The sequence below is a fragment of the Manis pentadactyla genome, chromosome 13 (genome assembly GCF_030020395.1).
Source record: "Manis pentadactyla isolate mManPen7 chromosome 13, mManPen7.hap1, whole genome shotgun sequence".
NCBI classification, from domain to species: domain Eukaryota; kingdom Metazoa; phylum Chordata; class Mammalia; order Pholidota; family Manidae; genus Manis; species Manis pentadactyla.
The window spans coordinates 95,699,473-95,824,919 of NC_080031.1; the positions used below are offsets into that span (position 1 = coordinate 95,699,473).

Sequence of the window (125,447 nt, forward strand, 5' to 3'; positions counted from 1 at the left end):
CAGGTTTCAGGGTAGAAAAGTTTGTCCCTCAGCTCCCCTTTTGTACTAGAATCATGAATTAGGCCCATATTTGCTGGAACAAGCCCTCTTCTCTAGGGACCCCCGGGACCCAACAGGAAAATGCTCCAGCCACCACTTGCAGTTGTCAGTCAGGAGACAGACCACAATGGCCCTGCACTTTGCTCCAAGGCAGCCCTGGATGACCAGGTCAGCTTTAGAAGCAGCCATTTGCTGATCTTTCCAGCTGACCAAGAGAGAACTAAACCTAGGCATAGGACTTTAGACAGGAAGGAACCTTAAACCCTCCTGGTCTTATCCCTGCCTTTTATAGATGGGAAAAAGAAGACTTGGAGTAAATCTATAGAATTTAAATTCACTTAGTTCAAAGAAGCATGTATTACCTACACTGATGGACAGCGACTGTAATGGGGTATGGGGGGGGACTCGATAATAAGGGTGAATGTAGCAACCACATTGTTTTCCCTGTGAAACCTTTCATAAGAGTGTATATAAATGATACCCTAATAAGAAAAAAAGCATGTATTACTTATGGTAGATGGAATGATGTTCTCCAAAAATATGCAGGTACTAATCCCTGGAATCTGTGAATGTTATAGATTCCTTTTATATGGCAAAAGGGACTTAGTGCATGTGATTAAATTAAGGATCTTGAACTAGGAAGAATATCCTGGATTATCCAGTTAAATCTTAAATGCAATCACAAGAGCTCTTAGGAAAGACAGAGTAAGATTCTATACAGAAAAAGAAGGCAATGTGACAACAGAAGTAAAATGCTGCACTGCTGGCTTTGAGGTTGGAGAAAGAGACCAGGATCTTTTATGACCTGTGCTGAAAGTCACGCGGCTTCACTTCTGCATGTTTTTCATTAGAAGAAAGTCACTCAATCATCTAGTCCACATTCAAGGAGAGGGGGATTAAGATCCACCTCTTGAAGGGAGGATAGTGAAGGAATTAGGGGACATATTTAAAACCCTCTACAGTGACCTACACCTGAGATCCTGATTGGGCAAATGGGACACCACCTTTATGGAGATTCCCTGATGAAGCCTGATGTGCAGTCAGGTTTGCCCACCTCTGAGTTTCCTGGCCTCAAGGTACCTTCCCATGAGGTGTGGTCATCCTACCTACCTTAGTAACATTCACAGGAGGGAAGGGGGAGAAAGGCATTCCAGGTCAGAGAAACTGGTAAGCTGAGCATGATTTCTGAGCCAAAGAATGCAGCTCTAGAGGCGAGAAAGGCATGGAAACAAATTCTGTCCTCGAGTCCTGGAGAGAGCCTGGCCCTGACAACGCCTTGGTTTGTTACAGCAGCATTAGGATATTAATATACCACATCTGTACCTACCTTCTGACCCAGCAACCCATGTCTAAGAATTTGCTCTGAAGATGTACCTCCAACAGTACAGAATATGCACGCACAGTATTATTTACTACAGAATTGCTTGTAATTGTAAAATACTGGAAACAACCTAAATGCCCATGTATAGGAGAGTGGTTGAATGAACAATGGCATGCCCACATAATGGAGCAGGACGCAGCTGTCAGTAAAAGTGAGAAAACTACTGCACATTGATTCCTGAGGGATATTCAAGTGAAAAAATAAAATGCAAAAGAATATGTTACGCTACTTTTCTTCTAAGAAAGAAGGGGATATAAAAAAAATAGACACATACTGGCTCATTGTGCAAAAAAAAGAAACTGGGGAAAGGAAAACTATTAGTTAATGAGATTGCTTACCAACAAGGGAGAAGTGAATCAGGGTGATAAGAAGGAGGGAAAAGGAATGTCAAAGACTTAAAACCATGGTGATACTTCACATACCAAAAAACATTAATTATAATCAACCGCAGGCACCCCAAGTGGAATAAAAACAATAATGAATGAATTTAACTATATCAGAAATAAGTAACAGAACCAGCCACCCCAGAGGAGTGGGGAAGAAAAGGGCTAATCTAAGTAACTTTGGAAACATGATTCTGACTATGCATGGTAAGACTGAAGACAAAAAAAGAACAATATACATATATTTTAGTTAGTAGATTTGTCTTCAGAAGAGTCAGCAATTCTAAAACTACTTTATGTGTGTAGTGGATTGAGTTGTATCCCCAAAAAAGATAAATCCAAGTCCTAAGTCCTGGCATCTATGAATCTGAGCTTATTTGGAAACAGGGTCTTTGCAGGTGCAATTAAATTCAAGATCTTGAGGTGAGAGTGGGCCCTAAATCCAATGACTGTGTCCTTGTAAGGGAAAGGAGAGGGAGATTTGATGCCCAGAAACCCACAGGGAAGGAGGCTGTGTGAAAACGGAGGCAGAGACTGGAGTCATGCAGGTACACGCCAAGGAAAGCCAGGGTTTGCCGCAGTCACCAGCAGCTAGGACAGAGGCAAGGAGTGGATTCTCCCTCAGAGCCTCTAGAAGGAATAAGCCCCGCTGCCCCCATGATCTTGGACTGCTGGTCTCCAGAACTGTGACAGAATAAAACTCTGTTGTTTTAAACCACCCAGTTTGTGGTAATTTGTTGCAGTAATATTCAGAAATTAATACAATGCATACACTGGGATTGAGCAAATAAGTAAACAGAGAGGGGCAGGTTTCTCACTTACAAAAAAAGGAGGTACAAATAAGGAAAGGGGAAAAGTTAGAATAAACCCTATGGTACCGAACCAGGATCAGAGGTATCAGTACACATTCATGATTTTTTAGGAGACAGAGAAAAAGAAATAGATTGAGGTATGTGTGTGTGTGTGTCTACAAGTACATGTATTTCTAGCTCTGCCCACTAAGAGGTCCTGGAAGCAAGGATGCTCCCCCTGGGACCCAGATCTTGGTTTTAAGCACCATTCTCCCACTGCAGGAACCAGGGCTCCTTGGAGAAACGGCTGGCCCCAGGGCTAAGGCAGTGAAAGTACAAAACGAACCTGGTCTAGTTTGTGGCTCCAGAAATTACAGATTTGCTAAGGCAAAAACAATAAGGACAGATGCACCCAGGAGCCAACTTAAAACAGCTCTTGACCACCAGCCTGGGATAATTTGAGAAACAAAATAAATAATGGTGTTAATGGATTATAACCCACAAAATAAAATAAATGTCCACAAATCCATACTAACATAAATAAATGTTACATGAATAAATAAGAGGGGGGGGCACTCTTCCTTCACAGGAACTCCAATTAATAAGTTAATAAATGCAGAAGAAGAACTGTTGGAAACAGAAAATCACCATTTGCCACACACCACAGTAACTGTTCCAGGCAAGAATCATCAATGGCTGCTGCTAAAATTAGTGAGTGAAGATATGACAAGAAATAGAATATTTGCATAGTTTCAACATATTTCCTCACAAGATTTTTTTCACTTTAGAGGACAAAATAGTAGCCTTACAGTAGAGAAAGCTGACAGATACCACCTTAACCAAGTGATCTAACTAACCATTTCCAGTAATGAGGCAGATAGACACGGGTGCCCCTTCACCTCACGCTCTGAAAAGAGCCCAGCACCACTTCTGTGGTATTCCCGTCAAAATGCATGACCTCAGTCTAATTTGAAAAAAAATTGGGGGACAGTCACAATATAACTGGCCAATATTCTTCAACAGTGTCAAGGTCATGCAAGACTGGGGAACAGTCCCAGGTGGGAAGGAAATAAAGAGATGTGACAACTAAACACAAGACGGATTCTCTGGATTGCAGTATCAACCAGAAAAAAGGATATTAGTGGGTCAACTGAAATTCTATTAAGATCTGTAGATTAGTGAATTGTATCAATGTTAATTCCTTTTTTTCCATCATTATACTATAGTTATAAATGATACTAACATTGGGGCAGAGTGAGAGTATATGTGGACTATTTTTACAATTAAAATTGTTTTGAAATAAAAGTTAGTTTTTTTTAAAGAGTATTTACTAAATCACATCTATGCACCAGAGACTGTGCCAGACATGGTAGGCATATAGCAAATGCTAGAGAAGTCCTCTACCCTCAAGGAGTTACAATTCATGGGGTTCTCAAACAATAAGCAAGGAAAGAAACACCTAAATGATACATTTCAAATAGTGAGAAGTGCAATGGAAAGCACAAAAGGGGGGTCAGGGAATGATCCTAATTTACTTAGGGTGGTCAGGAAAGGCCAGAGGACAGGCCTAAAGAACTCAGATAATGAACCACGTAACTATCTGGGGGAAAAGTGGTCCAGGCAAAGCAAACAGCAAGTGCAAAGGCCCTGAGGTGAGAACAAGCTTAACACATTTGAGAATTAGCAAAAGTAGAGTAAAGCTGGTGTGAAGCCCGTGAGGGTGGAGTGGTAAGTGAGGAGATTGGAAGGAAGGCAGGGGCAGAGCCTACAGGGTCTTGCCTGCCATGGTCTAAAGTGGACACTATTTCTTGTCCAAATGCCAGTGCCACCTCTCTACCCTCCCAGTCCCCCACGCCCCTACCAAATACCACTCACAATGTGAATATGTGTGGGACAGGATGGGACAGATGCTTATGAATTCAAAAAAACTACAGGGGAAATGACAGTCTCTTCAACACATGGTGCTGGCAAAACTGGACAGCTACATGTAAGAGAATGAAATTGGATCACTGTCTAACCCCACACACAAAAGTAAATTCAAAATGGATCAAAGACCTGAATGTAAGTCATGAAACCATAAAACTCTTAGAAAAAAACATAGGCAAAAATCTCTTGGACATAAACATGAGCAACTTCTTCATGAACATATATCCCCGGGCAAGGGAAACAAAAGCAAAAATAAACAAGTGGGACTATATCAAGCTGAAAAGCTTCTGTACAACAAAGGACACCATCAATAGAACAAAAAGGTACCCTACAGTGTGGGAGAATATATTTGTAAATGACAAATCTGATAAAGGCTTGACATCCAAAATATATAAAGAACTCACACACCTCAACAAACCAAAAGCAAATAATCCAATTAAAAAATGGGCAGAGGAGTTAAACAGTTCTCCAAAGAAAAAATTCAGATGGCCAACAGACACATGAAAATATGCTCCACATCGCTAGTTATCAGAGAAATGCAAATTAAAACCACAATGAGATATCACCTCACACCAGTAAGAATCGCCACCATCCAAAAGACAAACAGCAACAAATGTTGGCGAGGTTGTGGAGAAAGGGGAACCCTCCTACACTGCTGGTGGGAATGTAAATTAGTTCAACCATTGTGGAAAGCAGTATGGAGGTTCCTCAAAATGCTCAAAATAGAAATACCATTTGACCCAGGAATTCCACTTCTAGGAATTTACCCTGAGTATACAGCACTCCAGTTTGAAAAAGACAGATGCACCCCTATGTTTATCACAGCACTATTTACAATAGCCAAGAAATGGAAGCAACCTAAGTGTCCATCAGTAGATGAATGGATAAAGAAGATGTGGTACATATACACAATGGAATATTATTCAGCCATTAAAAGAAAACAAATCCTACCATTCGCAACAACATGGATGGAGCTAGAGGGTATTATGGTCAGTGAAATAAACCAGGCGGAGAAAGACAAATACCAAATGATTTCACTCATCTGTGGAGTATAAGAACAAAGAAAAACTGAAGGAACAAAACAGCAGCAGAATCACAGAACCCAAGAATGGACTCAGTTACCAAAGGGAAAGGGACTGGGGAGGATGGGAGGGAAGGGAGGGATAAGGATGGGGAAAAAGAACGGGGGTATTACAATTAGCATGTATAATGTGGGGGGGGGGCATGGGAGGGCTGTGCAACACAGAGAAGACAAGTAGTGATTCTACAACATCTTATTACGCTGATGGACAGTGACTGTAATGGGGTTTGTAGGGGAGACTTGGTGAAGGGGGCACCCTAGTAAACATAATGTTCTTCATGTAATTGTAGATTAATGATAACAACAACAACAACAACAAAATACAGTGTAGAAAAAGATGGCAGCATGAGTAGTGTGGCGGAAATCTCCAGCAAAAACCACAAATATTTTGAAAATACAGCAAATACAACTATTCTTAAAAGAGTGACCAGAAGTAACAGTACACCAGCCAGTCTACATCTGGGAGAAGTCAACGTGTCATGGAAAAGGGTAAGGTTAAAAAGCTGCAACCTGGCGGGACCTGAGCACTCCCCCAACCCCAGCTCTCTGGCAGGAGGAAGATATTCAGAGCAGGGAGGGAATGGAAGCACAGGGCTGCTAAATACCCAGCCCTAGAAATCTACCCTGGGAGCACACACCCACATTGCAGGGTGCTCTGGAGATTAGAGGGGCTGAAAAGCAAAGTCAGAGACCAAGACTGTGAACAGGTTCCCACAGCCAGCTGCCCTGGGACAAAAGAAAAGCAGGTGCTTTAAGGGACCTCTCAATGGTCAGAGGGCTGCTAGGGGGGCAAGGGTTTGGAAAAAGGAACAGGTGGACAAAATCAGCCTGGCACACTCAGTCCAGCAGGCTGGGAACTTTCAGGAGCTTCAGGTGCCCTATCCCCCTGGTTGGCAATGCAGCCCCAAGGCCCTTCACCGCGATAAGCAGCCTGACACTCCTTCCTCCCCACCAGCACCTACATGCAAACCTGCTGTCCCTGACATTGCTGCAGACCAGCGGGAGGGCAGCCCAGCCTACTGCAACTACAAAGCTTAACACAGAGACTTCTCCCTGGGTGCGGCTAACCAGCCCAAACCCAGAGGCTGCACAGAGAATGGAGACAGGTCTGAGACCGGGAGCCATGAAGGGGCTTTGTTATCACAGTGGAACCCATGCTGCTTGCCTGCAACCTCTGCCATTGCCCTAGGCAATCCCAAGGGCCACCCCATCCATGGCAGTTTAGGGAACTAACCCAGAGGCTGCTCCCTGTGTGTGGCTAACTGGCACAGACAGAAGAGACAGGCATGGTGACTCGCAAGCAGGAAGGGACTTTGTCCTCTCAGCTGACACCTGCACCACTCGCCAGCAACCACTTCCATAGCTCCAGGGCTATGAAAAGGCCGAAGAACTTTGTTCAATCCAAAATCCCGCAAACACCAGAAAAAAGGCTCAGTGAGAATGAAATCACCAATCTTCCTGAAAAAGAATTCAAAATAAAAGCATAAGCATGCTGAAGGAGCTACAGAAAAATATTCAAGAGAAAGGGATGAATTCAGGAGGGAGATAACTGAAACGATACAAACAATGGAGGGATTTAAAAGCAGATTAGGTGAGGTAGAGAAGGCTGTGAATGGAAGAGAAATCCGAGAACAGGAATACAGAGAACTGAGGCAGAGAGAGATAAAAGGATCTCTAGGAATGAAAGAATATTAAGAGAACTGTGTGACCAATCCAAACACAACAATATTCTCATTATAGGGGTACCAGAAGAAGAAGAGAGAAAAAGGGATAGAAAGTATCTTTGAAGAAATGATTGTTGAAAACTCCCCCAATCTGGAAGTGCCTAGATCTCCCAATACAAGGGACCCAAGGAGGACAACACCAAGATATATAATAATTAAAATGGCAAAGATCAAGGACAAGGACAGGATATTAAGAGCAGCCAGAGAGAGAAAATAGATCACATACAAAGGAAAGCCCATCAGGCTATCATCAGACTTCTCAGCAGAAACCTTACAGGCCAGAAGGGAGTGGCACGATGTATTCAATGCAGTGAAACAGAAGGGCCTTGAACCAAGAATACTCTACCCTGCAAGATTATCATTTAAATTTGAAGGAGGGATTAAACAATTCCCAGACAAGCAAAAGTTTAGGGAATTTACCTCCCACAAACCATCTCTACAGTGTATTTTAAAGGGACTGCTCTAGATGGAAGTGTGCCTAAAACTAAATAGCTCTCACCAGAGAAAATAAAACCACAGCAAAGGAAGTAGACCAACTAAATACTAACCAAATGCAAAATTAAATCAGCTACCCACTAAGTCAGTCAAGGGATACACAAAGAGTACAGAATATGACACCCAGCATATAAAGAGTAGAGGATATAGAAAAAGAAGGGATATAAAAGGGATCATCAAACTGTGTTTATAATAGCTTAATAAGTGAGTTAAGGTAGACTGCTAGATAGTAAAGAAGCTGCCCTTGAACCTTTGGTAACCACGAATCCAAAGCCTGCAATGTCAATAAACACATATCTATCAATAATCACCTTAAATGCAAAAGGACTGAATGCACCAGTCAAAAGACATACAGTTATGGAATGCATAAAAAAGAAGACCCATCTATATGCTCCCTAGAAGAGACTCACTTCAAACTAAAGACTTATACAGACTAAAAGTGAAGGGATGGAAAAAGATATTTAATGCAACTAATACAGAGAAAAAAGCAGGAGTTGCAGTATTTGTATCAGACAAAATAGCCTTCAAAACAAAGAAAGTAACAAAAGATAAGGAAGGACATTACATAATGATAAAGGGCTCAGTCCAACAAGAGGATATAACCATTATAAATATATATGCACCCAACACAGGAGCATCTACATATGTGAAACAAATACTAACAGAATCAAAGGGGGAAACAGAATGCCATTGATTCATTTTAGGAGACTTCAACACTCCACTCACCCCAAAGGACAGATCCACCAGATAGAAAATAAGTAAGGACACAGAGGTACTGAACAGCACCCTAGAACAGATGGACCTAATAGACATCTATAGAACTCTACACCCAAAAACAACAGGATACACATTCCTCTCAAGTGCACATGGAACATTTTCCAGAATAGACCACATACTAGGCCACAAAAAGAGCCTCAGCAAATTCAAAAAGATTAAAATTGTACCAACCAAATTCTCAGACCACAAAGGTATGAAACTAGAAATAAATTGTACAAAGAAAACAAAAAGGCTCACAAACACCTGGAGGCTTAACAACATGTTCTTAAATAATCAATGGATCAACAATCAAATTAAAACAGAGATCAAGCAATAGAGACAAACGAAAACAACAGTGCAACACCCCAACTTCTGTGGGACACAGCATAGACAGTTCTAAGAGGAAAGTATATAGCAATCCAGGCCTATTTAAAGAAGGAAGAACAATCCCAAATGCACAGTCTAAATTCACTATTATTGAAACTGGAAAAATAAGAACGAATGAAGCCCAAAGTCAGTAGAAGGATGGACATAATAAAGATCAGAGAAGAGATAAATAAAATTGAGAAGAATAAAACAATAGAAAAAAAATCAATAAAAACAAGAGCTGGTTTTTTTAGAAAACAAACAAAATAGACAAACTGTAGCCAAAAAAAAAGAGAGTCTACACACATAAACAGAATCAGAAATGAGAAAGGAAAAAATCACTATGGACATCAGAGAAATACAAAGAATTACTAAAGAGTACTATGAAAAATTATATGCTAACAATCTGAATAACCTAGAAGAAATGAACAACTTTCTAGAAAAATACAACCTTCCAAGACTGAACCAGAAAGAAACAGAAAATCTGAACACACCAATTACCAGCAATGACACTGAATGGGTAATCGAAAAAAACTACCCAAGAACAAAACCTCCCAACCAGATGGATTCACCACTGAATTTTATCAGACATTAAGTGCAGACCTAATACCCATCCCCCTTGAAGTTTTCCAAAAAATAGAAGAGGAGGGAATGCTCCCAAACTCATTCTATGAAGCCAGCATCACTTCTAATACCAAAACCAGGCAAAGACACCACAAAGAAAGAAAACTACAGACCAATATCCCTGATGAACATAGGTGCAAAAATACTCAACAAAATATCAGCAAACTGAATTCAAAAATTCACCATGATCAAGTGGGATTCATCCCAGGGATGCAAGGATGGTACAACATTCAAAAATCTATCAACATCATCCACTATAGCAATAAAAAGGACAAAAATCACATGATCATCTCCATAGATGCCAAGAAAGCATTTAACAAAATTCAACACCCACTCATGATAAAAACTCTCAACATAATGAGTATAGAGGGCAAGTACCTCAACATAATAAAGGCCATATATGACAAACCCACAGCCAACATCATACTTAACAGTGAGAAGCTGAAAACTTTTCCTCTAAGATCAGGAACAAGACAAGGATGCCCACTCTCACCACTTTTATTCAACATAGTACTGGAGGTTCTAGCCATGGCAATCAGACAACACAAAGAAATAAAAGGCATCCAGATTGGTAAGGAAAAAGTCAAACTGTCACTGTTTGCAGATGACATGATATTGTACATAAAAAACCCTAAAAAATCCACTCCAAAACTACTAGAACTAATATCTGAATTCAACAAAGTTGCAGGATACAAAATTAATACACAGAAATCTGTTGCATTCCTAAACACTAATGATGAACTAGCAGAAGGAGAAATCAGGAAAACAATTCCATTCACAACTACATCAAAAAGAATAACATACCTAGGAATAAACCTAACCAAGGAAGTGAAAGATCTATACCCTGAAAACTACAAGACACTCTTGAGAGAAATTAAAGAGGACACTAATAAATGGAAATTCATCCCATGCTCTTGGATAGGAAGAATTAATGTTGTCAAAATGGTCATCCTGCCTAAAACAATCTACAGATTCAATGCAATCCTTATCAAAATACCAACAGCATTCTTCAGTGAACTGGAACAAATAGTTCTAAAATTCATATGGAACCATAAAGATCCCAAATAGCCAAAGCAATCCTGAATAGGAAGAATAAAGTGGGAGGGATCACACTCCCCAACTTCAAGCTCTACTACAAAGCCACAGTAATCAAGATAATTTGGTACTGGCACAAGAACAGACCCATAAACCAAAGGAACAGACTAGAGAGCCCAGACATAAACCCAAGCATATATGGTCAATTAATATATGGTAAAGGAGCCATAGATATACAGTGGGGAAATGACAGCCTCTTCAACAACTAGTGTTGGCAAAACTGGACAGCTAGTTGTAAGAGAATGAAACTGAATTATCATCAAACTCCATACACAAAAGTAAACTCGAAATGGATCAAAGACCTGAAAGTAAGTCATGAAACCATAAAACTCTTAGAAGAAAACATAGGCAAAACTCTCTTGAATATAAACATGAGTGACTTTTTCATGAACATATCTCCCTGGGCAAGGGAAACAAAAGCAAAAATGAACAAGTGGGCCTATATCAAATTAAAAAGCTTCTGTACAGCAAAAGACACCATCAGTAGAACAAAAAGGCATCCTACAGTATGGAAGAATATATTCATAAATGACGTATCATATAAGGGGTTGACATCCAAAATATATAAAGAACTCACATGCCTCAACAACCAAGAAGGAAATAACCCAATTAAAAAATGGGCAGAGGATCTGAACAGACACTTTTCCAAGGAAGAAAATCAGATGGCCAACAAGCGCATGAAAAGATGCTCCACATCTCTAATCATCAGAGAAATGCAAATTAAAACCACAATGAGATATCACCTCACACCAGTTAGGATGGCCAACATCAAAAAGACAAGGAAAAACAAATGCTGGCGAATATGCAGAGGAAAGGGAACACTCCTACACTGCTGGTGGGAATGTTAATTGGTTCAACCATTGTGGAAAGCAATATGGGGGTTCCTCAAAAAACTAAAAATAGAAATACCATTTGAGTCAGGAATTCCTAAGAATTTACCCTAAGAACACAGGATCCCAGCTTCAAAAAGACATATGCACTCCTATGTTTATCGCAGCACTATTTACAATAGCCAAGAAATGGAAGCAACCTAAGTGTCCATCAGTAGATGAATGGATAAAGAAGATGTGGTATATATACACAATGGAATACTATTCAGCCATAAGAAAGAAACAAATCCTACTATTTGCAACAACATGGATAGAGCTAGAGGGTATTACGCTCAGTGAAATAAGCCAGGTGGAGAAAGACAAGTACCAAATGATTTCACTCATCTGTGGAGTGTAAGAACAAAGCAAAAACTGAAGGAACAAAACAGCAGCAGACTCACAGAACCCAAGAATGGACTAACAGTTACCAAAGGAAAAGGGACTGGGGAGGGTGGATGGGAAGGGAGGAATAAAGTGATTAAGGGGCATTTGATTAGTACACATAATGTGGGGCGGGGGAGCATGGGGAAGGCAGTATAGCAACCACAGTGTTGTTCATGTAAGTGTATATTAATGATACCACACAAACACATCCTCCACCAGTTAAGTCCTTTCACCCTTTGCTAATTAGTCCATAACTATTCAAGTAGATCTGCTTGTCATCAGTTATGATAGTAAGTTTTCCAAATCTACCTTGGACACCAAAACCTTGGAAGAGGCAGTCCCAAAGTGACACTCTACACCAGGTAAGGCAAAGTGTGTCAGTGTTGACTTTTGATAACTGTCACTGCAATGAGACACAAAATGAGCAAACACCTATAGGAAACCTGTGGACCCCAGTGAGATGTCCATAGATTCTAATGTAAAGACCCCATCACAGACAGTTTATGTATAACATTCCCTGTTGACGTGGTCATAACTCACTGACCAGCATGCCTCTGAGTGTTCAGAGCACTGGAGCGGGTCCACTCAAGGGAAGTGAAATACGCTCTTCAAATGTGTCTGGAATTTCTCCCCACCTAATCCACCCAACCTTGCTGGTTGGCAGAGGACCGGGAAACCAATTTATTAGTGCCACAGTGATTCACAACCCTGGCCTCACGTTGGTATCATATGGAAAGCCCTAAAAATCACTGATGCCAGTTCCATCCCCGGAGATAATGATGAATTGGTCTGGAATGCGCCTCCCCAACATCAGCAGTTTGAGAAGCCCGCTCTGGTGCTGCCTTGAAGCCAGCCAGGGTAGAGAACCTTTCGCGGCCAGATGGTTACCTGGTTGCTATTAGAGAATTAGCCACGAGGTGGCGCTAGAAGCTGGCTAAAGAAGCCGATTGGCTCCCTCTCAATCCCCTTTGTCCCAGGGAGGAGGCAGAGCCCTCGGAATCCAGAGTGCAGGCATTAGTCTCCACCACTAGAGTTTTTTTCGCCCTAAAAATGTGGGATGTCGGAATGTTCCTCCAAATTTCCAGACTGCTCCTGGTTGGAGTCTCGGGTGGGCCTTACTTGGCTGCTGGGGTCCCCGGAGCAGTGCCCCACCCCCACACAGTGAAGTCCCACGCTACTATTCGGTCAACTAAGCAAACAGAAGAGGTGTCAGCCCACCCCTTTCAGGTGCAGGAGCTTGGGGAAGACCAAAATAGTCCCCTCGCAGGGTCCAGGGGTGGGGCGTCAGTTCCCTGGGTCCACACGAAAGTTACCTCACTTCTGGCAGCCAAAAGAGAGACCTCTAAGCAGACAGCGCTCACACCTTAAAGACGTGACTATTTCCCCATCCGTCTAAAATGCCCTTGAGGGAAAACCCAGTCACCCAGTGAGAAAGAGGGGCACCCTAGGAAGTCATTTCTCCCTGAATTACCACACTTTCCCAAGAGATGAACGTGGAGAGCTGTGAACGAACCCTTTTAAATCTGGTGCAAAATTCTTGTTTGTGCATTTTTCTTCCCAAGGTGAAAGTCTATAGTTTTCACTGGGAACATAAAAATATTAAATATTATGAACTGTCAAAACAAGTGGACTTTAATAAAGAAATTAAAAATATTTGGGATCCAGTTAATTGATTCTAGAACAAATATGCCCTCTCTTACCCCTTTGCCACTGGCCCACAGACAGGGAAATACTGCCCACCCCTTCCCTTGGTGGCCCAAGGACTTCCTTTTGAACATCTCTGGTCACCTGCAGGCTCTGGGCATGTGGAGCTCACCTCGCTCAGGTGGCAGAAAAGAGACCTTTCTGCCTTTGGGCTGAAAACTCCTTGGACTCATCTTTTCTGCTTCACAAACCTGCAAACATTATGGAAGGGGTCACAAGCCCGGTGGGGCATGAACCCATGGACCCCAGGACCGTGGGACCCAGGAGGTATGGGGGCCTTTACGAGACCACAGGGAAGACGGAGGAGAGGAGCTGGGATCAGGGGAAACCCAGCCTGATGGCCAAGCTCCCAGAAGGATGCAAAATGCTTTCCAGAGGGCCCAGGACTGGCTACCAGGGTAAGCCCTGGAAATCAGTGCCTTGAGTGGCTCCAGATCAGTGGTGCCCCCCCTGCCTCCCACTGGTGGGAGTGGGAAAGACAGGGTGGAACAGAGCCTGATGCCTCATTTCACTAGGAAGGAAACTGAAATTCAGAGATGGGTAGGACTTGCCTGATGTCACACAGCAAGAGGCCTCAGAGCCATGCCTCGGACCCAGGCCTTCTGCCTTCAGTGAGGACGCCTTCCCCTGACCCCATGAGAAGTCCCAGCTCCAAGCATCCCTGGTGTTGGAAGAAGCCTTTGGGAGCAGAGCCCACCCGGGGTCGGCTGGTGGGCCCACCCTCCAAGGGAGTAGGTGCCACCCCAGCCTCCACCACCAGACACCCTCATACTCTAACTGGCATGACCGCCCTCAGGGCTCCTGAGGTGACCCATTTCCCTCACTTTCCTCTCAGCTTCAAAACAAACCAAAATGCAGACCAACATCCTTTGTTTGTTTTGGGGGATCAGAGAAAGGAGAAAGCAGTTCTGTGGGTTTGCACTTAAGAACAAAACTGCTCCGAGCTGCCCAAGCAGAAACCAAACCAAAGGTGAGTTCAGAGGCCAGGCACCCTCGTGGTGATGCTGTCTGAGAATGAGTCAGGGGGGTGTGGCAGGCTTGGAAACAAGGCCGCCCACTGACCCAGCACTGACGTCCTGGGGTCCCATAGCCAACTTGGTGGGCTCAAGGACATGAACACCCAACACTTACCCTGGGCGGTGTGAACTTGGCCAGAGATCAGGATGTGAAAGGGGCCCGGGCCTCTTCCCTTGGCATGGAGACGTGAGGAGACAGTCAGCAAGGAAACCAAGCCCGGTGACTGTGGACCTCACAGTCTCCCCACTTAGTCCATCTTAGTGTCTCTTTAGCCCACAGACCCATCCTGAGTGCCCGGGACCGGGTGACACATACCTGGGCCCTGCCCCATCGGTGCTCCTAGCCAGCAGGTGACAGTGGGGCATGCTTAGTATGGGCATCACGATGAGCCATGGCCAGCCACTGCCTCACCTTCCTGACGAAGGCCCTCACCTCTAGGAGGGCCCACACAGTGGGACAGGAAGTACCAGGCACGTGGGGACTCCCTCAGCTCGGCGGCAGCCCCACACCGAGGCCCTGCTGGGCCCTGGGAAGCTGTTGGCAGCCTTCGTGAACATCCCGGGGTAAGAGGTGGCAGGAGAAGAGTGAGCAGAGACGCCGGGGGGAATGGTGGGTCAGCTGGCCTAGCACAGTGGCCAGAATCGAATGTCACGGATGGCCAGGGGTGCTGCCCACTGAGTGAGGATCCCTCCCGCAGGCTCTTTCTGCTCAGCCCCCGCCTGCCTTCCTATCTCTGTTCCAGTAGGACTGTACTTCCTTGTCTGTGATAACCGCCCACAAGTTGTGATCCCTGGGGTCCCTGGGATACCGCGTGGGTTGTGATTCAGACCCGAACCTCAGAGGCTTGTCTGCCCTTGCAAGGAGGCAGGACTCAGACACCTGTGCAGGGCCCCCAGCCCCTCCCTGTCCCCAGATCCAGCTCCCATCATATGCAGGTGTGTGTACCACCAACGGCAGCCATCTGACTACCCACCTCCTATCAATGGGAGATCTGCCCCATCCTTCCTGCCTGGGCCCCCCTCAGCTGCGGGGCCCCACAGGGAAGCCCCCAGGGGCCATGAATTTATAAAAGCTTCCAAGGCCCTGCTAAGCTAGCTGGCATTTCATCTCCCTTAATGGGACAGAAGCGTCCTCTCTTCCTTCAGAATAGAGGCTCAGTGCCACGTGTGTAGACATCCCTCTGTGTGCGCACATTCTTATCTGTGTGTGTGTGTGCACTTGTATGCAGGTGCCTCTCTAGATATGTGTCTAGGTACAGAAATGACTGTGAAGTGCCAAGCTGTGTTTGTCATTAAACCATCCATCCATTCATTCAACATGTGCTTCTTGAACACCTGCTCCGTGTAAGTCACCATGCCAGTGCTGGGAACACAGAAGAGAACAGGGCACACGGAGCTCAGAGCCCTCATGGAGGCACCCTCAACCCTGGCCATTCCGGGGAAGGGAGGTGGGCAAGGGCTGTAGTTCTGCATGGGAGCCAGTTTTGGTCTTTGGGGTCTAGTCTCAAAACAAGGCCCAGAGTATGGCCCAGCAACCCCCAGAAAGGCTGGTCCTGCAAAGCCCTACACTTTTCCTCTCCAACCTCATCAAAGGCCAGCCCCTCAGGGCCACAGAGATAAAGCAGCAGTTCCTTCTGGGGCGCATAAAGAATAACCAGGGATCAAGATTCCCAAAGAAAGTCCACAGAGTCAGTCATAACAACTCCAGCCCCTGCTGGCCTGGACTTGCACACCTGTGGAGAAGCAGTGCATACGGCCCATCTGGCCAGCGACCTCACTTGTTCACAGGTGGACAGCCGAAGCCCAGTGCACTTGTTTCCTGTTGCTTCTGGGACAGATTGCCTCACGCTTAGTGCCTCAAAACAACAGTCTGCAGGCCTGCACTCCTCTGGAGGCTGTAGGAGAGAAGCTTCTTGCCTTCCCAGTTTCTAGAAGCTGCCTGCACTCCTTGGCCGGTGACCTCATCACCATCTCCAACACCCGCAGCAATGCCAGCAGCCCAGCCTCTTCAAATTTCCCTAGAACTCTGCTTTTCTTGTCACCTTTCTTCTGACTGACTCTCGTGCCTCCCTCTTGCAGGAGTCTTGGGATTACTTTGGCACCACCTGGATAATCCAGGATAATCGCCCCGTCTCAAGATCCTCAACTAACACCATCAGGGAAGCCCCTTGTGCCCTGTAGGAGCATATTCACAGGTTCTGGGGATTAGGACGCAGACATTTGAGGAAGGTGGGGAAACTCACGCTGCCCACCACATCAAGAAATGGAAGAGGAAGAACCTGCCCAAGGTCTTAAGAGGGTGAGCTAGGGCCAGAACGCAGGCTGCAGGCCCCTCCAGATCTATGTCCTTTGGGGCAGCACCTGAGAACAGAGGGAAACTTGAGTGGGTGTCCTAAAACATGCTGTACAGAGCAGTCAGCGGCCAATAACACTGGTTAGCTTTTCATCCCAGCTCCACCACCTACCAGTGGGTGACTTTGGGCATGTGGTTTCATGTCTCCAGATCACAGTCTTCTCATCTGTGAAGTGGGGATGGTGATGAAGGGCCACCACGTAGCCTGATTTGAGGGTGCACTGAGCCTGCATTGTGGCTGCACCTTTGGAGCTGTGTCAGTCTTATCCACTGCCCCCTAACACACCCCATTTAAAAATGAGAGAAGTGAAGGCATGGAGAGAAGAGACACACACACGTACCCAGCAGAGCTGGTAACAAACATAGTGCCCTTGACCCCTGGAGCCCTTCTCTGGCCCATCCCCAGAGCGGTGGCACAGCTGCCTTCCTGGTAATTCCCCAGGGGATGAAGCCTTTGCCACCTAAGTGGGTCACAGAGAAGGAACAAAGGGGTGCTCTTTGCCTGCAAAGCCCCTGCTGGTGCAGGGAATAAAGCCTCCTTATTGAGGGGTTCTGTGTGCCTGCCTGCAGACACACGGCAGGAGGGGATGGAGTACCCAGGGGCGGGGTGCCCACAAAGAGGCAACAGAGATTCGGTAAGTGTCCCCACATCTTGAAGGGAGGAGGGACACCAGAGATGCTGCCCAGGTCTCTGTAAAAACAGAAGGTGGGGATGGGGTGGGGAGGGGGTCCTGGGGGACAGTGAGGGATGAGTGGGCCCCCTCCTCCAAGAACCATTCCTGTAGGAGAGAAAAAAGATGCTCTCCGTCCATTGCCAGGCCACTGGGGCTCCATTCAACCCCCACAGGGGGAGACTCAGGGCCAGCAGGGGCTACAGGGCAACCCCGGCCTCCTCCCCCGACACTGCCTCCTCACTGTCCCCTGGCCAAGAACTATTTCATCAGCTCACAGTACTGCAGACTCTGCCATCAGCTGCAACCCTTTGGGGTGTTTCCTTTTTCGCTTTGCTGTTTTCTGTTTCGATTCTGCACACCTTTCTGAGCAATGTGGATATGCGCAGAGCACATCAGCACACAACCCCATCGCTTCCACGTTGGGGGGCAAGGCTGGCTCATGAAGGGGGACGGTGCGGGGGTCTCAGAGGCGCATTTCACCACAGTGCCCTGCTTTCACGGCATCTGCCACACAGCGTGAGACTGGATTATAAAAGACTAGTCAACTAGTGGTTGTACAGAGGTTTTTAAATTTTTTATTTAAATTATCCAACCCTTTAGCTCTCCAGCACATCCTTTGGCCCCCATTTACACTTCCAAGCCCACCCAGGAACCTACCCCACTCCTCTGTCTGGGCCAGGAGAGATGAAAGAGGATGTGGAATATAGAGTGTGAAATACAGAGGCTGGTGTGCTCCTAATGGCAGGGGATTGATCAGCCCTTCTTCTGCACATGAATGACTTTCTCCCAGGGTATTCCATTTCTTCTTAGAAGCTTCTGAAGTGCACTGGTTCGCCTGGAGTTAAGGCAGAACTGTGCTAATGAGAACTGGCTTAAGAAACTCCTCGAAGAACTCAGAAGATGCCAAGTCTTCAAATGGAATATTAGAAATCTGTCAAATTGGGGATGAGGGTGTTGCTGAGCTCTGGGTTTTTGGTGAATTGGCTTTGGGGCCAGGATAGGGCTGGGAGGTGTGACCCAGGTGGATAAAAACCATCCTCCACTTCTCAGCAAAAGAGGTGGGGGCTGGTGAGGGCGGAGGCGCGGGGAGGTTCGGGGAAGCCAGGCCCCACCTCACCCTACACTCCCTGGAAGAGGCCTCGGGGTGGTTCCTGACAGTGTGCACGTGGTGCTGGCTGCAGGAAGAACGGGCAATGTAGCTCGCCACATGCGGTGTGTGGACTGCGCCCTACGGGAGGGCACACGGTTGAGGCAGCCAGTGAGGCTGAAACCCAGCCAGGTGGGAACCTCCCGTTAGGAGGAGCTGGCAGCCTCTTCCAGTTCTCTCAAAGGTGCCGGCGTGGGCCGGGACTGTAAACTGCAGCGGAACCCTGGACCGGGAGCCCGGAGGCCGGGCCCTGACTCCGACCCCGCCATGGCTCTCCTGGGGGGACCCCGAGTCCCCCACTGCGTGCCTCAGCTCCCCCATCCACGGTAGCCAGCTCCGCGGGGCCCAGCCAGCTCTGGGGCTGAGTCCACCCCGAGAAGCCGTGTGTGCTCAGCAGGCCTGGAGAAGACACCCAGGGTGCCTCCAGAATAACGAGCACTCCCCCAGCACAACGACTATTCCAGAACGAGTTGCATTTTGGTTTGGGGTCAAAGCTCCTCAAGTTCAGCGCCTTTCCGTGGGCTTATTCTTTGTAAGAGCCTTGCTGAGAGAGTCAGCCGGTTCCCCTCTGCTCACCGCATGGATGTGACACTATCTGTTGTCGCTCTTTTCCCTTCCAGTCAACGCAGCTGAAATAGTATTAATAACCAATACCAATCGATTTATTGAGCACTGCCCGTGTGCCAGTTCTGTGCTTGCTGTTGTCCGCACTGACTCCTGTAACCCTGACCTCCAGGCCCTGAAGCCATGCCCTCGTTTTGCAAGGTTAAGGAACAGAGGCCCCAAATCCCACAATGCATAGCCAAGCGGGATTCGAACTCGGATCACTCCAACCGGCAATCCAGGCCCTCATAATATTTCCACCGTTTTTGTGAGTCAGGAACCTGAAGCAAGGAGTGGTCATGCCACTTGCCGAGCCACCCAGCAAGCCAGTGAAAGACGGCTTTCAGCTCCACCTGAGAAGGCCTGACTGTTCATGAGCTCCTGCAATCCCCCCAGCCCAAAGCCTGGGAGATTTTGCATTTTATCTATTTGCTCTGGATCCGTGGGTCCGGTGCCCAGCCCTCTACCATTCTCTAGGTTCCTCCCACAAGCCATGCCAGGGTCAGGTGCTCCAGCAAGAAGGCCTGGCACCCAGCCTACAGGAAGTGGCCAGGGCAACCCACATGGAGCTAGTCTGAGAGCAAGCTGGGTGAGGAGGGGTAGGGGGGGAAGGGGCGCCAGCACAGGTTGTGAGCAGTCCGTCCTGCCTTCCTCAGGCCACATTCCCAGGGTAGGAGCAGCAGCCAGGCCATCCCCACACTGCAGGGCTTTCTTTCCAACCTTCACTTTGCTGGGCAACGTGGGTGAGTCACTCAGCGTCTCTGTGTTACCCAGAGGCCACAGCCCACCCACTTCGGCAGGCATTCAATTAACCTCACCTGGGAAAGATGTGTTTGTGTCTGAACCACAAGTCAACCAGTCAGAAACAGGCCTTCTTCCCATCCTTTATCTTTATGGTGGATTCAGGCATTAAAAATGCCAGGAAAGAAACACAACAGAGGAGTTAGGAGTTCCTGTGGGTTGGAGAGCCAAGAAGAGGGAACAATTAGCTCCTTTGTTGCAAGGGATGCTGTTTGTCACCAACAATGGCTTTCTCAAGGAATTATGACACTAAAGATTTAATAACCATTTGATATATGCAGTAAAACATTTCAATTATGGCATTTCTGGAAAGTGCTGTCCTCATCTTTTTCAGGAATGTACCAAGTGTCTTTTAATTAAGTCAGGTCTAAATGAGACACCTCCTCAGTGCGGTAATTTTTGAATGAAGCTACCCTGAAGTACTAATTAGTTTGTTTTTAATGCTTAATTTACTTTGCCAATGTGGTGGTTAGGGTGGGACTGACCTGGGGGAGTGAAATGCAGCAGGTTAGGGCTCTCCTGGCAGAAGAAATGGAGGCATTGCAGTTCCCCTTGCCAAGCTTCCAAGCTGCTTGCTGAACTGACCACAGACTTCAAATTGACCTGGGAAGAGGCTCCCCTGATTAACCCAAGACAGCCAGAACTCCCCACAGGAAGGGAGCGTGAGCTGCCTGGACGAAGTGGCTGCCCCACCACCCAAGGTGTCAGAGGACGTTGGGCATCGGATAGGAAAGTGGGCTGGGGGACCTCAGAGGTCCTTTCCCACCCAGTGTCCGTCTGATGGTTTCTTTATTATTCATTCTTACGTCACTGCCAAACTTACTGAGGCCCCTCTCTGTGCGTGTAAATGATGGGCAAAGAGGAACGGATCCCGCCTGGATGGTGCCCACAATGGTGCTGTGTGGGGTGGCATGGCGGGTAACCAGTGTGAAGTGACCACCAAGGAGACAGGCAGGGGCCTCTGGGACAACAGGTGGGGGCAGGGAGACCCCCCCCCCAAGGAAGTCACAGGAGGGGTGGAGGGAATTTATGAAAGCTGTTTAGGAATGGGGGGTTAGACCCAGCTGCGGTCCCCCTGGGTGATCCGGCCTGAAGGGTGACAGGCCCTGGGAAGTTTCCAGCCCTAGGAAAGGCAGGGGAATCTTGAGCCCCCATCTTGCATGCAGGCACACATAGATACACACGCATCTGGGTCCTCATGATGCCTAAGGACAACTGTTTATTTTGTTTTAAATAATTTTTTTCTTATTATTTAAAAGTAAGTACACTTGTAAAAATGTCACACATTGTACAAATATATAGCTTAAAGAGTTAGAGTCTCCCATTATCTCAATTATCCTCCTTGCAGAGAAACTCACCATTTCTTCCAGACCTTTTTCTTTTTTGTTGTCTTTTTGTTTTTTTTTTTAAATTAAATGTGAGGCCATGCTTTCACAGTCTGTATTTGTACTGAAAAATCCAATCAAGCTAGCTTTTGCCCTTCTGCTCCACAGGAGGTTTCTGCCTGTCCTGAGCTCACCTTAGCAGACCTTTCTCTGTGTGCACATGTGTGCACACATACACACTCTTGCACGTACCCTGCTTTGCTTGTTTTACAGGATCATGGTTCACGTGGTTCTGTGACTTGTTTTCACTTTACAATATACCATGAACATTCTTTCATATCAGTCATTACGCACAGATTTACTTCGTTCTTTTTAATAGCTGTGAGTATTCAATAGTAGAGTCAAGTTTATACATCACCCTACTTATTGATGGACATTAAGTATGTTGCTTTTTTTTTCTTTACAATTGCAAACAAAGCTGCTGTGAACATTCTTGAACATAACTTTTTGCATTGTTGTGTAAATTTTTCTATATGAAATGTCCTCAGAAGTGTACTGCTGGGTCAAAAGAGCGTGGTCTTTTAAATGTTAACAGATACTGCTAAGTGGCTCTTCAGAAACAGGCTGGGTGCCTTGCTCCCAGCCACGTTCACATGATAGTACCTGTTGCCCCACATTCTCTTCAACACTGGGTGTTATTAGTCCTTTAAATTTTTTGCCAATTTAATTAGCAGGAAAAAATAAAAGGTGTTCCTCACTGCTTCCACTTACATCCCTGTTTTCTAAGTCAATAATGAAGGAAGGCTGAGTGAATGGCAGGAAGACCCCAGTCAGCAGCCTAGCTGACCTGGGACCCAGACCCTTAAGACCCTTGAGACTCCCTGAGACCTCAGACGGACCACCGACTGCACCACGCTTGACTATGTGAGGTGCATTCTGGTCAGGGCAATGGCGAGGGCAGTCCCGGAGCTACGGGCACTGAGCGGGCACGGCCTTCCTGGGGCAGAGGCCTCTGATGCAGTGGCACCGACCTGGCTCCAAAGGCCTTACCATAAGCTCTGAAGCCCCAGTGGCCAGGTTCTGCCCACCACCTTGCCCTTTCCCATGAGCTGAGGCCAGCTCTGCCCAGCTGTCAAGGGTGGGCTACACACACACACACACACACACACACACACACACACACACGCACACGCACACGCATTCACACTCAAACACCACCCGCACTCCTTAACAGAACAGGCAAGTCCAAGCGACTCAGCCTTGCCCGCAGTTGAAGAGGGTCCATGAGTCACAAATTACATGCCTCCCGTCTAAGCAGGCTTGCCAGCCTGTGAGGCGTTGACGCTGGCAGGGAGCTACAGGGCTCTAGGCCTGGGGCACTGGGGAAAGAAAGGCCCTGACAGGAGCAGCAGACTGGGCACCCTTCCAGCTTCCCTCGCCACCAGCCAACAGGAGGCTCCCAGGCTCCCAGGCCACAGAGCCAAGGCCCAGTTTCAGGGGTACAAGCCCAGCAGGAAGGCTTGGACATGCTCAGACCCACATCTTCCCGGCTCCAGACCAGGAGGAAACCGGCTGGCGTCAGAGCCTAATGGAGTCACAAAGCCTACATCTTCCAACAGAAACTAAAGGAGAGTCCAGTGTTATGGCACCTGCCGGGAGGCCACTTTCAAAAGCTCCCCACTGATGGGAGCTGCCACTTCAGGCTTTCTGTGCATCCAAACATCCCTGAGCCACTTTGACATGCAAGGGCTTCCAGAATTTTCCGAGAACTGGGTGATTCTTTTGTGCTAGAATAATGAAACCAGACTCACCTGCACCCCACCCCCACCCGAACCCTGCCCCACACAAAACTCCTTTAGTTCATGAACAGATTCTCAGCAACAGCAAACTTAAATGCTGACCGAATTTGATTTGTTTGTTTGTTTTGTTATAAACATTTGATTGTGTAGTTGAAGGTGACACAGAAAGGCACAGGCAGCGAGAAATGAGGGCCAAAGCCGGGCTTGGGTAGAGGCCCAGGAGATTATGTGCCTGCTTCAGGAGTAATCACACCCCACCCCAGGGCTCCCTCCTTTACTCTCTGGTTCCATGAAATCTGCAGGCCTCCCAAGCTCAACATACCCCCTCAGGGCTGGAGCTGGGCCACTAAGGGCCTCTGCTGGTGCTACTTGTTTATATGCTGGGCTGTGTGGAGCAGGCTGAATACAGACTCTAGTGAGCATGTGTTGAATACAACGAAGCCGAGGGCAAAAGACTATGAGAGACTGGCCCCTCACCTTGGCAGCTGAAAACTTCGTGCCATTTCTTAGGAGCCAATAATAATAATGGTCACCACAAATTGAGTGGCAACCATGCTCCAACCACCATGTTCATGCACCACTCACACGTCCCAGCTGGTGCTCAACCACCCCCTCAGTGCTAAGGACCTGCATCCCTAGTGCTTGGCACAGAGCCTGGCACCAGAGGGGCTCACTTGGGAAATACGGCGGAATAAATAGCGAGGTGGACGCATAAGGAGACTGAAGCTCTTCCCAGTTAATGTACTCTTTCCACATATCCATTTTTTATCATCTTTTTTTTGAGATTGTGAATAGACACATTTTGGTTTATTTTCTTTTAATTTTGAAGCATTTGAAACACATGGAAAATAATATGATAGATCAAATTCCAATTTAAAATAGCAAAGAATATAAATGAAACATTCAGGATAGGTCATACCTCTGGAATGAAAAAGGGATAAGGAAGGAGAATATTGGTATAAAACGGTGTTGGTAAAATTCTAGCTTTTAAGTTAGATGGAGGAGTCACAGGACTCATTTTTAAATTACACTTCATAAAGCAGACATATGTTGCACAAATCATTCTACATGTATTATGTATATTACATAAAAACATTTTTTAAAAGAAAACAATATAACATACAGGTACTAATCATCCAGATTTAACAAACAAGATTTTACTTTATTTGCTTCAGATCTCCTTCCTCTTTTTTTTCTTCTAATAAACAAACTTTACACATCTGGCTAAAGCCCATCCTCCATGCCATTCCCACCTTCCCTCCTGAAGATAATTATTTTTATATCACCTTTGTATATTAACCTTATATCTAGCCATCTGACTGAATGCTTCTTAAACAGTTTACCTATACATTTTTTTAGATTTTTTATGCAAACAATAATGTCATCTGAAAATAAAATTGCTATTTTTTTCTTCCACTGTAATTTTTATTATTTTTATTTATTTATCTTACTAATGCTACCTAAAACATCATACATTTTGAATGGTACCAGCAATAGCAGATATATTGCTCTCATGTCTGTTATTAAAAGAAAAGCCTCTAATATTTTACCATTAAGGACACAGTTTGCTGTAGTTATTTGATAGATATCTTTATCAGGTTTGGGAATTTTTCTTCAGTTCAAAGTTGGCAAGTTATTATATTGAGTGCTGCTAAATTTTTTAAATGCCTTTTTTTTGTTTGCATCTATTGAGATGATTATATAGTTTTCTTTTTTACTTTGTTACTTTGGCAAATTACTTTGGATTTTCTCATTTTAAACTGTCCTTACATCCCTCCTGGAACAATTATATATATACATTCAGCTTACTAACATTTCATTTAGGATTTTTGCCTTTCTCTTCATAAGAGAGATTGTTCTGTAATTTTCTTTTCTCATTTTGTCCTTGACCAGCATGCATATTAAGATTATATTAACTTCATAAAGTTAATTAGGAAGTATTCTTTATTTTCAGTTTCCTAGACCAATTTAAACAAAAGAAGGATATCTATTCCTTAAATAATTTGGCAAAAATCACCCATAAAACTAACTGGGCCAGTTGTTTTTTCAGTATGTTGCAGGGTTTCTGCCTTTTAAAATAAATTTCTAATTTTGGGATGATTTTAATTTACAGGAAAGTTCTGCAAAGATAGTAACAGGGTATCTATCGCTTTGTTTCCCCTAGTATTAATACAAGATTATATAACCATGGTACTTTTCTCAAAATAAGAAGCTAACATTGGTCCATTATATTAACCCCAGACATTTTTTGGATTTTACCAGTTTTTCCACTACCATCCTTTTTCTGTTCCAGCATCCTATGTAGAAAACCACATTATATTTAGGATTTTTATGTTTACTTAACAGTTTTAGGTGATTATAATAGTTACGGGCTCCCAACAAAGGAGCCCATTCCTTACCTGTGTCTATCTAATCCCTCCCACATTGATTCCGTGCCTTGCTTTGGACAAGATTTGTTATTATTTTACCAATGAAACATTAGCAAATATGACATAAGCAGAGGCTTGAAAACCTTGTGCCCAGGGACTTCCTGTATTCTGTGGCTTGCTGGGAATCCTTCTGTGAACATGAAAAGCCTGGAAAAACCTGATAAAAACATGTGACTCAGCTGACAACCAGCATCAACTGCCAGACATGTGAAGGAGCCATCTTGGGCCATACAGACCCAGTAGAGCTGCCAGGAGGCTGCCACCAACTCAGTGATCCCAGGTGAAACCAGCAGAGCACCTTTTCTTATGGTAATGCCTGCTGACCCACAGAATCCTGAGCAAATAAAATGATTACTATTTTAAGACATTATGTTTTAGGGTGATTTTTACTTAGCAATAGAAAACTGGTACAAAGGATGTAGAACAATTCTGCTTTTCTCTAACTTCTTGAATCAGTTTTGGGCATTTACATGTTTCTAGAAAACTATCCACTTCTTTTGAAATGCCAAATTTATCAATATAAAGCTGCTTATAGTATTTTCTCATAGTGTAAAAAGTCTCTGCAGTATCTTTTTTTTACCTTTATAATTCTTTAAGTTAATTCATTTAGTAAATTAATCTAGAATTATCTTTTCATTTTCTCTCTCTCTTTTTCTTGGTCATCTTGATAGAGGTTTTCTTGGTCTTTTCAAAGAACTAACTTTTGTTTTTGTTTATCTCCCTATTGCTTCTTTGCTTTTTATTTCGTTCTTCATTTCCATTCTCATTTTCTTTTCATTATTTTCTTCAGGTTATTGTTATTCTTTACCTAATTCTTGAGTTGAATACTGAGCTTATTAATTTTTAGTTCTTTTCTTTTTTTAACATATTTTTAATGGATGCTAATTTCTCTCTGATCATTGCTCTGGCTGATTCTCCCACATTTCTTATATGATGTTTCAATGTCTTCCACATCCAAATATTTTGTAATCTTCATGATTTCTTCTTTTCCATATGAATTCTTTTGACAAACTTCCAAATGTAATGGGGTTATTTTGGCTCTCTCTTTGACTTTGACTTCTAATTTTATTTCATAAGATCAGAGAACATGGTGATTATAATAGCTATTCTTTGATATTTGTTAAAATTTGCATGATGACCTAATGCAAGTGTCATCAAACTTTTTCTGTAAAGGACCAAGTATTACTTTTTACTTTGCAGGCTATACAGTCTCTTTCACAACTATTCAACTCTGGCAATATACTGTCAATATACTGCAGCTACAGATGATACATAACAAGTGAGCATAACTGTGTTTATTTTAGTTTTATTCTAACCTGAATATCATTGTCTTTTAACTGGTGAGTCTAATCCATTTACTTTTCCTGTGATTTCTAACATACTTATATTTATACCTACTAAATTGGTCAACATATTGATTCAGCTATGTTTGCCAAGATAGCAAATTTAAAAAAAAACAGCTTAAACAAGACGGAAATTTTTATCTCTCACATTAAAGTCCTAGCTGGTAGGATGGCTCTCCACAAAATTATAAGGGGCCAGTCTCCTTCTTTCTTGTTACTCTGTCATCCATCCTCAAGATGCATCCTACTCTCTTTTGGTATGAGGTAGATGGTCTAGCTCTTACTAGTATGTCTAAATTCCAGCCAACTGGAAGAGGAAAAGAAGTAAAAGAAAGGAATTTCCCTCCCTCTTTAATGGCAATCCAGAATTTGCAACACCTCTTCTGATCACATACAATTGGCCACATCTACATAAAGAAGGGTGAGAGATACTGATGTTTATTTTGCTTGGCTAACAATCCTATTACCAAGAAAAAAAAATGTGACTATATGTGGTGATGGATGTTAACTAGATTTGTCATGGTGATCATTTCACAGTATATACATGTATCAAATCATTACGCTGTACACCTGCAACTAATATAACGCTACTTACCAATTACATCTCAATAAAAATAATTCTGTTACCATCTGAGAAAGGGAGAACAGCTATCAAGAGTGAAGTAGTAATTTTGGCCATTCTAATTTGTTTTCTATTCATAATGTGTTTTCTTTTCCTGCTTTTGATTGATTTGAGCAAGTTTTCTTACTTTTGTTTTCCCTACCAAGTTAGAAGTTAGGAATTTTGTTTCTTATACTTTCAGTAGTTGTCTTCACTTTTTTACCTATGTAACTGCTTTAATTAAAACTAAATATAAAACATTAACCCTACCCCAGAGGCAGATCCAGGTTTTATGGGCCCCAAAGCTTATTTAACTAGGGAGTGTTCTTTAAGGGAAAAGTTCAAAGATGTGTCCCACAGCTTATGCTATGAGCTTTGTGATAAATTTGTTTTTTCTGTCCTACTATTTTCCAAAACCACAGAAGGATCTTAGAATCTTTACATCAATTACCCTGTTCCATTTTATCTATTATTGTTGCCCAGTACTTTATCCTTTCTCGTTTTAAAACCTCCACAATTAGTTCCCAATATTATTGTTGCTTTTTATACACAAGGTTTGCTTAGATTTACCCACACATAGGCTTTTTTCCTCACTGTTGCTTCTTTCATTCCTTCCTTCAGGGTTTAATGTCCTTCTTTCTGAGGAACATCCTTTGGCAGTTCTCTCCCAGTGACGGCCTATAAATGAACATCTTTCTCAGTCCTTTTTCGTCTGTAATGTCTTCATTTTGTCCTCATTCTTTTTTTTTTTAATTTTTTAATTTTGATATCATTAATGTACAATTACTTGAACATTATGGTTACTAGACTCACCCCATTATCAAGTCCCCCCCACATTCCCCATTACAGTCATTGTCCATCAGCATAGTAAGATGCTATAGAATCATTAGACTAGTTACTTCTTATGGCTCTGAAAGTAACAAGTAGAATATGAATGCATATGGCAAAGAGCCAAAGCTCCTACAAGAAAACCGATCATAGTTGGGCAGGGTTACAGAATACGTATTAGCTTGACTTATTCCTGAGGTTTCCAAAGGATTGGGAAGTGCTGTTGCCCTCATTCTTGAAAACATGTAGTTTAGTATAGAACTTTAGGATGGCAATTCTTTCCCTCTGCCCTTTGAAGATAGTATTCTCCCCTCTTCTTGTTGATGAGAAGACTGTTTAATCACCATTTCTTTGTAGGAAATGTTCCTTTGTTCTGTGGTTTCTTTTAGGATTCCCTTGTCGTCTTTGGTGCCTTGAAGTTTCTCTATGCTATGGCTATAGGTACGGAGTGATTTATATTTTCTCTGCTCAGAAACCACTGTGCATCTCCAACCCAAGGCTTCAGTTCTGGGAAGGTAGCCGCCCTCACTCTTTGCATATTACTTCATTCCCATTCTCACCATTGTCTTCTTCTCAAATTCATGTTAGAAGTGTTTGACCTCCTTACTCTGTCCTCTATGTGTCTAAACCATGGCTGCGCAGTGCCCCGCTGCGCAGGTGGCACACCCCCCTTGCCCACCTGGGAGTGGGGCAGGGGAGAGGCACCCTACTCCGCTGCTCCCTGCTTAGCCCCACAGACCCCCAACACCCCCAAACCGGGCACTTTTGGTGTGAGATGTGAGTTGCCAACACCAAAAACCAGCCCCACCCAGACCCAAGTAACACCCTGAGCTTTTCCACTGTGCAGAATTCCCCCAGCCCCGGCTCTCGCTGTTTGGGGTTAGCAGCAGGTGTCTTTTATTTTAATCTTTTAAAAAACTCTATGTTGAATTGGTGCGTTCATCTAAAGTGAATTTAGAACAGATAAAATGTTCCCTAGGAGGTGATTTTTGGTGTTTTAGTAAAAACAAAATTCATTTAGTAGCGGTACCCTCTGGAGGCCCCAGCAAAACTCCCACCCACACAATATCCCCCAGATTTTACCATGCTTTCAGAAGAAGACAAAGATGAATGTTAAATCAGAAGCATAGAATAACTTAAAGTAATAAACTGCCAAGTTAGAAATAAACATCAAAACATCACCGAAGCTAACTAGAGAAAAGGGACAGACACTTTTTTAGTGTTCTCCAACCCTTAAGGTAAAGCCCAAGGCACCCATTTCAATGACTGTTGCATTTCGGTTGGGCTCAAACTGAATACATCCCAGTGATGCTGGGGTTCTTGTTTGCGGAGCCAAAGAATGAGCTTCACAAACAGTCAAGGTAGGAGAGCGAGGTACAGGCTTTTATTTAGAGATAAAGTGAAAGGACAGAGCCCCCGGCTCACGCCAGGAGGGGACAAGAGTGTCCGTAGTGGTGCGTTGTCTAGGGGGTTTTATAGGCAGTTGAGGATTTTTTGAGAACATGAAAAAACTTAGGGGTGGGGACTTGTTAAGTGGTCCCTGAGTATTAAAAATTACCTTAACTGTAAGGAATTCCTGCCTTGATTTCTCTCTGGGACACCGGTGCCTTGGTCTGGGAGCACATCAAAAGGCTGCCTGCCCAGCCCCCAAGGTGGGCTAAGGTATTGTCTACTTGCTAAAGAATCTTGCCTCTTGAACTTCCTGGGTGTTAGAATGCAATCTTATCTTTAAGATGGAATTCTTCCTGCCTTTAACTATGCTGTTTACAGCTGGCTCTGCATGCTAAGTTAGTTGCTCAGTTTGCAGAATTACCTCGTCAGATCTGAAGGAGGAAAGACAGCACATAGGCCTGGGCCTTTTAGTATGCTAAAGTGAATCTTACACATGGTTACAAATGATTAGCATAATAAAACATGTGCTACCCTTCTTTATCTGGGGAACATTAACTGATCTCACTGAAGAATGATTCTAGAGCTCAATGTTTAACATAGAGTTTTAGCAGGGGGGGTTTCCTTGCATGGAGTTACATTGGTCTGACTGCAAATATCCTGCCCTGCCCCCTCCGGAGGCTCTCACCCTACTCTGACTATAACCATGGTCCCTGTCTCACCAAGATAACAGACCTCTCCTCAACTCTTCTCCCCAACCCACATTCCCCAGTAATTCAAGGTGTTCTCAACCATGTGAGGGGCCAGCCATGAACTAACGGTGGTCACAGGGGCTGGGAGGCTGGGAAGAGGGGTGGGGCAGAGGAACATGCAGAGGTGGAGGGACTCCCCCATAGCTAGCTAAGCGCATTTTAGGAAGAGAGCTGGATGCTTGACAAGTCCGAGTCCTGTAGAAGCTCCCTCCACCACTCCAGGGACCCTGAGTAGGATCAGAAGAGTGAAAAAATCCAACCCAGGATCTCTGGGAAGCCAGCCTATGGTCTGGAGGTCATGTTCCTGGTTTCTAACAGCTCTAATTCTCCTCAGGGACATCTGTCCTGCAGCTCTGCTCTGCACACAGCCCCTTTCGCATGTCCCACTCCATCACTCCATGCATGCCCTGCAAACTGGACGGAGCTCCGTGCTATGACCCTGCTGCGCCTCATCCCTACAAGCCACCCATCACTTCCCAAGGCACCAGCCTCCTCTTCTGTGCAATGAATATAACAGTAATTGTCTATCCATCCCACAGGCTGGAGGCCTGTTTTGAAAACAGAAGAGAAAAACAGAATATTGTTGTGCATTTTGTTCAGTACTATTCAAATTTAGAAATTATTGAGAAGCCTGGCAAAATTTTGTTTTACATACTTAGAACTGAAGTTTTATTTAAATGAAATTTATTTTAAAGTACATGATCATGGTATAAAGTATAAGCAATTTCAGGAATGTCTAGGACAATAATAGTCATCCTTTTATCTCAGCATCCAAAGAAATCCCCTAATAATTTGGTATCCTATATCTTCCAGTCTTTCCATACAGGTTTATTTAGTTGTCTCTTTAACTTAATATCAAAAGCATTTTTTGGTAGTAAATATTCTATACCATTATGGCTAATGGTTGAAGTCATGGATTTTTCCAAAAGCATCTGGCCCTTGATAAACTAGTTATTTGGTAAATATAATCAATCTCTACTGCTGGCTATTCCGACGGTTTCCCAGTTCTAAACAACGTTCCAATGTGTTGTACGTACAGACATCTTCGCACAAATCTCTCTTCATAGCAACAGTGGAGTTACTGGATCAAAGGTCCGTGCAGCTTTTAAGTACTGGGGAACTTATGTTGCCAAAATGGCCCGTTGGCTTTTGGTGGAAAACTAGTCCCCACACCCCCAACCCCAGCGGCCTCCTAAGGGGTTGGGTCCTGCCCAGCCCGCCCCATTTCCTCTAGAGGAACCGTAGCCGGGGCCCTGGCTGTCACGCCCCAAGTCCGGAGGAGGTATCCGATCCTGAAAGTGGTTTCGGGGACTAATCCTACACTCCTGGGCCCCGGACCCCGGAGGCGAATTCCCCTGGAGCGGCCCTCGTCGGGCCTTCCCGGGGAGGACTTCGCAAAGAGCGCCCGGCGGGTACCAGGGGGCCCATTTCCTTGCAAAGCCCTTGGCCTCTGCCCAGGCGCTGGCGCAGCAGGGGCGGCGCCGAGCTGCGGAGCGGGCCACGAACGCAGCCACTTCAAAGCGCTCTGTTCAGGGCGGCAGGGGAGGGGGCCGGCTCGGAGGCCCACAAGGGGACGCCTGCCTGGACTGACCCTTCCCCTCCCGACCGGCGGGGAGCCATGGCCGCGCAGCGCCCCGCTGCGCAGGTGGCACACCCCCTTGCCCTCCCGGGAGTGGGGCAGGGGAGGGGCGCCCTACTCTGCTGCCCCCCGCTTAGCCCCACGGACCCCCGACACCCCAAACCGGACACTCTTGGTGTGAGATGTGAGTTGCCAACGCCAAGGACTAGCCCCACCCAGACCCAAGTAACACCCTGAGCTTTTCCACTGTGCAGAATTCCCCCAGCCCCGGCTCTCGCTGTTTGGGGTTAGCAGCGGGTGCCTTGAAAAACATGACAAAGTTAAGTTTTGAGTCTGCAAGGATGAAGATGCGCTCCCTCCCTGACGGCCAGTTCCAGTATTACTGCAGAGTTGGGAGTGAATGCAGGTGGTAGGGCTGGTGATGGGATCCGGGCAGCGCAGGGCCTCGCCCCGCGCTCCCACCTCCAGACCTCAGCCCTGCCCAGAGATCCACTCCATCCCCTCGGCTGGAACGTGGACGCCAGTCACCACTCATCCACACTCCCCTCCGAGGTTAGGCTGTCCCTGGGCAATCCTTGCATAGGAGGCAGAATTTTTCCCAGGGCTCTTTTACATCTGAGGCTGTGTAGAGCTTTCCCCTGGTGGTGGGACCAGCTCCGCAGTTACAGAGGTGCAGAAAGGGCCTCAAATAGCCCAAGAACTGGACCTAGCGTCTAGGTCCCCATATCCAGAGAGTGAGCATCCCGAGCCCATGCTGCAGACACCTTCTAAGATATTAATTTTTTTATTTATTCACTTACTAAACAAGGATCTGTTACACCTTACTATTTCCTTGCTGGGATTACAGGCATGAACAAATTAAGTAAGACATTCAAGACTTTAGAGAGAGAGAGGCACACAGGCACATCAGTCTACCTCAGACAACATTCCGGGATGGACTAGAACTACATCCAAACTTTGTGCCCACCCGATGGGCCTAGGGCCCATCCTAGCTCCAGAGGAGCTTCTATCCCTCCCCCAGATCTGTGGCCTGGGGGCTGAGGCTTCTTCCCTATTACTTCCCATACCTGAACGAAGGAGCTAGTAGTCCAGCGAAGGCTCTCTCTGACCATCAGGACTGCTGATGATCATGGACCACACCCTAGAGTCAGAGGGCAAGGAGCCTGTGGAGCTGCAGGTTGTCAAAATTCAGCTCTGGACAGAGGCAAATGCCTCTGAGCCAAATGCGCATGGGGGGGGTCTGACCCTCAGCCCAGTACTTGACCATCTTTGGGAGCAGAAGTGTCCCTCTCAGTGCTAGTGAAGGGCTGGAAAAGGGCAATATTTTCATTTCAAAGGTCTAGGCTCCAGATCCCCCCGCCCCACCCCAGGGTGACCTCCTGCAGTCCACCTGGGAACAAAGAGTGCCTCAGGGTTCTGAAACCTCAAGACCTTTAGAAGACCCACTCTGGGGATGTGGTCTCCTATTGCTTCTTTTATGAAAACCCCAGAGCACTTCTCAATCACGCTGTGTAAATAGCTCACCACCAGCCTCAGCCCTTCATTAGGCTCCCCAGGGAAGAATGGGCAAGTTGCAGGGGTAGGGGTGGTGCCCAGAAAGGGCTGGTCCTGCAGCCTGTGTCTGGAGACAGACAAGGGCGCCCAGACCCAGTCAGAACATCTGCCCAGGCCTCTGAACACATTACCAGGGCCCTGAAGGGCCCCGGCCTCCCTTTGGGAGAAAGGGGCCCTGGGCGAATCCTCCCAAGGGTGATGTGACTCTTCAAGTAAGTGGAGGCTGGGCAGCCAACACCCTGAAGGCCGTGATTCTCAAAGTCAAGTCCCTGAACCAGCAGCCTCACCTGGGAACTTGTTGGAAATGCAGATTCTCAGGCCCACCCAAGACCTCCTGAATCAGCAACTCCAAGGGTCTGGCCCAGCAATCTGCATCTTAGAAAGCTCTCCAGGTGATTCTCATGCACAATAAAGCTTGAGCATCACTGTTCTGGGGTGGGAAAGACATACTATTTCACCTTTTACTTGAATACCTCCTCTAATACAGATCTCACCACCAACCGAGACAGCTGTCCTTGAGCTGAGCTAGGCTGAGAGTCACATACAAGATGTTTACTATGATATTGCTTGTGATGGTGACAATCTGGAAACCGTGAATGAATGTTCATTGGTGAGAGAATAGGTAAGTAACCCATAGGAATACAGATTTGGGAATACTATGCGGTCATTAAAAAGAATGAGGTACGTTTACATACACTGATGTGCAAAGATCTCCAAGATGTACCATGAAATGGAAAAGGAAGTTGCTAAATAATACTTAGAACTCAGATTTATGATGGAAAAAAAGTACACCGCACAAAACTATTCATCCTTACATCTACACACATAAATGAAAACGTACTGAAGAGACTGGAAGAAGAACCCCCCCCAACTGACACCCCAAGTAAGAGACTGGGGTGGGAGAACTTCAGCTTTAACTGTGCTGTTTCTTTTCTTCCCCATTATCTGTATTATTTACATCATTAAAAGTCAGATTTAAAGAATGAACAAAAACCTTGAAATTAGATCTAATTTGAAAAAAGGAACTTAAGTCAAGAAGCAAGTATGCTGGGGCGGGATTACCATGCCCTGCGTTAGGCCCAGAGCCCAGGAGGGAGTCGGATGCCAGAATTCGGACCCTGGCGCACAGAGCCCAGGCCACCCCAGGAAGAGGGGAGAAGTGCTGTGTGGTGCAAGTGGAAGGAAGGAGGTTTGGTTGCCTGGGGGCTGCTGGCCAGGCCAAGCAACCCTAACGTACCAGGTGTGTCCAGCAGCCTCCACCTTCCGGCCCTCCTCTCCTCCTAGTCGCCCCAAACCCCTCCTAATCAGTCAGCAGTGGGAGGACAGTTGGCTGCCCGCTCCCAGGAGCACCTGGAGTTTAAAAAAGACACCTGGAGAAGAGCAACGCTTACCCCACCCTGCAAGGAATCACGTGCTGACGAAGGGAACTCCAACAGGTGAGCAGAGGTTTGGTTGGTTGATAGTCCTCACACATGCTGCGAAGGCTTGTTTCCCACGGAGACCTAGACAGAGCAAGTGGCACAGTCATGGGTGTCACGGTGGCTGCCCCCAGACCCCAGACCCAGGCCCTTGCCCTCTTCTCCAGATTGTCTATGACCTTGTTAGCAGTACAATTCCTCCTACCCTCTGCCCTTTCAACACACCTCAGGACCTTTTCACAGCCTGTTCCCTTGACCTGAATTGCCCTCTCCCCAGACCCCCATTCCCCAAGAGAACTCCTATGCACACTTCAGATCTCTGATGAACCCTCACTTCTTGGGGAGGACTTGAGTCCCCCAAACCAACTCATTTCCTGCTGAGGTCAGCCCTCATTGTCATCTCAGATGTCTCCTTTGTATGTAGCACCGTTGTAATGATATGTTTATGTGTGTCTAATGTTTGTGCACTGTTTCCCCATCTCCCCACCTGGACTCTGAGCTTTGTTTATGTCCATTCATTTAATCCTCACACTGACCCTATGAAGGTGTGTTCCTAATTGAACAGATGAGGAGACTGTGGCATGGAGGAGTGCTAGGCCTCCCTTTTACCTTTCCAGCACCTGTCCAACCCAAGGGACTGTTTCTCCAGGTGTCCAGGAATCCTTTCTCCAGAGCTTGGTGAAGATGAAATATGGGCAGCCTGAGTGTCCCAGGCTTGGCCCGCAGGTCCGACCTCCAGCTAGAGCCAGAACAGGACTAAAAGGCATTCAACGTCCAATGAAATTCCCTGGAAAGAGACCCTTCCCCTTTGGCCCTGCCCCCTAATTATCAATAGTTCCTTATAAAGCAAGCTGCATCAGGGAGCCTGGTGGGTCGCGTACCAGCTGCACACAAACCCAAGGCAGGTTCCCTGAGGTCGTAAAAGGCACAGAGAGATGGCTGCCCAACACACACCCGCCAAACCCAGCTCCCTGCTATGCTGTGCCCTTCCTGGCTGGACAGGGCTGGACTGACCTGCGGACACAGAACCCAATCAGACCCCTGCCCTCAGAGGCTGGGGATACCTGTGGGCAGTGCGTGCAAAAACAAGCTGCACACACCTGCGCAGGAGGGAAGCCATCTCTAGCTGCCCCTCGGGACACGCAGGGGAAGCATGGGATTCAGCTGCAAGGTGATAGGTGTTGACCTGGGAGGTCAGGGGCAGAGGGGGTCTATGCAGAGCATCACGCAAGGCCCAGAAAACCAGGAAGTGTCAGCTTGCTTAGGGAAGCCCAAGGGAAGTGACTGGGTATCCTCACCACACCGCAAACCCTCTGGGAGCAGAGAGCAGAGGTGAGTTCTGACAGTAGGAGACCACCCTATGCCTCCACAGGAGGGACTTTCTTTTACTGAAGTATAGTTGATATATTATCTTATATTAGTTTCAAGTATACAACACAGTGGTTCAACAGTTATTCACGTTATTAAATCTTTCCCTCCACTACTGCAGTTACTGTCAACACAGGAAGATGTTCCAGAATCATTGGTTATACTCTCCACTCCTTACTACTATTCTCGTGACCAACTTAAATTATGAATGAGAATTTTTGTGCCCCTTTTATCCTCCCCACCCTCCATCCTCACCATTACCCCTCCCCCATGGTAACCACCAGTCCCTTCTCAGTGTCTATGAGTCTCACAGCAGGGACTTTAGATTTGCAACAGAGGACTATGCAAGGATAGTGAGCAGAGAAGCCATCTGTGCTGGGATCCCTCAGGCATCTAGGGAGGATGGCTCTGGCCCCTGAGCCGTCTGTGGCTGGACTGGAGTCAGGTGAGGCAGAGCGTAGCGACAGCAGCACATAAAGGGACCAGGGGTCTGGACTAAGACCATCAGAGAGAGTGTCTGGATTTGGGAGACATGGAGAGGAAGGACAGACAGACTTGGGGTGGGGAATGAGGAAGCAAAGAAGCAAAGATGTCTTTCCAGTGTGCCTGGCCCAGGGGGGCAGGTGGAGGTGACATTCACTGAGCAGGGAACCAAGGAGGGGCGTTTGTTCAGGACACATCAGGTGTCAGTCCAGATCCGTTGAACAAATGTGTTGGAGGCCCACTGTTAGCCTGGCCAGAGGCTCCCTTTGTTGACACACCGTAGATGAGCTAGGTCATTTTCACAGCCTGCTGGCACAAAGCCCTCTCCCCAGCCTTCCCAGGTGCGCAGGTTCCGGCTGAGGCATCTGCTGGTGGGGCCCCAAGGGCCACTGACACCCCAGACTTGCACCCCAAGAAACCCACTCCGCAAGAAAGCCCAGAGGCCAGAATAGAAAGAGAGAAATAAAGGCTGTTGTTGACACGAGAGGAAAAACCAGGCTTCCTGTTTGAACTCAGGCAGGTACTGGAAGCTGTGAGTAATGTCAAACCCCAGCCTGCCCCGAAGGCGGTCTGCGGTGGGGGCTGCTCACACTTGCTGTAAAGAGTGGCTTTGAGTCACTCATTTGCAGGGCACCTGGGGCCTAGCTGGGGCAGGCTGTGTGGAAGGACTGCTGCATCCATACAGCCAGGCCACAGGGCAGGTGACACCAACTCGTGCTGCTCGCTGCAGTCAGTCACCCTTGATGAGGACCCGATGTCAGAGGCAGAGCGTGTCTACGTCACAGGCCCCCTGGCCTTGGCTCCTGCCAGCCAGACCATTGCTCTGAGGCTGGAAGGTCCCTTTTTGCCTTGCTTGGGGTCAAGCTGGTGCAAGATGCCACCAGTCCATAGGCCCACTCTGGCCCAAGAATGCTGGCCTGCACTGCACCAACTCCCTGTGGGACCTGGGGCAGGGTCTCTGGCCTCTCCCAGCCCCAAGCCGCTGTCTGTAAAGGGACCTCGTATTGGAATAAAAACTGCAAGCCATCTATAGAGGTAAAGTTACAGACAGCAGACACTGGGCCAATGCTTTCTCCCATGTAAGCCTCAGACATATCCTGGGCCACAGCCAACGAAACCATTCTATTCTACAAATGTTCGTATTTTTCAACATTGATTAGGTATAACTGAAGTATACTAAACTGCTTATATTTGAAGTGTACAAGTAGTAAGTTCTGACACGTTTACACCCATCCAATCATTGCCACAATCAACACAACAAACACACCCATCACCCCAGAGTTTCCTGGGGCCTCTGTGTATCCACTGTGACTCCTCCGTCCATCACAGTGCCAGGCAGCCACTGTCCTGCTTGCTGTCAATAAAGGATCCTTTAAACTTCCTAGTGTTTTATAGAAATTAAATTATGCTGTTCATGCTCTCTTCTGTCTAGATTTTCTCATTCAACATAATTGTGAGATTTAGCCATGCTGTTGCTCAGATCAGTAGTTTATTCCTTTGTGTGGCTGAGTACTGTTCCATTGTATGGAGGCACCATTTGTTTACCCATTCACTTACCGGTGCACATTTGGGTTGTGTCCAGTTTTTAGCTATTACAAAATAAATTGCTATTAACCGTTGTGTACAAGTCACTGTGTGCACATGTTTTCATTTCTCTTGGGTATTCAGGAACAGAATGTCTGGGGCATACAAAGGTATACTTTTAACTTTTCAAGAAATTTCCAAACTATTATGGAAAGTCATTTTATAGCCCATCAGCTGTACAGTTGCCCCACATCCTCACCAACACCTGGACTGGTCAGTTTTGGGGTGTCTTTCTTTAGCCACCCTGATGGATATGGTAGTGATATCTCTTTGTGGTTTTCATTTGCACCTTCCTGATAACTAATGATATGGAGCATCTTCTCATGCGCTTATCAGCCATTCTTATATTATCTTTTGTGAAGTGTCTATACAAATCTTATTTCTGAAATTGAGATGCATCTTACGACTGAGGGGTTAGCATTGTTTAACCGGCAGGGAGTGTTTTTTTCTTTCTTGGTGGAACATAAAATATGGTGCACCTTATGACAGATGGAGTCTTAGATTCACCAATACATGAAATCACTTGGCTGGGTCATACAGTGAATGGGGACAAAATGTCCACCCCTGACCCTGAGCTTTTAGACAGCTCATTATTCTACATGGTTAGAAGAGTCAGGACCAAGTTGGTGGTCAGTGTGAGAAAAACAAACTGGGTCACCCCACTGCACTGCTATACCCTAGGTGAGTGCTAGGCCAGAGCACCCTGGATGTTCAGTGGCTCAGCCCTGTGGACCAGCTGGGAGGAGAAGCAGCCCCTAGTTTATTGTAGGCCCCAGCTGGCCTTGGCACCCCCCTGCACGGCAGCTCTTTCTCTCTGAGGCTTCACCCAGCAAGGGCTTATCAAGAGCAGCTGGGCCAGGAAGGCATGGGGAATGGATAGTGCTGAGCAAGGTGCAGCCTCTGGTCCGTGGGACTCGGAGCCCAGGGAGGGCTGGGAGTGCTCAGAGGTGGAGGGAGGTCCCCAAGTGCCTTTGAATGGGGAAAAGAAGTGAGTGTCGCGTGGTGTATCAGGCCCTGGGCTTTTTAGGTCATAAGCTTCAAGTCCTGGCTCCAGCCTTTCCCAGCTGCACACACCTCTGAGCCTCCGTTTCCCCATCTGCAAAACGGGGAGTAAATGATCTCACAGAAGCTATTTCCATTCCCATTATACAGAGGAGGAAACAGTATTTATTAAGAAAATGTATGTAGACTGGCTCAAGGGTGGGCTCTTTGGTTTGGACTTTAAGGATAGCCAGGAATTTGACTGGCAGGAGGACTAAGGGGATCCCAGGAGGGGAAACCTGGGTGATCCAAAGCGCGGCATGTGGACCCACAGGAAAGGGACTAGGGAGGGAAGAGCTTATCTCCACCTCAGAAGGGCCCTTGTAGCTGCGTCCCAGAGCATCTCCTAAAATGCTGCCAAGTGTTCCAGGGGGCTGAGGGCCCAGCAGCTGGAGTTCCACACAGCAAGGAGGCCCTGAGGGCCACGCATTCTGTGCCAGATCCTCAAGCTCTGGCCTGCTTCTCAATGCCCTCCAGGATGGAACAGAAGGAATCCCTGCCCAAGGGGGCTGCCCATGAGACGGTCCAGAATTTCCCACGTCTATGCTCAGGTCCTGCCAGCCACCAGCTTGCCAGGGTTCCTATGGCTAGCCACTTAATCTTTCTGCACCTCAGTTTCTCTGTCTCTCAAATGGGGTTATGAAATATGGCACGCCTGGCTGCCCACCCCACAGAGCTGTGGCTGAGATTGAATGAACTATGGAAAGTGTATGTGAAAGTGCTTCAAAACCTGTAAGATGCTTCAGGTATGCAAATCCAGGGTAATTCATAGAATCACAACACCACGGACTGCCATGCCTGGCAGGGACCCTGAAGAGCTTTGACTCCAGCACCTGCATTTTCCTGATGCAGAAACTAAGGCCCAGAGGGGTGAAGTAACTCACCTGAAGTAACACAGCTAGTAAGCCAGATTCCAGCCTCAGTTTGTCTGATCCAAGCTAGCCCGACTCCCTCTGCCTCCCAGGCAAGATCTCTGGGCACCCTGGGCACAAGGCAAAGCTAAAAATGAAGTCAAGAGCAATGACAGTCTGCCCTATGAGACTCAGGAAGCCACTGATTCCCATCCAAAGGGTAGAGGTCTTTGAAAACGTACGGTTTCTGAAGACACAATTGTGGAACATCCACTGAAAAGCCCCTCTCTTGGTCTCGGGGTATTTTCTACAGTTGTCACCCTAGTCACTCTTACCTTATCTGCAAAATGGGCACAATACACTACTGAGGTTTCTGCCACACTGATGCCAACCTTCTCCATGGGATGGGTGATGAGGTAAGGGACATGAAGTCATTCTGAAAAACACCAGCACCTACACGGCACAAGGGTCTGTTGCAATTGTGAAGTGATGGCTCCAGCTTTGGGCAGCTGTTGGTCGATTCCAAATATCAATGGGCATATGGAAGAGCTTCAACTCAGCAACAGGAGATGCAGCAGCCAATGAGCCCAGAAACTCAGGACCCCCCCAGGAGAGCACCGACACTCCTAGGCCATCTGGGCAACTTCACATCAGCCTCACTGAGTCTTATGAATGAAGGAAAAATGGGCATGAATGTGCAGATTCTTGGCAACCTCTGCCAAGGAGCAAACAACTCTCTGGAGGACATTGACCATTTTCTCCTCTCACAAAACTGTCTTCTGATGGGTGCCTGGTTCTTTTGTCTTTTTTTTTTTTTCCTGCAAAATCTCCAATACAGGCAGCAGAAAGGAGAATTTCACAGACTCAGCACATTCCTATTCCACTTCTCATAAGTTCGGTGCCTGCTTTTCCCTTGTGACGTGCATCCTAATGGTGAGCACAAGGTACAGTGAGTGGTTTCGAAGTCAGTTCCTTATCATAGAGCGTTATCTGAGCCATCAAAGTACACTTGAAGAAAAAAGCAGTTTCAACACCAAACTTGAAGGTTTGACTGTTAAAAGGAAGAGCCAGGACAAAGCGACCACAACTTTTATCGCACATTTACGAGGGCGGCGTGCGGTGGGAATGCTATATATTTTGGGCCTGCTGCTGAGAATGCCTCCATGGCCTTTGAACAAAAAGCAAACCATGCTATGGAAATTGCCGGTAATTGTCTTTACCTACAGTTTCAGAGGGCGCACACCGGGCCGTGCGGTTGTGGGCGCCGTTTCATGCCGCGGTGCGCGTCCCCGGCTCTGCTTGGCACAAAGAGAATGGAACAGATCAGGGCTCAGATCTGCACACACCTGCGGTCTCTGCGAGGCGGCGACGAGGGGTGCCATGCGGCAAGGCAACAATGGAAAGTTTCTCACCTGAGAAGTCCGTGCAAGAGCCAGGAGACCTGGGGTCCTCCGGGAGCCTCACCTGCCCCCAGAAACAAGCAGTGTGGAGGCAGCCAGCCCCCGGACCCCAGCCCGCTCCCACCTAGGAACCCCCCACCCTCCATCCAATGCTGTTTTTTCATACGATTTCTTCATCATCAGCATTGAGGGATTCCTTTTACCCATTAAAAGGCAATACCTGCCTTCATCTATTGATAGTTCTCCTTGAAGAAAATCAACAAACAGAACTTTGAAGAACAGAGATTTTTTTTTTCCAAAAATACACGTATTCTACAGATATGCCCTTCATTCACAGTGTAGGTACCCCGGGGTGTCCCTCAGAGAGCACTGGTATTGCCAGGGCAGCCCTGCTGCCAGAGGCCACGCCTTGGCCGTCCCCTGGCCTGTTAATCAGGACACAGGCTGTTCCTGCAGGACTCGTGGAGGAAATCCCAGCAGTTCTGGGGGTTCCTCAGTGGACAATGTGGGATCTCTCACTCAGGAAGCCCATCCCCAGAGCTCAGTGGCCAGGCCCAGAGTGGGCCAGGAGTTACCCCTGGGGGGCCCACAGCCCCCTGAGTGTCCAGGCTCCCTGGGGGTCAGGAAGGCCCCCTAGCCTGTGAGTGCATCAGCCCCAAGGAGGGTCCGGGCCCCAGCCAGTCTGGGTGGGACAGCTGGGACGGCGCTGACCAGGGGCGGAGGGGAGGAGAGGGAGAGTGTTTCAGGGACCGGTGGGCAATGTGGGAGGGAGAAACCGGGGAGGGCAGTGAGTGCCACGCTCAGGCCCTCAGAGCCTCTCCGGTTTTGTTTTTTTAATCTTTTAATTGTGAGAAATAACACATCCAGAAAAAAGCATAAATGTACAGTTAAGGAATTATAGAGTGAACACTCCTGCAGCCTCCTCCAGGACCAACAGCTAGTACACGGCCTGCCCCCTGGAACCTCCCCAGGCCTCACCCCTTCCCCTCCCGCCTCACTAAAGGTCCCCAGGATCCCATTTTGGGGGATTTTTAGATAATCACTTCCAACTTCAGTTTTATGCCCTAAGCTTACCTCCCCAAACACCACAGAAGAGTTCTGCGTGCTTTTGAACTGTATACAAAGGGACTCAATCGTACACACTCTTTCGGCTCCTTCTGCTCAGCCGCATGTTGAGGATCTTCCCGCGTTGCTGGGGAAGGTTTGGCTCCTTCATCACGGTGGTCACGGAGGTCACGCAGCCTGCCTCCTGGCCTACTTTGCTGCCCTGCCTCTCGGCTAGCAAGAAGCAGTGCCTGGGGAGCCCAGAGTCCTCACTCCCTTGACCCAGCCGGTGGCACCAGGCCTTGCACAGGCTGTGTGGCTTTGCCCCGACTGTTGCTCCGGTGGGCTTTGCTCTGGGGGGACAGGCAAGAACAAAGAGCAGCGTGCTCCTCACTTGGCCTGCAGAGCGTTGCAGGGGGCCCGCTGGAGGCTGAGAGGACTTGAGCAGAGGCTCACCCCAGCTTCAGCGCAGACGCTTGGCAGGGGTAGTGATGGCTGCCCTGCCGTCTCTGAGAACCTGCTGGACACTGGAAACAAGCGCCCAGGCTTATCCAAAATGGGAAGCAGGTGGCTTCCTGGGACCAGAGTTCCTAACATTCCATCCTCCTGGTTTACCCCTTCTCCAGTGTGGTTCCCATTGGAAGGAGTCTGAGCCTGTGGAGCCTATAACCCACGTGAAAACTGATATAAATTACAGCTCGCCATCGCAGCCTGCCTGACTGGCATTTGGGCATAAACAGTAAGGAAGGGCCACCCTGATTATAAGGTACAAGCACTGGGGAGAAGTGGGGAGTGCCAGGCAGCCCCCCGGCACGCTCCTCTCTGCTCCCTGATGGGTGCAGGGAGGAGCCAGGTCACTTCTCCCTGTCACCTTTGAAAACAGACTCAGTGGAAGTTAGTGAGGCAGGCTCCCAAGTGCTGGGAGACTGACGGGTCACACCCTGCCTCCTCAAGCCCCTACCCCCACCACATCAGCCGTCAGGCCCGTGTTCAGGCCCAGCTGGTTCCTACCGCCTGCTTTGGCCGTGCTGCTGGGGCTGCTGTCCTCCCGCGTACACAGGTTTTACCCTTCCCAGACCCCAGGAGCTATCCTAACTCCCCATGAACTATTCCTGGGCACTTGGTTCAGAGACCCACTGATGTCCTGCGCCAGAACTCCCAGCATTCCTCCCCCTCTGAACCACACCAATCAGCCTTGTTTACGGAATGCCTGCATTGTTTTCCAACGGTTTCATGTGTGCAAGTCCCAAATCCCCAAATGGGGAAGGGGCACGGGATTGGGCGTAGGGACTGGCCAAGGCCCTGCTCCTCTCTGGGCCTCAGCGCTCCTATCTCTGGAAGAAAGTGACAGAGCCAGAGGCCTCCCCTACACACACCCCTTACCCAGCCCTAAAGTGTATGGCCTGAGGACTGTGGTTTCAGGAAAGATAAGCACTGGACCATCCTCCCCACCCAGCCTCCAGTCTAGGCCCTCAGCTGCCAGGAAACCCACTCCCACCAACCCTCAGCTGGAGGTCGCAGCTCTTGGCCCCCACGCCCAGCTCCACCCCCTGCCACTGAAGGCAGCAATGGGACAAACATCCTAAACCACTGAGTGCGTCTAAAAATACGGTGTTTTTGTCAGAGAACAATCTTCCACTTCCTTCAGACTTTGATCTCCACGCAACCCACGGAAGAGAAGACATACTTACAATAACAGTTTAAAGCTTTCATCTCACTTTGGGGGCTACCTCTCAAGGGCTTTGGACCTCCAGCTGGTGGTGGTACCCCCAAGGTGCTTCTGAGCATGCTCAGATTGTCTGCCGTTGGCTCGGGGATGCCAGACTGACACATCTGCCCCCTGGGGGTGGCCTGGCTCAGGGAGAAAAGTCCGGGATAGACAAGCTGCTGCGGCACAAACTAGCCATGGAACCCGGTGCAGACTTACAAGATCTTCTACCACCTAAAATCTAGAAAGAAAATTAATGCTATGGGACAAGGTAGAATAAGTAAGGGCTCAAGTACAAAAATGGACTGGGAAAAAGGAATGGAGAGGCTAGTGCCAGCACGGTGCTCAGACAGAGTGGGACAAATAAGTATTTGTTGAACTTTCAAGGAACGTTTCCAAAAGGTGAGATCAGGAAAGTTCTTCCCACAGCCTTGCAAGCTGGGCTTTGGAAGGATGCTGATAGTTGGGGATGGAGGAGTAAGGGATTTCCTGGCAGAAGAACAGCATAGGCAGAGGTCAGCCACACACTGAACCAAAAAAGCCCAAATCCACACCATATTTGGCAGAAACAGAGCTATGGAAACTCTCCCACTAGCTTGCAGACACATGAGCTGTTACTGCCCTGCTGGAAACACACGTATAGGCAGAAAGAACAGGGACAGTGATAAAATGACATCTGTGAGCGCCAGCTGCATGCCAGGCACCATTCTAAGCACTGAACATGCAGGTCATGGTAACAGATCTGAGTCGTCATTACCTACATTTATGTTTCCTTTAAGGAAACAGTCTCAGAGAAGGGAAGTCCTTTGGTCCCTGGTCAGAGACAGGACTGGATTTGAACCCAGACAGCCCAGCTCTTCATCAATAAGGCCAAGCAGGCTCTGCTTAAGGTCTCAGGACCTGCTGATTTTGTGCTCGCTGAGCAAGACCCTGGTCTACCTGCTTGACCGGGTGCCAGGGAATAGCCCCAGTGCTCCTTCAGTCGGGCCTCCCCGGGGCCACGCTCTCTCTGCTCATTCCGTTAGGCCCTGAGCGGCCCTTGAGCTAAGTGCTGCTTTGGTTACCAAAACTACCAAGAATAAGGTAACCGAGGCTCAGAGTGGTTAACTCACACACTTAGTAAGGACAGAATGGGCATTTAAACTCAGATCCACTTGACCCCAAATTCTGTACCCCTAACTTCTCTGCATCCTCTCTGGATCTCAACCCCAGTGTAGGAATTCCAGACTGGGAGTAATTCAAACATGTCTGAAAAAGTCAAAATCTTATCATTTCCTAAAGACTTTAATAAAAGCAGAACATCTCACTTCAAAACAAAAAATTTGTCAGCAAAACTGCCAAAGGGGCTCTAAGTCACTGTCTTGGGCTTCTCTCTGTTTTGGAAAGGAAGTTACGCGAGAGGGCTCCAGGACGGGGGCCGGGCTAGAAGACCAAAGTTGGGGCTTTGCCCCTCACATGCTGGTCAGTCCTAGGGTCACGTCTTGGCCTTTCTGGATCTGCTTCCTCATCAGGAAGGTTGCGGGTTTCTCTGGGAGATCTCCAACACTGATTCTAGAGCCCCCCAGTCAAGCCAGGTCCTCTGGGCCACCACGCACAGGAACAGGGAACTGCTGCATTTACAACATTGATGCACTTCAGTAAACTCACTACCAAGTTTTAGATTATCACAGATTTTCATTCAAGTCTTCTTACTTGGTTGTAGCCCTTGCTTCTTCTCAGGAACCAGTAGAACTTCTGGCATTTCCTTGTCTGATGGTCCATAGCTTTGACTAGAGTTTGCTCAAAGACACCTGCAGCAATCCCAATACAAGGTGGTCAAGGGGACAGCAGGGGGATTACAGCCAATGATTCTGTAACATCTTTCTAGGTTGATAGACAGTAACCGCACTAGAGGGGGTGAAGATTTAATATTATGGGTAACTGTTAAACCACTGTGTTGTACATTTGAAACCAATATAAGATTGTATATTGATGATACTTTAATAATAATAATAATAATAGTAAAGGACACCTACAGCAAAGCCTCTTTTAAGCTAATGCACAACCATCCTTCCAAGGGATAAAGGTAATTTATAGATTCCTGACCCTGAGTCATAAATCTACTAGTGATCTTTTGTAGTTGGGAATGGCAGCTGCCCTGGCTCGCGGCAAACCCAAATGTTTGGGTGAGTCATCAGAGCACAGGTGCACCTCACTTGATAGAAAACTTCTCAATGTAAATGGAACCCATTTGAAATGCCCTGGGGGGGAAGCCATTTAGCTTGGGGAGGAGGGGGTAAGACCACTACCTATTTTTAATCACATTGGATTTTCATGTACTGGGAGCACTGAGGTGTGGTGAGGAAGTTGTGCACAATGACAAGACTCACACGCACACAGTGTGCATGTGTTTCCCTAGCATGTCCACATGTGTCCCATGTGAACATGCCCCCAGAGTTGTGCCATGATAGGCTTGCATGCGTGCACAGTGTGTCCACAGGGAGGCAGGCCAGGCTGTCCCCACACGTGGCAGAACTGAGCATCCCATCTCAGTCCAAACCCTCCTGATCCATAACCGCCTGGGCGGCCGGCGATGCCTTCTCACAGGGCCCGACCAGGCCTCCAGATGTGGCTTCAGACTTCCCAGAGTTGGCAGAAGGATATCCCGTCTATGCTCCTTACAGCAGGCTTCACAGCAGAGAACAGGCCTTCATGCAGGGCAGAGACCTGCTCCCACAGACCTCTGCCCAGACAGGACTGAGCCTTCCCCACAGGAAGAGACAGCTGCCAGGCCATGCCCCCAGAGGGATAGGAAGTGGCCATGGCAGCCCTCTCCTGTTGGCTGTTCCCTATTTTAGGATGCGCTGTGGGAAACCTTTGAAGGTTCTCCAGCCAGAATCCCCTGCCTCACCTGAGAGTAACTGTTACTTCCCTATAATCCACAGCTCCGGCTCCCCCAGGTGCCCCGTAGACCAGGGCTGTGTGATCCCAGACTGCTGGTGCCAGCAGCTGGGGGTGTGGGCAGCAGCTGCCCTGCTGCTTGCCTTAACGCAGAGTTGATAGGGCTGAGCGCTGCCTCATTCCTAGCAACACGGAGCATTTCCAGCTGGAGCTCTCGGAGCCTCCCTGCAAGGGTGCAGGTGTGCAAGTCCCAGCCGGCTCTGGGCCCGACCTCCAAATGCCTACCTGGGCAGATGGAGGGAGCACCCGACGCATACCTGCCCTGCCTGTCCTCCCTTCTCCTCAGGATCCAGCTCAGCTACTGGAACAGCAGGAGAGCTTCTCCCAGTCCGAACTCCATGGTCATTCAAAGCAGAAGACTGAAAAGACATGAAACGGGCCAGCTGCCTCTGCACTCCACACCCAAGCCAGTGGACAGAATGCGGAGGAACCGCCCCAGGTCCCACAGCTGCCAGGTGCTGGGCAGAGCCCAAGGCTGCTGTGGGTTCCCGCCTGCACTGGAAAGGGCTGGGGCAACCCAAGGAAACATCTGCAGTTTTAGCCAGAGCTCCAGAGTCCCTTACACAGGCTGCATGAAGCAGGAGTACCCCCACTTGGAAGCATTAGTTCCTCCAGGAGTCAAGCCTCCTTCCCCAGCACTTCAAAGGGGTTCACAGAATACCAACAGATGGGCCATGTAAAAAAGGTGCTGTGCTCAGTGCATTTGGAAAATCTGAGCTTAAATTTAAAAAATCAGATAGATTTCTTCTGAGCAGAACATCTCAGAGCCTTTATTCAACATGCAGATATGCATCTCCAGAATCCAAGGATGACAGGATAGACTATTTCCTGATTGAACCTGAAGGTTTTCTCATGGACTTTATTACAAGCCTAGGGTTTGTTGACATCACTGGGAGACCTGCTTCTGTGCCTGATGCCGCCGTCCCCTCCCTCTCCCCAGGGGCCCCAGGGAGCTGGGAGAGGCTGGGGAGGCCTGGGTACCAGCTGTGCTGTCTGGAAAGGCAGCCACTAGCCACAGGGGCTGCTCACATTTAAATTAATCAACATTTGATTTAATTTAAAATGCAGCTTCTCAGTCACACTAGCTCATTTTAAGTGTTCAGTGGGCACCGTGGCTGGTGGCTACTGTACTGGACAGACAGCACAGCGAACATTTCCATCATTACAAAAAGTTGCAGTAGACAACACTGATGAGAGTCTCAGAGAGCCTAGGAGGCAAGCCCAGAGCCACCCAGTAACCCTAGGAAAGAGCCAGACCAGTTCTGGCCTGCGCCGGCCTGGGAATCTGAGAACCAGCCTCCCACGGGCGTCAGGCAGCCACGGGGCACCAGCAGCAGCTCAGTCAGATTCTACCCAAGTGGAGCAGAGGCGTGTTCCTGGGACGGCAGCAAGGGCGCCTGTCCTCTGCCTGGGGCCTGACTCCCGCACTCTGCCCCACTCAGGGCCTTCCTGCCCAGCCACCCCTCAGGCCTCAGTGCACCAAGGGGGGAAGAAGGGGCTTTATTCCCTGCCATCTCTCTCTCTCTCTCTCTCTCTCTCTCTCTCACACACACACACACACACACATGCTCCCATGTTCCCTGGAAAAGTCCCAGTCTCGGGGTGTTGACACTCCGTATGCGGTGACAAGGCTCTAAAATGTTGCCTCTGCTCCCTACTAAGGCCATAGGCCTACAGCTTGACTGAGGAGCACTAGTTCTGGGATTTGAGGCAGCTTCCAGAAGCTGCCTCCGCCAGGGCAGTCAGCATTATCAGATCCCTAGTCCAGGGGTGTAGGGGTTGTGGGCCACCCAGTCTCTCCTGCATTCAAGCAACCAAGGGTACTGTTTCCTTGCCCCTGCCATCCTCCAGATAGATGCCACAGGCCTTCCTCCATGTCGACTACTTGGGAAATGAAGAAATGGGGCCTGGCTTCCCCATGGATCCCTGGGCTCCTTGCTACCCAGGCCAGTCCTGTTCTGAGGCTGGTAGTCTCCGTGGCTCGGAAGCTGGTCTGGGGGTTGGCCTTAAGCAGGGCTGTGCCGAAGACCCCTGCCCACTGTACCACTGGGCTTCTACTGAGAGAGATTCTAGACCCACAGATTGGGAAAGCTGTCCTACCTTTCAGCTCCCTGGGAATGTGGGCCCCACACAATGCCCAGAGCAGCTGTCAGACCTGCTAGGCCTACTCAGGCCTCTTCCTGCCTACCTCAGGTCTGTAGACTTCCCTTACTGCTCCCCTCCTGGGGCCTCTGCCCTGCCCCAGGAAAAGGCATGCTGGGCCCTCCTCCCCAGGGGAACTGGCTAGGCTAGGAAGCCAGCCTCACGACCATGCAGGCATTCCATGTGGCTGTCCTGTCCTACCTAGAAGTAGATGGATGCACACATGGCTGCAGACATGCCCTGCCTAGACCTGCGCACTCAGGAAGCCAAAGGCCTGTCCAAGAACATGAAGGCACAGCCCTGTTCTAGCTGCCCAGAGCTGGTTCCATTTGGAGCCGATAGGGCCACTGCGTCACAAACTCCAGAGGGCACCATTGAGATCACAGTCCATGTAAAGGACCCCTCATGGAGTTGGGTGGTGTAAGCCTGGGGGGCCACATACAGCAACCCCAAACCAGGCGGACGGGATGGCACCTCCTGAGGAACAGGCCTGGCCATCTGTATTGCATGACGCCAAGTTTGACCCTTCTTCCCAGAGCAGCTGTGTCAACCCCAATTCCAGCCCCAGGGTGAGTAGTCCCAGGGCTTCCCCCAGGGGCCTCCCCTAGTTCCCCCATGGTCCCGTAACAGGCTTTAGCAGAGGAGAAGGGGCAGGGCAGAGGTCTGGAGCCTCCTGGGTCTCCGGCTCTTTCTCTAAAAAGGCATTTGGGTCATAGGCACACTTCTGTTATTCAATAAGCATTCTTACAAACTCATAAGAAGTCTAAGAACCCAGAAGAAAAATGGGCAAAGGACACAGCGGGGTCACAGATAAGGAACTGACAAAATGACTCCTAAACATACAAGAAGACTCTCATCCTCCGTAAATGAAAAATGCAAAGATAACCCGACACCATCTTGCTCCTCTCGGCACGGGAAAGATCACGGGTTACAACATTAAGTGTTGGGGAGGCAGTGGTGGGACCAGGGTCCTCCTAAGTGGGGACTGCCCCCAAGGAGGGCAACTTCACCATGACAAATGCACACCCGGCATTCCCACAGCTGGGAGTTAGCCCACAGCTGTACTTGCAAATGTGAGCAATGGTGCATTTTTATGTTCACTGCGGCATTGGCTATTATCACAAATATCAGAAACAACCTATATGATGGTTAAAACATGTTTAAGTGTGGTTCATGCACACAACGGAATATTATGCCCCTAATAAAGCGAAATGAGAGTCATCTCTATGTACTGATACAAAGCAATCCCCAAGATAAAAACAAAGTGTAGGACAATATGTTAATATGCTATTTGTAGCAGGAAAAAAAAAGACTGTATAAATATATGCTGGTAGATGCATGGACACTCTGAAAAGATACACAGTAAGGAGTGACAATGGCTGCCTCAGGGAAGGCTTGTTGGGGGAGGGGGAGGGGAGAAGGGAAGAAAGGAAACTTAATTTTCACTGCTTAGCTGTTTGTACCTGCGGGTAAAATTGTAATATTTCCAAAATATCTCACCTGACCTTAGTGCATCTGCATCCTCAGGGGTGGAGAGGAGTATGGCTTTAGTGCATCTGCATATTGATAGGTGTTCCTTAGGGGGTGGAGAAAGTTCATCTCCATATCAATGAGTAATTACCTGGGCAACAGAGGGCTTATCTGAACCTGAGAGGGGAGGCGGGAGGGCTGGTTTTGCTTCTGCCTGAGCAAGAAAGAGAGTCTGCCCTGGACTGCAGTTTGTAAGCAATAAAGGGGTTTTAAACTTGATTTCTCCCTTTGACCGATTTTGGTTTTAGAGGCATTTGCCCCAGGGTGTCCTGTCCCTGGACCTCTTGAAGTTTGTCCCATTACCTATGTAGTCTTTTCAAAAGATAAATAGCCTTAAATATAATAAAACTCTCTTGAGGCACACACACTTCCCATTCCCTGCCCTAAGGCTGACCCAAACTCCACTCTCTCTTGTATTTCCCCCAAATTGCTTTTCTCTCTGGCCCTAGAAGCCCCTTGCAGATGACATGGAGACAGCCCAGGAGAGTTCAGCCTCCCTCCTTCCGTGGTGCCCTACAGGCTGCAAGGCGCTGCCTGGGGGACCAGGTGGAGGAGTGGGTGGATTTCTGTCCCCCTTCAGGGAAAAGAGGCAAGGCCAGAAGCCAGAGCATTCTTTCTTTAATTTTTTCCAGCGTTCAGATTTCCACAATTGACTTTTTTCCCCCATATTTTTTCATTGTGGTAAAAAACATATTAACATGCAATTTACCATATTAAGCCTTCTCATTGTACAGTTCAGTAGTGTTAAGTATATCCTCATTGTTATGCAAAGATCTCTAAAAGTTGTTAATCTCACAACACTGAAACTAGATGCCCACTAAACACTGATTCTCCTTCCTTCTCCCTCCAGCTCTTGGGAACCACCTTTCTACATCTGCTTCGGCTCCAGAAATACTTTTGATCCCTGCTGGTGCACAGGCCCAGGGCCAAAGTGGGACCTGGTGGAGTGAATGCCTGTCCTTCACAGCCCAGGCAACCCCGTCCTGCCCTCCACAGAGGCAGCATAGCATCGAGGTTGAGAGCATGGTCATTCCAGCTTTCCGCTCGCAAGGCTGAATGTGAGCGAGTCACAGCCTGTTTCAAGCTCAGTAAAATGTCAACTCAGTCAAATAATGGTGCCTTTCTCTTCATGGAATTGGAGGAGGCAGAGCACATTAGGTGAGTAACCTGGCCCATAGCACAGGCTCAGCAAATGTTGGCTTTGATCAGCATGATTATTGGAAGAGCTCAGATTTTCGTTCCAATTCTCCAGATCTGGGCATCTGGGCATCCATCTGCCCACTGCCTGGGACTGACACTGCTGTTCTGGGGGGGATGCCCTGCCCTGTGCAATGTCAGAGCCTTCCCAGGGCCTTGAGAAATATTCCTGGAAGAAAGAGGGGTAAGTCTCGGTCACCACAAGTTATCAGGAAAATCCCTGCAAAGTGCTTAACCTGGCGTCTGGAGCTGGATGCAGACCTGGGCACGTGTGGGTGTTTTCCCTGAGAAAGGGTCCTCACTTTCCGCGGATCCTCAGAGGGGCCACAGTCCACCACAAACTCCAAACCCTGCTGCCTTGGCTCTCCCTGCACCCTTCTCCGCAAGGGGGGCTCTCCCCCAGGCCTGACCACCCAACACAAGCCCACACAGGGCAGCCCAGGCTCAGAGCCAGGTGGAAATGGGTCTGGGGTGACTTGCTTGTAAACAGTGCACTAGTGTGAGTGTAAGTCAGTCCCCACAGCACATCAACTCTGGGTAAATGGTCACATTGACTCCACGGACCCTTAAAGCTTAAGATGAGATCCCGGTGGGCTTCACACCGCTCTCCCAGCCCTCCCGCCAGCTATTACTGAAGAGAGATGCTCCCTCCGGAGTCTGAAGAGAGGTGCAGCAGAGCAGATCTGGCAATAACGGGAAACACCCACTGTGCAGACCAGGGTTTGGCAAGTTACAAAACAGCATACTATGCAGCTCGGTTTCATAAAAAAATCAAACATGCATATATGCATGGAAAAGAAAGTCGGAACGAAGTATGCAAAAGCTTAACAGGGGTTAACTCTGGATACTGAAATTACAGGCTGTGTTTCTCTTATTTTTGACAGTGACTATGTATTATGTTTTAACTCAGTGGTTTTCAAATGGGGGTAATTCTGTCCCCAAGGGGATATTTGGGAACATCTGGAGACACTTTTGTGTCACAACAGTGGGGGAGGGTGTGGGCATGCTACTGGCTAGAGGTCCAGGATGCTACCAGCCAGGCTGCAATGCACAGGACAGCCCCCGCAACCAAGAGCCATCTGGCTGAGAATGTTACTAGTGCCAAGGTCGAGAAACCCTGAGAAAAGTGTCAAAACTTACTCTTAGATAATAATTTTTTTATTGAAGGGTAGTTGACACACAGTATTACATTAGTTTCAGGTGTACAACACAGTGATTCAACATAAAACTTACTCTTAACAGAGAAACAGGGCTGGGTAGGCAAGAGGCACTAAGCCAATTTAGCCTGCCCACAGCCTAAGTGGCAACCTCCTCTCACCCACCTCACCATGTTTCGATAGACGTTTATGGGTTCTCCAGCAGGTAAACTGAGGCCTGGCCAAGATGTGAACTTTCTGGGACCAGCCCATTGGTGGAGAGTCACAGCCCCAGCGTACATTCCCACCAGCATCTCCAGCCTCACCTGTCCCCCAAGCACATCCTCGTCTAATAAAAAGACATCAACACAGATTAGTACCGACTCACGGGACCCTTAATATCACTGCATCAGTGAAACCCCAAGTTCTCAAACATCCCTTTCCCAACATTTTGAAAATAGCATCCTGTTTTCTTTTGGAAGGAAACCCAGGTTCGACTGATTGACAATCATTATTTAACCTCAGAACTCGGTTTTGAAATTAATTTACAATAAAAGAAAAAGTCCGTGCTAAAGAATCTCTCTAATTATACCGTAAGGGTTCAGAATGGAAAACATTCAGGAGCACACAAGGCCCAACCAAGCTTATGAACTCTGTTTTGCCTCCAAAGTATCTGTATCTCAAAGCAACTTACTGAGGGTGAGCGGGGAAAGGCTTTTAAAATCAGATCATCAAGAGCGTCACCCAGAACAGCCACAACATAAAACTCTTTTAAATAAATCTTCAGATGATGAAACAGCGAGGGGGTGTTTCCGGTTGCAGCTGGGCAACAGGCACAGGGAAGCCACCTCTTCCTGGAAGCCCCCGTCCCCGCCCTTTTTAACCCTGGAGAGGTCATTCCAATGGCGGGAGAGGGCTGGTCCTGCCGCCCTCTTTATCCACATCACAGTGGAAGGGCTGCTGGTGGTTGGAGCCGGGGGCGCGTCCCTGGGCTGGTGAGCAGGACAGGAACAGCAGCGCGCTTTTCTAGAATGAGGCTGACAACCACTGAAGGAGGTGGTTGTCTCACTTTCCCTGCAACTGCGGCTCAGGTTCCTGGGGGCTTTTCCCACTGGGACCCTCACAGAACAGGGCCTGCCATCACCTGGATTCCTTTCTCTTAGAGCAATTCTGTGCCAACCTCTGACACCACCCCCTTCTCACTGTCCTACCTTCTGTGCCCAGATGCGTGGTGATGCTCTGTGTAGCCTGATCATCACATGGAGGCCCTTGGCCCCAAGTTCCTGGATGAACTTGGCCTAATTGTGTCCTCCGAGCCATAAGCAGCCTGCACAAGTACAGGGTTAAGGTCATGGCAACCAGGGCCAGCCCAGTGCCTACCCTCAGCCCCGGAGGCTCACCAGAAGGACTGAGGCAATGCAGAGGCAGCAAAGTCCACCTGTCCCCCAAGCACATCCTGTGGTCCAGAAGCAACATGAAAAAAACCCAGCCCGGCTGCCCCGTATGCACAGTTGTGTTTGTGGGCCTGTGATTCCAGAGCCTGTGTCTGTTCAGGAGCAGTGGGTGAGCCAGGCCCGGCTCCAGGCTCAGATCCTGCAGCCTGATGGGCAAGGGGGTCAGGTACTGCGTGGGGGGCCCCAGTGCAGGGGTGAAACTCGGACGCAGAAGGGAAACAGAGCCTCATGAAGAGAAGATGGGGGGAGGGAAGGGAAAAGAGGTGCAGAGGTAGAGGGCGGGCAGGAAAGACAGAACTGATGGAAACTTCCCAGCTCAGGGCCTGGCGTGCTTCAGGCCGAACTCAGACTCCTAGAAAGAGGGCTTTTCAGGGGACTGTGATTTACCACCAAAAAGAGCCAGCACCTGGCTGGCCTAGCTTGGAGACTGTTCTGGCCTGCCCTCTGGTCACCCCAGAATTGCTCCTCAATGGGACCAGCCCGTTAATGTCTCAGGAGTTAAAGCCGTCCAACTTCTCAGGGCCCTGCAGGTGCCTTTGGGAGCACAGGAGGAGGCTGGGGCCCTTGCGGTCCTTCTCACCTTCTTCCTCTCCACTTGCCCCACTGGCTCCTTTTCTCCTCTAAACAGCCTGGCACAGCCTGTGTGGAGAAGGACATCATGCCTGGGGGGTCTCCCAGGGCCCTGACAGCTGCTAAACAGCCCCCACACTCCCTCGCTGAAGTCAGCCTTTCCCAGCCACCTTCCTTGTCTCACCAGAATCTCTGGTCCAGGCCCAGAGGTTGAGGCTGAGTGGGAAGGAGGCTGTCCCACTTCTCCCAGGCCTTGCTGATACAGCCTGGCCTGCTTGGCTGGCCCTGGGTCCCTCCAGCAGGCCCTGTGTGCCCAGCCCTGTGCATAGGCCACAGGTGGAGAAAACAGAAGCAGCAGGAGACTTTTTATTTGTTCATTTAGACTGTATGCCCCATCTACTTCTCACAAGGATTTGAGGCCCCTGGGGAGTACTAAGTGCCCAGGGGTACAGATTCTAGCAGTGGCCTGGCATGCTTCCAGGAGGAGGAGGAGGTGGCAGTGGATTTCCTGGGGGGCAAGCCGGGGTGAGTATTTTCTGAAAGGCACAAACCAGCCAGAGCCAAGTCCGCTACACATCTTACCCAGCCTCTGGGTTTTGAGGGCACCCCCTCATTTACATATGATTTACATTCTATTTGCGTGTGACACAAAAGATGGAAAATCCCCCTAACACCGGGCCTAAAAATTACAGTCCCTAACGCTTTGCTCCCATAGAGGCAGTACTGGGCGGTAGATGGGGTCCTGCCCAGGAGCTGGGCTCCTGCCTTGAGGCGACAGTTGCTATGAAGGTGTTGGCAGTAGCAGACACAGGCCTTGCAAAACAAGAGACTTTCACGTGTGACTCACACACTAAGAACCAGAAGCAAAATTACAGTGTGAAACCAGAGCTGGCTGAGTCTTCTCCGGGGAATCCCCTCCAGCTCTCTCTCCGTTCCACTCCTTTAAAGAGCCCTGCATGGCCCAGCACTCTGGAGCCCTCCAGGAAAGTGCCATGCTGTCCCAGCCATGGTGGGTGGGCACTGTGCCACCCACGCTGGGTCCTTTGGCACTCTCTCCCAGGGCCCAAGGACTCTAAAAGTCTGACAAGGCAGAGAAATAGGCAGAAGTGGATTCATCCCAGGTGGGACCTCTGAGCAGGAGCCTCTCCGTGCTCATCTTTTCCCCAGCCTGGCTCTGTCATTCCGATACACTCTGTGAGCCACTGCATATTTTTCCAATAAAAAACGACTCTGCCCAAGGCCACCAAAACTGATTTTTGTTGCTTGTAAGCTGTAATCCCAACTGGCACATTCCCCACGATGGCGGATGTCCCAAAGGCCACCTTTAGCTCCCGACATACCCCAGGGTTTTCTGCCACCCCCAGGAGACCAGCCGAGCTCCAAATCCTGCTCCTGCCAGAGGCCCGACCTTGGGGAGGAATTCCTCCCCCTGAGCCCCTCATTGCCTCACCTGTAAAATAAAGCTGTTAATTAAGAAGCATAGGATTGGGGTAAAGATTAAATGAGACAAGGAAGAGTTGACACATGAGTGAGACTCAGCAAACCTTAATTTCTTTTGTTATATTTCTTTGTAATTATGCCAACTTCTATTAATTCTTCCGATTGCTTTATTTCATTATGATTTTCATTGTTATTGCCAGAAGCAAGAATAACATGGTACACCCATGCCTTACCCCATAAAGTAGCAAAGCAGACACGATTATTCCCCCACTTTACAGAGAGGGAAACTGAGGCCCAGAGAGAGTGACGTACATGGTGGGCTCCCAAGTCAGACTACCTGGATTAAAATCCCATCCCCCTCACTAGCAAGCTGTGTGACCTTGTGCCAAGTTACTTGTCCTCTCCGAGTCTCTTGTGTCCTTATCTGTAAAATGGGGGCAATCAGAGCAGCAGCCTCCCTGGCTGGATATTAAGTAACACCAACGAATTATTCACTTTTTTGGATATGATAATAGCTTTGTGGTTATGTAAGAAAATGTCTGTATTTTTAGAAGTACATACTAAAGCATGCAAGGGTGAAATGATGCTATGTTTGGGATTTGCCTTAAAACATTTAATTGAAAAGAAGGGAGAGAAGGAAGGGAGGGATGGAGGAATGAGTGAAACAATTGTGGCAAAACCTTGATGAATGTGAAATAGGGAGGCTGGGATACGTACGGGTCCATTAATACCATTCTCTCTACCTTTGAGGTTTTTCATTAAAAATTTTTTTTAAAGACTACTTTCCTTACAGAGCTCCCGCGAGGTTTCGCGCTGCTGGCACAGGAGGCACTTGTAAAGGTGAGCTAAATGCTGCCACCGTTATCCTTGTCCTGCCGGCTGAGCAGCTGAGCCATGGTCATCGGGACTCCTGACCCAGGTCACTCTCAGGGACACCTGACACTGCCCCTCACTGTGTGTGCTCCCCAGCAGCACATCACACAGCTCTGTCACCAGCAGCGACAGGCACAACAGCGACAGGAGCTCAGGCATGAAGCTCAGGAAAACTGGAGGCTGGCAGGTTCTCTCGAAGCCTGTCACCCCCATCAGGCCGTGCATAGAGACTCTCCTTTTTGACCCCCTTCTGGGGCTCAGTTGAACGGGCACATCTGGCCACCAGGTGTGCTCCAGAGCCCAGGTAAGCCATGTCACAGCTTCCTGATGACTGAGGGAGACGAATCGCATGGCATGCCCTAGCACGCAGGGGTAGCAGCTGCGAGGGGAGGCCACACCCAGTGTCCCAGCATCACCCTCCTTACCCCCCATCCCTGCAGTGCGGACACAACCTCTGCCAGAGCCAGCCACCAGGGGGTGCCAGTGCGCAGCCCCTGCAGCTCCCTGGCACCTCCCAGGCCTGAGAGGGTGCAGGCTGTGGAAAGAGCCGCCTGGTCGCTCTGAGTCAGGCAGGGAGCGAACTGCGTGTGCTGGGGTGAGCTCCCAAGGACCACCTACCTCTAAAGTTTTTAATGCCACCTACATTTTTTTACATAACATTAAATGGTTTACTTTTTAATCACAAAAGCAACTCTAGCTCAATACACTAAATGGATGCTTTGTGTCTTTGTTGCACATTTCAAGATCTCCTGAGTTTAGAGCAGATGGCTCCTAAATTCTCTGGGCTGTGGAGTAGAGGAAGGAGTTCAACTGCCCTGTGAGGCCAGGCAGGTCTCTACCTCTCCAGGCCTCCGTTTCCCCTGTCAACGTGTGTGGGGTTCTGCAATCTCCTGGGTCTCTCTGAGCTCTGGCAGCCTGGCTGTCAGTGCTCAGGGCTGGCCCAGGGAAGGTAGGCCAGGGGAGGACCACCCCAACTTCTCAAGGGGCCCGCACACCTGACACTCGGCCGTCAGGGCACTTTGTTACCCCAGGCCCTTGTCCATACAGTGTCATTCTCTGATTTCCCACCTACCCTCACCCACTCTCTTGGGGCTCTGGCACCCGCAGTGAACAAGAGAGGCCCAGTCCTCCCTGTACCAGCATCACAGCCCAGCTCTCCATCTAGCCTGCCAGCTGGTACCTGGGTACCTTTGGGACTTTCTATGGGTGCAAAGGAAAGGCCAAAACAGCATTTCCCACGCTGGAGAGCAGGCGCATTGTGGGTCTGTCTCATGTACAAGTCCCAGCAACCAAAGGGGTTTTAAGTGCTTTCCCAGGGCAGATCTGAATCACGTCTTTGAACACAAATGCGCGAGCTCAGCCGCAGGAGCATGAGTAGTTCAGGGACCAGCCAGGTCCCACCTCTACTATTTTGTAGGGGAAGGAGCTGGGCCAAAAAAGCTTTGGAACTTGTGTCCCTCTCCAGTTTGGGGTCCTGGGGGCAGGGCTGAACAGGAGGCAGGGAGCATTTCTCCGCCTTCAGGGAAGAGGTAGGAATTCAAGCTAATCTCTGAGAGCCTGGTTCTCAGCTATGCAATCCTGCCCTTCCAGAGACTACTTGCCAAGCACTGGCCTGCAGTCAGGATGGAAGAGCTGTTCGTGCCCTGGGCCTGCCGCTGGGGAGCCATCGCATGGGCCGTTCCTATGGCCCAGCTGGCTGAGACTGAAGAAACCCCCACCCAGACCAGAGGGGCTGTTAGTTCAGAAGGGGAGTTTTTGGCCATAGACCTGGTCCCAGATGAATCAGGATGAGCAGAGGGGCCCCACGAAAGCCTTTTCTCATCCCTCATCTTGTCAGGATCTGCCATGGGCCCATTTTCTCAGGGCCTCAAGAAGTGAGATGACTTGCTTACAGTCAGTGGGCTCAGCTATGCTAGAAGCTTCCCCCCTCAGTGGGGCAGCCCTGAAAGGGGGGAGAATGCTGGAGAGAAGAATGGGTGGGTCATGGCCCAAATGGGGCTTCATATGCAGGGCTAAAGGCACCACATCCTACAGTTAGAACATCAAAAAGAATCTCCAGTTCAAAGGGGTGCCCTCTCCCCCAGATGCTGCTATCAGAGCTGGGTCCACCTGGGGGGACCTCAGCCTGCTGGGGGCAGGGGCAGGGAGACTGGGGGTGTAGTGGGAAGTTGCTTTTCAACCAGGTCCCCACCCATCTCCTGCTTCAGCGTCTTCCAAAACCATGGGCTACAAGGAGAAAGAAGAGAAAAGAGGGAAAGGAGAGGAGTTCTAAAGTTATAAAAACAAGACAAAGCCTGGCCAGAAGGGGAAACCCTTTAAAATGTTGGTGATAATCAAAAAGCAGTGAACAAAGAGTAAAAAGAGCAAAGCGGACGAGGAAAACCGCAGCCGTCAGCAGAGGCCCCCCAGTGACCCCAAGGAGAAGAGCTGCACTTTCACCTCTGCACAGGGGAGGCTGGCTCTGGGGAGCTGGCCCCGCCACCCCTAGGTCCTAGGACAGCTCCAGAGGATGGAGGCATGACAGGTCTGGGGCTCTGTCTCCAGGAAACAGAGCACCTTCCCCCCAGATGAGACAAAGCTCTGATGCTCCACCTTCGGGACATTGGACCCACCCCCCGGTAGAGAGCTCCTGAGGACATCCTGGCACCAGGAGAGGCTGGGGAAGAATCAGTACAGGAGTAAATGAATTAGCACATGACGCTCTGCACCCCTGAGCACCCTCCATCAGAAGCCCTGGAGGTTGTGACTCTGCTCACCCAGTAGCCAGTAACACCATCTCTCCTGACCATTTTCTAAGGAGTTGAAGGAGGACATGGGGGTCTCCACTAACTAGGGGTTCCTTCTGTCCCCCCCGCATGGTCCTCCCACAAGAAAGAGGAGACATCTCTGTGGGCTGCAGAGCCAGAGTTAATTTGGAGCCCTAGGGGGGTTGAGCTGTGTGACCTTGGGCCAGTCACTTTCTCTCTCTGAGCCCCAGTTTCCTCATCTGTAAAATGGGGTTAAAAGACCAATGTCTCAGGGTTATTGTGAGGATCAGAGGAGATAACAGATGGGAAGGAGTTTTGTAAATATTAAAGTGCAAGTGTCTGGAGACTTTCTTGGGCCCAGCATATATTTACTGGACATCTGCGCTCTGCCAGGCCCTGGCACAGCCCCAGGGACACAGCCACGAACAGGGCAGAGGAGTCCTGCCAGGACAGGAGAGAAAACGGGGGTGAGCAGGATACGCTAGAGCCACAGCTCACCTCCCCCACACCAGAGAAACCCTGTAGGGAGCCCAGGTCCCCCAGCTCCCGTCCCTTGTCCCTGGAGGTTGTCCGGGGTGGCCAAGCTCCCTCAGCATGTCACCACCGAGGCAAACCGAGCCAGCCCAGACCTCCACCGCCTCCAGGACCCCACGGTGGAGATTACTCAGCCGGAGGAAGCAGGGCTGCAGTTTGTGATCTGAGTCCCCCAGCAACGTTTCCACAGATTAGTAAGAAGAATCTCTCCCTGGCAGCTGCCGTGAGATGGGCCTGGGCCTGAGCAAGGAGGGGACAGGCTTCTCTGAACCCCTCTACCCCCAAACCCACCGATCCATTGTCACCCTGCTCCCATAGGCACTTCACCACCTGGAGCAGCTGCAAACTCTTGATGTGGCAGAGCTGAGTGGTTAGGAGCCCAGGTCCGGGAGACAGCCCAGCCTGAATCTAAGCCTCAGCGATGCCTCCCACCAGCTGTGTGACCTTGGGCGAGGAACTTGACCTTCGCAGATTCACTTCCCCTAATAACAGTATTTCCAACCTCATTAGGCTTTTGTGAAGACTAAACAAAGTGATTGATGTAGAGCCCCTTGCATATATATTGCTGGGCATTTGTGAGTGGCTTGATTCATTTTTATCTCTTTAACACGTACTGAAATGGTACTTCCTATGGACGGCAAACTATTCCAAGTATTTTACAAACGATAACTTGCTTAATCCTTACGAGAACCCAATGACATAAGTATTATCATCGTTCCATCTTACAGATGAGAAAACTGAAGCACAGAGAGGTCAAGTGACTTGCCTAGAGTCACAGAGCTACCTACTGGCAGAGGCAAAACTGAAACCCAGGCTCTCTCCTCTCCTCCTTTTGCTCATCTTTCTCCTTGCAGCCCCTGGTTTTAGAAGTTGAAGCAAGTGAGAGGAGGCTGCACTTAAGAACAAGCCCACTCCCATCACCAATCTCTGTCCTCCCTGACCCCAGCAGGCCTGCGAGGGACACCTGGGCACAGAATGGGCACAGGCTCCATGCTGACAGCCACTGCACTAAGCTGCCTCCCCCAAAAGGTGATGTTGTTTTTACTAATCCCCTTGAGGTCAGCCTCATACAGCAACCCTTCCCTCCAGCCTCCAGCCCCAGTTTGGAGCCAAAGGTGTCCACGACTTGGCGCTCACACTCACCTCGGTGCCTGTCGTGGCTCAGATGCCTGCCATAGGCTCCGCGGGGCCGAGCGAGGGGCAGAGCTGCACAGGAAGCATAAAGGACTGCGCACAGCCTCAGAGGAGCCTTGCGGGTGGAAGCCCCCTCAGCACCGTCCCCTCCTCGGGAGCCCCCAGCCTCTGCTCGCACACCTCTGCTGACAGGGAGCTCAGCGCTTCTGTCCACAGCCCAGGCAGGCCACGGTTGGCCAGTTCTGACTGGTTGACGTGCTTCCTCAAGCTGAGATGAAATCTCTCCGTGTAATTTCCTCCCATTAGTCCTGTCTCTGCCCTCAGGCCCCACCGACCAGCCGGCTCCCTCCCGGCCTGCAGACATCTGGAGTTGGCCATCTCTTGGCAGGAGGAGTCTCCACTCGGGCTGAAAGCAGCTGGTGGCCTCTGCCTCCTCGGAAAGCAGGGTTCCTGGGGCCTTCCCCAGCCTGGGCTCCACTCTCTGCTCACTCCTAGCAAGGGCTGCAGGATTTCAGGGACAGCCTCTGCTGAGCACTTTGAAGGGTCCGGTCCCCAGCCCAGCTCTGCCGGCTGGGGACAATAGTAATGATTGACCCTGGATATCACTTAGCAAGCACCCAATCTGTGCTGGACACGGGGCTAAGTACTTTATAAGTAAGAACTCATCCCATCTTCCCAGCACTTTGTCCCCACTTAACAGTGAGGAAACAAAGGCTCCGGGAGGGAGATGACTCACCCAGGGTCCTACCCACAATGAGAAAGTGGAGAAGCCCCAGTTCACACACAGGCTGTGAGTTTTAAGCCCAGCTCTTGACCACCAGACAACAAAGACATCAATCGAGGGACAGGAGACTCACTCTAGGAAACAGAGACCAAACAGCTCAGGAGAAACTGAATGGCATAAATTCTAAAGGTAACGGGAGTCTGGAAGGGAGAGGGATCCCTGTGCACATGAGCAGGTAGGAAGGCTTCCTGGATGAGGGAGAGAAACTTTGAAAAAACAAGGAATCCCAGGCACTGCAGAATTCCCAACTAACAAACCAACGGGAATAGTCCCTGGGAGCTTGAAGAACTGAGGTGGGTTGGCCTGTACATAGCAGCTCCATCTCACGGGCAGCAGGCATTTGCTAAGCTCCACAGCATGCTTGGCCCGTGTTAGCACTTGGCAAGGGCTCAGATCAAGGTTCCATGATCCCAAGAGGCTCCAGTGGGGCAGGGGTGAAGCCTGCTTAGAGCTGTGATGACCAGTTTGGGATTCAACTGTTGCTAACACCCTGCCTATTAGGGGCACAACTTAGAACATGACTTGAATGAGAAGGGCTGCTCCTCCCTGCCTCCTGAAACCAGGGCTACCCATTCCCCAGAAGATTTTCAGAGGAACCATGTTCTTTGGAAAATCATACATGGAAAAATAGTTTTACGTGAGACTCTTGCCTAAAGGAGGAGAGACAGGAGTTCTCTATTGCAGGACTTCTCAGAGACTTTCCTGGCTTTGTGCCTTGGAACTGGCAATGCCTATGGGTCTGGCTTAGTCTCTGCAAGTCCCTACCCCGCCGGTCCTGTTCTTCCTTCTTCCACCATCCCACTACTAGAAATAAGGGGGCACCTCCACAGGCACTGAGCTAGGAAAGCCTTGAAGCCCAGTGCAAGATGGTCCACTATGTACCCAGGAGTCTGTTCTAGAAGGGGGTAAACAGAGAGAGCCAGCATCAGGGAGGGGATGCTCAGGAGCAATTGTCACAGGTAGTAGGGGGTGAGGGCTGTAGGGACTGGGACATGAAGATGTGCTCTTCTGGGCAAGGCTTGAGAGATGGCCAAACTCTCCCCCAGGATCCTGACCCCAGGGACCCTATGGGGGTAAAGTCCACCATAAGCCAGAGTGTGGCTATTGCTCCAACTAATGATGGCCCTGTCCTCTTAAATCCTACTTGCCTCCTAGGCTGACCTTCTTCCTCTAGGAAGCCTTCCCTGACTGCCAGGCTTTGTGCCATGACATCCACACAACAGCCATGTTTCTGAACCCCTGGCTCCTGGAACCTCTGTCTGGCCTGATGTCCCCCATTAGAAGGCAAGTTCATTGAAAGCAGGTACTGGGCCTTCTACCTACTCCCCAGATTCTAGGTGATCATTGCACCCACCCATCTCTGCAACATCAGTCATCCATCCATCCATCCATCCATCCATCCATCCATTTAGTCATCCATCCCAAAATTTCTGAGCACTGCAGTTTGCCAGCTCTGTGCCAGACCCTAGGGATAAGCAGCAAAGCCCTTACTGCTCCACAGCAAAGAGATGCCTAATGGTACTTTCTTAGTAAGACATGCCTATGTCAAGGTGTCTGGGGCTGTCCCCTTACCCAGACAGGAGTTAGGTGGGCATATTGCTCTGGGAAGCTGCAGACGACCCCATGTGGACACTGGGCCTCAGTGTCCCCCGCTTCCTGTTGCATTGTGATGCCTCTTGTCTCTCACCTCTGGTTTCATTATTGTGGGTTCTTCACTGCATCCCTGGACTTAGGTAAGTGGCACTGGGCCCAGAGAAGGCAGGGGACTAACTTGAGTCCACCCAGCGGCCAAGGGTGGAGCAGGGACCAGGACACAGGCCTCCCACTACCCAGCTCTTAGGAGACCAGTGCGCCCGGTGGCACGGTGCCTGACACCCAGCAGCGAGCCACTCCTGGTTTGCCTGTACTGCTGGCACCTTCAGGCCTCTGATTCCAGACCCCTTCCTGTGGAAACCTATTTATTCCTCCTAGTGAGTAAATCCCAGCTTCACTCATCAGTTACAGTGCCTGGTGCAATGTGGGAAGTTAGCCCATGAGAAACTGTCATAACAAGCCATCCTAAGCTGTGGGGTAGCTCGTTCAGTCATCTCACCACCACCACCCCTCAAGCCAATTTCACCAAACTTCCTTGGGGCTTCATCAGGAATAGCTAAGATCTAGCTTTATTATTTAATTTTTATTTTAAGAGAAATTCTTGGTTATTGTATAAAATCTGGGGGTTGGGGTAAGAGGGAGAACCCATGGAAGATTACAAAGAAGGAAGAAATGACTCCAAACCCTTCTTGCTTCATTCGAAAGGCAGCTGCCTGGTACCTGACCCAGAACAGTCGCTTCACAGCAACCGTGTCTTTGCCATCCTGACCGCCACGGCCACCCACACACGCACGCGCACAGACACGCAGTGAACTACACAGTCTCCAGGGAGCAAACTGTGTTTCTAGTGACAAACCAGAGTGTGACCAGGCTTCGCCCAGAGAGAGAAGGCTCCCCGGGAAGCTGTCCCGCCTGAGCTGGGAGCCCGCCTCCAGGCAGGGTTCTGCAGGCCCCAACAGGATGCCAGGTGGGCTGGCAGGCGGCGGGAAGAGGCGCCACACCGAACCGCTCCCCGTTGTAATTTACCAGATCCATCTGGGGCTCCTTTTCTGGAAATGCCACATTTCCAAGAGTCTCCCGGTTAGAAAAGGTCAGCGAGTTCACACAGGTCTTTCATGTTAAAGGAACTTGAAAGAAAAAGAAAGGAAATGTATATTTTCAGCATTAGCTGTGATTAAGTGGGCTCAGGCCATGAGAACACTTAGATGATTTACATGACGTTACATGAAGAGCCAATTAGTCTAACAACTTCCGAAAAATATCCAGCTCAAGAGCACCCATTTATTACAGCGCTTGGAATGCACCAGGCCTCACGCTAAGCTCTGTCCTAGGATACACAATTCACTTCAGCCTCACTCCCATGGTACAAGGCAGGCTCAGGTGCTACCCATTTTAGCCATGAGAAATTTGAGGCTCAGAGAGGGTCCATGAGTCATCTGAGGTCCCCCAGCTAGTAAATGGTAGGGCAGGGATGAAAACGCAAGTAGGTCCGCCTAAATCCAAAGCCAAGACTCTTTTGCAGCCGCTCTCAATCCTCTTGAGCTCTGACTTTGTCCTGCATCCACTATCTGAGAACAGCACATGCCCATGTGGCTCATTTGCATGAAGAGGAAGCCTCATTAAATCTCTAGCTCTGACCTGGGCTGTATGAGTCCAGAAGACGCTGGGGCCTCCCTGCAGCTGGCCCTGGTCCCAGAACCTCCTGGTCACCTCTCAGGGCGGGGGCGGGAGGCCATGAGGGAGGAGATCCCGCTCACCACCCAGTGGAAGAACCCCAGGGCCTGTTATCTCTGCATGGGATCTGAGTAAGTGCTCGGAGCAGGCAGTCTGGGGTGAGTCTAAGGAGAGGTGGCACAGGCTGAGGTTTGTCTGACTCAAGGGAGACCCTCTGGGCCCTCACCCAGCAAAGGGCTTTAGCCACCCTATACAGACCAACCAAGGAGATTCCGTAAGCCCCTCAATGGCCCTTCTGTGCAACCTGAGCCACACAGAGTTGGGACTCTATTGGTGACAGCTCTCTCATTAGCATTTGCCTGCAAAGACCACAAAGCAAATAATGTGCTCCTCTGGAATGTTAGAGGTCATAATGAAACACTAGAGTGTGATAGTTAAGGTGCTGGCTCAGAGGTCAGACTGTCTGGGTTTGGAATTCTGATACCCTCACTTCCAAGCTGTGAGACCTTGAGTGACTTACTCAACCTCTCTGAGCTTTAGTTTCCTCACTCATAAATGGGGATAATAGTCCCTGTGTCATAGAATTGGTATGACGACTAAATGAGATAATGTGTGTGTGAAGCTCTTGACATGATGCCTGGCACATAGCAATCACTGAGTAAGATGAAGGCATGTGCAGATGGTGATGATGATGGAGTCAGTGCTGACCAGACGAAGGGCTGCTGCAGGGCCATACTTGCCCTATAGGGACAAGCCTGAGCTCCTTTGCTTCTCTATCTCTCCAAGCCCTACAGAGCCTTCCAGGCCCAGATGAAACCTGCCTCTTCTGGGAGGCTGACCACTCCAGCCACACTGATTTCACTGTATCTGAGCTCCTGCCCATGGCCTACATAGACTAATCTAGCAACAAACTCAGCTCTATTTCTCAGCTCCTCAAGCAGCCAATTATTCCTGGAGGGCAGGACTCCTTCTTCTGCTCCGCCCCTCTCCATGGCCTGAGACCAGGGTTAGGTAGGAGGCTTTCTCAGCAGGTCTCCAGGCTGATTTCGGTGTAGCTATGGATGCCTGAGCTGCCACCTGTCTCTGCCTCCCTTAGCCCTCTTCACACCACTATTCTCCCGACTTACCTTCCCCCTCCCCTGGTTTCACCCAGCAGGGCAAGAGGTTGGAGCCATGACCCCATAAGGCAGTGGTTCCCAGACTCCAGGATTTCACAGCCCTATAAAATGTCCAAGAAATTGCCAGGGCTGGGGTGTGAATAGTGTGGCCAAGTTTTTCTTTTGCAAATAACAACATTAAAAAAATCAATTTCTCACCATCATTTTAGTAAAGAAAGGCTGTTTTCACATCAATAAAGCAAAAAGTTCATAATCTCTGATTAAGGCCTAATACTTTAAGCTGAAAAAAATTTAGCCTTACTGAGAAAAAAAACAGACCACCTCACTGTTGCCCTGACCTCTTCTTTCTCCATGGACTGGAGAAAACTTCAGCCCCTACTGGCCTGTGCCTACTGGGACCTCACGGATCTGGAGGACCTTTGCCCAGAAGCAGGAGGCTCCTGCTAAGCTGAGGTCACACTCAAATGCAGGAGGATCCCCAAAGCCTTTGGTTTAGGCAGATCCGTATTCCCACTCCGCTTTCCCAAAGCCAGACCCTACAACCTCAGGGGCTTAAGCTGGGGAGGCTGTGGGCCGCTCCTCCTGTACCCTCTCACTACTGACTGGGCCCTGTCTCCCCACCCGCAGTGGGGTGAAGTGAGACTGAGCAACAATCTCACACCCAGAGAAGGCACTGAGGGATCTAAAGGGCAGGGTCTAATCCATATCTCCATCCACAAACTGAGCACTAGTGCCCAGCCCCCCTCCCAGCCCCCGGAAGGGATGAAAAGTGGGCACTCTAGTACTGAGGTGGGGGCCGAGGCGCCCCGCTGGGCGAGCGCAGATAGTATCTGAACGCACAGGACGGCCTGGCTCTTTGATCTGCAGCCAGCCAGGCTGGGCCTGAACCCGGAGGGGAGGCGCAGCCCTCTTCCGGCCAGGCTTTGCACCGCCAGGGGTCCTGTGGAGGAGCTCTGAGCAGGAGAGGCGTCCAAGACACCCTCCCTTCCTCCCAAATGCGCTCTGCCCCGACTGCTCTCAAGAGAGGCGGGAACGTCTACACTGCATCCAGCACAGAAACCTGCTGGGGCTTCGGCTCACTGCGCAGCGATCCGAAAGTGACGGTGTCTTTCCTAGGTGCAATGGCTGAGCAGAGGCCAAAGATGTTACGGAGGCCCGCGTGGACGGGACCCCAGGGGCCTTGTGGATGTGATGGAAGCTGGCGCTCGGCCTCGCGCTCCCCTGGCTACAGGCCATGCAGCCAGTACTTGCGAGGGCAGTCTCAGGGTCAATGGGCTCCGTGGGAATGCGACTTTCTGAGTTCAGTTGCTTCGGACTACCTACCGCTAGCGGCATCCCGCGGCCACGTGGCTGCCCAAAGCTTCGCATCCTGAGCGCAGGTCGCAGGAGTGAAACTGAGTGAGAAGAGCCGTAGAATGGAGGCGGCTATAGGATGGGCTGTGAGTGGGGGTGGAGTCCTTCTTCCTTGTATTCTTGGCTGAGTTTTTGCCTTTGAGCCACCACACGGCTGAGAGGCCCGTCGCTGATGTATGAGCCTTGCATGCAAAAGGCGCTCAATACATGTGTGATGGTTATGTGCTTGTGTTGGCGCTGTTTGTGGGCGGCCTGGAAGGAGGTCCCAGATTGGCTTAGGGCTGGAGAATGAGGCGTGAGGAGGCCTAGCTGCCGGCCCCGGGTTCGAGCACGGCCTTGAGCAGCCCCTAAGCTCTAGGAAGCCGCGAGTTCCAAGCCCAGAACGTACTGGGCTGGGGGCACAGACGCAGTTCACACCTTGGATCCCGTTCCAAACGACCCCAGGGTGTAAAAGGACCCGCGCCCTCCGCAGATCCGGGAGAAACCTGGGCGCGAGGAGGGAATCCCTTGTTGTAGGTGAGCAAGTGGGGTCAGGAGTCTCCTTCAGAGTCTCTGCAGTTCAGAAGGGTGATGCTTTTCAGGCTAGCGTTACGCCATGCAGAGCGAGCCCTTTAAGATTATGCCCACTGGACGCGTCCAGGCCTCTGGGGAGGAGGGCCGGGGCGGGGCGATCCAGCCCCGCCCACCCTCCGGGCCCGCCCCCGGCGTCCCGCCCCGCCCCCCGCACTCCGCCGGCGGCGCCTTTGATGTTCGGACCCGCCAGCTCCGGAGCCGCGCAGCCTGGAGCCCGCGCCCCTCGCCCGCAGCCCGCCCAGGCGGAGTCAGCCCGCGCTCCGCCCGCCGCGCTCCAGGCTCGGAGGTCCGGACTCCGGACTTGCCGCCTTCCGGGCCGGCTCCGCGCCCCCCACTCCCGCGCCCCGCGCTCCGGCGGGCGGAGCGCACCATGCCGCAGCTGGACTCCGGCGGGGGCGGCGCGGGCGGCGGCGACGACCTGGGCGCCCCCGACGAGCTGCTGGCCTTCCAGGACGAGGGCGAGGAGCAGGACGACAAGAGCCGCGACAGCGCTGCGGGCCCCGAGCGCGACCTGGCCGAGCTCAAGTCGTCGCTAGTCAATGAGTCCGAGGGCGCGGGGGGCCCGGGGCCCGGCGCCGGGGCCCGCGGCGAGGCCGAGGTCGGGCCCGAGGTGAGCGCCGGCCCCCCGCCCCATCGCCCCCGGCGCCCCCCGCGCTCGGCCCGCACTGACCCGCCCCGCCCTCCCGCGGTCCCTCAGCGCCGCCGTGCCCCGGGTGCCGAGCCCGACGCCCAGCCTTCCCGGCGCTCCTCACGGCCCCCTCTGGGTCTCCCCGCAGGCTCTCGGGCGGGAACACACTTCGCAGAGACTGTTCCCCGACAAACTTGCAGAGTCTCTGGAGGATGGTGAGTTTCCGCACGGCTCCCCGCCGCCCGCCTCCCTCCGTGGGAGAGAGGGGCCACCGAAGACAGAAGCGGGCAGAGGGGGTGCCCCCCGCTAGCTGCAGCTCGAGGAGGCGGTAAAGCCGGGGGTGGGGGGGGAGTGGGGGCGGGCTTCCCGGGCGCCGCAGGGCCCGAGTCACTTCCGGTGCCCTGACCTTTATAGGAGTAAACAGACCCCCGCCATCCCCGCCTCCCCTCCTGCCCAGGTGACTGACTAATCCCCTGACTTTGAGGAGAAAGCGTTGTCCAAGGTTGCTTGGCTGGTGGGCGGGGTGGGGGTCACTTAAGGGCCGCCTAAGGGAGGCCTGGACTTGGGGTCCTTCGTCAAACCCCTGGTCCGTGGCTTCTCAAGCCACAAACTTCAAGGGGACCCCTTGGCAATTCTTATTTTTTCTTTGGAGAGCAGACAGCCCTAGCCCGAGCTGCCTGGGCTGGCACGCCTGACCCAGCTGTGGTTTTTCCAGGCCTGAAGGCCCCGGAGTGCGCCAGCGGCATGTACAAAGACACCGTCTACTCCGCCTTCAATCTGCTCATGCACTACCCACCCGCCTCTGGAGCAGGGCAGCACCCGCAGCCGCAGCCCCCGCTGGTAAGTGGCCCCAGCTGTGCAGCCACCCTGTCCCTGCTACCTCCTTGACCATTTATGTGAGGCATGGGCAAGAAGTGACTTTTGCCTAGAACAAAGTAGATGCGTGAGGACTCTGTTCTCCTCTCTTTTCCCATACATAGTCTGTGGACTCTAAACCAGGAGAACCTTGCTGAAGGAAGGAGAACTGCCCTGGGCACCCAGCTTCCCTCTAGCTGTTGGGTTTTGGTTTCTCAGCTTGCCCACAGGCAGGTGCAGGCCCTGTCCTGGTGCTAGGTAATGCTGGGGTGGAGTCTTCTCTGAGAACTTCTGTGCCCAGACCACCTCTCCTGTGAGTGGTGTGCAGAATGTGGTCTGAGCTGTGAGCTTTGCAGTTAGCCTTCTCCCACTAAGTCCTGAGCCTTGGTAGTTGGAGGAATGGGCAGAAAAGCAGGTCCCCATCAGATCTGGTTGTGCAGGAGAAACATGTTCTACCCACTCTGGCCTTATTGACACGCATGCACCCTTGCCAGAGAAAGACCCTGAACAGGACGTGTGGAAAGTGGGTTTTTATGAAGCTGACTTGGTCTGAAACACACCAGGAAGGGTTAGCTGAGATATTTAAATCAGTAGTGTCTGTAAGGGGCCTGATAAATGCATTTGCAAATTAAGTAAGTTTAAGTTCCCAGTGCTTTGAAAAGACGCCATGATCATTATAAACCATGCTTTTCTGCTTAGTGGTGCAGATGACCTAGAGTAAGAAGAGCCTATTCTGAGTGCTTTGGAGCAGTAAGCCTGCACTTAAAAAAAAAATTCTGATTAGTGTTCAGACAGTCCTGAGTTGGCCCAAGTCAGGGGTGAGATTAGAGTCCCTGTTGTACACAAAAGGTAAGGGGGACTCTGGTGGGCAGGTGTCAGGTACACATGTGCAGGTGGAAGGCCCAACTGGCTAGTGGTGGGGGTCACCCAGAGGGAGAAGAGTGACTGTCAGGCTGTTTCAGATTGGGAATGAGGAGGGTTGGTTCTGATCACTGTTTGACACCGAAGCTGGTGGGAAGTGAGAATACCAATTGAGGCTATTCTCCAGAAACCCAGGATGGAAAACCTGGTAGATGGCTGACTCTAGAAATAAGCTGCTTGCCTTTGGACCCCCATTTCCTCATCTGTAAAAGAAGCATGTTGATTTAGTGGTTTGTATGACTTTGTGCTCTGGAGTGGCTCCTTCTATGAGGTGTTTGTCTCCTTCTAAGCCTGTGGGGCAGGGAGCTTGCCCTCTGACCTTGCCGCCTGATGCAGCAGCTCTTCTCAGACAACTCTGCCCTGTAGGAGCAGACTCTTAGATACTTTCTGTGCTCCCTGAAAGGGTAAATTTTGGACCAAGTTGACGTAACCCACCATTGCCAAACCACCTGCAGGTGAGTAGGTTGGACAGGGCTGGGGTCACTGTGATAACTATGACCAGACGTTAGGCCTATGTGGTCCTACCAGAGCAGGCTCGCCTTTGGCACCTTGTGATTCCACAGCAATACAGGAAAAAGGCTGTGTTTCTGAGTTCCTTTCACAGCGTGGCCAAGTGGTAGGAAAGTGCCCAGAGTGGGAGGGCCTCATGCTCTGTAAGGGTGTGCTGATGGGACCATTTGGTGTCCTTTAGCTCACACTGGTCGGAGGGTAGGCAGCTGGGCGACTCTAGCCGTCAGAACTGGGGGGCGGGGGCAGGCACAGTACCACTCCCCTGGCCTGCATCATTAATTTTTTTCAACTTTAGGATACTTCTCAAGCTACAGCAGATACACTTCTGTGTGTCACCCTCTCCTGGAAGGGTAAATCCCCTTGTCCCCCCCACCCAGCTGCGGCCTCCCACTGCCCGGGTTCTGGGAACACAGGAGGACAAGGGCGGGCTCTGGAGCTGCCTTTCTGTGCCCTGGCAACTGCCACTCAGCAGGGCCGTAGAGAAGGACAGAGGCAAGGGCCTAAACTGGGGTGACACTGGGTGAGGACGTGCACACAAATATAGAGAAGCCTCATTTAAGCAAACCTGACAGTGACAAATGAACAGCAAGTAAGAGTAGATGCTGTGTTTCCTGAAGAGTTGTGTGGGCATTTAAAATACGGTTGGTTTTTAAAAAGCAAAATTGATTGGCCCCATGTTTTGGGAGTGCATTTATCATGTGATTCCAGTTCATATATCTGGAATCAGAAAAGATACTCATAGTGGGTGAGAAGTCCCTTGCCTTGAGGAAAAACTCCCGTTGGAGGCTTTTTCCAAAGCTGTGCTTTCCTGAGCCCATCTTTAGAGGACAGATGACATATTGCTCAGCCCCTGCCCGTGGGCCTTAAAAGTAGGCCCCCCTTAGCCCTTCGCCCTCTCAGAGAGATTCCAAGTGGTTAACAGTTGTGCTGAGGAGCTCAAGGCCAGTTGCTTAACGTCCCCAGACAGTGGGGAAATCCATGCCAGGGACCTCCTCTGCTCATGTGAGGGTGGAAGGCCCATGTGGCTGCCATGTTGGATACCTCAAAGCAGCCAGACTCGACCCTTGCCAGAGCAATGGGCTGAATGACTACCTCACAGCCAAGTGCCAGGGGGCAGAGGAAGATTTTTTCCAGAAAGTTTACTTCTTTTTGATACTTGGCTTCTTATACACACTGTTTTGGGAAGGGGGGATTAGGTCAAAGTTTCTTGCACAGCTGATGTCTGTCAGCCATTGTATGTGGGCTTGCAGTTACTGGCCTAGATCAGTAGCCGTTGCGAGTTTCTGTTTGCTCTGCTCTGCTCTGAGATTGGAAGGGGAATGGGAGGGGACAGTGAGCTGATCCTAGGCCAGACTTTGAGAGGATTCTGGGAAGAGTAAGGCGTCATTCCATAGAAAACTCAAACTCTTAGGTGTTTAGGACTAACAGTCTGGTACAAATCCTCATCTGAAAAAGGATATGAGGCCACATTGCACTTGTGGCCCCTTCTCTGGGCTTCACTTGGGGCCTGGGGCCTGGAAGGCTGCTGAGCCTTCTGCCATTTAGGTGAAATGTCCAGAATAGGTAAATCTATAGAGATAGTAAGTAAATGAGTGAGTCCCTTGCCAGGGACTGAGAGAAGAGGGGAATGGGGAGTGACCACTCATGGGCATAGGGTTTCTTTTTGGGCTGATGAATATGTTCTGAAATTAAATAGTGGTGACTGTTACGTGATCTTGTGAATATACTAAGAGTTGCTGAATTGTAAACTTTAAGATGATGAATTTTATGGTATGTAAATTACATCTCAATTAAAAAAAGAAAAACAAGCTGAATCTTTTGGCTCTTGCAGGGACTTGAGGCTCTTTCCCTGTGCCTGACTTGGTTGTCCAGGCAAGCCCCAAGCCAGGGGCTCAGCCATCAGCTCCAGTGGGGGGGCCAAGTTGAGGCAGTGGATTCATGCCATTGCGCTCACATTCCCGGAGTCCAAGGACTGAGGTCTAAGGAAAGGCCGCGTGAGGGAACCCTGGGGAGCAGGACGTGAGGGCGTAAGCAAGACTGGAGCAAAGGCAGGAAGTGCTGCTGGTACACAGCCAGCCTGTCCAAGGGAGCTCTGCAGAGAGGCACCCACTCAGCCCTCCACGCCCCTCAGCAAGGGAGCAGCGGAGGATTTAGTGGTGATTGATCACAGCTCTAGTCAGAGTGAAGCCTGTTAGGAGGGAGCCGGGCACCAGACAGACCAGAACCAGCCTCTGCTTCTGGGAGTGCCTCGCGGAGCACAGGACACCTTTGAACAGACCTGAACCAGGCCCTGCCAGAGGAATGCTGTCACAAAAGGCCTAACTGGGGTTGTGGGGCAGAGCTGGCCCTGCCTGGGCTGTGGAGAAGCTTCCAGTAAAGGTGCAGAGTTGTTCAGCAGGGGGCTGGTAGGCACATGTGCTCTTCTCCAAACGTCCCAAATCTCCCACTCTCCCACCCCAAAACCCAAGCTATCGCCGTCCCTCACCAAGATGGCAGCAGCAGCCTCCTCTAGGGTTCCTCTGACCTGACCTTGGTCCCTACCTGAACCGCTACCCTGAACCCCAATCCAGGCTCCACATAGCAGCCAGACATAAATCAGACCCATCTCTCACCTGATTCAGCCCTGCAGTGCCTTCCCATTGCTCCTGTAGAAAAGTCCAAACCACTCACCACACACTGGGTTGCCTGGGTGACTGGCCCTCCTTGTCGGCATCATACTCTTCCTCTCTTCCTAAATAGCAGCCACCTCAGTGCCCTGATATTTTACAACTGTCAAGCTCTTCCCCACCCCAGGACTTTTGCACTTGTTCCCTCAGTTTGGAATGCTCTTCCCCAGCTCTCCATATAGCTGCCACCTTCTCATTCTTCATGCAAAGCTTAATTCAAATGTCACCTCCTCAGAGAGACCTCCTCTGGCCACCCACGGGGACCCTTCCATCATCCCTCCAGGCCCTGGCTGCCTTGCCTTCCTCGCAGAGTTGGAGTGAGCGGTGGAGGCAGCAGTGCCAGGGAGGCACCCAGGAAGGCGCCGCTGTGGCCTGGGCTTGGGGGCTTCCTCATGGCCGATCCCTTGTCCCTTGCTGTCCCGGCTCCTCTGGGGCCAGTGGTACGCCCCATGTGGGCTCTCATCTGGAGGGCTGTATCTCCACTTTGGGCCACAGAAGTCTAGGGGTCTGAACCTAGGGCTGGGACTCAGGTGTACAGGCCCCCTCCTTGGTACCCTGCCTCCCCCAGGGAGTCTTGGGAGGGGAAGTGCTATTCCTGAAGCCAGAATGAGAGCCAAGTCACCCACTTCATCCTGAGAGTCCCCCACACTACCCCAAAAACTGATTTAAGAGAGAGTCCCCACTCCTAGTCATGTAGAAGCCCTTTATATAGGATGTTAGGGGCTTAGGACCTTTTGTAAGAAAAAAAGGAAAAGACCCACATGGTCCTAACCATACTCAGACCTTTACTCTCAGGGTCCCCCCAGCACGCACCCTGCATGTCTTGCCCAGATGCTTCCCCTGGTGTGGGGTGCACATCTGCAGGCCCGCTGAGGGTGCTGGGGGATCGCATCGTTAGTTGCTTGTCCCCTGTGTGGCTTCTAGTTTGCTCACAGGTTGTTGTCCTCACAAGTGGGAATGGTGTTCTGTACAAACCACTCCTTAGTCTCCATTTTGACTACTGGAGAATAATATTCAGAGAGACTGACAGGGTCAAGAGGTAGGAAGGATCGTGGCATTTTGCTTCCCTGTGGCCTCAGTTCACTGCAGACTCCTTGCAATGCCTAAGCACAGCCAATGTAGTGTTTCCTCCTTTTTATTGTTCATTTAATAGGTTCGTGGTGGGCAATGGGACTTAAAAATTATTTTGACTTTCATCCTTTCCTGACTTGGAAAGTAGTGTGGTACTGGCTGTGGTATTTGGAAAGTCCTCCTCGGCTGCCCCAAGGTGGGACTTTGCTCTCACGGTTCCCCCTTAATGCCTTCCAGGGCCGGGGAAACTCCATGGAGGATGCCCACCCTGCAGTCCTCTGGGGCTGCACTGTTTGGCTGCCTGCCCATTCCCTGGAGCTCAGCAGAGTGCAGGGTCTGACAGAGCACTGGGTTGGTTACCAGGACCTGGGTATTCTTCCCCCAGCCCTACCAGCGTTTCACTGAGCTAGCTTCCACAGCCAGCAAGTGGGGAGATTCATACCAGCTCTGCCCACCTCCCTAGGTGCCCCAAGACCCAGGTGTGAGTGCGGTTGGAGGGGGAGGGCTTGCTGGTCCCTGCTAAGGCTGCCAGCTACCCCTGCCTTCCTGGGCCTCCGGAGGCTACACCCCAACCCCTGCCTCTGCAGGAAGGGAGATTTAACGGAGCTGTGAGAATGGTCTTCAGGAGCACTGGTTTCAAGTAGAGTAAGTGCTGAGGTCAGGCTGGATCAGGACAGGCACAGAACCGCCTGGAGGGCCAAGGGCAGCCTCCGCCTCCCTCTGAACCTCCTTGGGCAGCAGTGGTCTCGAAGCCGTGCAGTCACACTCCCACGTGCCTTGGGACTGGCTGCTTCCTGCCTCTGTGTACAAACAAGACTCCGTTGGAGGAAACAGGTGTTTTATCAGGTCACAGGGTCCCCCTCCCCCATGGTATAGTGCACAGGTCCTTGAGTAACAACCCTCTTTCTACAGGTGGAGAAATAAGGTCTCAGGGAAGGGACTCGTGGAGGGGGAAGGTATTGAGTCTGCAAGATAAATGCCACATGTGCCACTCCTTGGCTGAGTGGCCCTGGGTAAGGTACTTAACCCTTCTGGGCCTTAGTTTCCTCATCTGAAAGGAGGGTGATGAGGGTTCCTACCTCCTGGGGTCACCGTGGAATGGAACAAGGTAGTGTATGTGGAGTTCCTGGCACATACTAGGTGCTTTATGAGTGGAAGCACTGTGTGTGAACGGCCCTTGTAAAGGACGCTGCACCGGGTAGGTGGGGTCCTCCTGAAGCTGAGGCTGGAGGGCCTCGGGCCCTTGGCTGGTCCACCTGCTGTATCCAGGGTCCCGGTCCAAATCCCTACCAGCATTTTCTGAGCTGCCTATACTTGACCTTGGCTCGGTTAAAGGGGCAGCTCGCTCTGCCCTCTCAGGGCTCAGTCCTGGCAAGACTAAGAGACTCTCTTAAGGGCCCAGAGTCAGCTTTGAGGTTCTTCCCAAGTTGGATGAAGGGCACTGAGCAGAGAAAGAGGCCAATGGGGGACGGACGCCAAGGAAGCTTCCTGAGTGGGCAGAGTGTGGCTGGCCCAGAATGTGCACAGGTGAAGTGGGAGAGTACTCTGGGTGGGGGTGGGGGGCAGCCTGGGGAGGGGAGGGGAGGCAGAAGTCAGTAGGTTCCTGGTCACTGGAAGGGTATCCCGAAGCCCAGGTCTGCTCCGAGCACCGGGGACCTGGGGAGCGGTCAGCACGGAGGGCCCAGCACATGACCGTGGAGCGCAGGCAGCACTGGTCCCAGTGTGTTGGCAGCACAAAGAGCAGGGTGGTGCCCACCAGCAGATGGTTTGGACTGGACGTGGAGGGCGGAGAGCAGAGCTGGCAGCTGGGGCAGGGTGGACACTGGGAGGCATAGGAGTGGTTGGGAGGAGGGCGGAGGGAGGGGCTGGGCTTTGTGCAGGGAGACCCGAGCATGCTGGCACGTGCCTGAGGTGAAAGTTCCCGTTTGGGGGTTATTTTATTTTACTCAGTCTCTAGACTAGAGTCACGAGTCCCGGCTCTTGGTCCCTTGTTCGCTGTGGGGAACTGAACCCCAGAGGTCAGGCCCCTCGGCTCAGGGGTGATGTGGCCAGGGCATGGAGAGTGCTTCTCGCCAGCGTTGTCTCTAGCAGGACTCTGAGGCCCCAGGAGTCTGGGAGGGTCTCAGAACTGAGGACGTCCTCAGCTTCTTCCTTCAGGCAGTTTGCTGCCTTGCTCTCAGACCTATGGTGCTTGGGGTTTGGGCCTGGGTGCGCCTCCCTCCCTTGCAAAGGTGTGACCCACATCGGCGTTGCATGTGTAAAGTCTGTGAGCTGCAACCCTAGTGGGTTTGTCCTGTCAGAGGCTTTAGCCTTTCCTGGCCCTGCGGGAACATGGGGCTCCCAGGGATCAGCCCCCTGGTGGGTGGGGGACCTGCTCGGCGGGCCTGGGCCTGGGGCGGGGCTGGATGGGCGTGAGTCTGGCCCTCTCCTGTAGGGACGCTGCCTGCGTAGCCTGTCCCACCCATGGAGACTGCCTGTCTGGGCTGCGCCAGAGACACGGCTTTGGGGCCCAGGGGAGACACGTGGCACACAGCCTTCACGCCATGGCCAGCTCCACAGCCAAGGCTCCTTGCAGACTAGAGGAAGTAGACGCTCTGCCAGAAAGGCTTCCCCCTGTCCTCCTCGCCCCTCCCAGTGAAACAACCAAGTCTTTCTCCAAGGACAGGAGAGTTGCCTGGGCCCCGCACTATCTGCTTCCAAATGCTGAGTGTGTGGCTGAGGCTGCAGGCATGGATGGGCAGGACATGGCCCCAGGGAACGGTGGGCCTTGGGGGGGTTGCATGGTTAGAGCTGCCCCACCTTACTGTCTGTGGGCTGGCCTAGCCAGGGGTGGCAAATCTGGGCAGAGGCTGTGATGGGCAAGGGCCACCACCCATGGCTGTATGACCTAAACAAATCTGTTAACCTCCCTAGGCCTCAAGTTGCCTCCTCTAAAATGGGGTTGGGATCCCTGGCCACAGAGGATTTCTGAGGTTCAGTTAAGTGTTGGCTGGAGAGGCCTGCTGCTTGGGTGGGCCTCCGGTGGGCTTGCTGGGCATTGCAGACTGTTCCAGGGCCAGCCTCCCTCTGAGACCAGAAGGGACTGTGGGAAGGGAAGGACAGGTGACAGGAGTCCAGGCTGAGGGTGTTCTGACTAACTCTGACCTGGCTCTGGTGGCAGCAGGCCCAGCCTCCCGGTCTGCTGGGCCGCCATCTGAAACGCATTACTGATGCTTTGTAAACTCCACATCATTCGGCCACATGAAAGCCTAAGATCTAAAAATAGCCACTCCCAGAGGACGCCCGCATTGGTGGGACTCAGCTGACCTCTGCATGCACACCCACCACCAAGCCACCTCCCTTGCCAGGGAGCCCCAACTGGCAGGGCCGCACCCACCCACCCTCCCAACATAGGCAGCCACTGCCTGGGGCCCCTTTATCTAGGCACAGATCTCATCCAGCTGGTCAAAGCTTCAGGCTCCAAGGCCTTACCCAGGGCAGAATGTCTGGAGGAGGCAGGAGGAGGCAGCTGAGGGCGTATCAGTGGCCCCAGGACTCCTTCCCCAGCCCCTGTACATGCCTGGGCTATCTGGAGAGCCAGTAGAACCATCTGACAGATGAGGATACCGGGCTCTGTGGAGAGAGAGTTGTGGAAGGGGGACTTGACCACTGTCAGATGGTGGGCAGGAGGGCCACTGGCTGGTGTGAGGACGGGGCCTGCCGGGGGCCCCGTGGTGTTGGTGGAGAGCGTGTCCCACCAGGAAGGCAGGGCAGCTGTACGGCTCTGGGCTGCTAGGGTTGACTCTTTGCCCTGCTTTCTGGGAGTCCCCTCTCCCTATGGTCTCTATGACCAACTGTAAACCACTATTTTCCCTAAAAATAAACATGCTTATGGGATTGGGATAAGCTTTGTAGCTATCAAAGGAAATAATAGGGTGTTTAAGAAAATTGCATTGCATTTTAAATAACCAGCATGAGAGTCACTAAGTTCGAAGTTTCATTCAAATCAGATGGCTCTGTGGCTAGCCCAGTGACCAAGCAGACAGAGGGTGGGTGGGCCTTGGGGACGCTGAGCAGCAGCCTGAGAACTCTGCAGCAGCGAGGCGTCTGCAGGGCACAGCTGGAGGCCAGGGGGGGCAGTCACTGACTATACCAGGCTGGGGCGGCCGCCCTAGAGCTTGCTGGCAGGCTTTGAAGCAGTGTGCAGCCCGGAGCCACCCAGCTGTGGTGGGCAACCCCAAGGGTGGGGCTGGGGGTGACCACAGTCCACAGGGAGTGGGGACAGATGAAGCTGGGATTGCCAAGGCCACAAGGGTTGATGGCTGTGTTGAGGTGGGGGTTTCAGGGATGGTGGTTTGGATCTGAAAGGGCTGGAGAGGATCTACAGGGCCAGGCCGTGCCTTTTGTCTTCACTGCTGGATCTCAGTGCCCGGTACAGGGCATGGCACACAGTGAGCAGTTGTTGGAAGAGTAACTACAATTGGGCATGTGTCGAGGCCTTCCAAATGCCAGGCTTGTGATTTGGGATCTTAATTCCAAATCATGGTCCTTACAAGAAGCTGAGAAAGTATACTACTGTTGCTCTCATTTCACAGATGGAGAAACTGAGGCCCAGAGTGGTTAAGAATGTGCTGCTGTCTGGCAGTCAAGGCTTGGACTCAGGTCTGTCTTATCCCAAAGCCCATGCTCCTCACTGCTCTGCCTCCTTGGTTTCCAGTGCGCGGAGCTGGGGCACTGCAGTCCTCGAGCTGAGTGTCCCCCACTCTTGCTGGCATCACGAGGTGCAACCAGCTGGATTCCTCTGGCCCCAAGGAAGGACTCGGCCCGCATTGCCCCTCCTGGGCGTGAGCTCACAGCGAAGGGCCTGGGTCAGGCCTAGACCCTTTCCTCCCTGGATGCCTGGCAAGGTCAGGGCTCCAGGGCCAAAAGGTAGTGTTTCTTGGTTGGAGGCAGGAGCCCAGGAAGTCAGGGCTTCCAGAATAAATGTTACCTGGAAAAGTGTTTATAAATGACATTTAAGATGGAATCAGTTTGATGTAAGATGCAAGGATATTTAAGATCTGTCTGTAGATCCCTTCCTCTCTGTAAGTTTGGGGCCTGTCTGCCCTTAGCTGGAGCTCGTGTTGCACCTCTCTGGGCTAGGTGCCCTCCTCACTGTGGTCCAGGGTTGGAGTAGAGGGTTCCCTTGGCCCTGAGGCCGTGCCTCCCCCATGGGAAAGCTGCTTGGGAACGGGAGGCACCTGCCAGCCCTGCTGGGACATTTTGAGAGCAGTTTTTCCTTCCACCACTGCCCCCCTTTGCCTCCAGCCCCTGGCTCGGTCATTGAAGACCAGTCAGGAGCTCGGCAGTCTGGCCCAGGAGCAATCAGGCAGCAGTCCAGAGGAAATCAGGGGCAGGCAGCCCTGGCCTGGCATAAAAGCTGGCTTTCCTGAAGAGCCTTGATCTAGGGATATGCTTGCTTTTGTTCTTTGTGTGTTTTTTAAAATTTTATTTTGTCCTTCACTAATTAAAATAATACAGACACAAATATTAACTCTTAATCGTCACATTAACCCCGTGAGATAAGGACACAGTACAGACAGGGAACCTGAGGCAAGGGAGTGTACTGCACCTGATAAGTGCTGGAGGAGGATTTGAACCTGGCACCTACTCCTGCGTTCCCTGCCCTTACCTTGTAGGCAGCACATCTGTCCATGCATTTTTGAGAAAATAGGTTTTATGGCTACAGCTGGGTCCCCTTGGCTCCCCCTGTCCCATCCCTCCCCACCCCCCAGGAATTTTGCATTTTGCCTTCTCCCCTGAATTTTTATACCGTTACACCCAGGTGTGTATCTAAAAGAACTGTTTGGTGTGGCTTTTGGAACCCTCTAACTGAGCCTCACCAGGGGCTTGGCCTCCAGAGGGCCCTTGCTGCGGTTGGAGCTCCTGCTTACCCCGGGTGTGGGGGCTGAAGCCTCTGGGCCTGAAGCCTCCAGCTGCTCCTTGCCAGTACCTGCCTTGCTTCCCTTTGGATAAACGAGTGGACTGGGTCCAGGCAAAGCCCCAAGGGCCTTGATTGGCAGTAGCTGCAAGGGTTAGACCTGAGTGAACTTCCTGATGTGGCCCAGGGCAGAACTGTCCCTGGGGCTGATACTGGCTGTAGAGCAGACCAGGTAACTCAGGTCCATCTTGTCTTTGCTTCTGAAATCGGTCTGGAATTAATTGGACAGGAATGCAGTGCTGAAGCTGCAGGTGAGATCTCCAAGTGTCCTCTCCCACCCTTGAGCCACTGCTGACCATTAGCCTCCTAAGTTCTGCCTTTCTGGGCCCTGCTTGGGCTCTGCCGGCTCTTGCTTCTAGGCAGTGTGCTCACTCTTGTAGACAAGCCCTGGGAGAACCACCCTTCTGTCAGTGGCTGTCCCTGCCTCCTCCTTGCAGGTCGGAGGGGGGCACAGGCCAGACTCTGGGATGGCCTCTCCCATTTCCTTTAGTCATTTACAACTGAGGACCAAAATCACCTGCTAAGAGGACAGCGTGAAGGCACCCTTCGCATAGGACTAGGTGGAGGTCACAGACATGCTGCTAATCAGTTTGTTCCAAGAATGGTTCTTATCGGGGTGTTACTGGCAAAACCCATGATCCCAGGTCTCTGGTAGGCTGGAAGTCTCAGTGAGGAGACCCAGCATGGGGAGGGGGGAATCTGGGAAGCGCGTGGCTAGGCCTAACACGTGTGGTCTTTGTGCTGGCCCATTACTAGCTGGTCTGTGAGGCCTGTCACTGAGTGGTAAGGCTGTCTTGTCTGGCCAGGAATTCCAAAGGGCTGGATTCAAATCCAGATTTGCATTACTTGTTGAGAGGCCTTGGGCCGGCTTAACCTCTAGGGGCTTCTCTTTCCTCATCTGCAGAATCTGGACACAGTCACAGACTGGTGGAATTCCCATGGGGGCAGAACTCTGCAGGGTGCTTAGGCACACAGTAGGGTGTTACTGATCGGGGCTGCCGTCACTAAATCTGTACCTCTGCCATTTTCTTTCTTCCTTTCTTACAAAGCCTTTTTTCACTTTGTTCCCAGAGGAACTAAACCTCTGAACTCATCAAATGCCTCCTTCCCCAGAGCCTCGCTTTCCCTACTGAGCCCTGAGGTCGTGTCCTGGCCTGTCTCAGCCCGTGGTGGGCTCCTGGTGGCTGGGCACTGAGGAGCTGGGGGACAGCTGCCTGGGCAGCGAAGGTAGGATGCCCAGCCCCAGGGCCGCCACGGAGGCCCCAAATGGAGTGTTGGTAGCATCAATTAGCAGCTCGGGTGCAGTACCTCCCGGAAGCTTACATTTTCCTCTGAAAACATCCTGTCCTGAGGGGCGTTCACCTCAAAGAGGAGGAAGGAAAACACAAGTAAACGATTACACAGAAACCACTGGAGGCCTGGGCCAGGCCACTCAGCTCAGTGAGGTTCAGCTAGCTCTGTGGGTGCCTCAAGGCCAGGTTGAGTCTAAGCAGACTTGTGGTTTTCCAGGCTACATGCAGGGGCTCCAGTCCTACCTCTGCTGTGGAAGGCCCTGTTATCTGATGTTGAGGCCAGGCAGCTGGTAGACTGGCCACATGCACCTGACAGGACTCTGCAGCCATGGCAACAGCCCTGTGCTGGCAAGTGGGACTGAAGCCTCTTGGTCCACGAAGGTGTGGCCCAGCCAGTTTGGCAGGCCACACAGCCACAGCTCCATGCTCTGTGGTGGGCGTCTGGCACAAGGTGTCCAGCACCCTGTGGGCGGGAGCTTGCAGGCCGTCCTCTGGAGAGCACCATGCCCTGGGCAGCAGGGCCCAGAGCAGGGGCTAGGGATAAAAGGACATGAGCCTAGCTGGGGTGTACTTGCAGAGATGGGGGTCTATGGGAGCCCACAAATCAAGGCCCGGTTGATGTGCAGGAGTCATTTTTGGAAGATCTGGGGGGGCCTGCTTCCTTTTGGGAAGTTCATTCTCATGGTCCCAGGCCTTGAGGAAGCTTCCCACTTAGCAATCGACCAGACTCCTTGGCACTTAAGCACCACTGGTGCTGGACAGTGGACCCCCAGCTCCCAACATAGGCGTCTGGGGGAGCTGTGAGCTGTTGGTGGGCCCTTCTGCTGGGAGAAGTCAACCCGTGCTGGAGGAGCCGATCAAGGCCGGAGTGGAGACTCGGGGGAAGCCCTGGCTGGAGCCTGGCTCCTGGTGATGCCAGAGTGAGAACTGGAGGGGGCCTTTGGAGGAGAGCCACTGTGTGGGGTTGGCCAGGGGAGCTGAGACCCACCTGCACTGTGATTCCTAAGCTGTGGGCTCTGGCATGGGCCCAGGGATCTGTCCAGAGGAAGCAGTACTTTTTCTTAGCCCTGGTTTTGACTCTCTGGTCTTTTGGACTCCCAAAGTATAGCAGGTGGGAGAAGATGGGGGTAGGAGGAGGTGCAGAATCTCGGGTGCCAGTCAGGATGTCCCTCCCTCTAGGCAGTCGCCCTGGCCCCCCGTGTGCTGCTGTGACTCTGTGCCCTGCCCTGGCCAGGGTGCTCTGGCCAGTGCTGCCACACTCCCCCTAAACACTGACTTACACCAGGCCCCACCCCACCCACCTGCATTGCTAGCGACCCAACTTTGAGGGCTCAGCTTTAATTCACATAATGGAAACAGTGCAGGGTACAATCTCAGACCTCAGGGAGGGCATGAAGACAGACAGAGGAACAGACACGGTGCACTGGGGTCAGTGCTGCAGTCAGCAGGCCATAGCAGGGACCGCTCTCAGACAGGGAGGGTAGGAAAGGCTTCCAGGAGGAAGTCTCATGTCTGATTTGGCCTGAGAGAGACGGGAATTGGCCAAGCCGAGTAGAGGGAGAATTCTCTGGGCAGAGGGAACAACATGACATGATCCTTGGGGCCAGCTGCCCTCAGTGGCTGGAGCACAGTGAGAGGAGAGGGGACAGGAGAATGTGGCAGTATGGCATCACTGAAGATCCTGAGAGCCCAAGAGGGGCCCCCTGCACTGACTTCATGAAGGGCTGTGTGACTACAGGCAACTTTCTCAACCTCACTGAACCTCACTTTACACTCATGTAAGATGGAAAGGACAGTACCTTTCTCAAGTCGTCACATGTGGCATTTACAGTATTTGGTTGCACCTCTGTGCATTTGGTGGACAGAACACTTAAGTGTCTCAGTAGCTTACCTGTCTGTCTGGTCTGCTTTTGCTCTAGAAAGAGCATGAGGCTCGTGCAGGTCTGCCACTCCTGTGGGCTCATCCCCAAGGGCCTCTCCCCAGCTTTGGAGCAGGCATTGGGAACAACCCCAGGAGCCATGGGGCGTGCAGAGGTTCCGGGGCACTAGGGATTCCAGAGGCCTTCATTCAACAAGTCAGTGACCGTGCCCAGCACAGAGCCTGGTGAGGCATAGATGACCAACAAGCCAATTCTGCCCTCCCAGATCCCCAGGCTAACCTCTGCACCAAGTAGGCATCTCCATCTGCTGGGCTGGGGGAGCCCCACCCTGGTCGGCCCTTCCAAAGAAGTGACCCTTAGACTGAGGTCAGGAAGAGAAGCCGGGCTGGCAAAGAGCAGGAAGAAGAATGGAAAGTTGTGAGGGGAGGGAGGAAGGGTGGGCAAAGGCGCTGTAGCAAAGACGAGCTGGGCACCTGGGCAGCAGGGGAGCAGAGCAGGCCCACGTGGCTGTGCAAAGGCGAGCAGGGCAGATGCAGGCTAGAGCCCAGGGCTGTGTCCCACTGTTGCCATCAGGCAGAGGTCCTCATCCCAGGGGCCATAAAATACTGGAGCATTTTTAGGGTTGGGGAAGCACTGGTTCAGGTACCGACCACATAGGCTGGACAAGGGAGCGAGACTGGGTTTAGGACTGGGACTCCCTCTCTCCCCTGATCACCCTTTTCCTGTCCATTGCTACCCTAGGGCCTTTGCAGTACAGTGAGTGGGATCCCAGCTTTGCTGCTTCTAGCTGTGTAACCTTGGGCAAGCTCCATAGCCTCTTAGTGCCTCGGCTTCCTCACCTATTATGTGGGGATAATAATTGCACCAGTACCATAGGTGTGTTTGAGGAGTATACTGTCTGAATCATGAGGCACTCAGAACTATGCTGAGCTCATGGACAACACTCAGCTGTCATTATATGGCCTGAAACACTCTGTTGCCTGGCATGTCGTAGGAGCTCAGGAAATGCATCCTGATTGAATGTCTGCCGTCAGTGATCAGCTGAGAATCCTAGTGTGTGTATGCGTGTGTGTGCGGGATGGGGGGGTGCTTCTCCAGGCACGGTCCTCTGCCATGGGGTCCTCTGCCACGGGGAGGCCTTGGGAGGGCCTGGTCAGGCATCACACACACCACACCCTCAGGCTTGTGGCTGGAGGAAGCAGCAACTTTCTTCGCTGGGAAAGTGTTGTGGGGCTTAAGCGTTCGGGGGTTTTCAGAGTCAACCGTCAGAGGCGAGGGAGTTTCTCTGCTGGCGGCGGCGAGGGCTGTCAGGGCACACACAGCCTGTGAGCAGACCGCTGCGGTCTGCAGGGAAAATGCCGACTGTGTTTATTTTCACCTGAGCCTGCAGGAAGTGGGGGGCAAGGGGGAGGGGGCAGCCTTGAGGCCCAAGCGCGCTTCAGAGCAGAGGAGACCTCCCTCAGGAGTCCCTATTTCCACCTGTCCTGCCCAGCCCTGCCCTGCCCTTGGGCCCCTTCCTGGCCCCAGCCTGCTCAACAAGAGGAAAGCGTGCTGGGGCACCAAGGGAGGAACTTCCAGCCATGGGCACCGAGAATATCCCAGAGGGATGAGGCCCACCTTGCAGTGGGTGGGGAGGAGCCGCCAGAGCAGGGCAGTAGCAGGAAGAACCGCTCTGCCGAGACCAGCCCCGGGCGCTCAGAGTGCTGGACCTGCAGCAGAGGGCTGCCGTCCGGAGGGGGCTGGGGAAGGGACTGCAGGCCAAGGCAGGAGCAGGGGTCCTGCGGTGTCCTGGGAGGGGGAGTGTGGACTGCTGTGGGGTTAGGTACCCCACCATGCTGTGAGCACTACTAGTCCCCAGCTCTGTGCTTGGCACTCTGCCCTCAAAGGTAAGAGATGAGGTGGTGCCATTGAGTTGCCCAGGGCCTGGTGGGGACAATCAGCCTAGGCCTACCTCCTTCCCTTGGAGGTTGAGTCTGAGAGAACAGGCAGGTGTCTGGGGCAGTCTGGCCCTGGGACAGCCCTGTGCTGGGGCTGTGGAGCGTGATGTTCTTCTGGCTGAGTCGGGCGTGGGGCACTGGGCCCTGTGCCCGATGGTCCCCCTGGCTGCCACCATAAGGCATGGAGAGAGCTGGGAAATGAGGCTGAGAGGCAGTGTTCCTCAACGTGGGAAGGACTGGCCGGCCCTCAGTACCCTGCCCTGGAACCCCGGCCACCCCAGGGCTCCAGCTGCCGGCACGTTCTTTGTCCCACCCCTGCCCACCTGGTACCTCTCTTGTGTTTGGCTGCAGACTCCTATTTAATGAGGCTTTCCCCCAATTCCCAGGGAAGGCTGCTAGACAGAATGAGCCCTCTATCCACCAGGCAGTGCCCCCCACCCCACCCCTGACACACATACATACCAGGCCAGAGATTGTAGGCCAAACTGGAGTCTGAGATTTCCTAGGCCTGGCCTGAACTGTGCTGCCACCTCGGGCTTAACCAGCCTTACGGGGGCTGTGGGGGGCGGGGTGTCAGCTCTAGCCTCCCCTCAGGGGGGAGGGCTCTCCTGGGCTTCCTGATCAAAGTTAGCCCTCCCTAGGGAGGTGGTTTGCTGAGAAAGCTGCTATGGAGCCACTCTCTTACTGCCGTGGAACAGACACTGCCACCCACCCTTCCCACCGCAGGGGTGGAGTGGGACTCGGGCACTGCTTTCTAGAGCTGACCTCGGCCTCTGTTCCTAAGACTTCCCAGGGTCAGAGCTGCCTACTCTGCCAGCCATTACATTATGGTCCTGAGTGCCAAAAAACCAGAGCCAAGGCTGGCTGGTAGCTCCTTCCCCAAGGCAGGAGCTTAGACTGGAAAGCCTCTTGGTCTGGAGGGACATGGGGAGGGTGTTCATTCCACCTGCCGCGTCAGAGCTGCAGACTTTTGCTGCCCGTAGGTGTCCTTTCACCAGGGCCCCAGGTTCCCGAGGGAGCGGACCTGAGAGCTCCGTCTCCCTGCCTGCCACAAGGCCCGGTCAGGACTGATGCTGTCTGGCTACCGCTGTCCTGGGAACCTGTTGGGATAAAAAGGCCCCAGGGGTCTCCAGGAAGCTTCCCACATTCACTGGCTCTTTGCTTCCGCTTCCAAAAATTCTAGGATAAACCAGGATTTTTGCATCTGTGATCATTGAGGTAGATAGGCAGGGCTGATGTTCTCATCCTCGTTTTGCAAGGGGCAAACTGGCCCAGGATCCTACAGTGCAAAGGCCAATGAAAAGGTCAGCCAGCCTAGGGCTACGCTTCCCAACCCTCCGCACATCATGGCACACTTACAAGTATCAGTGGAGTAAGGAGAGGTGGCGGTGGGAGGCTGGAGCAGCCAGGGCAGTCCGGGCACAGGAGGGGGAGAGAGGAAGGGGACGGGTTAGAGGGCACGCGGGGGCCTGGCCGCCGGAGCTCTGGGGAAGGCCACTGGGGGCTCCGGGCAGAGGAGCAGCGTGCTCTGCTTCACGCGGCTGCTGACGGGAGACTGGCTGAGGGACAGGAGGCTGCTGTGTGTCCAGGTGAGAAGCAGCTGTGGCTTGGAGTGGGTTGGGGGCAGGGAGGAAAGAGGAAGTGGTTGGATTTTAGGTGTATCTTGAAAGCAGAGCCATTAGGATTTGCTGACAAGTTGGGGCTGGGATGTGAGAGCAGAGTCAAGGATGACCAAGGTGTTTGGTCTGAGCAAGTGGAAAGACGGGGTTGTCATTACCTGAGGGAGATGGGGAGCACTGTTTGGGGCAGGGTCACCAGGTCCGCTTCACATGTGTTGAGGTTGGGTAGCCGGTTTTAGACCTTTGCGCAGGGTGTTGAGTAGGCATTTGGATAGTGGGGTTCCCAGATCAGCGAGGTGGAGGGGGAAATGGGGAGAGACGTCACCAGATGAGGACATTGCGAACCACGAGCTGGGCTGAGGGCATCCTGGAAGAAGGGTGAATGGAGAGCCGGGGGCCACTCTTGGGGCAGGAAGAGGATGGGGAGTAGGAAACAAGGCCAAGAAGGACGGCAGGTGAACTTGTAAGAAAGTCAGGCAAGTGTGGCCATCTGGCAGCCAAGGAAAGAAATGATTCCAAGGAGGAGGGAGGACTTGTCCGGTGTGGCCAAGAGGTCAGGTAAAATGAAGACTGGTGACCATGAGTTCAGCAATGTGGAGGTGACTGGTGACTTTGACAAGAATCATCTGGTGACATGATGGGGCAAAAGACTGGGTAGGCAGAAGGGAAGAGGGCGGCAGATGGGGACAGCTCTGCTGAGGTTGGCAGTAAAGGGGAGCGAGACACAAGGTGGTGGCTGGTGGAGGATTCACAGATGGGAGGAGAAGCAGCCTGTTGGTACTCTGGTGGGGATGAGACTGGGGTGGCTGAGTGCATGGCATGGTTCCTGGCGGGTGGCAACATACCCCAACAGCTGACCCAGCCACTCCTTTCTCTCTTACTGGCCACCTGCAGCCTGAGGATCCTACATTCTGCCTTCCATTCCCACACACATTCCGTCCTTGCCACAGCTGTATCTGGGGTCAGTGCTGGGGATAAAAGAAAGCCTGAGAGGCACGTGCCTACCCCACTTGTTCAGGGAAATCACAGCACCCAAGGCTGGAGAGGGCATGGCCTCAGCTTCACCCGCACCCTTCTGGATGCTGCCAGCAGGCTGCAGGCATGCCTACCACCTCCAGGACAAAGCCCCTTTGGCATAACGACCTGAGTGTCTGGCCCCTGTGAGTCCCAGCGCCAGAGGGCTACGTAAGCCCTGGGAACAGCACTTCTCTGTGCCTGAGAATGAGGGCTTCTTACCTGCTGCTCGTTACTGGACACCTGAGTGACTGGGCTCTCGGGTGTTAACTGGCTTTAGCCTCACAACAGCCCCATGACCGTCTCCATTTGCCAAGGAAACAGGTGCTCAGATATTGCAGTAAGTTCTTGAAGGCCACACGTTATAGCCAGCATCTGAACATGGTCGACCGACTTTCTTCAGACTCACAGTGGAGAGCCTCTTGGGCTGACAGAGGGCAGCTCACCTGTGCTGCCCCAGGTCAGAGGTGAGGCACTGAGCTCAGGAAGGACTGTGATGCCAAATCCACCCCAGCCACAAAGAAGGAGCCACAGCCTTTGGGACAGCAACTCGTCTGCCTGCGTATGGAAGGCAGGCCGTTAGCCCTGGTGCCTGAGGCCCCTGCTGGGTGGATGGGTGAGCAGGGGACTGACAGGTGGCAGAGGCAGCTTCCCAAAGCCTTGAGGGAAAGGATGCAGCTTACAGCCTGTCCTCAGGCTTCCTTGGAGGCAGGAGCATGGGACCGAGGCAGCAATGGCTGTTGCTGGGGCCCGTGGGAGCCTGCTTCCCCTGGGAGCTTCCTGTCTTGACTGTGGAGGGCCTGTACCCGGCCTTCCCTTCAGCCTCGCCCTGGACCCAGCCAGCGCCGAAGGACCTGTGCCAGGCCTCACCACGAGCTACCCTACTCATCCCCAGATCCAGTGGTGAAGGGACCGGGAACCCTCCACTAGGCGGCAGGGGGAGCTGAAGCCCAGCGGGGCTGCAGAGGCGGGCTGGATTTCCAGCGGGCAGTTTCATCATGGGGCGCGAGGGAGCCCAGGCACGAACGCCCATTACTCTCTTGTCCCAAAGATGCCCCATTTGTGCCTCCAGCCAGCAGCATCCCCCAGCGGGGCACTTCTCCAAGTGGAGGCTGGGCCTCAGTGGCAGATGGCCCCCGGGCCCTGGCCTGCAGGTGCGCTGATAGGCAGAGCCGCATGGCCCTAGGCAGCACCTCCCTGTGGCTGGGTCACGTGGGAGCCCCCTTCCCAGCCTGAGTCATCTCATGACAAATCCATGTATCTAGTTCGAAAAGTAAGAGTCCTGCGGTGCTGAGGAAACAGGAAGTGCGGGGCTGGGCAGGCTGGCCCTGGTGGGAGCCTGGCCCCACCTCCGCCGAGCTATAGGGCTGAGGCAGGCCTTCCCCGTGTCAACAGATCCTGAGAGAGACCGAGGCCAGCCTTAGGACCCCGAGTCTGGGGGCTGGAGGAGGAGGAATAGGGAACCCCGGGCCATTCGTGGGGTGGGCCAAGTCCTCAGACCATGCCCTGATGTCTGGAGCCTGAGGCTGTGAACACCCCGAGACAAGCCATAGGGCCTCAGAGAAAGTGGGGGATCTCTGAGACTGAGAGGCAGGAAAAATTTTCTGGACAGGGAGAGCTGTGCCTCTTGGAATTGAGTGTGCAGAGACCTAGAGGCTATGTAGGAGGTGCAGCTGCTTGGGCCAAGTCTGCGGGTCTGTGGGCAGGAGGGCAGGGCCCCCGGACACAGGGTGGCTTGAGTGGTGCCAACCGTGCCCGCTTCCCGCTGACGGCTGGGCTGCCTGCGCGCAGCCAGCGGGCTCTGCCTGGAGGAATGCCCCTGCCCTGCGTCTTCCTCCTCAGGGACGCCTCCCCACATTCATGCACCCTCTTCGTGTTTCAGCACAACAAGGCCAACCAGCCTGCCCACAGTGTCCCGCAACTCTCTCCTCTCTATGAACATTTCAGCAGCCCACACCCCGCACCTGTGCCACCCGACATCAGCCAGAAGCAAGGTACGGACCTGGGGTGGGGTGGGGCCCATCGAGACGCACAGCCTGGGGGACGGGCCCCTGGCTCTTGAGATGAGGTGGCCGGGCTCTCCTTAGAGCTGGAGAAGGTGCAGCTGTACAAACTCGGGGCCTAGGGAAATGCCAGAAAGATGGACTAGGGGGCCTGAGGGCACCAGAGGGCTGGGGGAGGTGGTGCCAGGTCAAAATTGGGAGGCTTCAGGTTGAGGTAGAAACCTAAATCCCAAGAACTCCCCAGTGCCACGATGGAAGCAGGCATCTGTGAAGCCAGTAACTGTAAAGCCCGTAGCCTTTCCCTCCCGCAGTGAGAAAATGGAAAGTGGTGGTTGTCATGGCTGATTCACCTCAGCCTCAGGCAGTCATTCTGAAATCAGCCCTTGTCGGCTGTGGGAAACCTGCTGACTCAACCCTGGTGGTGGTGGGGGCAGTGGAGCCCTGGCTCCCCAGGCCAGGTTCCCTCAGACCAGGGGGCCACCCTGGCCCCCACTCCTGAATGACTAACTCTGCCACTGGCCAGTGTCCCTAGGTAAGTCACCCAACCCCTCTGCCCTTGGTTCCCTAGTCTGTAAGTGGGCACAGTATCACACTGGGATAGTCCTGAACAAGCTGGTACATCTGGTCCTCTAGAAAAGGGAGGTGGGACCTGAGAAGCCCCCGCAGGAGGCTCTAGGGCACAGGAACTAGTGGGAGTGGCCTCCGGTCAGGCTGCCTCACTGAACAGCCCCTTCCCACTGCAGTTCACAGACCGCTACAGAGCCCTGAACTCTCTGGCTTCTACTCTCTGACCTCGGGCAGCATGGGACAGCTCCCCCACACTGTGAGCTGGTGAGTGGGGCCCAGCGGGACAGCCCGCGCTGGATGGCCCATACCTGCCCTGACATATTCCTCCTCCATCTTTCTGTGCTAAGCATCCTTCTGCCACCTCTATGTAGGCGCCTTGGGCTGGCCAGCAATTCTGTCCATTCTCCAGATAGCCCGACATACTCCCTTTGGGAAGCAGACCTGGTTCCTGGGGCCAGGCCTATCACACTTGAACTCCGCCTCAGTGTCTAAGAGGCTGGAACCCTGGGAACCCTGGCCTGCTCAGGCCCACAGGAGTATGTGAGGAAGAAAAGGGAGGCCTGGGCAGGGAGGAGGCATGAATGGCCACAAGAGGGGCCTAGTGGGCAGGAGGATACTTCCCCCTCACCTCAGTGCCTACTGTTATTGGTCCCTTCCTTGGCTGAAATGCTTGAGGGGCAGGGTTCCTCCTTGTCCCTACTGTGTGCTTGGAGAGCCTACTAGTGCTGGTCTAGGAAAAGCCAGCCTGACCCCAAGTCAGTAGGCCCACCACGGGCTAAAGGATTTGTCTTCAGCTGGAGGTGGGCCTTAGCAGGCTACCTGGCCCTTTGCTCACCAACTGAAGTGACCTGGGCAGTTCTGCAGCCTCTCTGGGCCGACGCAGTCAGTTACCCAGTAGCAGGAAAGCTTGGTTTCCCAGGAAGGCAGGGCAGGCCAGAGGTCCAACCTGGGGCCCACCTGTCCCTTTCCACTCGCCCTTTATCCATGTTCAACTCACTCTTCCCTTTCTAGAATCTTCTTGGACAGAGATCCACTACTCCCATGAGTAACCCCAGGATTGAAGTGGGCCAGGCAGGGCTCTGGGCACCCGAGAAGCACTGCTGAAGTTGGTTGATCCTCAGGTCCCTGCCCTCTCAGAACTCAAGTCTACATAGTGCACGACCCATGCGAGGCCAGTTACAAGGCACTGTTAAGCAGTGCTTTGACCAGATACTGCAGGAACCCAGTAGTTCCTTGGGATCTCAAAGGCTTTCAGGAGAAAGGGTCATTTAGCTAAGCAAGACCTAAAGGACCATCATGAATTGAAGCAGGCTGAGTGGGGCAGAACATCCCTGACAAGTGGGTGCAAAGGCCCTAGGGCAGGCTATCAACCCTGTTTTTGATAGGGAAATTTCTGGTGAGACTGGAGGGAACCTGAGGGCCTGCTAAGCTGGGTCCCAGGGGATTGCTGCCATTTCTACCCCTTAAGCCTATAGTTAACACCAGTACAAGCCTAGAGAAGCAAGTAGGTGCAACACAGGTTGCCCTCTGGTGGCAGATGCTTAAAACATACCCTGGAATGGTCCAAGCAGAGGCCAGCTTACCTCACTATGGGTCAGGCCCAGCAAGATCAGGTAGTCTTTCCCAACATCTGGCCAGTAGCCAGACTGCTAACAGCTGTCTCTCCCAACCACAGGCCCAGTCCTCCTCTCTACCCCCTGTCCCCTTCCTGCGGATATAGACAGCACTTCCCTGCCCCCACTGCAGCCCCTGGTGCCCCCTACCCCAGGTGAGTCCCCCACTCTGCAGCCAGGTTCCTGCTTCCTGTTGCCCAGGCTTCATTGCCCACACAAGGCCATATCCAGGCTGGTGCTTGCCGGTGCTTGCCTTGTGCTAGTTGTTTGTCCATGTCTGTCTGTCATCCTGCAGCCCCCTGCCACCCTTGTGCCTCAGAATGAAGCCAGTTGGAGTGCAAAAGGCTTAGGCCATACTGTGCCGCAGAGCTGCTGGGGCCATGTATGCACACGTGCTGGTGCCCTGCCCCTGCACATGTGTGAGGCAGCCCCTGTGCAGGTGTGTGTGCGCTCATCTCAGATGTGCACCCCTGCTGAGGTAAGGGCAGATCAGGACTCGCCTGGGCATTTCCTGAGCTCTGCCCAAGCTGAGGCAGCACTTCACATGCATCTCTAACCTCTGGCCCTTAGGGGCTGCCTCCTCAGGGACCCCACACCTGTGCAAGTAGAAAGGAGCAGAGTAGTGTCCATAGAACATCAAGAAAGTAATTTGAGTGTGTGTCCCTTCACTCAGCTCACTCCCTCAGTAACACTAGATCTGAGCTGGGTGTGGAACAAGGAATTCAGACATTTACAGCCTACTGGAGCTCACAGCCCAGCAGCTGAATGGCTGTCTGGGAGATGCTTCCCCAGGAGACTCCGGCCAGTTCCGATGGGTCAGGGAGAGCATGAAAAGGTAACATCTTCTGAGTGGAGAGGACAAAGTAGCAGTGGGGATGGCTGGGGGTGAGAAGTGATGGGAAACGGGGAAAGATGAGGCTACAAATGTCAGGCAGGGATGGCCATGCAGGCCTCTGGGCTCTATTCTGTGGGCAGCAGGGGGCGCTGCAGCAGGAACAGCCAAGAGCACTTGGGTGTCCTTAAAAGGTCACTCTGGCTATTATGTGGAGAGGCCTGGAGGAGTCCAGCAGGAGAGTAAGGAAGCCCACAGGGCAGCCACAGGCTCCTAAGGCTGAGCTGGTGAGAAGGGGACAGATTCAAAAGCTATTTAGGATTTAGTAATCATTTGAATCATGTCTATGCCGATTTTTGCAATATGTCTGTGCAGTGTGTTGGGAGCAGGTTTTTGCATGTATTCGGTGTACTTGTGTGCAAGCCAGAGGGTGGGGGAGTATCTGCTCACCTGTCGTGTACTGTGCAGGGGCCTCCATGTGTCCAAAGGTCTGGCCCACACCTATCTGGCTCCATATTAACTCTTCTCCCGCCTCTAGGTTCACGCACCCATCCCTGATGCTAGGCTCTGGCGTACCTGGCCACCCCGCAGCCATCCCCCACCCGGCCATTGTGCCCCCCTCAGGGAAGCAGGAGCTGCAGCCCTATGACCGCAGCCTGTGAGTGAAAGGGCACAAGATGGGAGGGGGGGCAGAGGAAGGCAGACAGGGGAGCAGATGTCAGGCTCCCTTTTGTCCTTTAGCCAGGATATACACTTCTCCGCCTGGGCCCAGGCTCTAGGGACTGCCAGAGGCTGCCTCTGGTCAAGCTGTCTTGTGGCTTTTCCACTGACTACTGTTTTCTGATACTCAGAATCAGGAGAGAGTGGGCAGTGCAGGGAACAAGGATCCAGTCTGAGCCATAAAGGCAAGGACTGAGAAATCCTTACATGTTATCATACTTAGCTGCAACATTCCTGCAAGGAACAGTTATTTAGCTCTGCTCACCCACTTGGGGGCAGCTAAAAAAAGATTCCAATTACAAAACCTTAGTATCCATTCACACACACTGGACACACTAATTGGAGGAGGGCGATAGTATTAGAGGGACACTCTGGGGGCTCCCAAGTGATCTGAACATGACATGTGTCCCTCAGGAAGACACAGGGAGAAGCCAAGGCAGAAAAGGAAGCCAAGAAGCCAACTATCAAGAAGCCACTCAACGCTTTCATGTTGTACATGAAGGAGATGAGAGCCAAGGTCATTGCAGAGTGCACGCTCAAGGAGAGCGCCGCCATCAACCAGATCCTGGGCCGCAGGGTGAGGCCCCGGGCGGGTGGGCTGGCCAGGCTGGCCCCTGACCACCCTCAGCCTGGTGCAGCCTGCTGACTCCCTGATGCACCCCATCTGCCCCCTTCCCCACTGCAGTGGCACGCGCTGTCTCGGGAAGAGCAGGCCAAGTATTATGAGCTGGCCCGAAAGGAGAGGCAGCTGCACATGCAGCTCTACCCAGGCTGGTCGGCACGGGACAACTATGTGAGTGGCCGATGACACATAGTAGGGGCGGGTAGGGGAGCCTACCAGATGCCTGCCCCAGGCTCCAGTCTCAGCAGGGAAGGAAGGCACAGATGAGGAGAGGTGGTTCAGTCCAATGCCTGCCATGGCTAGCTCAGGGGAGGGTTGAGCAAGGAGAGCTGCCCCAAAAGGCAGGCCCATGTCCTGTTTTCCCATCCAGGACACACTCCCATGCAGCGTTCCTGCCCAGTATTTTAGCGGGCCACTGGGACAGAAGGGGTGGAATAAACCTGGATGTCACCTCCTCCATTCAAAATGGAGAACAGCTTGGGAAAGGGGGGAGGAGCTCCCTAACTACTGCCGTGGTAACAGCAACAACTGCAGTCAGGAAACACCAGGGCCCCCGGGTAGGAGGGGACTATGTCAGCCAGGCTAGGCAGCAGGCTGGAGGTGTCCCAGGCCCTTGCTCACTGGGCTTGTAACATCCACCTCCCAGATCTGAGCATCCCGCCCTTTGCTCCCTGCAGGGGAAGAAGAAGAGGCGGTCGAGGGAAAAGCATCAAGAATCCAACACAGGTGAGGCCTTCCCTCAGTAGTACTGGAGGCTCCTTTCTGGGCCTCCATTTCACCAACAGCCCTGCTCTGGCCCAGACGGAGGGGCAGGGTCTTCAGCCATGAACCTTAGAGCCTGGGCCCTGGACCCTCTGTAAACAAGGCCTGCATAGCACAAGTCAGGGAAGACCAGCAGAAACCAATTTGTGCAATGGTGGTGTGTTGACCCGCCCCTCTCACCTTTGCTAGCTGTGCTCTAGCCTCTGCCAGAGAAACTGGTGCTGAACTGAGTGCATGACTGGATGTTAAGCCCCAACATGGCATCCTGGTTAGTTCTGAGGTGGGCAGCAGGCTGGCCAGCCCCATGCCTAGGCCTAGCTGTCAGCACAGCCTGCGGCTAGTGCCCAGCACTTTCTCTATTGCCTACTCCACACATTTTCATGGCTGTGCAAAGTGCTTGGTAGAGAGGATGCAAGGAAGCGAGGCCCTGCTGCAGGGCTCCAGGGGATGAATTCCTGCCCCAACCCTGATAATTCAGACTCCACATCCATGAATGACTGTCTTAGCTGTGCTGTTTCCTCACACAGGGAAGCTGGAAGCTAGGACTGGGGCAGGGCAGTCCTCAGCATCTTTTTCTGAGGTTGAATAATGGACTACTTTCCATCTGGAGAAGTGTATGAACTGTATAAAGTGGGACTCAGCTACAGCATGAAGGGATTTGGGTCAGGCAGACAGGGCATTGGCAGGAAGAAAAACTGGTGAAGTGGCCAGGGACCTGGGGAGGGGATAGGTACCTAAGACAGAAGAGGCTAGATCCCCTTCAGGCCTTCCTGGGCTCTTCCCTCACAGCATCCATGTTGCAAAGGGCCCCACAATCCCCAGAGAGGAGCCAGCCTGCTTGGGTCCCCTCCCTTCCCATCCCCTCCACCATTCTTCCCACTGCCTCTACTGCCCAGCTGGGTGCCCATCTTTCCTGATACCCTGGGCTCTTGGCCCTAGGGCTCCCACTGGGGCTGGCTATGCCATGGAGGGACCCTCTGCCTGTAAGGGCTGTGGGGTATCTGTGACTGGCTAACACTGATGTTACCTCTTCTTTCTGGGCCCTGCTCTGCCCTGCTGCCTGCCTGCCCGCCCTCTGCCCTGCTCTGCTCCTCTGGCATGGCTGTAAGCAGACCCTGGCTCACCTAAGAAATGTCGTGCTCGCTTTGGCCTCAACCAGCAGACGGATTGGTGTGGTCCATGCAGGTGGGTTTGTCCCCACCACCACCGTTCCTTTGCTTCAAGCTGCTTCCCTGACTGCAAATGTTCTGCTGGGCCTGCAGCCCTCCTTTGCACCTGCATCCCCACCTCCTAGTATACCCACAAATTGGGGAGCCCATACCTCCTAAGAATGGGAGTGAACACCGAATACAGCTTGTGGGGATGATCACTTGAGTCTAGATAGGAGGAGAGCAAGGGAGAAATGTTCTAAAAGGCAGGCGGGCAGGCAGACTAAGGAAGTTCATTCTGGTGCCCAGGTTCCCCCAATGATGATGGTGCCTGGTTAGCACCAGACCTTGTAGGTCCTCAGCAAATCTCAGACAAATCTCATGCGCAGCCATCGGTGGCCTGAACTCTGCTCCCAGGCCTGAGAGCTGCCATGGCCCACCAGCTCCCTCACTTCTTCAAGCTGGGATCCCTGCCTATACCATCCTGAGCGCTTAAGTCTAAGAAATTAAGGTGACTATACTAGAGAACGACTTGGATAACCTGGATGCTAAGGGGCCATGTGACTTACTATCTTGTACCTGCTGAAACAAGAGGGCTGGTGGTGTAGAGAGAAGCAGGGTAACCCTGGGCCGCCCTAGGCAATGGGCCATACTCAGACCCTGTGGCATTAAACTGTGTTTCACCTTAAAACAGAGAAATACTTGTGTGTGTGAAAAGGTATACCTAACCTACCAGTGGCTAAAGTTACCCCATTGAGATTTAGGCCAGGCCTGGCAGGGCAAAGGCTGAGGCTACTCATGGCAGTGGTTCACTGACTCCAAGGAATACTTGTCCAGCCCCTTAAAGTGCCCACTGTGCACCCTTACCAAGGGCAGAGGAGAATTTGGTGGGGTACGGATGCGAGTGTATGCATACACAGTGAGGTGACCTTGTCCTCAGAGGAGGCCCTATTCCATGCTACTCAGAGACAAACTGTAGGCTAGAGAACTCCAAGATGTTAAGAATGGTGAGAAGAGTCACTGTCCATTTCTTTCCCTTCTCTGCCCTGAACCTAGTCTGAGCATTAGCTTGCTCAGCCTAAGAAGCCACAAGCATTGCAGCCCCCTTGCTTAAAGCAGATCTGAGCCCCACCATCACAGGTGAAGCAGAGAATCAGAGGCCAGACTAGGAGACGGCTCGCTTGCAAAACAGGCAGCCACCTATAGTCCTGTGGGTCCCTGTGCCACCTTGTGGCTGTGCTGGGAACTGCATCTGCTGCAGGTCTAGGTCAAGCTCAGGTCAGTGCTAGTTCTGAAAGCACAGGCACATCACCCAAGTCCTGGGGAAAGGGGACTAGTCAAGCTAGGCCTGTACAAGGACAGCATTTCTTGGTTGTGGTGTATGACTATGAATTCACCCTCTGTTTACAGATAACTCTCTTCACTATTCCTAGGAGGAAAAAGAAATGCATTCGGTACTTACCCGGAGAAGGCCGCTGCCCCAGCCCCGTTCCTTCCGATGACAGTGCTCTAGGCTGCCCCGGGTCCCCAGCCCCCCAGGACTCGCCCTCATACCTCCTGCTGCCCCACTTCCCCACAGAACTGCTTGCTAGCCCTGCAGAGCCGGCGCCTACATCACCAGGTCTCTCGGCCGCTCTCAGCCTCCCAGCCCCCTGGGCCGCTACAGGCCCCCTCCAGTGCCCTGCAGAGTACACAGGTACGGCAACAGGAGTCTCAGAGACAGGCAGCCTAGCATGCACAGGGCACCTGGCCTCCTCCAGGGACCCATCCTCTGAGAGGCGGCGACAGAGCCCCAAAGCCCGTGGAAACTGGCCAGGGGCCCTGTTAACTCCCTCTCAGGGTTCAGGCCCCAGAGATTTCAGAGGCTGCACAACTTCTGCCTGAACCTGGGGCCATCGCTTTAAGCTGCTCTGAGTGGTGAGAATCAGACCTGTGTTACCTGATAAAGGGGATCTCTTGTGCCAATGGCGACCTGTACCTATTCTTTTACCATCTGTCTTGCTAGCCAGACACCCCTGCCTCCCTTGCTTTTCTGCTGTAGGTTACAGACAGGCTGGACTGAGCCCAGCTGCTTTCCCTACTCTGTTCCCCACACCTCCCCCACCCTAAAAAAACCCAGACAGTTCATGGACCAAGAATGAACTGGTTTATCAAACAACATGGGAGCACAGTCACAACCACAAAGCTCAAGATGACAGTGCTTCTCTCTTAAGGGCCGCGAGAAGCCCTGTTTACAGAAGACCAGCTGCTATTAAGCTGGACCAGAGGAAACCTCTTGCCCTGTTCTCAGGAGCTTGCAAAAGGAGGGGGGAATGGAGCAGGTTAAGTTTAGGCCTATAACCCTAGGCAACAGCAATAACCTGACACTACTGTACCTTATCAGGGAAGTATGGGTGGTAGGGGGTATCTGGCTCTAGTTCAATGACTTGGAAATGTTACCTGAGGAACAACCGCCTAAGAAGTCCCAATACCAAGGCACCAGGCCTACCACTGGTGGCTGCAGGCAACAGCTGAAAGAAGTCATGACCCACAACTCTGCTGTGCACCCCTCCCATGCTGACAGCCTTGTTCACAGCTCCTTTCCAGCTTCTCTACAGCAGTCTACACAGTGCCTGGGCTGTTGCAAGAGGGCAAACCAAACCACACAGCCAATGCCTGTCTTCCAGCATGAAACCGGGCCAGCTTCAGTTTCCCTGTGGGGCTGCAGGAAGGAGGACCGTTACAGTCAAAGCAAGGAGCCCAGAAAACCTCTAGTGGTGGATAGTGGGTTTTCACCACAGCCTACTTTAAACCATTTCTGAGCCAAGCTTCAACCCTGAGCCTTAAAAAAAATTTTTTTAATTTAACTTTGTTGTCCTTTTTGCCTCCTCACTGTACATAGCCTGAATCCAAAGAAAAGGGGCTGTCCCTGTACCTACACACACCCAACAGAAGCCTTTAGTTCCTACTTTAGCCACTGGCTTCTAAGAACCCAAAGATCATATATCCTAGTGTGGCACTGCAAGAAGACTTGAGAGAAAAAAGGACCATTGTAGTTCTAAAAATATTTTTGTATTGTTAATGCATCATCATAGAAAAAGTTTAACAGGAGAATAAAGATACTTTTTACTGGGTTTCTTTTTCTAAGCTTGACCCTGAAAAATAAGCTGTTTCAGTCACAGAATGTGACACCCTTTCCTTTTCTTCCCCAGAGCCATGAGATTGGGGTTTCTCCTCTGTTGTGGTACACATGTTCAGGGCTTTCAGCTCCCCTGAAGAGGCTTGAGCCCTGCCCCCACCCCGAAATCTGGGCTCATGCTAGGTATAAGCTATAAACTCCCATTCCAAGCCTTGCTCTTGACCTCTTAATCCTCTGACCTCCCAACTGGTGCAGGAGCAGGCCAGCCTGCCCCCCAGTACTCCCAACTGCTGCCCACACACCCTAAGACAATCAGACCAGAAATAAGTGGCACATGACCACCAGGCTCCATTAACCTATGAGGGCAGAGAGGAGAGACAAAACACTCCATAAATACATACTCTATTTTGAGGAAAACGAGCAAAAAATCTTATAACCTGGTAACATAAAATCCAAAATAAGGGTATTTTAACAGCACTCTTGCTTCCCAAGGACTGTGTTGTGTGAAGTATCTTCATATTTTACACAAAAACCCTGAAGTCTGATAAATCTACAGTCTTTTTACACAGTTTCTATCATGTTAAAGTATACTGTTACCTACCATGAATGTAAAAGGTGTCATAAAGCCACCTCAGCAGGTCAACCACTAAATATAAAATGTTGGGCAAGAAGTGTATCCCAACAGCCAGCCGTTCAGGCCATCACCTTGCATTGTAATTTCTTTCACCTGAGTTGTATTTTTTGGATTTTATATTTTAAAATATTTATAAATAAAGTCATCTTCCAGAGTAGTGTCCATTTTAAATAGGCCACTGGAAGTTGTAATCCTAGACTTGCTTTTTTCTGGAAGGGTGCTAGAAGAGTCCGACCATTCTCTTGGATATCTGTCCTATTTAAAGAATTCCACTCTGGCTACTGGCCTACTTGTTTAAAAAAACTACATTTTAACCAACGCTTGTGCAAGACTGGATCACTGCATGTGATTTGGTGTCTTATTCAGAGCACACTGAGTACATGAACAATGCGCCTTTTGTGTAGGGGGAAGGGCACGGGGGGCTCTCTGGGAACTTTGTTAAAATCCAACCAGCCTTTAAAAAACAAACTGACTTCAAAGAGGATTCTCAAATCCTCTGAGGTCACACCAGCACATTCCTATAAGACTACAAGGTGATACAGAGTACAACCCCAAATTTAACTTCAAATACCACACCTCAGTGCCAGCCAAGAACCAGCCCTGTTTTCTGAAATGTAAGACAAGGTAACCCAACCATGCTTAGATATTCCCAGACAACTGGCAGATTTGCTAGAAATGCAGACCTTGACCCCTCCCCGACTGCAGCTGTCCCCCGGCCCTCCTGTGCTCAGGATATGGTGAAGGCTCACCCCAGCAAGCTGGCAGGGCCTTCCCGAGTCTCCCAATTGGAAGGCATTTCCCCCTTTTACAGGAAGCCCTGTGGCTACCTTCTTCTAGGCTGTAAGTATCTTCTGAACAGCCCAGAAGCACTGCTGCCCAGCTCTACTCAAGTGTACGGTAAGCCTGAAGGAAGGCCACAAGTGCAGGAAAGCAAAGTGGTTCTTTACATTGTTCGAAAGAAGGGATTGGTTCCTACATACATTTCTAGAAAAACAAAACAGAAAGGCCAACGGTAACACAGACTTAGCAAGCAGATTAAGAGGTAGTGGCTGTGAAACAGCACACCCAGCACAGAAAGGGCAGAAGCGAATTTGCACCATAGAGATGGGAAGTATTCAAAGTGCGAACGCTTTTATGGACTAGGCTGACCCTCAGAGTTAAAGAAGAGACTGGTATATAGCAGGTTAGGTGCTTAGTAAAAAATTTCAAATTGAATGGTATCAGAAAGTCATGAGAACTAGAGATGGGGAAGCAGATACATTCTATACCTGCTTTTGAGCAACTATATTCCTCCCACAAAATGCCTCTCAGGACTGGCACACAGACTAGATGTGGCCAACAGTGCAAAATACAAGGCAGCAAGTATGTCATCCATGAGTTAACAAAACTACCCAAGTCCCACACTGGAACTGCTACCGATGCTCATACCCACTGACAGCTCACCAGGAAGGAGAGCATTCCGTCTGCCCTGCTCAGGTAGCCACATGGCTCGATCTTGGGCCAAGGGACGTGTTCCTAATTACTTCTTGGCTCACTCATCTTGATACGACACACCCAGGTCTCTTACTCATCCTCTCTGCCTTTTGGAGACAGTGATTTTTAACAAGCAAATGGCATCAAGTCTAGTTGCAAAAACCCCAACATTCAGAATACTTTAGTCTAATACTGTAAAACTGTTTAAGTTCAAAAACTCAAAAACCATACTGCCTGACATGGGTCTGATGAATATGCTACTAGTGTGTCACCCAAATCCTATCATCGACCAGCCCTATGGCCTCCTTCCAGCCTATATTCTCAAGCAGACCGACCAACACCCAGCCTGCTGCTGCTAGTTCCTGAGTACTGCTTTCCCCTCACCTTGGCATCTCTCCACCCCCAATCAAACCCAATTTGACTTCTGAAACAAAATTGATTTCTCCTCATAGAACCTTTCCTAAATCCTTCCATCCCTGTAGCCACCATTTGCTCATTAATCTTGTTCTGTTCAGGAAAGTCTTTGTTACTCATCTCCTCCCAATAGTATTTAGTATTTGTTTTGCCTCCTTAGCTATACCAAAACCTCCCATGAAAGCAACCGTGCCCTCCACTTCCTACAAGCCAGGAGCTATACTTCAGGGATTCATCCATTCGATATGCTTTCCCTTTACTTGCAATCTTCTTCCTTACTTTCTTTCTTCCTAGTGGGAGATAAATTTTCATACAAAATCCAGACAACTAAAGATTATCTTTCTTAAAGCTCAAGCAACTTTGTAGGGAGAACATTTGATTCCTTCCACTTAAATGTATACTGAGCTTTAGAAAAAGAAAAATCAGAAAGATCTTCAAATGGAAGTGGTGGCAAGCGAAAGTTAAGCTTTGAAAGATGAGATTCTGATAGCTATGGGTAAAGTAAAGGGCACTTAGCTGGAGACCTGCGCTCTCAGTTCTTCCCTGGTGGAAATAACTTCCTATCCCTGTTCAACTGTCATAATAAGAGCCTAGACAACTTACCTAATTTCTTAATTTATCTTGGATCAGAATACTGATTATAGGATTAGCCAACTTTTAAGTAAATTAAGATCTCATGTGGCTTGGAATATCTGGTATCACATATGCACAGTGACTCGGTTTCTCTCCTCCTCCTCCAGCTAGTTCCAGGTTAAACGCAGCATTGCCATGACAAGTTACAGGGCTGTAGTCCTCCAAGTTACAGGAGATTTTGCTTAATTCCAGCAGCAGCTGTGTTTAAACAGTTGTAAAATAAACAAATCACAGCCACGTCACTCAGGGATCTGTAACTTAAAAGCAATGCCTTCGTGAACCTTTGGAAAAATATAAAAATTGTAAAGCAATGCTTACCTTGTGTACTGAATGTAGATTTGTGAAGGCAAGCTGCGGTATGGGTCATTAGGAATACATTCATTCATTTCATCATGCATCTCCCAGGTATATTTGGTCTTCATCCAGTTCCTAAAGACACTGCAGCCTTAAAGGTGAAATGGGTGTCTGGTCATGTTAATGAGACTTTGGACCCCACCCAAGAGTAGGGGCTGGTGGTTGAAATCAGCCAATGGCCAACTGAGTCAATCATGACTAAGCAATGAAGTCTACACAAAAACCCCTGAGAGGAGCTCATGGCTCTCTTGGACCCTGCTTCTCTGCAGGAGAGAGCTTCTATGCTTGGGGAACCAGAACTCTTCCATGTGCCACCAAGCCAGGCCCCAAGCTCCATGAGGATAGCAGCTCCTTTATTTGGGACCTTGTCCTATGCATCTCTTCATCTGGCTGTTAACTTGTATCCTTTACAGTATCCTTTGTTAAACAGGTAAATGTGTTTTCCTGAGTTCTGTGAGCCACTCTAGCAAATTAATAGAACCTAAAGGGGAGGTCGTGGGAACCTCCAATCTGTAGCCGGTAGGCCAGAAGCACAGGTTAATTGCCTGGGGCTTGTGACCTGCATCTGGAGCTGGGAGTGAAGGGCAGTCTTGTAGGCAGGAGCCCTTAACCTGGGGAATCTGGGTGTTCAAGAATTGTTTGATGCTGTGTGTGTGTGTGTGTGTGTGTGTGCAAAGACCCCCTCCCTGCCACACACACATTGAATCAGGTTTGGGAACCTGAAAGGAGTTACACTACTGTTACTGCTGCACAACACCATTACTGTATATAATAATATTGTTGTGTATAAGTAAATGGAAACAATCACACAAGCTAATAAAATATAGCAGCACTTCAAGAAGTAACTTGCTTCTACAATGTAAGAATTATCAGAATCTGAGCAGGCATATCCTTGTTAATCCATGAGGGTGTTAGGGAGAAAGTAATAAGCTAACATTCAGAAGGGGTTTGTTTGGTTTATGTTCAATCGCAAGTGACATGGACAGTCAATGAAAAGTTGAGAAGCCAAAAGATTGTCACAGAGGGGTCTTCACCACAACAGCACCACAATGGAGGCAGTTATTATTTCCAACTTACCCAAGGTCATGTAAGCACTAAGAGACAGAGATGAAGACTCCAGCCTCGCAGTATGACTTTATGCCACATTAGTTTAGTAATAGCTGGGAATTGATAAGGTAGGCAGGCTTGAGTTTTACAGAGCAATCTGGCTACTATGGATAATGGGAAAGGGCTACTCACTTTCCCTGGATAAGACAAGAGCCTGCACAACTATTGACAGATGTATTAAAGAAAAAGCATAAAACAGAGAGAGAAAAGGGTAGGAAGAGTGCCACAGCCAACTTGAAGAGCCTAACACCGTGCCTGTTATTTATCTGGGTACACAATGTCCACAAGTGGTGTATTTTTACTTGGATGAGCTGTCAGATTGCTATTAAACATGAGAGTTTAAGATTTATCAGGATTTTTTGTTTGTTGACGAGAGCCATAGTCTGCAGAAAGTCAGGAAAACAAAAAATGTACTATATTATCTGTCCACTCAATCTTACTTATTCAAAGAGATCCCAGTATCCTTTAGGTATGAGTAGTGATGTTACTTAGCCCTGTAATTCTAACAGTTCTTGGGGGTTATACTGATTGAGAGCTGACAGTGATAGGCTCCTATTTCCTAGAGACTTTCCTAACCAAACATATGGTAACAATCCTGGACTTTCAGTAAGATCTGTGTTTCTGATAGCATTGCTGGGGATATACTTGGGGTGGTTAAGCTTTTTGCAAGAGTTGACCATTACAGGAGGAATAAGCAGATGAGACACTCCCAGACAGGACTGAACTCTGCTGCCTTCCCCACTAAACCCAGGACAAATGGAAAATAAGCTTACTTCCTGAGATTAAAGGAAATAAAGGATCCAGCAGGAGGCACAGAGCTGGCAGACTTTTCCTGAAAAGTCCACAGAGTAAACATTTTAGGCCTTTTGGTCAGATACAGTGTGTGTGTATCTTTTAACAATCCTTAAAAAAATGTACAAACCATTTTTTAACTCCCAGGTGCAAAATCAGGCTGTGGGCTGGGCTGGGTTTCACTCAAGCAAGGGCTATAGTTTGCTATCTGTCATAGACAAATGGGAATTCATGTGAGACAGCATATGAGACTTCATGAAGATATATTTAGCACAAGAGTTGACATAAAGGCAAACTACTGTTAAATAATCTGAGCCAGCCTAGCTCACAATAAACGTGAAGAGAACACAGTAAGACTACATGTGAATACAGATGATACTAAATGGTAAAGGAAGAAAAAAGAGGAGATAAGTATTTTTAAATTTGTGAGCCATCTCAAACCTTCAAGAAAATTTCATTCTGCTATAGGGGAGAGCCAGAGAAAAATGGCTGTGAGGTTGTGTATGCCTGAGTACACCATTAAGGAACTGAAGCACTGGCCCCGGAGAACCGTATCAATGGCAATTAGAAGAGAGAAGACTCTATCAAAACCCTACTGCTATGTCAGCAGCTTTCCATGAGCTAGGACACGAAACACCTGCAAGTATTTTCCAGCAAAACAACTGTACATAAATCTAACTCATTTAATATTAAGTGAAGAGACACATTTAAACACACAAAAGCAAACCACTTACTACCTACTATGTAATTTACTTTTTATTGAAAGTTATCTTGCATTCATGATGGATGACTTCTGGGTTTTGCCACACATTTTAATGTTAAAGGTTTATTTTTTACATGCAAGTAGTGTGAACAGTTTTCCCTACATGAGATCAGATTATAAAAAGATGACATACCACATGGGCTGTGTCTTTTTTAACTGAAAAGCTAATAAACTGTCTAGTTTTATTTCCCCCAAGCCATAAACTGAGTAGTAGCTGAGTCTCTAGCCAACATATTCAAAGCTGAGGATTAAAAATGCAAAAACAAGTTCTTAGATTCACTTAAGGGGGCCTGCTATGTATGTACAGGCTAACTGCTATCAGTGGTACTCCCTGACTCCAGGAAGCTGGAAGACATCCTAATAACCCCACTCAGAACATTTACTTCAGTAACCTTTTTCCAGTTTCCAACTCATGAATAAAGATAATACGTTGTTAATTCTACTTCAGAAAACTTTTTCCAAGTTGTTTTATTTACAATGCCAACTTTTAAAAGGTCATTAAACTAAAGTTAACTGGACAATAAACTAGGCAAAAATTGCTTTACAAAAAGAAGGAAAGCCCAAAAAATGCTGCTTCCTATAGAGAACCCACAGTTCAGTTTTATTCAGAAAAAAAAAAAAAGGAAAAAGAAAACCTTTTCATCATACCAGGAGAAACTCAGCCATGGGGCCATAGGTTTGGAGTCTGTGCTCAAACTACACATGCAGTGAGGACAACTTCTGCTAATACAACTGATTTCCTGCGCGTTTGTCTACTGTTTGCCTAATATTAACAATTATAAACAGAGCAGTGCAACTAGTATCTGGAACAATCCTTACAGTGTTACAGTGTCAAGCATAACATTTCACTTCTCTTCACACCACTGGTTCTCTTTGCGCACCTAGAAGAGAAAGTTATAAGTACTATGAGTAGCCTTTCCTAAGACTACCACCCAGTGATTCATCGATTGCCTGTAAGATGGGGTCAGAAAGGGACAGATGGGAAACTGGAAAAACACCAGGTTCAGAGTATGCTTCCTGGTTACGATTCTTGGCCTCCCACGTTTTTATTCTGCCCTGCTGAGATCATCAAAAAAAAAAGGTAAGGGCAATGGGCAATTACAGCTTCAGTCACCAGAGCTGATAAAGCAAATTCAAATAGTTCATTCACATTACTTCAGTTTGTAGCTGTGTCAATAAAATCATTCTCATCTATTCGTTAATTTCCTCCCCATTCACTAAGTCGCTTTGAAGGATGCTAGCATACAACCATGCATAGGGCCTGATTGTCTGAAATTAAGTTATTTATGGCAGACATGTAAGGTCCCAGATATCAAAACTAGTTCACTGCTAAGGAATAAATATCAAAGAGCACCACTAGTTGAAAACTAATTGCTCTTATGCTTATAAAAGAGTAGTACCATCTAAATGGTTAGACTCATAGGCAGACTCTAAATAAAAATATTTTTAGGACACAGAAGTACCTAGTATTCTAAAGTACGGTCAGGATTCTTTGATACAGTCACAACTCTTTTCCTGGCATGTTATGAGTTTTAGTCTCTTTTAAAAAGAATGCAATCAAGGACAAGCTGTGGGCTACCTACCTGGGCTTCCTCTTCTTCAGTGAAGTCATTTTTGATATTGAAGGTCTTGCGAATCTCCTCAGGAGTTTTCCCCTTGATCATGTTGGCAACGGTCTTGCATGTAACATCAAGCAAACCTTTGATGTCTAAGTAGTTTGCAGCCTATAAAGTGATTTATTATTAGAGTGAACTTCATGTTCTAAAATAAATTGAAAGATGACTGAAATCCCTATCTAAGTTTAAAATGCTAGTTAATTTTAAGAAATTAAATGAAAAAATAAATCAAATTGTTGAAATATTTTTCTTGTCCCCTTCTTCGTCACACCTCTATAATACTGAGCTGCCTTAAGCAAACTACACTATCTCAAATGTTTAAGAATGCCCACTACTGGCAGAGGGGTATGTACGTGTGCAAGTGCCATATCAAATCTGTACTAAAATATTTAAAGAATGCAACCACAAAGTTGTTAGAGCATTGTATTTTACTTATCTTCTGAAAGAATCAGCATTTAGTTTCTTTTGATTTTCTCTTTTTCTGTTTTCTATTTATTGATTTCTCCTCTTCAACATTCCCTTTCTTTAGGTTTAACTTCATCTTTCATTAACTTTTTAAGGTCAAACCTTAGATCATAGATTTGAAACTTCTTTTCCAATGTAGGTGTTCAAGACTTATCAATTTCCCCTCTAAATACTACTTTAGCTGCATCTCACAGATTTTCATGTGTTGTGTTCTAGTTCCATTCAGGTCAAAATACTTTGTTGTTGTTTTTTCTTTTTTGACTCATGGGTTAGTAAGAAGTGTGTTATTTAGTTTTCAAATACCTGCAGATTTTCCAGCTGTTACTGATTTATGATTAATTCCATTGTGATCGGAAAACACACACGGTGTACATGAACTGAATCCTTTCAAGTTTGAGACTTGTTTTACGGCCCAGAATATGTCTTTCTTGGTAGTGTATGCTTGAAAAGAATATGTATTTTGCTGTCATTAGATGTAATGATCTTTAAATGCCAATTAGGACAAAATGGTATATAGTGTTATTCAAGTCTTCGATAGCCTTACAGATTCTCTACTTGTTTTATCAATTATTTAGAGACATTTATTGAAATCTCTGTGGATTTGTCTGTTTATCCTCTGAGTTTTATTTGTTTTATTTCACTTTTTAGAGGCTCAGCTTTTAGGTACAAATGTTTAGGATTATTTCCTCTTTTTAAAAAACAGTCTTTTTATTGAAGTATAGTTGATATACAATATTCTATTGGTTTCAAGTGTACAACATAGTAATTCAACAGCTATTTACATAATTAAATGCTCACAGCCCAGGAAGTGTAGTTACTGTCAACAAAGATAGTACAATATTGTTGACTATTATTATTTCCTTTTAACAATGAACTGATCCTTTTATCACTAGGCAATGACCCTCTTTAATTGTTAATATTCTTTGCTCTGAAATTTACTTTAATTAAGTCACTCTAGTTTTTCAATTGTAAGCACAATTTATCTTTTTCTACCCTTTAAACCTACTGTCTTTATAGTTAAATTGAGTTTTCATACATAGAATAGCTGAGTCTTATATTTTTTCTATCCAATGTGACAATCTCCACCCTTTGTGTTTAGACCATTTACATTCAATGTGATTATTAGTACATGGATTTACATATAGCATTGCATTTGAGTTCAGGGTGTTAAAATTCAGTATCAGTGAATTTAACAAGTTTAACTCTGTAAAAAGTACTGAAGGCTCTGGACTAGAGAAATCTTATATACATTAAAAACATACCAGAATAAGTTCAAAAAGTGTTCCCTGGTCAACTTTCAGGAATTCTTGGTCCCAAACAGGGATATCATCTGTTCGCTTTTCTTTGTTCTCATCATCCTCAGGAGGAGGAGGGTCATCCTTGTGATGGGTGCACCACTGAATGACCTACAAGAACAAAAGTTCATTCCTCTGTAGCATTTTATCACTACGTCCTCATTCCACTGCTGGGGCAGTTATTCCTACAATTGGCTAAGAAACATCTACTAGTTGACTTGAATAACAAAGTTAATAGCCAAACGTAAAAAGCAAAAATGAAGCTTGAGGAATCTTCACAAGGATTTACAACAGGATAGAAGATCTTAGATAATAGTGAACCATCAGACAGATTACTATACTTGACCGTATTAAAAAGCTTCTGTGCAAAAAGACAGGACAATGACTGGGAAAAAAAAATGCAACATGTACAACTGACAATGAATTACCCTATAGAATATAAAATCTTAAAGATCACTACAAAGAAATGAGCTAAAGATATGAATAGGCTACTCACAAAAGAAATCTGGAGAACTGCTTAGCCTCATTAGATGCAAAATTAATGCTACAGTCATATAATACTTTAGACTGCAAAAAAAAATCATTTTGATGCAGATCACTGGCAATAATGTGAGGACAACATGAACTCTTTCACTGGTGTGTAAATTGGTATACCCCTTTGAAAAATAATCTAGCACTATCTAGTGAAGCTGAATATGTACATACATTATCACCAAGCAATTCTAAATAACCCAGACATGTTCATGAGACTATCTGGTTATAAAAACAAAGAAGGAAAAGCCTAAATGTTTCCTCAGTAGGGGAATGAACACATTACAAAGTTTCAGGAAGTTGATTAGCTAGACTATGTACCGAAGACCAAAATCAACACTAACAGTGCTAAGTTGTAGAATCTAGGCTTTCAGTCAATGGGTGTTTGCTGTGTAGTTCAATTTCTCTGTATGCTTATACTATAATGTTGGGGGAATAAATGAGAGAAAGTGGCAAAGCTGAGAAATTATACCGCCAGGATGCAAAAAAACTATTTTTAGGAAATAAAAGCCAAGCGTCAGCGACTTTAGTGAAACAATAGTTTTAAAGAAAGAAACAGCAATTAATATGCATAGGTGTATAAAAACCCTTTGAAAGGACAGGGAAGAAATTAGTGATTGTTACTTATGGGGTTTCTGGTCAGATGAGAGATAGGATGGAAGATTTTACTGTATACCTTTACCATTAATCAGTTGAAGAAAACTTACAAGCAGCCCGTATCCCGCAGCCCATTAACTCTGACCTTCTCTGCTCCTTCCTTGCTTGTTCACTGTGCTGTAGACACCACACACGTTTCATCCCTAACTTTCCTCAAATGGTAGGGCATGTTTTTTGTCTTAAGGTCACTGCATGGGATTCTCTTCCCTCACATATTCTCCTCTGTTTAAAGATCATCTTCTCCGTAAGGCATTTCCTAACCATCTTTATTTTTAAAGTAGTTAACTATCCACCTACCAACCCACTTGTACTCTATAGTTTTTCCATTTGATGTATTTCTTATATGGTATGTTTCCCCCACATCTTTAGACTGTAAATAGCAGAGACTGCTGTTTACTGCTGCACCTTCAGCACCTAAAAAATGCCAAGCCTTTGAATGAATGCAAGCCAAAGTCCTTTTAGAAGCATTTACATACTATAAAATAGAATGTTAATTGCAAGACAATACCCAGAAGCCAGAAAAGAGTTCTAACTAGACAAAATATAAAGCTTCTAAACTATAAAATAGTATGAACTGACATAAGACAAGTGGCAGAAACTCTAAAGAATTCCTATAAAAAGCCCATTAGACTATAAAACGGATGAACCTTGAAAATATTATGCTAAGAGAAATAAGCCAGACACAAAAAGGATAAATACTGTATGCCATTTATATGATGCCATATATATGCACATAGAGTCAAATTCATTAAGACAGAAAACAAAATGGGCTACAAGGGGCTAGAGGGAAGGGAGAATGGGGTAAATTAAACCCATTATTGTTTAATGGGTACAGAGTTTTCAGTTTGGGATGACAAAAGTTCTAGAGAGAGTGGGGATGGTTGCACAATGTAAATGTACTAAATGCCACTGAACTGTACAATTTAAAAAGTTAAAATGGTAAATTTTGTTGTATTTTATGACAATTTTTTTTTTAAAGCAAAAGACAATGCAGAAAATATAAAAAGTCAGTAACACATGCAAAAAATGTTCAGGCTTAGAGAATCACTTTTTGACCCAGTCTGGGGCAATTAAAAAGACTGCTAATAGCAGATCATGGTAAGAGTATGGAAAAATATGCAGTGTAGTAGCATCTCATGCCAGGGTCAAGAGAAAGCATAAGATGAAATCATATCTGGTCAATGACCTCTGAAAATCCTCTAGATAGGGGCCAACTGGATCTGACCATTCCCATCTCTAGGACTAACCAGCTTTCCCCTCAATGTGGAAATTGGCTGCTGTCTCTTCAGATGAATACCTGGCTCTGTTAAGGAGCTGTGCCCTGAAACACTAAAATCCTACTCAATATAGAGAGCCATTTATGCTCAGACACAAGGTAAAGTGATTAACTAAAAACAAAACAAGCACACCTCTTATTCTCAAGCTCCCTTTGGGGCACACCCCAAATTCTATGCACAAACAATACAAAAAATTTTCCCTTCTGCTAAGAATATACTATTATATTTCAGTAATTTAAACGTTAATGGAAAAAGACTAGACAACTCAAATAGTCACACAGCCTGGTTAAATCAACTACAACAAATATTTAGAGTCATAATCATACTATGTTAAGTTGTGTTGTAAAGGAAGCTGTCTTCAATATAGAAAGATCACCAGAATATTGTTAAATAAAAAAAAGATAGGTGCATACACAAGTGTATACTTATTTACTACCTTACCTTTTTTAATATTGCTGCATTAACATTTGGTAGAGGAACTGGGTCATCATCTCCTTCATCATCCATTCCCAAATCTAAGAAAACCAGAAGAGAGTTGCCATTATTTCCTAACACCACTGTAACATTTACACCAACCAGGCTGTGACTCAAACAAATAACTTGCAAGACACTGTCTAAGCCCGTAAAGAGTACTTTATTAAGAATAGTTCTCTTAAGAGCATTTAAAATTGGTAGTAACTAAACGGTCTGTGAACCACCCAAAACTATATAAAATGTGTGAGTAGACAAATACAGAAATATATAAAGAGAGTTCTCAATTAGGAAAGAACGTGATTTAGTAAGTGGGACTGAGACAATTGGACAGCCATTTGGAAAAAAATTAAAGCCAGATCCTTATCCTTAGTCTTTATACCAAACTGTCTACATGGACTGCGCATTTAGAAAAATAAAATGTAAAGTACTATAAATAACAGAATCTCAATCTATTAAAATCTGAAGCCCAAACATGTACATATACACATGCAACAGATCATGCAGCCACTGACAAAAATAAAGCAGGCAGCTCCATATATACTGGTATGGTTTTCAAGTTTTTAAAAGCCAGGTATAAAAAGATAAAACAATCTGAACAAATGAAAATATAAGTATATATGCATATTAAAATATCTCCAAAAGGACACATAAGGAATTGACAACAATATTATGTCTAGGGAAGTTAACAAGAACATGGGTTAAGGGACTTAGTTTCAGTACAAACCCTTTCACCACATACGTATTACCTATAATTTTGAATCTATAGTTTTCTCTGGTAAAAAAGGCCTAACTTTCAGATTCTCAAAGTGGTTGGTGAACTCCAAAGAAAAAACTTATAAAATCCTTATGTTCCTTAAAGATTCTAAATAAGAATATTTTTTCAAATCACATGGGTCTGTCCTTCAGTAAAGAGCTACCAAAGAAAGCTACTTAGAGGGCAGTAAGTACCAAGACTGGGGGGTCAAAAGTTACTACAGTACTATATTGGTTGTAGCAGTTATCAGTTATGCTAACATGGTCAGCAATGAACACAGGAGGATGAGAGGAATTGTTGCAATTTTAGATAGAGTGGCTCAGGATGCCTCACAGAGATGACGACATTTTAAGAAAATCCTAAAGGAAAGAACACCTAAGCAGAGGAAATAGCAAATGCAAAGGCCTTCTGATAGGAGTATCAGAAACACTATGGAATCTATAGTGTCGTGTCACTAGAGCAGAGTGAGCAAGGGTAAAAAGAACAGTCAAGAGCAGTAACAGGGCCTGGTAGTAATAGGGCTTTGTGCATTTTGGCCACTGTATAGGGAAGAGAGAGCACAGAGTTGGGGGGAAAGAGGGAAACCAATTACGGGATTGGCAATCATCCAGTTACAAAATGGTGGCTTGTAAAGGTTTATAGCTATGAAAGAACTGGTCCAATTCTGTTACGCCTTTTGAAGATGGAGGCAACGGGATTTGCCAAAAGATGGGAGTAGAATGTGAAAGGAGTGAAGGAACACTAAGGTTTAGGACATGGGGAGCTACATCGATAGAGCTGCCACTGGAGTTGCCATTAATTGATACGAGGAAGGGGACTAAACTTGGAAGGCAGGGAATCAAGAATTCTTATTTCGTAAGTTTGAGATACCTATTATATATGCAAGGATAGACCAAGAGGTTAAATATCCAAGTCTAAAAATCGAAAGGAGAGATCAGAACTCTAAGTTTGGGAATTAGTATATAGATGGTTTCTAACACTATTATGAATAGATGAGATGACCAGGGGAACAAAAGAGTGTAGACAGAGTGAAGAGGTCCAGTAATTAAGGCAAGCTCTGAGGAACTACAGGCTTTAAACACGAGGAGACAGAAGGCTGTGAGTGAAGTATTAACAGCAGGTATCCTGGTAGCCAAATGTAGAACAGCATGGTTAACTGTCAAATGCTGTCAATAGGTCTAGAAAAAATAAATAGATGATGCACTTGGTAACATGGAAATCACTGAGATTAACAAGCAATTTCAGTGGAATGGGAAAGTTAAGAGTAGATTCAAAAAGTATATGGGTGGATTCTCCTATATGTTTTCCGTGTGGATGAACTCACTCACTTGCCCTCCCCTCCCTTCCACCAATGCCTTTCCCTGATCCCACTGCAGCCTAGAGTAACACTATGAAATGACACTATCTCAATTTGGACGAAGCCTCTTATGCTTTCCCTGAACTAGTATGAAATATTTTTAATCAGAGAGGAAGTTACACTACGTAAAACACCTGTGTTTTGGGGAATTAGGATATTAAAGGAAACAAATACAGAAGACCAGCTTGTTTAGATCCAAACAGTATTTGGAAGAAGACTATAAAGTCACCTTAAAACTAAGGTCCTTCTGGTTGTAAAGGATCACTTCTCTAGCATTTAAACTAAGGATCTGCAATATTTTTTGCTTTTAGACTGAATGCACAACTAGCAACAGTCACTCCTTTAAGCTATTTAGTTTCAAGGACTTCTGAAAGACACCTGTATCCTGACACCACACCCTGTACCTGAAAAAAAAAAATCAGTCAATCCATATATATGCCAAGATTTTCACTTCTGATTGTCCTGTGATTACAAGGTTTCATTTTTGATTTTCTAAGTCATAAAAAAACTCATAACCAGAGATTCTCAGATGGAAAATAAGGAAAGCAGTAAGTTGCTGAACTCTAAATAGACTCCAGTCCTCAAAAGGCTAGAATTCTATACAAACTATTGGTACTTAAGATAAAGCCATTCACTTTGATGCCCAAAGGCAATGAAAGGAAATAAATCACAAAACTATTGCCATCTATCAGTCTACTTGCTTCACTGATCAAAGCTGGCATGGAAAACCTTCAAGAGGCCCTGTATTCTTACACTGGCAAATGCTTTTTTGAAGCAGCACAGGACAGATTAGTGTGCCAGGCACCAACTAAGAAGAAATAAAGAACACTTTCATTGCCAAAGCAAGTATTCAGGCATCGATTTTGGTATCAGTTTCTACATCTTCTAGATAAACCTTACTCACCTGCCTGTAGAGACACATGGATTGCTTTCACACTCTATTAGTGACCATACATAGTTCTTCATTCAACAGGTACTTGATGAACAGTGACTGTGGAATGTACCAAGGGGTTTACAACTTAATAGAAATGATCTGTGTATGTAAGTTACCAGGGTACAGGAAGGACTGAAAGCGACACGTGATTGGTATCAATTACCAAAAAGAATTATATGTTCAGATTTTATCAGCAAACAGAAGCCACGTGCTTAGAAAACAGCAGACACATGCTCCACAATTCAGCTTCTGTCTCTATGACACCTATTATTTTTTGGAAGTTCTCTAACTTACAAAATGTGAAATCCTCAATGGCTTGTCTACAGTGTAAGAATCTGACAATCACTCTGGTCACCTCAAAATGCCTTCCTCAAATCTTCCTCTGCTAATCCTCCTCCTCCAACTTCTACACTCTTAACATTGCCCTTCCCGCCCCAATATGGCTGCCTACCAACCTCACTTACTCCTATACTCCCATAACTCATCGGATCAAGTAAGTCTATTTACCTCCAGCAGTCTATAACTCAAGAGACCAAGGTCCACATACTCAATTGCTTAAGATGTTCTGAAGCAATCTCAAACATCCATACTATGTTCAAGCTCAAAGTCATTTTCTTTTTCTTTCCATTCCTCTGAAACCATTTTTCAGCTCTACCAACTACAGTATCACTAACTCATCCTGCCCCATAGACCCCCAACTAAAAATCTCAATTTTACTTTTCTCCAACATATCCCATCTACTTTACCTCAGAATCATCTCCCAAAACATCCTAATTTTACTACATGTGAAATATCACCTCACTGCAGTAATACACACTGCAATTTCTCCACAAGCATGAAGAGTAACATCAGCCAAGATATTCCCATAACACCACCTGGCACACAATTTTATTAATGAATTAGTTATACCATGTGACAGTTTGTCTTGTTTGGTGTCTGTCTCCCTTCCTAGTTTATAAATCCTTTAAGGGCAAAGACCATTTCGTACTTAGCTTCTTTTCACCAGCATATAGCTAGTGCTCGGCGTGTAACTCTTCTCTTTGCTTATGTGTGTATAAGCTACAGATCTTCCCTACATAAAAACCTTTGTTATCTGACTACTGAAAAACATTCTTATTACTACTAAGTTTTTATTTTTTTACCAATTCTTGAAACTGCCTTGTATGTCTCCATTTATTAATGTCCAGCAACCCACTGGTAATACTGAGATCCACATTAACTAGTAAAAGTTTCAAACTTTTTCAGGACTGGTTTTCTTGCCTTACTTTTTTGATGTGCTACATATAATGCTTTGCAGTAGTTTCAGAGGAATAACAAAATAGACATAAGGGAAAAGCTGGTTAAAGAAAAAAATCTCAGTTTACAATCTACTCAGCTTACTCCCTTCTGCTGCAATAAGGTGCTCTATTTACCTACCACACAGAAAGGTATCTCTTTTCCAAAGGCTTTTATTTTTTGCCACTAGATATACTCAAAACAGAAATGGGCCATTGACTGAGGCTCAGAAATCATTTCAGTATTAGCTTATTGTCTTATCTATTTAATAAGGCAAAAACCTCATGGATTGAGACAGAGCAGAAAGGATGACCTGTATAAGAAAAATGTAGTTAGAACTTTAAACTCTACCCCCACTTCATACTCTTGAGCATTTTATGACAGATTGTTACTTATATGAATCCAGTGTTCAAAGGTTATCTCAAATTACGTATTTCTTCCCCTTTTCCCTAACCCAGGTTTTCTAATAAAACTTACCTTCCAACATGGTCTTGATAGTCACAGACTGTTTGGCAATTTCAACATCAACTTCAAATATCTCTCCATCAGAACTCTGCAACTTAATTGAAGGCATCTGAAAAAAAAGGTATTATCCTGAATTTGAAGTTTAAGAGAGATTAGTTTTATATGACATTTCAACAACTACAGTCTGTTAGAAGCCCTCTAACTTATTCACTATAAGATTTTAAGGACTTATAATATAAAACCCTGTAAAACACTGTAAGTGGTTGTCACAGGCTAGCATACAAGTGTTTCCATCAAATTTTTTCAAAGTATAACTCCTAGGAACAGCAGCTTTTAAGGCCTGCCCTACTGAACTCATTACTGGTATTAATTTTAGGGTTGAATTCTGTACTTTTGATGTGCAAAATGTATCTAAAATTGACTTATTACTCTTTGCCTGCCTTTCTGCTCTCAGTGAATACTAACTACTCCATTTGAATAGTTAACTGCCACAATTAACCACCTGCAAACCTGAGGGAGGTCAGTAAAAATAAACTACCAAATAAGAGTAATTTTCACATAGTGTGATTTACAGTGAAAAATCCAAAGAGGAGATCAGGATATACTTATGTTTCACAAATGTAAGACCATACACAAGAGAATAAAAGATACAAAGATAAGCAGATGTCGATATAACTCCCTAAACCAAAAAATAAGGACTCTGAAATTTAAGTTCCTCATCTTCCTTTACTATCCAGGTGTCCACGTTTGAGATCTGCCAAAATCCTATTAACTTCTGCAAAAATGTATTAACTCAGATCAATTATGAGTCAATAAGAAAAAGAAACCTCTTACATAAAAGTTAATTAAGCAATTAAATTCAAAGACTTGAGTTGTGGCGGAAAACAAACAAACAAAAACCTCTTTAAAATTAAAATTTCTAAGCCAGCCAATTTCTTCCCATCTTCAGATTCTTGGGAAAAAGGGTGCGAGGGAGGGGATAAGGGCAGCAATACTACCTAACTGTAAAGATTAATTCGATACCTCTTCAAATTTCAAGTATATATATTTCAAGGCCCCATGCTTCTGAGGTATTCATAGTCCTGCGATGCCAACGTTCATTTGCAAGTGTACAATACGGCATTTGAAACATTCAATGCACCTATTTTAGGTTCAAAGACTTAAGACCCATTAAATCAGTTAAAATACTCATTCAGCTTTTCCCAGACAACTGTCTCCATCCCCCAAACAGAGCTGTTAGAGAACAGAAAAATTAAAGCTATGTTTTAAAACCAGACATTGAAATATCCTGCTCTCACTCATCCACCATTGGAATCAGATTTCACTTTTCAGTTCAAATATGTCTGCTTCTCCATGTTGCTTAGTACTTGCCAATAATGCAGTTGTCCTGTTCAATGGAGAAAGGCCCAGAGCAGAGGCCCTTCGCTATGACAAGGAACTAAAAGTTCATATCCCCAAAAGAAATATTTTAAGGTGAGCCCAATTTTTAATTACTGAAATTAACATTACAGAATCACAGGTCTGGCAATGCAGCTGATAAGATTACTTTTAAGCAAGACGAACATTTCATTTCTTTCAAGTAACTCTGGATAAATAGCGAGATCTGCCTAGTCACAGTTAACTTCATGTATTAGGTTACTCTTAAGGGATCTTGTTAAGTAACAGAGAGGCTAATCGGTTACTCTGTAATTCGATGCACTTTGTAATTGTAAACAATACTCAAAGAGAACTCTTTTATTCGTGTTATAGAGCTGGAATTCAGAGCAAAGTTTACAGATAATAACGGATGAAATTTTGATTTGACATGCTTTAAAGGCCAATTCTTCAATTCCTTAGGCTCCAGTACTTGGAAATTAAATCACCCTCCATGCCTGGCATGAAGTGGGTTCCAACATCAGAAAGAAAAATCTGTTTCGAAGTGAGCCGAAAAATCTAACACTTCTTTTAGAAGGCAGAGTAGAGAAGTCTGCATTGCTCTGTAACACAGAGACATTCTATTGTGACGCTTTGATGAAAATTTCATGACCCCAAACCCCAGGCCTTAAGTCTCCATTAAAAAGTGAACCAAGCAAGTCAACGTCCTATCCCTGTAAAACTTAACTCGATGTGTCTGGCTTTTAAAGTTAGAGCTCTTAAAAGTCACACCATAATGACGACGGGATCTGGGATCTGCTATTACAACAGTTGTTTCGGCAACTCCAGGCTGTGCCAAAATAATGAATAAATATTCAGAAGAAGCAGGCGGCTATCTGCAAAGATTCAGCCCCAGCAGTTGGCGGGGGCCGGTGACTAGTGACGCCAGACACCAAGAGAACGGAAGGGACCCAAGAACTCAGCGCTCCCAGACTACCACCGCCACGCTCCCTTTGGACAGCAAAACAAACAAGGACACACGCTCACGACAGCGTGATCTCCATTAAAGGGACCTCCATTAAAAGCCCCACCGCCACCCATGCCCTGGGTCTCCAGAACCGACAGGCTCAACGCCAAGGGAGGCCCCGGGCCGCAACCTGGTCCTTGCAGCTGAGCTTCGCGCCGGCTAACGCCTGCCGGGTGCAGAGAAGGCCCAATCCCGGGCCTAGCTTACACCGTGAGCCGCCCGGCGACGCCCACCCGGCGTCGGGAGGACTCGCGGCCAGAAAAGGCCGAGGCGAGCCGAGAGGAAGGGTGGGAGAATGGGGTCCGCCAGAACCTCCGAGTCAACGGAGCCCACAACGGGTCCACCGGGCCTGAGGGAAGGCCAGGCCCAGTTGACTCCCGCCTCCGGGAGGCCAAAGCCGCAACGGTGCGGCCACCAAGCTTGCTATCAGCAGCACCACCGCCCCTTCCTGCTCGGTCGGCCGCTACTCACGGTGTTCTGTCTCAAGGAAACGGCGGGCCAGAGGCTGACCAGAGCTGGGCAGCGTCTGCAAGTCCAAGATGAAGGAAGAGGACGAGGCCACCACAGCGGCGCAGCGCGGCGCGGCGTCAGCCTTTATAGGAGAGGACGCAGTCGGTGAGGACCCCGAGGCCTAGTGACGTCACGGAGCCGGCCGGCCTGGCCACCGAGATCGCCTGACGGCAGGCGGAGGACGAGAGCGAGGCGGGCCCAGGGCGCCGGCAGGGCGGTGCAGGGCAGAGCGGGTCGGGTCGGGGATGATTTTTAACCCCACCCTCCACAGCGCGGCTCGCTCTCCTCAAAGCGGGAACGGGGACTGCACGGGGTACTCTGCAGCCTGCAAGGGTCCTTCAGGCAGGGGCTGTCCTAAGCCATAGTAAAGACCCCAGCTCTTGAAAACCCTCGAAGTTACCAGTTCGTGTATGTGTGTATTTCATGACGGCAAAACGGGGGTCTCAGAGAAAGAATGACCGATGGACTTAGCAGTCTTAATGTGTGAGGGAACAGGTTGCGAACGGTTTAGTGGCGGGGTAAGGATTTGAACCTTACTCCACAGTTTGGCGCTCTTAACTCTTTGTTGTTGATTTGTGAAGAGGCCTCCAAACCAAAAATAACGATTGTGGCAGGGAAGTCTAGAGAGGAGGCCTTCTGGCAGTGAATATCCACTCATTGAGCAAATTTATTTTCAGCCCCTTTGTGTCAGGCACAGAACTGGGGATTCAGCAGTGAACCCGTCGGCCACGGTCCGTCCTGTGTGGGATGCTCCCTGAAGGCCATCGGATGAAACTAACTATAGAGGAAAGGGCTTAGTCTGGAAATCCATCCCCCCTCCAGTCGGGGACTTTGCCCGGCTTTACCCTGCTGTGCTTGGGGAACATTGCCGCCATCCCTAGGAGAATTAAGGCGCCTGGCTCACCTAACCAACAGGCACGTGATGGTATTCCTGACGCCAGGGAGACAAAAAACACTTCCACAGAGGGCCTCCTAAAGAAATTAGAGGCCTACAGCTCTTTGGGATGGGACTGGCAGGGAGGGCAAGCAGTGACTTCGGTTACCTGGTCTTTGTCTGCAAGCTGTGGTGTCCAGTGTCTGCCAGGTGCCACACCTGATGACAGGAAGATGAAAGGACCTACAGCTCTTACTTTTTTTCCACAACACAGCCTTGCCCTCAGTAGCTTGAGTCTCAGGGCTCCTAGGCAAGGCCTTGGAGACCCTTTTCCTCCCCTGCCCATGGTATACAAGGCGGCACCTTCTAAACTTGTAACACTTCTCAAGCAGGACTGGGCAGTGCCAGATTTCACGTCTAGCCTGATGACCCAGCAGAGTGCCTTGCCTAACGGTGTGTATGTTTTTCCAAATATGTACAGGGACCCCCAGTATTAGAATGCCAAGTGATACTTGTTTTTAAAGTGCAGATTTCATTTACTCATATACACTATTATATGCATTGATTATCTGAAGAAAGATACTGCAAGAAATTGTTTGCCTCAGGGGAGGGGAACTAAGTGACTGAGGGGCAGGTTTTGGGGTGTTACTTCACTTTGTACCCTTTTTGGTCTTTTGGATTTTGACCTATATGAACGTATTACATATTCAAATTTTTTTACCTCAGAAAATAAATTGGTGACAGGTCAAGAAATATGCAGATTCCTGAGTCCACTCTTGATCTTATGAATCAGACTCCCTTGGGGCAGGTTTTTCTGCCTTGTAGGCAAGTTCTCTAAGTGATTCTTAAGCCCAGGGTTAAGTTGAGAAACCTCTTTAGTAGGGACTCAATGATTCCTTTAGCTCCACACTTTCCCGAGTAAGCCCTCCCCTCCTTGAAACCCTCCACTCAGGAGGGACAAGACAGTTGCAGGACTGTGGGGTGCAGGCTGGGGACCACTCATCCCCACACCTTTATCCGTATTCACCAGCCCAGGTCAGAATGAACTGGCCTCCACAGAGTCCCCTTGGTGTGTGGGGGTGTGAGGGGACGGGTTCCTCTGGCTGCAGAGCTGGCCCTGTGACAACTGAGGTCTCGTCTTTCAGTCACTCCACACTCTATTGAATCAAAACTCCTTGTTCTAAAGAGGAAGGAAACCAAAGAGAAGGGATTTTTCCAGTGTCAGCCACTGCAGCGCAGGGCTGAGGCTGCAGCCCTAGCTATGCTTCTGCCACAGTCTCTCAAATCTTGGCCCAATCCCTCTAATGCCAGGAATATTTCCAATTTACAACTGTTACCAGCATACTCCCTCCAGGAAAACTAAAGGCCTCTGATTCAAGCTGTCCAGGTGAGAAAATCTGCTTTTTATAGTGAATTAATTTCCAGAGATGATCTCTCTTTGTTGATAGTTTCATTGCAATAAAGGAGTATTCCTATGAGGACCAGCCCTCTCAGTACACCTAAAATGGGTCTCTGCTGCTCAGAATTCAGTTCATACTCTTTCTCAGGTGCCTTCCCATGGGTGTGTATTCTATTTAGATATGTGCCCATAGAACAGCATGTAAGCTAAGAAGTCATCCAGTCCCCGTGGCCAGAGATCTCCAGGCTGCCCTCTGCTGCTGTGTCAACAGTCTCGGGCTTCCTTCCCTGATAAGAGTGGTAAGCACAGTGATTCTACTATGTGATCTTGGGAACATTATTTCACCTGTGGAAACCTCACCTTCCTCTGCTTAACCCCTCCTTTTTGCCAAACTCTAAGCCTCCCACCTAAAATGAGACAAGCTTACTACTGCAGAGGACAGAGTGTGAATACAAAGAAAGAAAGAGTCAAATTCTTGGATCTTGCTTTGCAAAATGGACTCAAAACTCAAAGCTTTATAGCATAAGAAGTTTTTTTTGGAATACTGAAAGTTCAAGAGGCTACAGGACTCAAATCTTAAATTTTATACCAGCAACAGTGGATGGGAAGAAGAAGGTATGATGATACCAGAGCCAGTTTTCCAACAGACTGGGGTGGGGAAAAAACTGAGGCAAAGAGACCATTGCAGCTAGCTACTGAAGTGCGTCTCTGAGAAGCGACTGTTTCCCATTCCCCCCACACCATCCCCTCTACCCAGGGATAAGGAGAGATTAAGGCCCCAAAAAGGTTTCAGACCTCTGAGAGAATCTGTGCCTTAGTATGTGAGGAATGTCTAGTCTTCCATGATGAGAGAGTATGAGAGCAATCAAGTAGAAATGGCAGCTGGGTGTGCCTAGGCAGGTGGGCCTAGAAGCATCTCAGGCTTATGCCTAATATGTGAGAGCCCCAAGGAGCATCAAAATATACCTGCCTGGAACCACACCACACTACAAGCCAGACAGAAAGGCAGCCCCACCCACTGCATGCCACAGCTGGGGCTCCTGCACTGGAAAGGAAAGAGTCTTGAACTTCTGGGCACTAGAGGGCACCTCCTTCATAAAGCTATTACTCCACAGGAAGAAACATGGAAACTGACAAATTGAGGAGGCAGAGGAATATGTTCCAAATAAAACTACATCAGAAAAAGGGCTGAAAGAAGGCAAATAGTGAATCTTATTACACTGATGAACAGTGACTGCATTATGGGTATGGGTGGTGGGGACTTGATAATATGGGTAAATGTAGTAACCACATTGTTTTTTCATGTGAAACCTTCATAAGAGTGTATATCAGTAATACCTTAATCAAAAAAAATTTTTTAAGGGCTGAATGAAACAGAAATCACCAATCTTCTTGATAAAGATTTCAAAATAAAAATCATAACTATGCTCACAGAGCTTACAGAAAAATATTCAGAATCTCAGGGAGAACTTCAAGAAAGAGATAGAAACTATGAAAAAATACAGTATCTGAAATGAAACAAACAATGGAGGGATTTAATAGCAGATTATCACAGGTTGAAGAAGTTGTAAATGATATGGAAATTAAGGAATAAGAAAACAAGCTGAAAAACAGAGAGAAAAAAGGATCTCTAGGAATGAAAGAATAATAAGAGAACTGTGTGACCAATCCAAACAGAAGAATATTTACATAATATGGGTATCAGAAGGAGAACAGGGAGACAAAGGGATAGAAACCATCTTTCAGGAAATAATCGTTGAAAACTTCCCCAATCTGG

General features: G+C 49.3%; 2 protein-coding genes and 1 long non-coding RNA gene across 12 annotated transcripts; 1 reads left to right on the plus strand and 2 right to left on the minus strand.

Moving 5' to 3' along the window:
* Positions 1 to 45,971: 45,971 nt before the first annotated feature.
* On the minus strand, positions 45,972 to 105,363 carry LOC130680413 (uncharacterized). Of its 4 annotated transcripts, none has more exons than XR_008993411.1 (2): positions 104,710 to 105,363; positions 45,972 to 46,498 (listed from the first exon to the last, which is right to left on the minus strand). It is a non-coding gene; the product is annotated as an uncharacterized LOC130680413 (long non-coding RNA). The 4 variants fall into 4 exon arrangements; XR_008993410.1 differs by lacking the exon at positions 104,710 to 105,363 and adding an exon at positions 68,898 to 69,588; XR_008993409.1 differs by lacking the exon at positions 104,710 to 105,363 and adding an exon at positions 62,415 to 63,941.
* Positions 69,669 to 102,025, plus strand: TCF7 (transcription factor 7). Of its 7 annotated transcripts, XM_036898474.2 has the most exons (12): positions 69,669 to 70,110; positions 70,277 to 70,343; positions 70,844 to 70,968; positions 91,735 to 91,846; positions 92,599 to 92,686; positions 94,098 to 94,190; positions 95,406 to 95,525; positions 96,002 to 96,164; positions 96,273 to 96,380; positions 96,887 to 96,935; positions 98,084 to 98,156; positions 99,530 to 99,655. In XM_036898474.2, the coding sequence occupies exons 1-12, from the start codon at positions 69,871 to 69,873 to the stop codon at positions 99,531 to 99,533; spliced, it is 1,242 nt and encodes a 413-aa protein (XP_036754369.2). In that variant the 5' UTR covers positions 69,669 to 69,870; the 3' UTR covers positions 99,534 to 99,655. The 7 variants fall into 7 exon arrangements, with proteins under 7 accessions (XP_036754369.2, XP_036754389.2, XP_036754361.2 ...); XM_036898494.2 differs by lacking the exon at positions 98,084 to 98,156 and having other exon boundaries at positions 99,530 to 102,025; XM_036898466.2 differs by lacking the exon at positions 98,084 to 98,156 and having other exon boundaries at positions 99,553 to 102,025.
* Positions 105,364 to 107,387: 2,024 nt separating the features above from the next.
* SKP1 (S-phase kinase associated protein 1) lies at positions 107,388 to 121,515 on the minus strand. Its single transcript, XM_036898451.2, has 6 exons — positions 121,359 to 121,515; positions 118,520 to 118,616; positions 113,690 to 113,763; positions 110,751 to 110,894; positions 108,991 to 109,131; positions 107,388 to 108,288 (listed from the first exon to the last, which is right to left on the minus strand). Exons 2-6 carry the CDS (start codon positions 118,614 to 118,616, stop codon positions 108,253 to 108,255), a joined length of 492 nt encoding a protein of 163 aa, XP_036754346.1. The 5' UTR covers positions 121,359 to 121,515; the 3' UTR covers positions 107,388 to 108,252.
* Between the last annotated feature and the right edge of the window lie 3,932 nt (positions 121,516 to 125,447).

Excerpts from the sequence above, each read along its gene's own strand:
- TCF7 (XM_036898466.2), top strand. The coding sequence starts at position 69,871 with ATGCCGCAGCTGGACTCCGGCGGGGGCGGCGCGGGCGGCGGCGACGAC. Across the intron at positions 70,111-70,276 it reads AGGCCGAGGTCGGGCCCGAG|GCTCTCGGGCGGGAACACAC; the intron begins GTGAGCGCCGGC and ends GTCTCCCCGCAG. Across the intron at positions 92,687-94,097 it reads CTCCCCCACACTGTGAGCTG|GCCCAGTCCTCCTCTCTACC; the intron begins GTGAGTGGGGCC and ends TCCCAACCACAG.
- SKP1 (XM_036898451.2), bottom strand. The coding sequence starts at position 118,616 with ATGCCTTCAATTAAGTTGCAGAGTTCTGATGGAGAGATATTTGAAGTT. Across the intron at positions 109,132-110,750 it reads CACTTTTTGAACTTATTCTG|GCTGCAAACTACTTAGACAT; the intron begins GTATGTTTTTAA and ends ATCACTTTATAG. Across the intron at positions 108,289-108,990 it reads CTGAAGAAGAGGAAGCCCAG|GTGCGCAAAGAGAACCAGTG; the intron begins GTAGGTAGCCCA and ends TTTCTCTTCTAG.